This window comes from Gymnoscopelus braueri (genome assembly GCF_963280865.1).
Source record: "Gymnoscopelus braueri genome assembly, chromosome: 8".
In the NCBI taxonomy this organism is placed as follows: domain Eukaryota; kingdom Metazoa; phylum Chordata; class Actinopteri; order Myctophiformes; family Myctophidae; genus Gymnoscopelus; species Gymnoscopelus braueri.
Window position 1 is genome coordinate 32,011,689 of NC_137609.1, and position 144,179 is coordinate 32,155,867.

Here is a 144,179-nt window from a genome sequence, read left to right on the forward strand (position 1 = left end):
AAATATAACCATTTTGCTTCCAAATTAATAAACAATTCAGTCCTTTTGAAGAAGAAAAAATGTGTATGTTATCTGAACAAAGAAACATTTGTTTTTGCCCTTATAGTCCTTTAATACAATTTAAAAAGGTATTTAAGTCTACATGTATCTGTCTTCTTATATTAATTAATTAATTACATATTATTTTGACGTCATCTACCAATCTTGTCCACAAGAACTGGGGACTTGTTAGAGTTAAAACTATGTCTTTTGTCGACAATATTGATATATATGCCCTCATATCCTATTTTAGTGTGCCATCTTGGCATAACTCAAGTTTGCCTACCAATCTTATGATTTTATTAAGTTCGAGGTTGGACAAAACTAATCCTAGTATCAGGTCTCTCCTTTCCTCTAGAGACTGCATGTGTTTTGAGCTGTACAGAGCGCAGGCCCTCCAAGGTCACTGATTATCTCTGGAGGAATACAATAACAGCTCATTGGAGTTAACTTGACCATCTATGACAAAGCAACAACACCTCCATATTTGCTATCTGGTGCCGGCTCCATATGTCTTGGTCAACGCTTTGTGATCTAATGTCCTAATGACCTGTATGTATCTCTGTACATGACCTATATCTCTGTATGACCTGACATCGTCACTAATGTACTCTGTCAGCTGTCACCCTGTCACAGATAAACCTGCCACATGTCCTATGATATCGAAGGGATAACTTGTTTATGAAACCATAAGATGTACACAAGGATACTATAAGATGAACAACAACTTATTATGATGACACCCTGATGCCTGACAGCTCATCAGATATGATCTGACGTCTGAGGGTCTTAACCAATCGTTAGGATCCACCTCATAACTGATGTCCGGACTCCAACTTGTGTATAAATACTATTGCCTGTCTTTGTAATGGCAGAGAGATACTTTTGCTGTACGGTGCCTCGTGGATGGATTCTTTCTCTTAATACAATGTCAACCTTTTAATTTGAGAACCAGCCTGTGTCTGCCTTTGATTTCGTCTCATCCTTTTTACACTGGGTTTTCAGCTGTTTAACTACAAATAGTTATAAATAACATAGAGCAGGATTTACGACCCTTTATAAACTCTATTAATATTTGTACTGTGTTTTATACTGTGTAACTTTTTTAATAAAAAAAAAGTTCCTTTCTCGCTGGGACGTGTGTAGATCTGCTATACATCAGCTATTTTAGCTATAAAAATCTTTAGTTTGATTAACTGTTCCACCCGTGTATGACCCTGACACTTGCGCCAAAATTCAGAATCAGAAATGAACCGAAAATATGTTTATTATAATATTTAGTCAATACCTTTTCTAATAATGTTGTTGCATTCCAAAATATCCTTGTGATACTGTAGGTGAGCCCCTCTATGTAGGACCCTGCACCATTCGTTCTGGAGCGGTACTTCCCAGATTTTTGTTTCAAACTAGAAATAGTATTGTGGCATCACCCCTTCCCCCAGATGAAATAAATACATTAGTAATTTATTATGATACCTACTGTACACCATACACTAGTATTTATATTCATATATTTTCTATTGTATTTTCTTTCTCTTTACCAGGTTCTACAGTGTGTAATTTGGCTGAAGGTAACAAAACTTGTTTTGGAGCGTTGGGAGAGGCTCTGTTAATTCATCTGACCTCTACTAGTAATGCTGACATACATATTGTGTTTAAAAGAGGCAATAATACAATTCTAACAATAAAAGAACTAAACTGCTTTGGGGAATGGGGAAATCAATGTAAATTCTTACCCAATGGAACTTTAAGGCTGGACTCCACAGTGAAGAATGATTCTGGAGATTACCAGTTGGAAACATTTGATTCCTCTGGTAAATCACTGGGGAAATTCTCCATGAAACTACAAATACAAGGTATAGGCTCCAATATGTGTTTATTTGTTTGCTTATTTTTATTTTTTTCTAGACACATTTCTCTCTTAGCAATAATGAAAAATTAAAAAATGGACTGTGCTTTATTTCTAAATGTGAGAATAGCATGCAATGATGTTTGGATTAAAAAAAAAAAAAGATATCAATACAACTTAGTGGACAGAAATTTTTAAATTGTGCGTGTTGTTCGTGCACGCGCGCGCGTGTGTGTGTGTGTGTGTGTGTGTGTGTGTGTGTGTGTGTGTGTGTGTGCGTGCGTGCGTGCGTGTTTGCTTTCCAGCTCCTGTGTCAGTGTCAGATGTATCTCAGGAGTGTGTATCAGCAGAAGAGAAGAAGGTCAGCTGTTCTTCAAAGGGAGATGACCTTGAGTTCATCTGGCAGCTGGACAACCAAGTACTGACCCTGACCACCAGCCAGTCACTGGGCAATGCCACACCTGACCATGCCAAACTGAGCAGCATCAGCTTACATGGTCAATTAGTGGGACCCTTGACTTGTGTAGTTAAGAACAAAGTCAGTGTCAATCAAACAATCATCCAGTTAACAGCCTGTGGAGGTGAGAGAAGGATCATTCTTGACTTTTTGTTTTTGTATGTATTGATCAATAACCATTTTGTGCCCCTCCTAAAATGCACTTACCTTATTTAAAGTTCGGATGAAAACTGGTCAAATAAAAGAAAGAAAGAAAGATAGATAAACAAAATATATATATTGTGTGTACTTCCAGTGGCAGCCATGTTGGCTCTACACTGATGCTCAATGGCTACAAATTACTTAGTAACTACAGTGTGATATCATTAGGAAGTGATTTTCAGAATGTTATGGGGGAAACCAACAGAAAAATGAAGGCTCGCACCAGCTACTATTTGATTATTGTTTTTGTGTTTGAAATATCTTTTGTGTTTTTAATGCCATTTGATGCCTTATTCTAAGTATTGAATTGCCTTTGTGCATGAACTGTGCTATACAAATAAACTATCATGGAGAAGTCTTGAAAACAACCAAAAAATTAATTAATTAAAAAAGGAAAGGAACAAAAGAAAAGCAGAGGTGAGTAGTGGTACTTACTTCTAGTATTACAATCACTGAGGAACTCAATACCATGGCAAAGCAATTTGAAGGACAACTTACAGTACCTATGTGGCCTTTTTTTTTTACAGGTCTATGTTGCATCAGGTAAGTACAGTATTCTATATATTCTTAAACATGACAGTAGTATAACTCTTGTTTATTTCTTTATGCTGCTAAACTTTTTTTTTTCTAGACCCATTCAGTCTCAGGGAACCAATCAGAGCTCAGCTGCAGACCAGCGTACCAAACAAAATGTGGCTCCAGATGACATATACTGTCCGCTACAGCACGGTCAGTCTTTGAACCAATCCATGTTGGCTCTAACCTGAACCTAAAAAGTTCAAGTATTTTCTTTTTTTTTTTACATTTTGTACTAACTAGCAGAATAATTAACTAAATTGAAACAGGAAAATGACCAGTTTGTCCACTTTAATTCTTGTTTGTTTACCAGGCAACACTGATGTCTATGGAGTACTTCACTCTCCTGACAATGAAAATGGTACAGTATATTGTTTAAATATTGTCTAACTTTATTACAATGTTGATTAGTAGAATAATTTTCCAGAATTCTGCATTTTTTAAGGCACATATTGAGGACATTTCCATGGAGTAGAGATCTGTGTGATCTGTTAAGATGGAACAACAATTTAACTCACTAAACGACAAAACTCTGAATGGGAATGTTAATCCACCTACAAAGTTATCAAATTATTAAAGTATTACAAACATTCTGCAAAGCTTACAAAAGCCTTTCAACTTATGTTGAATGTTTTACAGGGAGGTGATGCTGTGTGTATTGTCTGCAGTTTTCCAGAGTAATACAAATCTGCAGTAAATAAAATGCCGGGCTATATATATTATAATGCAATACTTATAATGCATGTTCAATAAGATTGTATCCTGTATTAAATGCATAATGTAACTTTGTTTCCTTAGATATACGTGTACAACCTAGTCTCCCATTGCCAGATGATCTGAGATCCAATACATCTGGGGGGCATCGAAACCCATGAGGTAGTTGCTAGACCAGCGGTGAGAATGGCGGCTAACAAACCTAACCCCCCTGTTTTTGACATATCTATCAAAAGGATAAAACACAAAAAAGGTCAAGAGATTTGAGAGTTTGGTCACATTTATTTTATAGCCAAATCATGGTAATTATTCAACTAACGAACAAACAAACAACTTTATAGAGTACATGACAGTGGAATAAACACTGCAATGCAACACTTGTTTGGTCTAATGTTGTGCATGAATAACTGGGTATTCTGTTAAATGTTTGTTCTGTTAAAAAATACATTATTATTATTTTTACCAATTCTAGTGCTCACATTATTTGCAGACTTATATTTAAATATGTGACAGATGTGCTATATATAATATATTATACTGTAGCACCAAAAGAGGTTCCCCTGTCATAGGAGCCAAACCACATTCAGTGCTATTTAGCAACATTCTGTTTAGTGTGAGAGATTATGTTGATGATAAAAGTGTCTGCTTCTGCAACTTAGTCATACTTCTCTCTTTTTGTCATCAGTTTTTTTTTCTTTTTTTTTTCTACAGAGTGAAACAAACAAGTGGTGTCAAAATATGAAATAGTTTCATAAGCCTGTGCAGTGCAACACTGTGGTTTGCAAAACAGACCATTATGCTATAGACCTTTAGTTTGTATTTATTAGACTGACTAAACAAAACAAACAAAAATATACAGATTCTACAGACAATAACCATCAACACAATGAAACAAGACACTTAGCATTAGAACAGCTTGGTCTAGCCAAAATCTAGCCATTTTCTCTGTCCAAGACCTATAAATAGTCATTCACGCCCATATATCATCCTGTTTGGATTATTGCAATTCCCTATATACAGTACAACATTTGCGGGTACAACAAACTCGGCCTGGGAGAGTTGTTTGTAAATATGCTTCATAAATACATTTGATACATTTGCTGGTACTAAATTAAATGAAAAACAGAAAAAAAGGCAACATGTAAAAGTGAGGTTACTGAAGGCCACGGAAATGGTTCCTAGGCTGGAGCACACAGCCCATCCAGCTAGGGACAGATTTATTCATATGTCCCTAGCTGGCTACCCTACCCTTGGCTAAAAGGGCCCTGGAATTATAGTTGAAAAAAATATATATAGTAAAATTGTAAAGTATCCTACTACACAACCCGGATATGATGAATAATTTGTTTCAATTTAATTATATTGGCCTATTCTTCTCTCAACTGAATAATGTGAATACGCTATGGCGTTTAGATTTTTCTCTTGATGCTGTATTAACAAATAACTTTTACAATGCATAATATACTAGTTTTTCTGTTGTCCTCACAGAACAGTCTTGCTTTTTTTTCTTCATGGATTTTAATAACGAAAATGCATACATGAACATATATTTATACAAATCTGTCAAAAAGATAAAACACAAAAAGCTCGAGAGCCTATGTCTATTGTGGTAACTACCATAATATGATAGTTATTAGTTACCATTATATAATAATAGTAATAAACATTGATACATAATATGATTATGAAAATAAGTACATAATATTAATGGTGATGGTATAAATGCTACTATTGATAGGAAATGTTGTCATAATATAATCAGTTTAAGGTATACCTTTGTTTCTTCTGAAAAATATATGTAAACCAAAATGTTGTTTATTTTTGTTTGTTTGTTTGTTCTCAAATGTAATATTTGAGGCTTTGTTGATATTACATTTTCTTTTGTTTGCTCTTATGTTTTATGCTACTGTGATAATTAGTTTAAATGGTAATAAGGTGGGAAAAATAAGCTTCGGCTTCAGCCCATACCTTTTCGGCCAAAAGTCATCTTGTTGACTTAATTGTAATGTATGTTTAACTGTTATGTAAAATATTGTGACCGAAATAAATAAACTAAACTAAAACTGGTCCTTTGAGTGTAAATATGTATGTAAACTGACTGCCATGTGTTTTGGGGGATAGCAGACAATTTCATCCTTTACATTATGCCAATAAATTATTGGGATTAATTCGTTTTGGTTGGAGTAGTTGTATCTAGTAGTTGTCCTCCCTAAATCTGGCCATGCATGCAGCAACACCCATCCACTCAACTCCCAGCCAAGCAGCAATTATTTCAGCCCAAGCTAAGCAAAAACACTGTCAGATACCTGCACACCCAAAACCGAGCGTATTCAGGCACAGGATGCAGAGTTGCGTGATAGCCCATTGCTATGTGGTAGATCACTATAAGAACAAAACAAATGTATTTTCACAAGTGTGCCACAAGCTTACCGTAAAAAGGGGAGGATTACCAACCTACATGTCTGCAATACTCAGCTAGTTAACCCATAGTAATCCAAGTGGGCCATCGGTCAGCTTTAGCACACAGAAAATGCAACATTAAAACAAACGGTCAAGTTCATAATTATGCATGGGATTTGACTGATGATCGCTCAAACATACTGCAAGATGGAGAGATATACCTGTTCTAGTAGTAACTGACTAAAGCCAAAGATCAAGCGCAATTGGCATACTTAACAGTATTGTTTTAACAACAGTGACATCATGACCAATTGCACACGAATAGGGGGAGGGAATCGACATCACGTGTGTGTTGGAGGTGCAAACAATGGATGCATGGATTTCTGTTTGTGTGCAACATTATATATCTCACAAGCTCAATGCTGATACGTGGGTTGTTTGCACCTAGAAGACATTGGCATACTCAGCCATGCCCCCAAATATGTGTGTCTCAAAGAATACCATGGAGACAGCATCACAGCAGAGACTCTCATGGTGAACAGAATTTACTGCTGCCTTTAAACGGCAGGTGTCAATCAGGCAGGTGTTGTTCACACACAATTGTTGACAATCGTCCCACTAATAGGAGTGAGTGGAGAATATGGGCAGAGGTGACGAGGTGGCGAGGAGAGAGATAGACAATGCTCACCCTGCTACATGAACCTTTAAAGAAGTAACAACAAAAACATGCACTAATTAATGTGTCATGTCAAAATCCTGCAGTATTTTCAGTACAGTAAGTAATTTGTACTAGGTTGCGTTCCTAATCATGCAATTATTAGGCTGAGGGGAAATTGGACCGTCAATCAGATTCAGTGTGCATGCGTGTGTGTGCATGCATGCGTGCGTGCGTGCGTGCGTGTGTGACCATTCTCCTGCAAACACATTGTAGGAGGGCCCGCTCTTTATCCTGCTCCCCACCAAAAGGGCCCCAGTGCAACCACACTGCCTCCACTGTCACTTGCACCCCTGTGTCTGTGACGTGGGTATCTGCAGGATGTAGGAGGAGGTGTTGACCTTAACTGGATGATCAGCTTTTGAGTGGTGTGCTTAGTGCCCAAGTAGCTCAGTCCGTAGACTACTCACAGTTTCGATATAGCTATAATAGCTACAGTATACAAACTATATTTTAGCTGTCCCAATTCATTACATTTAAATTTAAGAAGCATTATTATGCTGAACCAAAACCCCTCTTTTAATCACAAGAAAACATGCATCACTAAATACAATGCATCATGCGTAAAGTGAACACTTCGCTGAGTTGTCTTCACACCAGCTTCCTCAATCTGCCAATATCTTACCACCTCTCTCTCTCTCTCTCTCTCTCTCTCTCTCTCTCTCTCTCTCTCTTCCTCTCTCCTCTCTCTCTCTCTCTCTCTCTCTCAGTCTTTCTTTTTCTCACTCATGCTCTCCCCCATTCTGCAGTAAGTACACTTTAGCTGTGACTACTGTTGAAACAGGCAATGGAACAAGCTGTGGTTTTCATATCACACATAGGATACAAAAATAGCTTGAGGCAAAAGCATTAATAGTTTCTTGGAATGTCCACCGGCAGTCCACCGGCATGCAATGTGTTCATGTTAAATTCAAGTGCGTAGCCTACTGCAGACATGTTTAATAAGAAAAAAAAGGGAAGCAGGCATAACACTGACATTATGGTTCACAAATATAATTGTCTGATTCTCTAGTTAATATTCACATCACCATTAAGATTTCATGGCCTTCAAAAATTGTCCAAAGTTGTAATGTAACGTATATACATGCATCGGTATGGTCCTTTAAGAGGTTTCAATGATTGACTGCACTCAATTTATAAACATTTAGCACCTGTCTTACAATTAAAACACATAGTCAACAACACCAGAAGTGAAGCCGAATGGTCATCATCTACAGTGCACTTTACTCAATACTAGTGGAAACAAGCATCATGTTCTTGTTCTAACCACAAAACAAAGAAGCTGAGAGGATGTAGCACCTCCTGGGTGTGTTAACTAATCAACTTAGTAGTGCAATGATAGAATTGAAATGACGTATAAACCATTGACTGTGCAGGTAAACATGTATTTAACTCACTGCAATTACCCTGCTGTTAATACAAACAGATCTATTCTATTTCCAGTTGTCTTTGCACAGAATATGAATGGTCCAATTTGGATAGTCTCTGAGGAAAGTTAATTCATTAGTGGGATCACGTCGGTGTCACAGTTATCCATCATCATCCATTCATCACATTGTCTGTCTGTCTGTCTGTCTGTCTGTCTGTCTGTCTGTCTGTCTGTCTGTCTGTCTAAGGGTAACCCTAACCCTAACCCTAACCCTTAACCTGAGGCTGCTCAGGAACAATATGTTCCTGCTATATTGTTTAATCAGTCATTGAATATGAGTAGAGACAGGTGAAGACACATTGTGCATTAGCTATGAGCAGAAGACACAGGTTTGTATCACTGATCACCAAAAACACAAACCTCCTTCCTTCTTTACATTTATTTCAGCATTAGTATGCTTTATAATCAGATAGATCAGTGTAGAGCAACAGGAAACCACAGACAGAAAGGGGAGACACTCAGATTTGAACCATCACGCTCACAAGGAGCATATAGTGTGCTCTAACTGGTTAAGCCACCAGACACACCTGACCTGCTCAATGCAGCTACTGATAAATGCTGAAGTTCTATATATAGGCCTACATTGTAGGCTACATATGGGCTGATTGTATTAACTTATTACTGTAGTATTAGATTACAGACTCTTTTTTTGCTCTTGTTTTTCTCTATTTTCTCTTTTTTTCTTTACTATTTATATACCAACGCTGCTACATTGTCTGAAGGAAACCGAAACAAAAGTAAGTTTTACTCTTACAGTATGTACCCATACACAAAATGTAACAATAGAGACCAACCTTGAACCTTGAACCTGCTCTATTCACTTTGTTTAACAGAAGAAATGAACTCCATATACATCATCATCACAGCTCTGGCACTGACAGCAAATACACAAGGTAGGTTTCAATATATCTGCATATTTTCACCATTTTATCAATCTCTTATTGCAAATAGTTCAAGGAAAGATGAATAGCAGTACATGAGAACTGTCTTTAATCATCATTTAATATATGAATGGTTATAATTGTTCCCATTTTTAAAGTGATTATTTTTAAATGATAATTTTTCATCAAATATACAAACTGTACATGAAATAATTCTGAGGGAAGGAGCACTACTGAACCACATTACATGCAGAAAAAATACTATATTTTTACTGTGTTTTATACTGTGTAACTTTAACTTTTAATTAAAAAAAAGTTCCTTTCTCGTTGTGACGCGTGTAGATCTGCTATACATTTCGTATTTCTCCCCCAAAATATGTATATACTTTGATTAAATTCAAATATCGTTAACTCTTTTTAAAATTAAATGGATTAGTTTGATTAACTGTTCCACCCTTAGTCACGAGTGTATGAACCTGACACTTGCGCCAAAATGACTCTGATGATGATTTCCAACAACCAAAGGTGTTACAAAAATTAATAAATAAACCTAATGGAAGTTACACATTATGACTTTAACTTGACAAATTCCAAATTGACTCAAATAGATTGGCACAGTGTCCTTTGTCATAATTACCAACATTTTAAACAATGTTAATACAAATTCATAGCAAATTGACTAGGTAATCTGGGTATTTTAATGTCTTGGAAATAGTAGTGTGGCATCACCTCCTCCCCTGATGAAATAAATACACGACATGATACATCAGTATTGATATTTATTTCTGTTGTATTTTCTTTCTCTTTACCAGGTTCTACAGTGTGTAATTTGGCTGAAGGTAACACAATTTGTTTTGGAGCACTGGGGGAGCCTCTGTTAATTCATCTGACCTCTAATGATGAAAAAGAGACGTTTCAGTTTAAAAGAGACATAAATACAATTCTAACAACAAAAAAACAAAACTGCACTTGGGAATGGGAAAAGCGATGTAAATTATTTCCCAATGGAACTTTAAGGCTGGACTCCTCAATGAAGAAAGATTCTGGAGATTACCAGTTGGAAACATTTGATAAACCATTGGGTACAATACTGCGGAAATTCTCCATGAAACTACAAATACAAGGTAGGCTCCAAAATATATGTGTTTGTTTGCTTTTTTTAATATTTATATGCACATTTCTCTCTTAGCAATAATGAAGAATAAAAAAATGGACTGTTCTGTATCTCTAAATGTGAGAATAGCGTACAATGATATTTTTTTTCGGGGGGTGGGGTTAATAGGCTTGTAATTAGTTTGATTGGACAATTAAAAAAAATATATTTTTTAACAGTTACAATCTGACTGTAATAGAACCGTTTTTGGCTCTACAATTGAACGTTTAATAAGTGAATGTGAGTTACACATCAAATTGTGAGTGCTGTTCGCGCACGTGCACGTGTGTGTGTGTGTGTGTGTGTGTGTGTGTGTGTGTGTGTGTGTGTGTGTGTGTGTGTGTGTGTGTGTGTGTGTGTGTGTGTGTGTGTGTGTGTGTGTGTGTGTGTGTGCGTGCGTGTGTGTGCGTATGTGTGTGTGTGCTTGCTTTCCAGCTCCTGTGTCAGAGTCAGATGTATCTCAGGAGTGTGTGTCACCAGAAGAGAACAAGGTCAGCTGTTCTTCTAAGGGAGATGACCTTGAGTTCATCTGGAAGCTGTACAACCAAGAAATGACCCTGACCACCAGCCAGTCACTGAGCAGTGCCACACCTGACCATGCCAAACTGAGCAGCATCAGCTTACATGGTCAATTAGTGGGACCCTTGACTTGTGTTGTTAAGAACAAAGTCAGTGTCAATCAAACAGTCATCCAGCTAACAGCCTGTGGAGGTGAGAGACTTTTTTTGATGTCAGTATGTATTGATCAATAACCATTTTTTGCCCCTCCTACAATGCACTTATGGTACCTTATTTAAAGTTGGGATGAAAACTGTTCAAATATAACCAATGCACCAATGTTGATGACGGAAAGATAAACAAAATATATTTTGTGTGATTTGTGTTAATGCCATTTGATGCCTTATTCTAAGTACTTTGAATTGTCTTTGTGAATGAACTGTGCTATATAAATAAACTCTCATGGTCTTAACTCTTGTAAAACCAGACTCCTCGTTCAAGTTGGATGGTGTGACTGTGATTATAGCTATTATTGCTGCCACCGCTCTCAACTTCCTTCTGGCTCTGTGTGTTTGCATCTTCATTCTGCGTAAGAGAACCAGCTCCCAGACTGATTGCCTTACTATTAATGCAGGTAAAATTCACAACTACTGAAATTTACTGAGCAAGAAAGCAAACCTCTGCCATGGCCTAAAAATCTCCCCATTTTTCTCATTTGAAAGTTTGGCCTTGTGGTGGCATTATGGAGGAAAGGTCATCATGGGCTTAACAAAATCTATATTCTTCCTCTTGTGGGCATGTATATATGCAGCAAATCTTGTGTCTGTTCTACTAGGGGGTCAAGGCTCTTCAAGAGACACTGTACAGTATGTGTGGAGTTTGCATGTTCTCCCCGTGTCTCCTAGGGTAGGTACCCTCACAAAAACATGCAGTAATCCTGGTCTCTATACTGCCTCCCCCTGGTCAGCCAGGGCGCCTGATGGAGGGGAAAGGAACTGGTCGGAATAACGTGTTCCTTTCACGCGCTACGTCTAACCAGGGAACCTCCCTTCTGTCGGGTGATAAGAAGCGGCTTGCTAGCTCTCATGCATTGAAGGAGGCATGAGCTCGGCTCTAGGCTCTCCCTAGGCTGGCAGAGGAAGTGTAGCACCCAGGATTACAAAAAATGGGTTACAAAATCGTGGGATAAAAATGTATTAAAAAAAAACACTGTATGCTGATTTGAAAATCATAACCACACCATGAATAAAGAATTTAATTATAGCTGCTGCGCATCAGTCGGTCAGGCCAGGCATTTTGAGGAAGCAGAAAAATAAACAAGCAAATGTAAGATGTATAAAGGAATAGTGTGTAGAGTTTTGAAATAACTTCCATTACTCAAGCCAATTATATACCACAGTATGAAACTCCTTTGTCATCAGTTGCTGTAATACATTTTAAATGTAGCTTGTCTTTGCGATCCTAAAACAGGGGTTACCACACCAATTTTTCTAGAAGAAGAAAGTCAAAATCCCCTGATTTATTGCATCTCACAGTTTGCGCATTCTGTCTTTATTCTAGGTAACTCTGAACGTGACAGTGTTATCTATGCAGACGTCACCGTGAATAAGAAAAAACAAAATGCTAGACGTCCACCCCCAACAAATGATCAAGTGGTGTATGGGAACGTTGTGTTTTCCAGTTCCTGACCTGATTGAATGTCCATGGACTGACCATTGATATTTTTCAGTTTTCAGGATTGTTGTCTCCGCCGTCATTAAACAAATTTTTCTTTTCCGATTTTTCATATTCCATCCTGATAGGCTAAAAATGGCTTCCAAAGTTTGCAGGAGTGCTCCGTTTTGAACAAAATGCCTCAAATCATGAACACAGCATGCAATTTCCATGACATTTTGCACATACATTCCCATTAGGCAGAAATGCCACTTCAAATTTTTCAAATCAGCCTCATGGTGGCGCTATAACAGGCTGATTTGTGTATTTACCCGTAACTGCACCGATCTGTTTACAACTTTGTATGTGCACTCCCTAGAGGCCAAGGAAAAACCTTTGCCCTGCATTTTTCACATCTGCCTTTTATAGCGCCACCAGGAGGCTGACTTATGTAAAACACATTTTTGGATATTACTCCTTCAGATTGTATCCAAATTTAACGCAAACCGGTACACATTATCTCTATAGTCAAGTGATCAAGACGGATCCGTCCGATTTTTCACATTCCCTCCTGATTGGCGAATTCAGAACATTGCTGGTCCATACTAACCTACCTGACACTTTTTCTAGTTGAATCATGTGTCCAACGCGCTTTATAACATGCATTACATTGACCCATTCACGCATACACTTGTGAGTCTTCCCATGGTTTCTTCCTCGTTGTTTTCTGTCAAGGGTTTTCTTCTTGGGAGTATTTCTTTGCCCTGATTGAGGGTCTACGCCAGGGGTTTTCAACTGATTGTGAGCCAGGGTCAGGGACCACCATTCTGACTAAGAAGCAACACTGTTGTGTTGGTTGGAGATATGGGTTAAGATTAGGGTTTATCTTGAGTTGCACAGACTCTGTCTATTCTTGGCTATAGTGGTGGACAGGGACAGTTGTGGTCTAAGTTTCAAAAAAATAAAATCTTCACTTGTATTTGTAGTTGTGGACCACATACAATACTAAGCCATTGGGTGCCATTTTGGTTTGGCAGTTTTTGTTTCCATTATTAATCTTGCGATATTGCTTAATTCTTTCAAAATTTCCTTTCCAAAATTTGGATGTTGTAATTTTATTGTTGATTCTCTTAATGTATTGATTTCATACTGCATTCTTTTGTCCTTTTATGAGCAGCACTTTGTAACTTTGTGCGTTTTAAGTAAAGTGTATAATAATAATAATAAATAATCTTCAAATAATAATAATTATTATTATTACATCAATTATTGTTATTAATATTCATGTATTCTTTTTGACTTCATGGCTATGGAATCACCTGATGTTTTTATGTTGACATCTCAAAATTGTGATGTTATTACAATGGGAGGGCATTTTTACACATTGCATTGGGGCAAACATTTGGTTTTATGTTTTGTTTAGAATTAAGGGATGCACTTTGTACGGTCACCATTATATCAATGATAGTTTTGTTCAATTATCAACTAATTTCATGTTGGATTCTGGCTTAACTCAAAATTAAACCTTTCACCTGTCCTGTATGTTCATTATTATTTAGCTTTGCACTAAACCCCAGAGGCTTTCTGAAGTACAGGTCTGTGCAGGAACAACACAGACAACATGGTGGAGAGCACAAATTAGGTTGTTTAGATTCACCACATTATTAATGCTTTAACATTAAAGGCCCAATCTGTAATTTTCTTGCACAAATACATTTTAATTATATTCACATAATTTAAGCATTAGTGTTATAGATGGAATGAAAATTAAACATTTTGTGGCTATCTCAACCAATCGTAATACAAAAATATTGGCCTGTTTTACCAGCATTACTGATGTAAACAGAGCTGGATCTCTGAATTGGCCCCCTGATCCAAAGATCAGGGGGCTCTCTAGACAAATGGGGGGGGGGAGAAAAAATTGCATGGACATTTTAATTACAGCTGCACTCATATATATATATATTTTGTTATAAAAAATAAAGTAGTGAAAGCACATCAATCAGTCAGTCTATCAAATAAATACAAACTAACCAGCATGATGTTTTTTTGCAAACCAGTGTACTGCATAAACTTATGGAAGTTAATAAAACATCAACTGATGCACAAACTTGGACACATCATCATCAGTGTTGTTTCCTCCCTCCTCCAGGCGACCCGACCGAGGCTGATCAGACCCTGGCCTGTGTCCAAGTGGCATGCTACTGGCCCCACTGTCTCTTGGGGGTTAGAGACTTTATTGTCAGTGACAGTGGAGAGAGGCTGGAAATGCAGGGGGAGAGAGAGAGAGTAGGAGAATGACATTCAGCTTATTGGTCCGTCCAGCCCGAGTCGAACCGGGGACTCTCTGATCAGATTGCACCAATATGTGGTATAGTGTTGGTCTGAAACTATTTCATATGTTCATACTGCTTGTTTTTTCCACTCTATGGGAGGAGACTGATGAGAAAAAGATACAAAAGAGAGAAGTATGACTAAGTTACAGAAGCAGTACATTTTGTCGTTAACAAAATAACGTTGAAATTTGTTGTCTAGTAGCATATCTCACGCTAAACAAAAATGGTGCTAAATAGAACGGAAAGTGATTATTTGGATCATAACCATATGGATAGATAGATAGATGTCATTCAACATACAGTATACATGTAATGCATAAATGAACGAAATTTCGTTCCACTGGCAATAATCTAAAAACTACTCCTAGTTAAAAGAATGCTAAAACTACAATACTAAAAACTAAAATACTAAAAGAGACACCACTAATAAAAAAAACAGTCAGTTCATAAGGAGACAGAAATATTGCACACAGGAGTCTTCAGCAGCGTGTAAGGAAGAAGGTTAGGGGATATTGCGTTTGTACTATTTCACTTTTTTAGACGGGTGACGAAGTCCCGTCTCTACAAACAGCTTTGAGGCATTTGGCCTTAGCCCCGCCCCCCTTTAAAACATTTGGGGAGTGCACGCCCACAATTCAACGTCAGAGACAGAGAGACAGAGAGAACCATAGATATTAGGGGTGTAACGATACATTTTAACAACGATTCGATACGTATCACGATACTTGGTTGTCGATACGATACATGAACGATACAAGTTAATTTAGAACGATACGATATGTTTCGATTCAGTGATTTAGTCGATACGATACATGAACGATACAGGACAGGTTAATTTAGAACGATACGATTCGATTCAATGACTTAAAATCGATATAGTAACTATTTATTTATCCAAAAATTCTGTGTGAAAAATAAATACCTGGATACTGGATATAAACCCCTCTTTCTCTTTTTTTCTTCTTAAAAGTACTTAGTTTGATATAATTGATTATTTGCATTGCAGAACGATTCGATACGATTATTTGCATTGCAAAACGATTCGATACGATACAAAGTCAAACGATACGATATTTAGCTGTTTGCATATCGATATAGTAGATCGTTGAAAATTCAAAACGATGCATCGATGCAGTTACTGTATCGTTACGGGCCTAATAGATATATATAAAGGCTAGATGGCTCAAGGGGGCGTCGCAAGTGTAGCTCAACCGCGGCCATCTTGGGACGGTCATTCATAACATTATGTCTATGGGGCATATACTTTGAAATAACCATAGCGTGCTCAATTTTCATCCGATTTTCAAACGGTTTGGTGTGTTGTAAACACCAAAGATGTAGTTATGATACTGCATACTTATAATTATAATCAAGTTTTTTTTTGTAAAATTAAGTATTTAGTATCATAACTACATCTTTGGTGTTTACAACACACCAAACCGTTTGAAAATCGGATGACAATTGAGCACGCTATGGTTATTTCAAAGTATATGCACCATAGACATAATGTTATGAATGACCGTCCCAAGATGGCCGCCATGTGGCAACGTCGTACTCCATTGGCCAGCAGCGCGGGTGAGTCATCTAGCCTTTATATATATCTATGGAGAGAACTGCATTTCAAGGCCAGACCATAGAGGTATAGGGCCAGACACAGGCCGAGGCTGCGCTGGCCTGCGCTGTTGCCCTATCTCTGCAGTCTGCAGCCAGCGAAATTAATACATTTTACATGCACTGCTAGGTTGGATTGGATATGCTACTTGTCTTAGTTGGATTATACCCAAACAAGTGGCTCAATATTAGCCACATATTCTTGCTAGTCAAAACCTCTCCCTCCGCTGTATAGCTCCGACAGCGGAGGGAGAGGTTCCGTAGGGGCTATGTCGTGCGCAGTAAATAGCAGATCTACAAGCTCACAACGCGTCATGAATAGGACACGTTGTGAGCTTGTAGATCTGCTATTTACGGCATGCAACACCAAGTATGTTGTGAAATTTTTACTGCCGAGCCTAAAAAATTCTGGTAAAAAATAAAATTATACAAATGAGACTCCAGACTCAACTCGGACTCGCCCCTCAAAGACTTGAGACTTGACTCGAGCTCAAAGACTCTTGGACAATCTTTATTTTATGTTTAAAAAAAATTTGACAAATAAATGAATGAAATGCCCAAAAAACTTCCACTCCCCTGTCCCCTCCCGCAAAGAAACCTCCGCTACAGTGCGCGCTGCGCGTGCTGGCTCTCAACCGGCTTCAGTCAAGCTGCTTCGTGCTGCTCATTAATGTAACATGGAGAGGCGAGCACAACAGCTGCTATGTGTGTGGCCGCCGCGGCCTTTCATCATAAAGTTTAAATATAAAAACTTTGAAATTAAACAAATATGTTTAGCTCAGAATCAGCTATATAAACTCGGTTATCTTGGCATATGCTTACATTTTTTATAAGATGGTCGGATCATCTGTGACAGCACGTTTAGGAAACATCGGATTTTCATTTTGCGCCCAGCTGGGTGAATATTCAACACTTCACCACGGTAAACGCTACGCTCATGTAATGTTACAGTGGTGGCTTATCCAACGGGCTTGAGGTGCTGTCGTGCTGAAGCACGAAAAACTGCGACATTTTAGAAGCAGGGCTCAGCAGCGCAGCTCCTGTTTAAGTTAATTGCCTTCACTTGCTGTGCTGCTGCGCAACAGGGCAGATCTCCGCCAGGCCAGGTGGCGCTACCCAGGCTAAGGAAATTGATAGGCAGTCTACAGTAGCCAATTAGAATTAAAGCTGCTAAAACTGACTCATACACTAATACAGAACCATATATAGGCTATATATTGTCTCTGACTCTCTGTCGGTTGGGAAAACTGTTCCTTTTATTTTAAAACAATTTCAAATGGTGAAAAAAGCCAGTCTTATATTGATTCTTGTACCACACCTCCTCAAGTCCATCTGTGCTTATTACCAAGATGTTTTACTGTACCAATTCTTAATAGTTAAATATTGCAATAGAATCCCAATCAATTGTAATGTAAACATTACAAATGTAATAACAAATTATAAACAACTTCTTATCAGGTAACAACTACATATACTTGTAACTCATGTCTTGCATTACCAATGCTGGCCAAATCAATCAACTACATGGCAGAAAACACAAGCATCACACATCCCACTACCCACTACATGCCTGACCTCGCAACAAAAAAAAACTCCCACAGACGTACAGGGACTGACCTGCTTCACACTGTCACCCGTCTACACATGACATCTTATGTCATACTTCCTTGTTTTTTTAGAGTAGAGTTCACAAGTCTGATGGCTTGGGGAAAAAAACTCTTGCAGAATCTGGCCTTTCTGCTCCCCATGCTGCGGTACCTTTTTCCAGAGGGCAGCAGGGTGAACAGTCCATGATGTGGATGGGTAGGGTCAGTCAGGATGTTATTGGCCCTAGTCAGACAGCGTTTGTCAGCAATATCCTTAATATTGCTGACAAACGCTGTCTGACTAGGGGAACCTCTTTTGGTGCTACATAGCACCTATCATAGGTTCTATGTAGGACCTTTGACAAATAGTGCTATATAACCATTAGGGGTGCCTAAAGTAAACTGAAGAACCAGTAGAGGAAAAAATATATACATATACAGCAGCTGAACATTTTCTTTGTAGCAGCGGTGCTATTAGCACCTCAACCACCACAAAGAACCTCTGAAGAACCAATATTTTTGTGTGTTAATGAACAGAAAAGTACAAAAACAAGTCAGCGCTGGCCCACAGACTGACCAGCCCACCAGGAATGTTCTTGAACTTTTCGATGACCATTCCACGCCTGATTGAGTGCACGTGTGATTTTGACTGAATGTGAAGTGTGTATTTTATGTTTGCTGTCTATTCCCATTCAAAAGTATTATATTATACATGGTTGTGTTTATGGTTTCCTGTAAAGCAAATAGACAGGCAGTTGTGTGGTTTGTAATGTAGGCCTACTGCATGTGTATGCTGGTTCTGGCTGTGTCACCGGCAGGGGGCGTAGGTGAGTCTCTTTTTTATTTTGTTTTTATTTAAAAAAATAAAACAATAAGTAAGTAATTACATAAGATAAAGTAATTACAGATGATTACATTACATTAGAAGGACAATATCAGTTAGCAAAAGCAGGAATGTGTGTTTTCAGTTAGTCAAAAGGAAAAAAAAAGAATACACAGGACCTTAATGGAACAAACCCTGGGCTTATTTGGGTTATCTTTTTAGCATTCTTTTGTATAAATCTGTGCCCCTGTGCCTATTTTTTTGCAAACTGTTGATAAAGTATTCAATCAATCAATCTAACATGGTTAACATATAGTTTGAAGTTGAACAGGCTTACATTAGGATGGGGCGTGTCTGATCAAATGAATATCATCTAAATATTGAATCAATCAACTTAAAAACTGTCTGGGGTGCACACAAAAGCCTGGGTAGATGTTAAAATGACCCCAAAAGTGTTTTAAAGTGAAATACCCCTTTAAGAGAGTCATCAATGTGGTAGAGATAGCATGCATGCTATCAATATGGTTCCAGTCCTGTGTTTTGAGTTTTGGTAGTGGGGCTGGGGCAGGGCTACCCTTTTGTTTACATTTGGATTACAGAGTATGCCTTTAGGAGTAAAACTAAGACCAAATGAACATCATAATATGGATGACTCTAAGTGTCTTCATATTTAAGGGCTGCACATGTTGCAAACACATTAGAGTGATAATGCTTTGGTTTATCAGCTCTAGCCTTTAGTTTATATCAGAATGGCTGTACAACGTTTATTTAAAATTTGTTTTAACTTCACTTCACTGTTGTGACTTGACAGCTGGCATGTTAGACTTGTATTTCAATACAACCAGCACAATCACAGTTTGAGCAAAACAGGGTTTTAATGGTCTCTGTATCATCCTCTGAGTCCACTAGATGGCGACAGACCATTGGACATAATCAGCAGCATTATGTAGGCTGCAGTTAATTCCAGTGTTAGGCTACCATCTGAGAGTCAATGGTATCAATGTATTCAGGGGTCAGTCCATACACTACAATTAGCATGATGAATAACTTAAAGGAGCATTTCGCCCATTTTCACCCTATCTTCGTATAATTGGCCCTCACTAATGTTCATTATAAGATGATACCCTTTCTGTCTAGAGTTGGTCTGTCGAGGGCTCTGGACAGTTCAGAAACCTGCCTATCAATGACATCAGGTTTGATAATTTCAAACAAGATTGAAGCTTTTTATTTTTATGAATGCGAGAACAATGGCTTCTATTTCAGCATGCTAACTTTGCAGGAAGAGAAAGGCTGTTTCTATTATCTTGGAATCCCCATCTACGATCTACAAAATCTACAGATTAACCAATTATGGATTCTAACTTTTAATTTCAGCTCCAGACCATTATCTAGATCTAGAATGAAGAATCACAACTCTAACAAAAAAAAACTTCATTTGCCACATAGATTAATGGAGTCCATCCCAATGCAACTACCACAGCCATGGCGTGCAAGCAACGCGATGCAACTCTCAACAATGATGTAACTTTGCGCCTCACATAGAGTGGAGGGGGACACTGCAACTTGAGACATCCGATATACTCGAGCATTATCAGGGGAATCCCTTTTCCACACAAAGATTACTGTAGTAGGGAGAGAGGTTGAGGGAGGTTTAGGAGGGCGTACGTAATGACAGACGGGGGTGACCTGCGTATGCGGTTGCATGTAACAACTACTCACTCTCACATCATTAATTATCCTCCTCCCTAAATACTGAAAACCACATCCCGTCACTTCTTTAGCTCCACCCCTGCCTGCATGTCTGCCTCTATCACTCTCTCTGTCAATCTCTCTTCTATACACACAGTCACCTTTCTACCTTGCATTTTACCTCTTGATGTGGTTTATTAGAGAAGACATTAGGTCTGAACTATATTCTACAGGAGTTCACTCATGTCATGAGTCGTTGTGACTATTAGAACTGAATAACATGAAACAAAGCAAACAGTGTCAATGCATTGAATCAGATTATGCCCTTCCGTCACTCTCCCACTCCCTCACAAGCCCTCAGTATCCTTGTGGGTATGAGCAGGCCTGAGTTCTCTCACCTGCAGCCCTGTCATATTACAGTGAAATGACACTTAGGTAATATGGAACAAAACACTTGTTAGGCCCAGCTTTCTTCTGCCTTCTGTTTTTATTGTATTTTATTTCCCTCGTTCTTAAAATGTAAATGTATTTTTTTGTTTTGTTCTTTAATGGGGTGACCGTATAGGAGGAGGCGAGAGGGCTTCCCCCTCTCCGCACAACATGTGGACCGGGGAGTAATTGGGTTACAACGGCAGCCAGTCCGATGCGTTGGCCCACATCAGCAAAATGACTCCATTTATTTTTGGTCTCAATAACCTGCCTGCTGCCTGCCGCCACAGCTGCTGCTTGCATACTCTGTCGAGGCCTTAAGGTTTTATTGTGTAGGTCTGGCAGGCAGCCAGGTGACAGAGTGGAACACTGTAACTATCAGAGCAGAGCCTTTAGCGTGCTAACCCACATTCGGTGGCTAAGAAGCGAAATGGTAATGTTTGGTAAAACGTCTTTGCTACAAGGCGAACAGCACTCAATTTCAGAACACTGTGTACATTTACCCTGTGGTCACAGGAAGCGGTTATCAATTCCAATCCTGGGGATGCAGTCTACGGTCTAATCAGGGACTAATTTAGACCTTGGACACCAGATGAATGCAATCATCTACTGGGTAGAACAAGAAGGCAGCAGTCTGGATCCAGTGGAGAAACACTAGTCTGGGTGGGTCAGTATTTGCAGATGTTTAAATATGACCCAAAAGCCTAGAAAACAGCTATAGAAGTTGTTAATGTGTGATGTCATTGCCTGTGACAGGTGTGCAGATGATGACATACAAAGAATCAATGTAGCATCATAGACTCTATGGTGGCAAACATTCCTTTCACCGTTCTGAATAGCCTATAGGAAGGAAACATGGTAGGGTTCACTAATGCTCCCACAAACTACACTGTCCTTGAGTCTGTGAATGGAACATGACTTTGACACGGTAGCTCTGAATTGTTCGTAACAGCACCTTTTTGTAAATGAAAGAATAATTATCGCAATGATTGTGTGAAATAATGTTGTGTACAAATAATGTACATGATTTGCTCTTGTACATCATTGTAGATAAGAGCTAAACGATTCAAATGAAAATGTAATTAATTTCACTTAATAAACCCGTCATGTATTTTCTCCTATGATTTTATCAAGAACAGAAAGCATAAATTACAAAATGAATGTTCAACAACAACTAGTAAGTAAAATAGCTGTCAGGTGTCTGTTTGTGAAACAATAGAATGTAATGCTTGCACTGGATAACCTTCCTCAGGTCAGGGACAGGGCAAAGCTATAATTTCTCTGTTGTTCTGTTTTTATGGGAAAACTCTCAGCAATCCCTGTCTCCTGATTGGAGGAGGATACATCTTCGGCATCACAGGTCAAGGTTCAGTAACTGGTCAGCAGATGCCTAAGAACCGCAACACACATCTCCATGGCAATAACGGCTGCTTTGCGGGCCAAGGTCATCGTGAGTGGTTTCCTCATGCCGTCCGTCTTCCTTATCAGAAACGTTGCTACTAATCTGCACAGGCTGTCCAACCCCAGCACCACCAGCCCTCCTCCCTTCCTCTCTGCAGACGGTAGTCACGCCGCACTCAGGGTCTGTCTCCTCAGCTGTAAGTGAGATAGAAGGGGTCAAGGTCTGTGGTCATTGTTAAAAATGTGGCCTTGTTCACTCTGAACTGACTGGCTGTGGGCCAGTTGAGTCTTATATCTCTCAGGGTTCTTCAAAACAATGAAGGCTCTTATCTCCCAACAAAGGCTGCCTGATCACTGCAGAGGGCACTATGCCACACCCATCCAGGAAGCACGAAGCGAGGGAAATTCCTAAAAATCACTTGAGATGAAGTGCTTGGGTGAAATCATCTGAGAGATCAAGACATCATTAACTGCAATGAACAAGGCCAACAATGGCCTTGAATGAGAGGAATAAAGGAATCAAAGTTTGACGTGAACGGAAAGGACAACAACTTTTGTTTGACAAACTGGAAAATGACGCTCCCAACTGACATATTGCTTTGACAGAGGAGTGACTTCATTCTCCGTTGTGATGAGCCATGTTTATTTTATTAACCATCTCTGCAAATGGCAGCATCAAAGCCCTCCCCACCTGCTGATGTCATTTCATGGTTGCTAATTTCCCAACTGCCGGCCAGACAGTATAATTCTAGACACGAGTGCAAGTGAATAAAAGGGTCAACTAAGCAACTATTGCAGTGGGAAACAAAAGATCCTGTGTGCAATCTCTGTCCAATAAAGGGACCGCTTTGATGCACAAATAGAACCTGCTGGGCAGTATTGCGTCAGTGGGACATCAGAATAACAAGCCACTGAATGAATTAACATCCAGATTGGTTTCGTGGCACAGAGCAGTGAGCCAATATCTGGCTCAGTGGGCTGACTGGGATGGTAAGTCACACACATAAGTTAAGTTGATGCATGGCCGCGCACGTACACACACACACACACACACACACACACACACACACACACACACACACACACACACACACACACACACACACACACACACACACACACACACACACACACACACACCATCTTAGATTTGCACACGTGCCTTTGCAAACATTCATGCATTTCTTTGCAGCCACTTCTCATGGAACCCATGGAAAAAGCAAACAAGTGCTTGCATTGGCAGGCAAGGAGACAGTCCTTTGGCATCTGCCTCTGAGAGCCACCGTTGTAGGCTGGCAGTGCTGTGTCAGAAAGGACATGACGGAAAGACCACAGTAACCTAACTCCCATTCATTACCTAACCCACAGACAACTGTAGGCATGGTGAGGCATTTGACGTGGATGCCTGTGCCCAAGAAGTGCTTTTCATTGGTAAAACCATAACCTATTTAGACCTGTTACACCTATACGTTGTTATACCTTTCAAGCCGGGAATGCCTAGGTGTCATTTTAGTTGTTGCTCTATACTGTATTGTACCTTTATTAACATAACTTTCTTTTTACATTTAATTTTTTTTGAAGTTTTTCAGAAAACTTAGGTTAGGATTTAGGAGAAAAGGTTATGATTTCGTTATTTTTTAAAATCTAAATCTAAAAGCAGAGCAGATAACGTTAACATCTTATGATCATCCAATGTACAATTCAATACCATACTATAACATTGCACATGTACTGTATGTCAATGCTTCACTCAATAGAGACTGAGGACAATCTCACAGCTTCCGTTGCTAAAACAATTACAGAACCAATCACATTTCTTGAGGGTAGTCCTTAATATTGGGGCGGTGACATGTTTGGCTTCCAAATCAGTAAGCATACAGTAGGTTTGTTTGCGGCCGTTGTTGCCGCTGTTCTAGCAACTACCTTGCATTTAGAAGTCCCAAGATGTATCGGTATGCAGAGATCTCAGATTGTCTTTGCACAATCCTGAGCTAGGGTATATCCACACTTGTAGGAAAGTTAAAGTGCCATCACTGAATGCACATTCACGCACAAACACACAACTAAAATATGTGGCGTGCGCTAAGCAATCGTGGCATCTTCCAATTTGTGGGATTATTCCAAGCTTTTTTTCTGTCCACCAAAGGGGACCTCTAGCTGCTGTCCCAGAGCATATGGTTTTCACTGTGGTGAGTGTTCACCCAGCAATAGCCAAACCAAACCAGTGCAGGGAACTGGTTTTATATTCTCATCTGACCCTCATTTTCTCGTAGCTGCAAGAGGCGCCGCACGGCATGACTTGATGACTGTGGATGAAAGATGTGACGGTACAACATTTACCCACTTATTTTCACTAATGGGTCTAAAGTGAGCGGGTTTAGTGTACTGAGAGTCAGCCCACATTGTATCGGTCTCTTTTCCCTCAATTAGGATGATAGGTTCAATCCATACTACATGGGTTTGGAAGGTTTTAGGGTGACTTTACTGTGAACACATCCATGTATTGTAGCTACCAGGGGTGAAACTCACCAAAATAACAAAAATCTAATGTAGCTTGCATCAACCATGAATACTGGCTATGAAATTTTGATTGTTGCATCCCGTCCCATGTTGTGTGTCACAGTTTTACTTTATTTTCCATGTGTTTCTATTAAAAACACACGCACGCACGCACGCACCCACGCACGCACGCACGCACGCACGCACACACACACACACGCACACACACTACTAAACACAGTTCTGGTTTCAAAGCAAAGCCTTTCATAAACACACCTTATTCCAATGTATTCTAAACCAAAAATAAACATAGAACAAAAAGTTTGGAATGCGTTTGGTACATTATGTCTCTGTTATGCTAACAATGCTTCTGGCAATAACTTTTAGATAATGTGGTAGTCTGTTTATTTCCCTTTTAAATGGTGCCACATTTCTAAGGAACCTAAGAGTCAATAGCAACAGTAGAATAATCTGTCTGTCTCTCAATTTTCATTGCAACTATAGCTTGGCAATATGACTTCAAAATAAATAAATCAAATACATCTCAAAAAGCACTTGCTGGATTGTCATGGTATTTGCTGTACACCTTCATGTCCCCCAGAGGATCAACGATAATGATCTTTGGGATTTTGGTCATCCCATGTCCTTTCTTCTAGCACCACCCACCCGTAGGCCAAAATTTCCACTTGCACACTTCACAGCCTCAGGACTGCCATGAACCTTTCTGAGCACACTTGCTCAGACACTTGGATGAACCCTAACCATATGACCCCATGACGTTGCCTTTATCAGCACCCTAAGGCCAAAATGGCTGCTTTGTACACAAGATATCTCATACTCGAATAGGCAGATTGCAGGATGAACACTGATTTTGGTGACCCCATGGCCTTTCCATTAGTATACTTGTAACTCCCTCCAAGCACAGACAGACACAAGTGGTTTCCTTGCTACTGATTTATTTGAAGGTGACTTCAATCCTCCAAATCCACCGTGAAAACTAAACAATAAACATAAAATACGCATGTTACATTAACATAGAAGACCTCATGCACAGCATGTAAATTAGACATTTACCAGAGTAAAATACGGACAGTAAACAAACAAACAAATACCTCGTTGGCTGCATGCTACACATAAAGGGAGTACTCTTCAGTCTTCAGGTCCTTATGACCCTTCTTATAACTTCAGACAGTAACCTTGGCTTTCTTATAACTTTAAGTTTAGACAGTCTCTTGTGACCAACATGACACGGAGCTTCTGCACCTTCCTGCTTTGCTGCTCGTTGCTTAATGACAAAGTCCTGTGAACCCCATTCACATGAGAGCAGACCAACGAGACACAGAACGTGACTTTGATACTTCAAAATAAAAGCATTACAACAACTTCACAAATAACCATGAAATAATGTACATACATGTGACTTGAATAACTTCTTAATTATGAACTTGGACTTAGACAAATAAAACAAATTATTATATAACTTATAAACGATGACAGCAGTTACACTCCCACCAAATCACACAAACCTTGACGTGGGATTTCTTTTAACTCTTTACCTCAAAATAAACATTTCCTGTTATTAAACATTTACCATGAAATTTCAGGCAAAACATTAAACATCTTCCTCTGCTTCAAGCAGAACAACCTTTTATCCAGGTTTTTCAAGGTACACCTTTTTAGTTGTGGGTTTTCCCCTTTGATCAAATGCGATGTCACTAACCATCAATTTTGGTTTTCTCACCCTATCATCTGACCCTAGATAGCCTTCAGTGATACTGGCCAGCTTTCGCTGGTTGGGTGGTGGCAGATCATCTTCTAGAAGGACATTGTCATTGACCTTCATGTTCCTTCTTTTCTTGCGACACTTTCGTCTTGGTTCCTTGTGGCTGTTGTTTAATACTGCCGGATGCTTCGCGTGTGTTCCTTCTTCATCCAGGAATGGATTCAACTTGCACAGCTTGCTGTCTTTGGTCTTGGTAACTGCTTTCTTGACGTTAGCAAGTTCTGCTTCTTTCCTTTCCTTTAAACTTGCACTTTCATTGGTTCTTTGTTTCACACCTTTATCTTCTTTTATCCTGATTTCTCCCACCTTGCGTTCCCCGCCAGGTATCTTGAGATCTTCTTGGGGCACTGGATCATCTTCTCCAGCTCTATCCTTTACTTGTTTCACTATGATGCGATGGCTGATTCCGATGGCATCGCCGTTGTCTACACAGGGATTTCCATGTCCAACAATACTCCATCCAAGGTCTGTACGCTGCGCATAAGGCTGGTTGTCATGACCAGACACAACTTCCCTTGGAAGTAGGGCTTGTGAGCAGTTGTACCCAATGAGCAGACCTACTTCGCAGTCCTTCAAATGTGGTATCTTATCTTGGAGATGCTCTAGATGGGGCCAAGCTTTTGCAGTTTCACCTGTTGGTATGTGAGTTCTTTTGGCTGGAATAAACCCACGAGTGTAGACTGGTGGTAAGGAGATTCTTTTACTTGAGTAAAAGCCTCTGATTCTTAGATTGCTTACTCTTTGGGAGCTCACTACTGTAGATCTTGCTGTCATAGTAGAGAGCTTGAGCTTGACTTGTTCTTTATCTGCTTCCAACGCTTCTGCTACGTTGTTTAGCACAAAGGTTGTGTCGCTTTGAGAATCCAACAGCGCATATACAAGTATTTCCTTTGCTGGTTGAGTCGTGGACGAAAGCCAGACTGGAATTATTGCTGCTGTTTGTATGTTAGCTTCGTGAAGTATTACTCTGTTTGAAATAACTTCTTGGTACTGTGATGATTGATCATTTTGATTTTCTTGACTTGTGCTTGGCTTAGTTTGTGGTGTGCTTTGGTCATCTTTGGCTCGCTCTTCATGCAAACAAGTAGGATGCTTCCTTTTGCATGTGTCGCAGACACTCCTACTGTTGCAACTTTTTGATTGGTGACCAGACTTGAGACAACCAAAGCATAGTCTTTCAGCTTTAACAAATTTGACTCTGTCTGACACTGCTTTCTCCATGAACTTCCAGCATTTGTGCAACTCATGCCCTGTCTTCTCGCAGAGAATGCATTTTATGACAGTCTTTTCATTGGAGTTTGTGGTCAGTGTCTCTTCATTGGAACTTGTGTTCAGTGACTTTGCTCCAAAACCTTGTTGTCTTTGGGACTTTGGGTTGTCAGCTTCACATTGTTTCAATGACTGCAGTGAAGTAACAGGGTTGCAGGCAATTTTTGCTTCTCTTGTTAGAAACCTGACAAACTGGCTAAAGGAGGGGAATTGGTTACTCTCTTCTTCTGTTTCAATAACCTTTCGATTCCATCTCGACGTGAGCCAATCTGGTAGCTTAGAAAGAATGTTCCTGTTCTCATTACAGTCATTCAAGATCTCCAATGTCTTGATGTGGACCATGGCAGCCTCACAACTGCGAAGAAAATCAGCAAACTCTCTGAGCTCAAAGCTGTCCTTAGACCCCATCTTAGGCCATGCTTGGAGCTTGTCTCTGTATGCCTTTGCAATGGTAAATGGGTTTCCGTATCTCTCCTCCAGAATCTCCCATGCTGCAACATAGGCAGATTCGGTTCCGAGCAGGAAGTAACCATCAAGTGCCTTCTTAGCTTGACCACCTATGTATCTTCGTAGGTAGTAAATCTTCTCTTTCTCTTGTATGTTCTTCTGGTCTATCAGTGTTTCAAAGGACAATTTCCAGTCATTATACTTTAGTGGATCCCCACTGAATATTGGAGGTTCAGGAATTGGGATTCTGTTGGCACTTAGGGCACCTGCCAGCATCTTAACGAGTTCTGCTGTATTGTCATTGGAGGTGGTCACAACTTGTGGTACGGAAGACATATTCTTGGACAAAGGACTTGTAGGAGCAGGTACTTGGTTATCTGCTACAATCTCATGTTCTAGTAGTATGTCTTTCCGTTCTTCTTTGATGCTCCCTTGATCATATACCAGCATTCTCGCTTGTGCTGCATTAAGACTTTTCACTGTCTCCAATTTCTTTATCTTTCTCCGTTTCTCATCAAGAGTCCTTTGTAGAGCTACATGCTCTTCTTCTAATTGAGCTTTCATCTTGGCTTCCTCTTCTTCTCTCTGTATTCTTCGTTTCACCATGTCTGCTTCTTGTTGTAAGCGGTGCTCTAGCTCATTTGTTTCTTGCTGTAAGCGACGCCTTCTGACTGCTGCCTCTTGCTCTAGCTCGTCTGCTTCTTGCTGTAGGCGACGCTTTCTGACTGCTACCTCTTGATCAGCTAACTTCTTCTTAGCTTTTGCCTCAAGGAGTTCTACTTCCAATTGTTCTCTTTCTTGTTCTTCTATCACTTTTAGAACAGCTTGGTTTGCAGCAGTATCAGCGGCAGCGTCTTGTCGTTTTACAGAAGACCTTGAGGAATGCTCTGAGCGGCCTTTCAAGATAGAAGCGAAAGAGCTTGTTTCACAGCTTGTGTTAAAGAGAGAGCCTGCTTCTGGCCATTCTGGCTCCTTTTCTGGAATCTTTCCATCCAGTCGACTTGTAGCTCTGGAGAGGATGAAAGTAGAAATCTCTACACACAGATCTACCTTTTGTCGTATGTCTTGCTCTGGTGTTGAGACTTGGCGTAGGTCATCATAAGCACATGTAACATCTGCAGAAAGCCTCTTAACTTCTCGAATGATATCGTTAATAACTGTATCAGGCAAAGGCCCTGTTAGCGATAATGGCTTCTTAGCAGTTTTAGCCTGCGATCTCCATTTGGCGTAACTGTAGGTGAACCTTTGTTGAAAAACTTTAATTTTGTCTGCTTGCATTTCTTTACCCTTTTCTGTTAGAGTTCTTACTCTTTCACTTCGTCTCGGCTCCTGAGCTTCTTTTTGCGTTTTTTCCTCTTCAGCACCACTCACTTGACCTTCTTCAGGTTGGGTTTGGGAATCCTTACTATCCCTATCACTGTCCCTTACCTGTACTGTAGGCTCACCAGACTGTGACATTTTTAATCACTTCTTAAATTAAACCCACTTTGTAAATACCTTTTTAAATTGTCCAAAAAAGGTCAACAGAAAATATTGACAGTAAATGAATTCTCTAGGTCAACTTTTAGATGAACGTGTACTATGTAAATATCACTTAAATGTAATATGTAAATACTAAAGATTTTAAAAATAAATCCCAAAAGATCTTAAATTCAACCTTTAAATATTACCTTTCAAAACACTCAATTTAAACCACTTCAAAGATGTAGATATCAAACTTAAATATCAATGGCAGTTAGAAAACTTCAATATCAAATGGCAAAATCAAAAAACACTTTTAGCTTGAAAACATCAAAAGAGAAAAAATGAGAAAATGTATTGTCCCCTTTTTAACTTGGCAATATATATCAAAATGAAATCAGAAAATATAGTGTCCTTTTTTAACTTAGCACTTTAACTGTGTCTTGTATAAATGACAAGCTTCAATTAAATTGAATGAGCAGATAAGTCCAAAACTTTTTACCACACACTCCACAGTGTCTTCAAAACCCTCTTCTTAGAGCACTGTTGTTAGTGTCCAGTTCTTTATGGCTTTGTCTTGAAAACGTTGTGATTACCTTTGTATCTTCTGTGTGTGTGTGAGAGGGGCAAGAGAGGGTGGGGGGGGGGGCACTTCGTTTTGGGCTCATCTGTCAGTCCTTGATGACGAAAACTCCGTGCAGCTGCGCTGTCAGTCCTTGATGACAAAAGCTCCACTCAGCTGCGCCTGGTCCTTTGTTCTTAACGACCGTCAATTAACGTTGTCCACTGCGTCGATGAACTAGAGGTTACGAATGTAACCCCGGTTTTAGTAGGTTCGGAGTTTACTACTCACTATGGGATATCAGCGCCCTCAGGCGATGAGACAGAGCAACACACACGCTCCCGGCGCCAATACTGATTGGCTAAGGGTATGTCACGAGTCCGGAAGGACCCGGGAGTATAAAGCTCCCCCGTGACGTAGGCTCTTCCTCTTAACATTCTCCTCTCTGCATGCCAAATGCGCACAGAAAGGGGTGTCTGGTGAGTAGTAAACTCCGAACCTACTAAAACCGGGGTTACATTCGTAACCTCTAGTTTTACCACGGTTCTCCGTTTACTACTCACTATGGGATTCATAAACCCCCCTTGAGGTAATGAGCCACACAACCCTGACAACCCCGCACGCCCCTCAGCCCCAGGTCACGTCCCCCAGGACGTGACCTAAGAACCCCAGGCCATAGGTCCACGACCTCATGACCCCTGGGCGCCCCCCCAGCCCACCGGGCTGGGGTGCGGGATAGATAATAAGAGTAGGCCCTGACAGACTCTAGAGTCTGCCTTATTCTCTAACAGGCAGACACAGTCCGCCTCATAATAATGAGGAGCAGGGCCCTCATTCCCCAAGACACAGCCCTGCTGGTCCCAAGGAAACCTAAAGAGGAAGTTGAAGATAAGGAGAAAGCCCCAAGCCTACTCCCTATCCTCCACTGACCTGGAGGCAGCAGCCACACCCAGGACAGCGTGCGCCACTGATGACGCCGCCACGTCCAGACTGTAAAAGGCCGCAAAAGTCGATGGTGACGACCAATTTGCAGCCGCACAAATCTCCTGGATCGAAGCTCCCTTGTAGAGAGCCCAGGACGTAGCCATGCCTCTAGTAGAGTGGGCCCTCAGACCCCCCGGGACTGGGACACCACTACTCACATAAGCCAGCTTAATGGCATCTCGGATCCATCTAGAAAGCGTCGCTTTGGTGACCGCCTTCCTCTGAACCCCCACGCCAAAAGAGACAAAGAGTTGTGTCGATGAGCGATTGGCCGCCGTCCTCTGGCAATAGAGCTTCAAGGCTCTCACCGGGCAGAGGCAATGTAACCGCCTGTCCTCCGCCGAAGCGAAGGGAGGTGGATGAAAAGCTACCAATTCAACCGGATCCGGGGCCACCACCCCGGTCTTTGTAACGAACGCCAGGTTTGGTTTAAGCAAAACCCTCCTGTCGTTGTTCAGAAAACTCATGCACTCCGGGCTCACCGAGAGCGCATGCAAGTCACTGACCCGTTTAGCCGTAGACAGGGCCACCAAAAGGACCGTTTTGAGACTAATGACCTTCAGATCCATAGACTCAAAAGGCTCGAACGGGTGACGGCACAGTGCATCCAGCACCACCGTCAAATCCCAGACTGGGAACAGTGGCCTGTTGACTGGTCTAGCTCTTCTGGCGCCGTTCATAAACCGGCGCACGAAGTTATGCTGACCCACCGTCTTGCCATCGTCGAAACCTAGGTGGCAAGCCGAAATGGCAGCCAAATACACTTTCACTGTCGAGAAGGATAAACCTTGACTTAGCCTTCCCTGTAGAAAGGTAAGAATGCTGCCCACCGGGGCCTGGACAGCCACCACCACTGGTGACTGCTCCAGACACCAAGATGCGAACATATTCCATCTGACCTCGTAAGCTTCCCTTGTGGACATAGCCCTCGCACCCTGGATGGTAGCCACCACGTCAGGGGGGAGGCCACATGAAGTCAAATTCGCCCTCTCACGGGCCAAACCCATAGGTCTAGGTCCCCTAGGTCCTGAGGGCGTTCCCTCCCTGCCTCACCAGGTCTGCCCTGGGAGGGAGGGCCAGAGGCGCATCGTAAAGGAGCGGAGCTATCTCCGACCTCCACGTGCCCCATGCTGGAGCCACCAGCAACACCGACAACCCCTGGAGCCTGACCCTCTCCAAGGTGGGGAGGATCAACTCCATTGGCGGGAAGGCATAAAGCAGTTCGCTCGGCCAACTGTGTGCCAAGGCGTCCATGCCCATGGAACGGTCCCCCCTCTTCACTGAGAAGAACCGAGAACACTTCGCGTTCTCTTCGGAGGCAAACAAATCGACCTGGGGGCGACCGAATCTGTGCCAGATATCCTTCGCCACTATCGGGTGGAGTGACCATTCCCCGTACCGGAGACCGCCCCTGGACAGCAAGTCCGCTCCGTGGTTCAGGAGGCCCGGTACATGAGACGCCCGTATGGACGCGAGCCGTGACTCGCACCAAAGCGTCATCTCGCGTGCTAGACCATCCAACACCAGGGAGGTCAAGCCTCCCTGCTTGTTGATAAAACACATGGTTGTCGTATTGTCCGTTCTGACCGCGACATGACAACCCAAGATCTGTGCCTCGAAATGTTTCAGAGCGAGGAAAACCGCCAGCAGTTCCAGGTAGTTGATGTGAGCCGACTGCAGTGTCGGATCCCACATTCCCCTGGTCCACCTGCCCTCGTGGACGGCACCCCACCCAGCCAAACTGGCGTCCGTGGTGATGACCTTCCACGAAATCACAGCTCCTATACTGACCCCCTGGGACAGAAAGGCTGCTTGTGACCATGGTCTGAGTGCCTCCACACACCATGGAGACACCATCACAAGCCGACGACCTGAGGTGGGTGGGATCCGAAGGGCCCTCAGCCACCTCTGAGCGGGTCTCATGTAGAGCCTGCCTAAGCGGATTAAGTGAATGGCTGAGGCCATGAGACCTACTGCTTGCATGCATTGTTTGTAAGTAACTTCCCGCCCCGGGCGGAAAGATCTCACACAAGCTAAAACGCTGTCTATCCTCTCCTTGGATAGACGTGCCCTGAGCGTGTTCGAGTCCAGCGAGATCCCCAAGAAGGTGGCCCGCTGGGACGGAACCAAAACGCTCTTCTTGACGTTGATTGTGAAACCCAGTGACGTCAGATGGGAGATGGCCATGGCCGTGTGCCGCGCCACCTCCTCCTCCGAGCCTGCGGCTATCAACCAGTCGTCGATGTAGGTCGACAGACGGATTCCCTGTCTCCGTAGTGGAGCAATGGCCGCGTTGGTACACTTCACAAACACCCGTGGGCTCAACGACATACCAAAAGGGAGAACCATGTACTCGTACACTTCCCCTTCGAAGCCGAAGCGCAGGAACTTCCTGTGCGGGGGGTAAATTGGAATGTGGAAGTAAGCATCTTTCAAATCGATGCTCGTCCACCAGTCGCCCTGACGCACCGTGCGTAATAACTTCACGGTCGTTAGCATTTGAAAATGAAAAACCCGCAGGAACCTGTTGAGTCCCTTCAGATTCAATATGGGTCTTACGCCCCCCCCTTTCTTTTTCACCAGAAAATATTCCGAATAGAACCCCAGACGGTTCTGATCCGGAGATAATTTCTCTATCGCGCCCTTGTCCAGAAGGGAGGCTACTTCCTCTCTCAAGGTCTTGGCCGCTTGGCCCGACGCTCGGGTGTACAATACCTTGTCTGTCATGGGCGGCTTCCTGGCAAACTGCAGTCTGTAACCCTTGCGAACGGTGCGCAGCACCCAAGGGCACGGCTTGCAAAGTTTCCATTGATCCAAGCATTGAGCGAGAGGATTGTCGCTGGATGCTGCCGTCGCTAGTTCCACTGGTCGTGAAACCGTTACCATGGGAACCGGAGACGCTAAAACTCTGTTCAGCGGAGCTACAGCTGTGGAGCTCGCTAGAGACAAAGGAGGTCGCGTCGATCCTGACGTTCTGCGTGTAGAGATCACGTGACCTAGTGCGGAAGTGTTCCGCACTATTCTCACGTTGTCTACAAGGTCCGCCGCCATCTTGTCTAGGGCCCTTGGCCTGACTAAAGGAAGCGACGGAGCCACCTCTACTGAAAGAGGCACTCTGTCGCCCTCCAGAGGTTGGCGTGACTCGGTGCACGGCAGACTGTAAATATTGGGGTGACCCTCGACCCGCGCCGCCATTTTGCAAACCTTCCTTCCCACAGTGGGCCTCTGGCGCCCTCTGCTGGATGGATGGTAGAAATGGAAATTTTTGGCGTGACCCTTGTACATTGGCGTTTGGAATTAGCAATGGGTTTATTACCTTTGTCTTGTTCATAGCATGCACAAAATTCATCCCAGCAGCGCTTGGACAGTCTCCAAAGGGACTGTCCAAGCGCTGTGGGCTTATGGGTGGAGGGCATTGATATGGAGGGGCCCCCCCAAGGGGGGTCCCTCCGCATCGCCGCTCTGAGACGGGTGAAATGATGAGAGGTTTTGTAAATTTCAGAACATTTATTGGAACCACATTTTGCACACAAACACCCTGGCAAACAACATTCTGACAATACAATACGGCAGAGGCCTGGCTCTGTAACATTGTCACTTTTTGTCTTTTGTTTTTCAAGTCCGTCGGGGCCATGAAAAGGCAACGTCTCTTTCCCGAGGTGACCAGGGGGGCTAATCCCCCCCCACTCCGTCCGTGTGGATGTGGGGGGGCAGCCGAACAACCGGTAACACCGGGGGGCAAATGTCAAACATGCTGCCCGCGACCACGTCCTCTCCCGCCGCGTCGTGTGGGTCGGGGGGAAGAAGGAGGGGGGGAACGGGGGTCTTTGCGACGGACGTCGCCGGCTCCCAGCGACATGGGCCCTTCCATTCTGGATGGACGGGCCGAGGAGTTGCGGGAGCTGCCGCTGGCGCTGGGTTGGCGAGATGAGGAGAGTCTCCCCCGTATGGCAGACCTCTCCTGGCGGGGTCTGCCTGGGTGGGGAGGCTTCGGGGCCAAAAGACCCGCCGCTGCCTCTTTCCGGGCCCTCGCCGACTCCGTGGAGTCCTTTAAGTACTTCTCTGCACCGCAGAAGAGATTACTTGCTTTGAGTGGAAGGGCCAGCAGCTTCTTCTTCGCGTCTATTTTCTGCGCGTCTCTTGTGAAGGTGGCGAGGTCGAGCCACCGCACCCTCTCTATGGTCGCGCAGTCGTCCAACACCCGGCCGGTCCAGTTGATGGCGTGCTGGGTGCAGGAAATGGTGAGCTGGTTAAGGCGATGCAGCTCCTTAGCGTCATCGCCCCATTTCGTCTTCAGCTCCGCTAGTCGCACGGCAGAGGAGCCCTGGAGGATGGTAACGGCGTTGAGGGTCTTTGCGACCTGTCCAGCCGCGGCGTAGGTCTTCTTCAACGCCGCGGAGGATTTCCTCATTTCCTCGTTATAAAAGGACGGTGTGGCGCCCCCAAGCACCACCGTACCTGGTTGCATGTCCTCCAGTCCTTCCGCCAACACAGGGTCCATCGGAGGGACTTCGATCAGCCCCAGTTCCCTGGCGGAGATCAGGTCGATGGGGAAAGCTAGCTTTTGTGGGTCTTGGTGATCCCCCCAGGAGCTCACCAAGGCCGTCTGGAACCCCATCGCTTCAGGGAGCTTCTTGGACTCCACCACCCGTGTTGGTGGAGCCTCCAAGCCCTGGAAGCCTGCTGCGAGAGCGGTGGCGTTGCGGCTCTCTACGGGCTGCACCAACCCGCACCTGGCGATAGCCCGTTTGAATACCGCTGTTACTGGTTCGGTGACCTCTTCGACGACCACTTCGACGGTGTCGGGGTTTCCGCCATCCCCCTCGGCGCTCGCCATGGACACCTCCTGGACCTCCTGGTATGACGCGAGGTCCAACTCGTCCTCCAGCTCCTCGAAGGCCAGCTCCTCCTCGCTATCGGCCAACGAGGCAGCCCAGTCGTAGCGTCGGTGGGGGGAGGTGGAGGCGCTGCTGGTTAGCTGCGGCGGCGACATGTGTACAGCGGCAGCGACGGAAGGCGGCGTCTCCGCCGCTGGCCGCTTTACCTTCGGCGTCGGCACCGGTGGGGGTCCCATGAGTGTCTTCTCGGGCGGCACTCCTGGGGTCCCTGTGCTGGTGGTGACGGACGCCATGCCTGGATCGCTCCTGGCCCAGCCGACCAGGGTCTCTACCCTGGCAAGCCGGGCGTCGAGCTGCTGGCTGGTGAAGGACGCGCACGCTGGGCACTCGTCCCTCTCGCCCTGGCGTTCCTTGGCGTCAACGGCATGGGCGACCCCACAGCAGTAAATGCAGACACTGTGGGGGTCGTCTGCGGCGACGAGGAGGTCGCACCTCGGTCGTCCGCAGGTCCTCGGTGGTTCCATCCTGGTCTGGAACACAGCGGCCTAAACTTTGGCTAGTAGCACCTTAGCCTAGCTGCTACTAGTAGCCTAGTCGCTAAATGAATGAAAAACGCTAACCGGCGTTTTCAAATGCCAGACAAAGGAAGAAACTGAGAGGATAGACAAATAAATAATAAAATAAGTTCCGGGAGAGAACTTTTAGCAAGGTTTTCCCGTGGGGAGATACTCCGTATTCCCGCGTTGGGTTAGGTTGAAATTTTCTTGCTTTTTGTGTGTGAATATCTGCGCATTCGCTTGCAGAGTGGAGAAAAGAGAAAGAGCCTACGTCACGGGGGAGCTTTATACTCCCGGGTCCTTCCGGACTCGTGACATACCCTTAGCCAATCAGTATTGGCGCCGGGAGCGTGTGTGTTGCTCTGTCTCATCGCCTGAGGGCGCTGATATCCCATAGTGAGTAGTAAACGGAGAACCGTGGTAAAACAGTGCGAGTTTTCACTGTAACTCCCTCCAAGCACAGACAGACACAAGTGGTTTCCTTGCTACTGATTTATTTGAAGGTGACTTCAATCCTCCAAATCCACCGTGAAAACTAAACAATAAACATAAAATACGCATGTTACATTAACATAGAAGACCTCATGCACAGCATGTAAATTAGACATTTACCAGAGTAAAATACGGACAGTAAACAAACAAACAAATACCTCGTTGGCTGCATGCTACACATAAAGGGAGTACTCTTCAGTCTTCAGGTCCTTATGACCCTTCTTATAACTTCAGACAGTAACCTTGGCTTTCTTATAACTTTAAGTTTAGACAGTCTCTTGTGACCAACATGACACGGAGCTTCTGCACCTTCCTGCTTTGCTGCTCGTTGCTTAATGACAAAGTCCTGTGAACCCCATTCACATGAGAGCAGACCAACGAGACACAGAACGTGACTTTGATACTTCAAAATAAAAGCATTACAACAACTTCACAAATAACCATGAAATAATGTACATACATGTGACTTGAATAACTTCTTAATTATGAACTTGGACTTAGACAAATAAAACAAATTATTATATAACTTATAAACGATGACAGCAGTTACAATACTCCTTCAGTGAATATACAATGCCGCCCTCCCCCTCCCAATTAAATGTTATTTTTATTTCAATTTCTTAGCTTTGTTTTTGGTCTCTAAAAATGTCAGTTGATTCAAACCACTTTGGTCCGGTTTGGTGTAAGGAGCAGCACAGCCTCTAGGAGCTGCTAGTGTTGCTTTTAGACTCGTCTTATTTATATCAGTGCATCTCTAGTAGCCAACAAATAAGTTTCACTTTTTTGCCTGCTCCACCACAGACATACATTTTTATCACTCTACCCACATCAAATGGATGGAATGACTTGATTTTCTTCAGAGTGGATCCTAACTTAAATCAAATAACCCATGCTCTATCTTTCTCTCCCTTTCTCTCTCTCTCTCTCTCCCTCCAGTGACTCCCTGCTGTGAGGTTCTTCTGAGTCAGCACAGCGCCAAGTGGAGGCCTTTAACTTTCAACATGCGCTGCACTCTATAAAAGTACGACAGAAACTCTATCTTAGACTTGTGGTACACCACCAAAGTCATCTTACGTAAGTCACAAGCGCAGTTCAACACTCCGCTATTGGTGCAGTATGAAAAATTGTTTCGAGTTTCGGAACATTCATGCTTGCGTCAAGGAAATTTGCGAGTGTGTGGGTGCCTGTGCGTGTGTGTGCCCGGCCGCGTGCTTGTGTCAGTGCATGTGTGTCCACAGGAGGACTTGGTTGAAGTAGAACATCATCTGGTCTCAGGGCTGAGCAGGATGTAGATTTTTTGCTGATAAGCATGTGGCTGCTGCATAGTCTGTCAGCAACCAGCAAAAGGTATAAGAACAGAGGCATTCAGAGGTAGGATGGGGGTTGATGGAGCACCTGCAGCAACAGGTGGATGGAGGGGGACCTTTCTCATTTGAGCTATCCAACAGAATGTCAAAGACTTTCAACCTAGCATCCTGTGCCTCTGGACAGTTGCTGTCTGCTCCCGGCTTTTTTCCCTTCTTTTTATTTTCTTTTTTAAGGGGGGTGGGGTGGCAAACAGTAATTGTGGGGTGATGATGGCCACAAGGCTGAAACATCTGTACTCTTGTCAGTCCGTCGTAAAGCATTTATAAGTACCATTTAAACAGCCTTTTGCTTCCTTTGTCATCTTTTCGAGTGTGAACCTGCAAACCACAGACAGACACAGACAGACAGACAGACAGACAGATCTTTATTGATCGCGTGGGGGAAATGCAGGCGTCATAGCAGCAGGCATGAAACAGTAGACATGAAACACAGGACAGACACTATACAGGCACTCACGCTGGGCAAGACCTGGGCTGTTGGTTGTCTAGGAAGTGACAACCGGAAACGGTTGAATTTGACGGAAGTACCGCCCAAGGAAATGACGTTGATGCTTTACAAATCTGTTAACATTCTCCGTGAATGAAACGAGTGTTGTGATTGATAAAAAAATATCGTTTCCGGGGGTAACGCGTACGACGGAAATCCTACCCACTCAGGACTTCCTAGACACTCGCTGCTGTAGGTCGTGACCAGGCCAGTCGCGTAACGAGGCAACAGTAGGCCCCGACGCGAGGTGGTCACAGCGGGCCCTCATGAACGTAGCGCGTGCATGTGCGCCCGGAAAATTTTGCGGTTATTAGTGGTTTCTTTTTTCGCGGGTTTGTGACGGATTTCGGGTACATAAACAACGGTTTTGTAACAACTACTTAACAATTACAATGTTAAGGGCCCACCCAGGTTTATTTTTTAATTAAATTCTTTTTTTTTAATATAATATGTATTTTATTTATTTTTTCTGGGTGGGGAGGTGCCCCTAACGTCATGTGCCCCAACGCAACCGCGTTGTCTGCGTGACGGTAGTGACGCCCCTGGACCAGGCTCTTCTTTTCGCAGATGAGTGAGGCTGGGACCGAGGCTAACAGGCACTAGGCTAAGCTAGCAACTATTATACATGAGGTGGACCCGACTCAGTGGTACAGTTGAGTACAGTAGGTGAATATCTGGTGTGCAACCATGCATTACCACTTGAACTCCTACCCTGAGATGACTGTATAACGCCTGCTTCAGTCAAATAGTAACAGTAATTCTTTGCCATTTTTAACCAGCACTGAGTTTATGATGGATGGAGGTTTTTTTTCACACTTGGACCCTTTGAGCCCCTGAAGTGGACTATTTGTGCATAATGTGAACACTCCAAAAATAACTCAGACCCGTCTGAAGTGAACCATACTCAGACCAGCTCGTCAATAATGAACAACAGTATACACCAGTACACCTTTTACAAAGCCTGCATTATGTAGGACAAAAAGAAATAGAAAATACACACAGTAACCATGTCAGACAGTGTCCTTACAGTGATATAGTGTAGCTACTTCAGAGCTAATTAGTCTATTGACTAACATGGCAGCTGCCGTGTTAAGTGGTCAGATAGGTGGGCGCTGCATGCATTTTCAGAGCATGTTTAATTTGAATGATCAATCAATCGGAATTTATCATTATCACAATGAAAACAAAATGTTCAAGGTTTGAAAGAATATATACCATGATTTCTTTTTTATATTAATCTTACCAATATCAATAAAATCTTAGCGATTAGTGGGCCCACTTGCAATATCCTCATATTGGAACCTGTGATTCCCACTGGCTGGGAATCGTTGAGTTGGAGCAGGTTAGTACAAACGTTATTTTTAGTTTGATATGACATCATTGTTGAAATGTACTGTGCAACACAGGGTGCATTGTACAGTACGTTGAAGTTCCCAGTGTGTCCCCATCTCCAAAGAGGCGATGAGCTAATGCTTCCTGGTTGACATGATGTAGCGGCGCGGTTTCATCCAGTCAGCCTGTCGGAAAGCTCGGCGCATCTGTGGATGGCTCAAACATTATGTCATATTAACACAACTGTAATTATGCTTGCCCTGTCATTTACATAGGTTTGGATTACTGTGGACTGAGTGCGTGTGCGTGTGCGTGTGTGTGTGTGTGTGTGTGTGTGTGTGTGTGTGTGTTCGCACGCACCTTTGTGCGTGTTGAGGGGGTTCTTTACCTCTGTCCTTGTGAGGATATAGCCCATAGTTTTCTAGCATCTATTTAAGGGATAGAGCTTAGGCTTACATTTAGCGATAGAATTAGACTTTGGTTAAGGTCAGGGTGTTAAAGTTAAGCGTGATGGTGATGGTGAGGGGACAAAAAGTGGTAAAAGAATTTGCATTTATGTAATTACCGTCCTAAAATGTTCACGGTTTGTCCTCCCAAGTATAGTGATACAAACGTGTGTGTGTGTGTGTGTGTGTGTGTGTGTGTGTGTGTGTGTGTGTGTGTGTGTGTGTGTGTGTGTGTGTGTGTGTGTGTGTGTGTGTGTGTGTGTGTGTGTGTGTGTGTGTGTGTGCGTGTGTGTGTGTGCATACCGTATTCGTGAATGTTTTTTGGTGGTCAGTGTAGGATGGCCTGAAAATGATCTTTTCCTGAACCGTACATATCTTTGGCTTGTGACTCAGACGCTTCTGATCGTTTACCAAAACCAGCCTCAGGAGATTGAAGGAAAAATGCAAGTCACTCCATGTTAAAGTATGCATAACAATAAGTGCAGTTTTAAAAACATAATCTGAGAAACATGAACACAAACATCAAGAGATTTCCTTTTAAGTAAACAGTGTGAAGCCATAACAAAATCTTTGACCCCGGTGAGCATAAAAAGAGACTCAAATATCAAAATATTTACAGTGTGTGTCCTGTTTGTGCAGCATGCAGGGTTTAAACAGCTACATGTGTCACAGGTTGGAGAACAGAACATGCACTATGAAGCAGGCCAGGAGATGACATACAGCAGTGTTTCCCAAACAATGGGTTGGGACCCGTTTTGGGGTCACTAAATCATGTTTATGGGTCGTGAGTAAATATCCCCTTTTTTGTAATAACATTTCAGAAATATAATAAAAGAAAATCCTTAAATTAAAACAAAAGTGAAAAATAGCCGATCTACAAACTTAGAATCTCGTATCGGGCTTATTTCCATTTTGGGTCTCGAGCTGAAAAAGTTTGGAATCCCTGACATACATCACTGATTCTCAAAACTTTTAATTTCAAGGACCCCCAGTTTGATATGCATTAGACCACAGACCCCCATTTGAGACTTTAATCTACACTACAACATAGTCACAATTTTACTCTGAGAGTGTAGAAACGGAACCAAATGGACCTGTACGTGTCTATTCGGTTCCATTTGTATTCTCTTGGCGTTACAGATCTGCAAGTGTCAATTATTTAGCTGTGGACCTGGAACCCCCTGAAGGGCCCTTCAGAGATTCACAGACCCCACGTTGAGAACCAGTGTGAACAGAGCTACATATATAAAAAGAGCAAAAATCCAGGGCATAACATACAGTACTGTATGACATCATCAGCCAGGGGTTACACCATAATCATAAAGCCATTAAAGCCATAAACCATAAGGTTTGCATACCACTGTGTTGAACCAGTGCATACAGTATGTGTTCTGTAGTGTACTGTACTACTGTGAGTCTGCAGTACAGCCTCTTAGTGGTATGCAGTGTTGGGCAACAAGCAGGAACACAACAAGAACATTATTTAGAACAGCGATTCCCAAATAATATAACGTTCATAAAAATTATAATAATACAAAGTCTTGGTATTCTTTCTTTAAAACCTTGAAAAAAGGGTTTTCATTGTGATACATATACTACGTTAGTTCCATTGATCCAAGCCGTAGCACAGTCGAGTGATTGATCATGATATAGTAAACATGCTCTGAAAACGTACGGGTGGGCCGCAAACGCTTTCGAGATTTTCAAGTGGGCCCTGTTCCAGAAAAGGATGGGAACCAGTCGTTTGGCACAAAGCTATAGGTTGTCGTTTCATGTTTGGTGTGGATTCCATCCTATGTTGTGTGAAGCACATGGTGTGGTCAGGGCAGGCTCTGACTGTATGCCTGCAAGTGTTGTTTGGGTGGATCGGTGGTGAGAGAGACTGACCGATTGCTAGAAGATTCTAAAAGCCCTGGGTTGACGGGGACACTTTATAGCAGTGGTTCTCAAACGTTTTCATGTGACCCTCAAATGAATGTGTTTGGCCCCACATCCCCGCAGAAATTATCTTGTGACCCCACTTTGAGAACCACTGGTTTATAGATTGTATTTGACAGATTTTTAGGGTCAAGCATCACATGTGGTCAAGCACCCTGAATTCCGAAGTGGCACTTGCTTGGTTATATGATTAAACACTGGTTAAGGATATGAAGCAAGTGTTTTTTTCCCATGTTTCAAGTCTTTTCGAGGCTCAATCAGTCTCTGTTCTCTGGTGTGAACGACATTATATGGTCAGACTCTATTGGCCATGTAATGTTTGGCAGCCAGCTTCGAGCGGTTACCAAGCACGAGCAGTTAAGCGTAAAACCACCTCCTCCGGGGGGTTTATAGACCAATTCAGCCTCGGGATTCTCGTGTGAAACCATATGGTCAGACTATTTGCCATGAAGTGTTTGGCAACTCAAAGTGGCAATCAATCACAGCAGCGGTCTTTCTTCAGGTTTGGAGTGTGATCGTGTCTTAGGACTGTAGTCTATAGAACCAAACTGTATGGTCATAACCAGCGGCACAAATAACCGCAAGCTGACAGCCTGGATCCACCCACTCCTGTCTCCCATATAGAATAATGACACTGCCTGCTCTGTACTTAAGCTTGATTTCTACTTTGTCCCAAGGCGGTGTCGCACGGCGAAAATAGCCGATCTACCAGCTCACACCAGACAGCGTTGTGTCCGCAAGTCCCACGACGCGGTGTGAGCTTGTAGATCTGCTATTTTTTGGTACGAGACACCATCGTACGACGGACTATAAATTAAACATTGGCCTCTCACTGACCCCCTGGCTCACCCCTCTTGCGATTGTATCTTTACTGTGTGTAATTCATGACATTCTGACTGAGCTGTTTTAGGCAAAGAAAAGGGCCTTTCTCAGGCACCTCTGGAAAGAACAAGCAAGACAAAGGAAGGATGGGGGAAGACAGAGAGGGGAGGCGGGAGGTGGGGGGGGGGGACTACCTCCCATGGCTGACATATTTGGCACATTGGCACTTTTTCTAGAGTCTCTATGGAATCTGTGGAAAAATATGTCATTAGCTGTTGTGAAACAGATACAGGAATGAATAGAAATGAGTGAGATGAAGTAAAGATCCAGGGAGGCCAAGAAAAGAACTGTCAAAGGCCACATTAAGCCGGAGAAAGAAAGGAATGAATATGTGATACAAAGACAACAGAGAAAGAAATAGTTCTGCATGTTCTCTCTGTCTGCACACTCGTGTATGTGAACACGCACACACACGCTCGTGCACGCGCGCGCGCACACACACACACACACACACACACACACACACACACACACACACACACACACACACACACACACACACACACACACACACACACACACACACACACACACACACACACAAACTCACATCAGAGAGAGGACACTCAAGAATGACATGATGAAGAGACGTTACTTTGTTTCCTTGAACATCTGTAGCATTTCTGTTAACAGTAGAACGAGAAACTAAAACCTACCAACAAAGCCAGACAAATTCAAAGATACCCTTGAGTTTGAAGTACACTTTGTGGCTGATTTTCAGTCACAACCTGGCCTAAGTCAAACTAATAGACACTGGTTTTGGTTACTACACAGCTGTTGTGCAGTGATGCACACAGGATAAACCAGTCATCCCCATGCATGAACACTCAGGAGACTCTCACTGAGTGTCATGATAGCATGTTTCATCTGATCTGTTTTGTAACTTCTTATTTCTGTGGTGATGACTATCCTGAAATATACAAAACATTGCATGCAGATGAATTTGTTATCTTTTTGTTCCAGAAATAACTTTCAATGGAAACCCTGCTGCCGTCTGTCCTGAGACCGTTACCGTTACACACTTCAATTCATGATATGTTTCAAAAGCTCTATAGTTTCTCTTCAGGTCACCGAGTTGCTTACTTCCGCAGAGCTCCTCCTGTAATCCTCAACCCAGTTGTAGGCCTGCTCAGGTCTCTTTGTAGTGAGGACTATAGCCTGCTGGCTGCTGCTATAGGGACAGCTGATCTGGGCTTTCCTGTTTCCTGTCTCCATCTCTTTGCCTTGGCCAGTGTCTGGTTTGGCCAGTGTCTCACCCAACCGTGTCTGGATTCTACTCCATAGAGCAATGGTTCTCAAAGTGAGGTCTGCGGACCGCCAGGGTTCCTTGAGGGGGTTCCAGAGAATCTCCAGCTAAATGATTAATAGTTAGTAACCAAATTGACAGAGTGTACAAATGGAAACAAATGGACCTGTGAGTTAATGTTTATTATGCTATGAGTCCTTTATAGCAAAATCCAGAAAAATGTATACTCATGGGCCTTGGTTTACATCTTTGCAGTTCAATTAAGACAATTGTACAGTGTAAAACTAACTCCTCTGTGTCTTGCAGACCACCGTTTCTCAACAACTCTGATCATGGGAATCCTATTCACTGTGCTTTTTTTTAATTCTACCAGACAGGGAATTACATTCACAGGTGTTTCAACCCTAAATTAGTCCTTTATTTGATGACTATAATGAAAAGCAGCAGTAGCCATGGGTTTTTCCCACGACTGAGAACCACAGTGCTAGACAGTAAGGTCCTGGTTAACTGGCCACTGGGTGTTGTAAGCTTGTAGATTGGCTATTTAAGGCACGCAACACAGTCATACGGCAAAGTATAAATCAGGCTTGAGGCTTCATCCAACAGTAATGTCCGTTGCTTTGACAGCTTCGCCACATTGAGGTGAAGAGGTACTTTGCAAGCTGTGCACAGGTAAACAAAGCCAATGGAACAAAGTGTTCCAATTCACTACACACCAACTTAAAGTGACTTAAGACTTGACTTGAGCAATATTTAGCCCATCATAAAAATCTTACCACAGTAAATGGTCCATAAACTGCAAGAAGGAAAACTTCAAGGGAATGAAGTTCTCTCACCTTTGCAGAAACTCACAAGTCATTATGGATGTTTTCCACAGCAGTAAGCAAGAAATCCAATTAAACCCCCTTTCATAATGAGTTATACTGTTCTTATTGAAAGCTGGAGAACTGTTAAGGCCCCTTCAGAAAATATGTTATCAGTGTCTTCTTTAATTGAATCACTTTATAATGCATAAATATGAGTTCACGATCATTTATAGACCCAGTATTTATTTAGCAGTTCCACTCTGTTAAAGAAGAAGAAAACAAAAAATCATTCCCCTAAGCGTTATGTTCCCTAAATTATAAACTGAGGCCATGAGGCCCTTTAGCTAAATTCAGTTTGACTGTTTAATCCTAATATTTATATCAAAAACCAGGTCAGCTGAACAAAGTAAATCTCCTCCAACAAAGGAATCCCCCCCCCCCCCATATTATTATTATTTTTGTAGAATATAATGGATTAAGTTTATATAAATGTTTATCCATTCCATTGCTCTGTCCACATTATTTGATTCAATTTCCTATGGTCAGAGCCAGGTTTTGGTGAGGGCTGACATGACTGTTAAATGTAAGCTATGTGTTTGGTTTGGTTTCTACATACACTTTTATTTTGACGAGAAGGTAAAGATAAAAAATATTGAAGTTTGAATCTTGAATTACTTTCTAATCCTTGCTTTTCCAAAAGTATAAACAAAAAATCTACTTCAGTAAAAGTATATTTAATGATTTTAGTGCTCAAAAAGGTATGCAAAGGAAATATTTGCACATCCACTTCGTTCAGATGCAGGTGCGTTGGACAGTAACAACTGAAGCAATCATGAAAAACGATTCATGAACAAACATCCCGCACACTGCTCTTGCTCAGCAGCATCAGTTTTATTCAAATTGACGTTTCGGTCCCTCTGGACCTTCATCAAGAGTGTAATAGACACTCTCTTCATGAAATACTTTTTTCATGATTGCTTCAGTACTCAAAAAGGTACAAGTACATGTTTAAGTGCCTGTTTAATCTTTTATTATTATTGCTGCTACAGTACAACGTCTGAGGAACCATAACAAAATAGTTGTACTCTTATATGTAACAATAAAGAAACCTTGAACCTTGAACATGAAAAGGCTACTCAATTACACTAATGAGAGTACGTAATTAGTTTCTTTACACCTCTGCCAAACGCCTTGTGCGATTCCTGTGTTTCCAGTGTTTCATTTCCAGGGCAGAGGAATAAAGTCAGCATGCCACAATGAAGGAATGTGAACAATAAAATGCTTAGGTGGATTTTCCCTGGCTGACAGAGCTCAGTATGTGACTTTCACTGCACTGGCGTCTTCTCTTTTACACAACAAAGGGCTTTTTGTTGAACATCTTAGCTGATGTATTTTTAGGATGGGTTGTCACAGCTGAGAACGACGCATTAGCAGTGTCAGCACCATTCTCTAGCCGTTGAACTGCACAGAACCACATTAATTTTCGCCTGGCCAGTATTCATTTCTTGTCTTGGGAGCTGCAGACAGGCTGAGGTCACCCTGTGGGTGTCTCAAGATCAGGGACTGTCTCTCTGTAAATCCTGTTTTAATGAGAATCAAAGCGCAGCTTCATCCCTTGGCTCGGCCAAGCAAAACATTATGAAGCTCAAGTGGCTTCCACTGAGGTACACAAGGGCCTTGCAAACAATCAAATTCACAACCGCTGATCTTAGTGATCTATAATGAACTCTGTCTTGAGGATGACGTAATGTGAAGCAACCACACCATAATGGTATTTCCCGCTAGTCTATAATAATTGTTATAAATATTTACATTACTAAAATCTCTATACATGGTAAATCTATAATCTCTATAGCCTTACTCTCTAAATTTGCCCATTTTCTTTTTTATTTATTTGATTAAGATGAGATTAAAAGAGCTCAAAGCTTGCTATCCGGTATTTTATTTATTTATATGAATCAATATGGCAACACATGCTGTTATTGCATCCTTCCTATCATATAATAATCTTCTAACTTTGCTGTTGTGTAATCTTTTACAAAATCCTTGTCTTATATAATGGTCTCATAATATTAATAACAATATGGCTGCCAAGTGGCTTCACACTTAGAGGACGTTCTATTATTTTGGTATTCAGTTTATAGATGAGCGTTCATAACCCACATATGCAGTAATGCACACATATACAGTAGACATGCACAGACACCAACACACCACCCACACACACACACACACACACACACACACACACACACACACACACACACACACACACACACACACACACACACACACACACACACACACACACACACACACACACACACACACACACACACACACACACACACACACACACACACACACACACACACACACACACACACAGCATACAGTACATTCTTCACAGCCATGCACGTACACTTGCATGCATTAACACAGACCCAAACACATGATGTTGCAAACACTGATCACAGTTATCTAATCAAACTTTATTCATAAAGTACTTATATTTAAAACAACTGAGACTGACCAAAGTGCCGTACAAAATCAAAATCAAAGCATAAGCACATACATGTACACATGTGCACAAAACATATGCACAAAACTGAAATAAAATTAAATGAAAAATGAAAAAAATAAGTAAGGTATCATTTGTACTGTCCTGTGTTGCACAGTACACACAGTGAACGTGGACATCAGACAAAGAGCAGCCATGTTGTTATGACAGAGTCATTAGAGTGGAATTTCGTTGCAAAACTGTCCGTCCTTTTCTCTTAGCTGTTAAGGTCATTATGTTGCCAAAAAGAAAAATATGTATCTGTTGGCCCTGTCATTATTGACCCGACAATTCTGGAACAGAAATGTTGTATTATACCCTGTGAGGCCCTTAGATGAAATATCATTTGGTGAGTCAGTTATGGCCCTTTTATGTTTTTTATGTGGTAAGTTATGTTATATGTTTTCAATTGATGGCTTAACAAGGAACGGCTAGAATGCAGTTTTGGTCTGTGTATGCCGTTTCTTTCCGGCTCGCATCCAACATGACTCCACAAATCACGACTTTTAAACACAACAGGTTGGTACCGTATGGACCCATGAGAGAACAATGCAACCCAGACAGAGAGAGTGAAGGGAAGATGAGAGGATAAAATATAGGAAGAAGACAGAGAGAGGGAGATCAAATAACTCCATTTCATCAAACATCTAAGGGGCAAGGCAATACAATCATGCTGACTACCAATGTGTTTGCTGTGAGTATAAAATTGCTGCAAGTGAGAGTAGGCACAGAAAGACAAAGAACACGAGTGAAAGGGGAGAGACAGGAAAGGGAGAGAGACTGTGATAAAGCGATTTTATCTTATTTGTCACTCAGTCTCACGCATACAACTATGTACAGTGAAATGTTGGTGTGACACGCTCTGTAGACTGTGCTATCAATATATGTGGTGTGGGTGATGGCTGGTTTAAGCAGTCACACCTGGCCTAACTAATTGACTACACATCTGTTGGTCATTGAGCCATTTGATGCACACAGGATAAATAGCCACACACAGTCAGGGAAGAGCTTCTCTCCGGACAGCATGTTACTTCTGTCTTCCCAGTGCCATTTGATTTCTGTCTGTGTGTTTACTCCTATGGGATTATATCTGAGGCATGACAAGCAGTTTCTGTAATCACAGAAAATAAAAGAGATCTTTCGCCCCAAATTCTGCTGTTGTCTGTCCCTTGCTACTGAGCCCTGCCATAATTAACAAACAAGCTATAATAACAGGGTATAGTACAAGTTCAGAAAAAGTAAACAACAAAAAGTAATTAAGTACAAAAGAAAAACCTTGACGGTCCTTGAGCAGCATAGACTATTATGGGAGAATAATAGTATACATGCTGTAGTGTGGTCTGTGTGTGGTCTGTTGTGATTATAGAGTTATTGAAGAGTGTACAGAATGATGTGGGGAATAATTTAGCAACTATTCAGTATCTACATAGTGCAAGGTACCATATGTGCAAAGTGCAAAGTACAGTATGTGCAGGTTTGAACAAAAAAATTAAATGGGGGGAAAAAAGAATAAAAAGCTGTGTGTACTCTCTGTTGTGAGCATGAGAGAGGTGCAGGTGTGACAGACTGAAAGAAGCATGAAATATGAGAATTGACTTTGGGTTTTGAACTTGGATGAGAGCGTCAGATCCCAGCTGACAGTCAGCTGCCATCAGCAGAAAAGACTGCCTGACATCCAGATGAAGTGCCGGAGCAGCATTCCTTCCCCATCAGTCTCATTCATTATGGAGGAGAGTCCAGGATGAGTAGGCCTAGGCCTACATGCCTGCTAACCACACAGTCAATGTTTTCCAGACTGCACGGTGCACACTTTATTTCTTCCCCATCTTGAGGCTTTTGAAGTGGATAATTCTTGAAGTGGAGCAAACTAAACTGCTTTAAAGGAGAATTCCGGACAAATTAAGTGTTATCTTTCATGTCTCGTTACTCACCTAGCGACGTGAAAAGTGGCGTTCTTTTTTTCCATATATTCCCCTGTCGTCATTTTTTAAACCCCCTCCGTTGTCATAATGGGAGCACGTGGGTAAGGGAAATTCGTCTATTATAACCGACGCAAAGTTGTTTTTTTCTCTACTAGTATTCATAGTAGAGTCTCATGATAGTCAAACATGAGAGTAGCTAGCCTGAGAGGCTAGCGCTACTGCCGAACGATTTAACACTGGATGCTTGTTTCTTTCCAGAACCTGGCAACTCGTGTTGCCAGAATCTGGAAACAAGCAACCAGTGTTAAATCGTTCGCCATTGACGGCAGCCTCGCAGATAGTTTCAACGCATGTTTGACTATCATGAGACTCTACTATGAATACTAGTAGAGAAAAAAACAACTTTGCGTCGGTTATAATAGACGAATTTCCTTTACCCACACGCTCCCATTATGACAACGGAGGGGGTTTAAAAAATGACGACAGGGGAATATATGGATAAAAAGAACGCCACTTTTCACGTCGCTAGGTGAGTAACGAGACATGAAAGATAACACTTAATTTGTCCGGAATTCTCCTTTAACCACTTAGGCCCCATATTTTATACTTTCAAAGTATTTTTTTCAAAGATTGTGAAAGTAGCATAGGCTATCTACAAGCTCACATCGACATGTTGCATAGACTGGCCATTTGCTACTTTTGAAAAGAAATACATAGGCCTAAATGAACGAATGAATGAACAAATGAATAAATGAATGAATGAATGAATAAATACATGCTACAATACTGTACAGGCTCAATGGTAGAATCTTATTTCCAGTGCTGTAAAGTAACTAAGTACATTTTCTCAAGTACTATATTTAAGTACCAATTTTCAATCCTTTATTTATAGATTTTGATTATTAAAAAACATACATTAACCACTTCAGCCCTATATACATTTCGGCCATTTAAAAATAGTGTGTCACGATGCGACGCATTGTGAGCTTGTAGATCTGCTATTTTCAAAAGATTTTAATACATTTTGAACTTGTGAAATGGGACATTCTGCACAATGACTTGTGCAGAATAATTACTTTTACGACTGGTACTTTGAGTACATTTTGATACCAATACTTTTGTACTTTTACTCAAGTAAATTTTGATTACCGGACTTTTACTTTTACTGTTACAGAGTATTTCTGCATGCATTGATACTTTTACTTAAGTAAAAAGTTTGAGTGTGGTGTGTGTGTGTGTGTGTGCATGCGCGTACGTGTGTGTGCACGCGCTTGTGTGTGTGTGTGTGTGTGTGTGTGTGTGTGTGTGTGTGTGTTAACCCAGACATCTTTACATCTTTGACAGCTAATAGGCCTACACCAGATGTTGTTGTGGTTGATGAAGAGTCAAGAGAAGTGTCTGTATTAGAGATAGCCTGCACCTTTGACCCTAGCCTAGAGGAAGCCTTTATGACCACGGTCATTAAATACCAACCACTTCTACATACCATCTCAGGCTCTAGGTGCAGACTATTTGTTTTTAAATTTGGCAGCCTAGGATATACCCACAGACTGGTTGTTAGAGGGTTTCAACAACTTGGGATGCCCAAAAAGGAGGCAAAAAGGCTGGCAAAATATTGTGCTGTCTCTGCTGTAATTGGCAGCCGCCACATATGGCGGAGATGCTTTACTTATATTCATAGAGTACGGGAGAGAGAGAAAGAGAGAGAGAGAGAGAGAGAGAGAGAGAGAGAGAGAGAGAGAGAGAGAAAGCAAGAGCTCAATAGTCTATACATTTGTAAACAGACAAAAGTGGAGGATGGAGAAGGGTTAAGGTTCTGCAGTGAGCAATGTTGTCTTAATAATGCTTGGTAGCAGACCTCATCTAGTTGATGCTCTAACTCAAGTCGTACATGCTCATTGTTTCCGCCAGGCCGAAAGGCATGGCGAGAGAGTATGTTTTGCACCCCGTCCGTCCGTCCGTCCGTCCGTCCGTCCGTGAACAGCTTATCTCCGGCACCGTTGGCTTGATCGCAGCCAAACTGCGCACACACACTCCCTGGATGCCAATTCAGAACCTCTGCCCCACATTTTTCACATGGGCCTGTTATAGCGCCACCAGGAGGCCATCTGTTTGAATTTTCATATTCTATTGGCTAAGATTGACATCTAAAGTTTGCAGGAGTGGCCCGTTTTGAACAAAATGCCGCAAATGATGCACACAGCGTCCGATTGCGGTCATTGGCACTACGTTGAGGAACAAATGCCACCCTTTCAACATTGAAAAGGAAGGAAGCAAGCACTCATGAGACGAGTTTTTGAAGTACCAATGTACAGGGTGCACGGTTCAGGCGGACGTTTCGGCCCAGAGGCCTTCTTCAGCGTATAATGCATTATACGCTGAAGAAGGCCTCTGGGCCGAAACGTCCGGTTTGACGCTGCTGCTGGGGAGCTATGACCTAAATAAATAAGAGCTTAAAAGGACTTAAGTGAGTGCTGGTATTCCTTTCTATGAACCCTTTCAACATTGCCCTATTATAGCGACACCAGGAACAAAATTTTGTTTATATTACTACTACAAATGTTGTCCAAACATCACGCAAGTCGGTACACATTATCTCTTTAGTCAAGTCATCAAGACGGATCCGTCCGATCCGTCCGATTTTTCACATTCCAGCCTGATTGGCGAATTCCCAACATTGCTGGCCCACAATAACCTACCTGACCTGCCGGAGACCTGTGCTCTGAGGAGCACTTTTTCGGATTTACACAGTCCCCTTGACCTTTTGGTACCTACCAAAAAGTGACCTTTCAAATGACCAGGTCCACGCCCGGATTTACAGAGGCCTATGTCTAAAAAGTATTTAATGCAAATTCTCTCTGTCACCAGCCTGATCTCCAGAGAATACCGTAACATTGCACGGAACAGTGCACTTCATTCCGTGGATAGTCGCCTCGGAACTCCCAAATTGCGTGCATATGTACGGCGAGTCCCACGGTGGGCGTAACCAGTCGCAACACGGAAAAACCCGGAAGCAGAGCAGTCCGCACAATAAAATTTACGATTCTGTGCCTATCGGTACATAACTCAAACGGCGCTGAGTAGGCACAGGCGAATGTCCCACCGTTCAGGACGGCAACTCGGTCGCCTTAGCTCCCTCGGTGGTCCTTCACGGGGGGACAATTCGCCTGTGACTGCGCGCCTCCGAAATGGTTTTGTCACAAGGCAGCGCCGTACCATATGCACGCAATTCGGGAGTTCCGAGGCGGCTATCCACGGAATGAAGTGCACTCGTTCCGTGCAATGTTACGGTAATCTCTGGAGATCGGGTTGCTGTCACACACACACACACACACACACACACACACACACACACACACACACACACACACACACACACACACACACACACACACACACACACACACACACACACACACACACACACACACACACACACACACACACACACACACACACACTTCCAATAACAGCCACAACACAGCCGACATAGTCTAGATTCACATCAGCCTTCAATTCCAGAGCCACAAACAAGCAGTCACTGAACATGTTTCACTGCCACACCGGGCTAGCCTGGCTCCACCCCCTGAATCCTTTGCCTAGCATTCAGGGTCTGGTGACGCTTTCGAAGGCGGGTGTTTCTCGGTTGAAAATCTGTACGACGAATCGGGATCGGGACAATCCAGTAAGAACCAATCGCGTTGGTTCATAGTGGAGTCCCACTTTGGCCACGCCCCCATCTCAGAACTCCGCTGCATTGAGAGGGCTTTCAGACTGAATAATGGAGTGAAACGAAATGAAAATTCAGGCTGAGTGTCAGGCTAACACCGGGCTCCAACAGAGCTACATCTTGAACCACATCAGCACATGACATGAACAGCATACAACACAAACTGCAGCAGCAGCATCCAACAAAGGAAAAGGAAAAATTAGGTATGTCACAATTATTACATGATCGCCTAATCGCAAGTATTTGAGATAATCGCAATACTTTTTTCAGATAATCGTCATAATCATTTCCATGTTGAAAAATGTTAATATGTTTTCAAACATAAAAAAAAAAATGGAAATAGCAGACTGCTATTTCCACTATTCATGTTTTTTTTTAAGTATAAAGTTATTGAATTATGCAAGTTATTTGTCATATCTGCCCTGTGCACCTTTTGTTTACGAAGCGTAAAAAGCCAGACAATTTTTTATAATTTTTTTTACAAAGTTCAGTGTACGACAGAGCACAACAGATACACATTTAAATCGTTAATCGCAAATATTTGAGCGACAATTAATCGTCAAGTAAAATGTCATAATCGTGACAGTCCTAAAGAGGTTCCTACTTTGAGCCGTCTTCATCAGCCGTCTTCAGGGGAAACCCCGAGAAGGACGAGGTCTTCGGCCGTTCGACCGTGCGGACCAAGTCTTCGGAGGAATCCCCCATGCAGACAAACCCATGGATAGAGAGAGATCTCCAGATCTCGTTCTCTAGGGCGGGGCATCCTCGGATGAGCCTTCCAGCGGCGACTCCCGCCATCTCCATCCTCCATACATCTGGTTAGCTTCACCAGTACTTTATTAGAGGTGGATGGTCTGGGAGGGTGATACACTGTAGGTGAGAACCTCAGTCTTCTGGGCATTGACGATGCAGATGTCATCTGCATCGTCATATGTACAGTATGTGTGTGTGTGTGTGTGTGTGTGTGTGTGTGTGTGTGTGTGTGTGTGTGTGTGTGTGTGTGTGTGTGTGTGTGTGTGTGTGTGTGTGTGTGTGTGTGTGTGTGTGTGTTTATAACAATTTTAAAAAGACTACATCAGGGAGCCATCTAGACCTTCTAGTTGTAGTAGTGAAGCCCAGTTCTTGCTCCCCTCCTCCACTGATGTCTTAATGCATAGTCCAGGCTTATAATGAAGAGGGGGGTGTCCCCCCTGCAACACCTCTGCCAGCCTTGAGTATCTGAAAGAAAGAAAGATTCATTCAAGTAACCGAGAGCCACATATATGTACGGTATACTGTATCATGTCACAACATACAGCCTAGTAAACGTATACTGTATCCTGTCACAACATACAGCCTAGTAAACGTATACTGTATCCTGTCACGACAACATACAGCCTAGTAAACGTATACTGTATCCTGTAACAACATACAGCCTAGTATATGTATACTGTATCCTGTCACAACATACAGCCTAGTATACGTATACTGTCACAACATACACAGCCTAGTATACGTATACTCACTGTATCCTGTCACAACATACAGCCTAGTATACGTATACTGTATCCTGTCACAACATACAGCCTAGTATACATATACTGTATCCTGTCACAACATACAGCCTAGTATACGTATACTGTATCCTGTCACAACATACAGCCTAGTATATGTATAATGTATCCTGTCACAACATACAGCCTAGTATACGCATACTGTATCCTGTCACAACATACACAGCCTAGTATACGTATACTGAATCCTGTCATAACATACACAGCCTATATGTACATGAGCTTGTAGATCGGCCAATATCACAATTATAACTGCTCCTAAACTGTCTTTTTCTGAGGCAGAAAACAAATAATTTTTTTTAACTACAATGAATTATAAACATGAATTATGAATGTCCTTGTTGACAGTCATGCTGTCTTCCTTTTAAATGTCCATGAAATGTCCACAATATCAATTAAATGTCAATTTTTTGTTGCATAAACACACACAAACAACAATAACAATGACTGAACAGACCAACAAAATAAACAGTGACATACCGTGTGCGCCTTCTGCCCAGTTATATTCAGGAGTGTTAGTACTTTTTATCATTTTATATATTTGTTTTCTTCTTGACATAGAGAGAGCTCCTCACAGCTCTGAAACTCTGTTCTGATTACCAGCACCTAAGCTCACACAGGTGAACCCAATGCTGCCATGATTGGTGTCACTGTGATATCTGCTACAGCAGGCCACAATGCAGAGAACAGCAGAAGGCACTATATCACCATACTCCATGCACATACAATACAGTATATTACCCAAAATAAACAATATTCACTTTTCATATTTTCAGAAAAACAATAAAATCAAATACCACAAAATTCAACCACTCTCTGGAACAGCTAAAACTAGAAAAAGTGCTCCTCGGAGCACAGGTCTCCGCCAGGTCAGGTAGGTTATTGTGGGCCAGCAATGTTCAGAATTTGCCAATAAGGATTTGCGGGAAATTTTGATAAAATCTGAAGGCTTAATCTCAAAATATGTATTTTACATAAGTCGGCCTCCTGGTGGCGCAATAAAAGGCTAATGTGAAAAATGCAGGGCAGATGTTTTTCCTTGGCCTCTAGGGAGTATGCGTGCAAAGTTTCACGCAGATCGGTGCAGTTACAGTTAAAAACGCAATTTGGCCTTTTATAGCGCCACCATGAGGCTGATTTGAAAATGTCCAAGTGACATTTCTTCCTCGGCCTAGTGGGAATGTGCATGTGAAATTTCACGGAAATCGCAAGCTGCGTTCATGATTTGAGGCATTTAGTTCAAAATGGACCAATCCTGCAAACCTTGGAAGCCAACCTTAGCCAATCAGGATGGAATATGGAAAATCAGACAGATCCGTGTTGATCACATGACTATAGAGATACTGTGTACGGATTTGCGTGATGTTTGGATAAAATCTGTAGGAGTAATAACAAAAAATAGATTTTGCACAAATCGGCCTCCTGATGGCGCTAAAACAGGGCCTTGTAAAAGATTTGGGGCAGAGGTTCTGAATTGGCATCCAGGGAGTGTGTGTGCACAGTTTCGCAGCGACCGGGCCAACGGTTTCGGAGATTAGCCGCTCGCAGACAGATGGACACACGGACACACGGACACACAGACACACGGACGGACGGACAGGGGGTAAAACAAACTCTCTCGACATGCCTTTCGGCCTGGCGGAGACAACAATGTTTGCGTCTTTCTTACATAATATTTGCCCATTGGCCAATTTAGTATTAAAGTCATTAAATTGTAACTTTATAATGTGCAAAATACCCTGTATACACTTAAAGGGCATAGCAGTGGCGCCCATGTTGTGGTGTCAAACCCATAAGCTTTTTATTTCCGAAATAATTTTTATAAATTATGTTAAGCCTGGTGAATGTGTAAAGTGATTTACTAGGCCCAGTGGTGTAAAAAGTACAAAAATTACTTACTTGATTAAAAGTACTGATACAACAGTTTAGAAATACTCTATTACAAGTACAAGTATGGTATTCAAAGTTTACTTGAGTAAAAGTACAAAAGTATTGGCATCAAAATATACTTAAAGTACCAAAAGTAAAAGTACTCATTATGCACAACGTGTTATGATGTGACGCGTTGTGAGCTTGTAGATCAGCTATTTTCAAATAGCCAAACTATAGGCTATAGGGCCTAGGCTATAGGGCTGAAGTGGTATGTTTTGTAATAATAATCCAAATCTACAAAGTAACTAGTAATTAAAGTTTTCAAATAATTGTAGTGGAGTAGAAGTAAAACATTTGTCTCTGGAATGTAGTGGAGAAGTAAAAGTATTGAATATTAAAATACTCCAGTAAAGTAAAAGCTCCTCAAAATTGTATAGTATTTGAGTACATGTACTTATTACTTTAGTTTACACCACTGACTAGGCCTGCATACTGTAGCCTGTCTTAGCACCACAATCAAAACACGGCTCACATCACACAACACAACAATGCTGCATCCTGACTATAGTTGTTGCTTTACCAAGTAAAATAAAATAAATTAATTAATAATTACACGCAATTCCATCAATTCCTTTAATGCTAAGCAGCTAATTAGCTAAGCTAAGTCACCTGCAGAAACTCACCTCAGTTTGGTCAGATGGAGAAAATACACTTCTGTTTGTGTTTTAGCAGCTTTCACCACTCTGGTAAACACTGACAACTCTACTCAACATTCTTCATCTGGAGTAACGTTATATTATGAGTTGTTTATTTTGATCTTTTACTTCCAAAACATTGCAGAGACTGTGTGTGTGTGTGTGTGTGTGTGTGTGTGTGTGAGGGGAGGGGGGGGGGGACTTAAAAAGCCTGCCCCTCCCTCCCTGCTCCTAGGGAGTGTGGAGCAATAACTAACTACCTTCCAGGGCAGGGTTTCTCAAAGTGGGTGCCCCGTGGCAGACGGTGGCACCCTAGGGTGCCGTGACACAAGTCCAGGGGTGCCACTGCAGGATACTAATATTTGGAATTCATCAATATCACTTCAGTTTAACCACTTAGACCCTCTAGATTTAATTAGTAAAACGGACCTTGCGACACGTTGTGAGCTTGTAGATCGGTTATGTTTGGCTAATATTCCCCCCAGAATAGGGATGTTGGGATTCAAGTGGTTAAACGTCAAGTATAACGTCAATCTGTCCTAACTCCAAAAGGAATTATTCTCTCAAGTTTTCACTGTGACACGCTGTATCTTAGGGGGAAAGATTTACATATTTGCGTAGCGTAATTTGACATAAATGTAAGGTGCTATAAAGTAACAAAAATGTTATTCAGGGGTGCCGTGGATGAAAAGGTTATTTACAGGGATGACCTGAGAGATATATAAAGTGGTTAAAATGATGGTAACGCTATATCAACTATAATTGTCTCCGGCCTGGCGAGAGTATGTTTTGCCCCCTGTCCGTCCGTGTGTCCGTGTGTCAGTGTGTGTGTCATTCTGTCTGTGTACAGCTAATCTCTGGCACCGTTGGCTTGATCGCAGCAAAACTGTGCGCACACACACTCCCTGGATGCCAGAGCAGAACCTCTGCCCCACATTTTTCACATGGGCCTCCGCCTTTCATAGCGCCACCAGGAGGCCGACTTATGTAAAGCTTTTTTTTTTCAATATTAAGCCTTCAGATTTTATGCAAATTTCAGCCATGTAAATCAGCCATCATCCACCCTACAGTAGCCTACATCTACAGTTCCTGAAGTTTTTTGACTAGATTCTACATTGCTTTCGGGCCAAGGTAGGCCTACATAGAATCTGAAAATGTTAGTTTCTTTTACCCACTTTGATGGGTACTGCTGCAATGGACAATATATTCAGGAACATTTAGGTGATCACAGGAGATTAAAGTAAAGTTGGCTGTGTGGCTTTCGCAATATAACGCTGATGCAATAAACTAGAATTGCATTAAACTACTGAAAGGATTTCTTACAAATAAAAATGTGTCCCACTCCCAGTACGAGACTTCTTTGTGTTTACAGATCTGATGAACAATCCACTAGAGTTTAAGTTGGTGATATTATTGACCATAGAGCCAAACAGGCTCTGTTACTGGGCAACATTAAGTGTTTATCTTTAGATTGGAATAAATGTTTATAGTTGATATGACACAAGCTGAACCTCTGGAGCTACAGTACAATAATTCTTTCCATGCAGCTAAGAGGCCCTCTCGATCTTCATCTCTAGTCTTCTCTATTCATTTATTATAATGCAGATCTTCGAGTTGACCTCATGTGCTGTGCACACAGTAAGTAGCCGCCAGGAATTTGTATTACATCAATGTATTAATATTCTCAATCAACCCACTGTTCAGATTGTAAATAAACACCTCAACCTTGATATTCATATGAATAGTTTCAACGTGAATTGGGGAGACTAATCTACTTAATTTAGATTATGTTTCTTAAAGGGATATTTCACCCCCAAAATAACTTTTTTTCCCTATCGATTAGTCACCCCAATGGAGACGTGAATTCATGGATATTTTTTGTTTTGGCACATTCCTAAGCCATTCATTTGATGACCGGCAGTGGTTTCCGGTAGTAGGAGACACAAAGAGTCTCCTTTGTGTCTCCTACCGGAACCGCTGCCTACTGGACCGCTGGTCATCAAATTATTGGTTTAGGAATGCAACAAAAAACTAAAAATATCAAGTCTCCAAGTCTCCATTGGGTGACTAATCGATAGAAAAAAAGTAATGAACTATCCCTTTAATCACTGAAAACCTAATGTTCCCCTATTATGACATGCCCAGAACAGGGACGCTAGGGTTCATGTGGTGAATGACTGAGATGACAAACAGACATTTGGCCATACTGTATGCAGTGTAAGTGCAGTATTGTATGTACTTGCCTACATAGCTTGTCACGCTACTGTTTGCTGACTGACTGGAGACTGGCAGCCTAACTAACACAAATGTCATGCATATGGGAAACATTAAACAAATGCGTGTAAAGTTGATTCCTCAAAGACTTTCAATGAAGTAACTGTTTGCCACTACGTTAACCACATCACTGCTCCATTAACCAGCACTTTGTAGACCTCCCTCTCATCACTCTCTCTCCTTTTCTCACTCTCACTCACTCACTCACTCACTTTCTCTCTCTCTCTCTCTCTCTCTCTCTCTCTCTGACTGGGCTTCTCGCACCCTTGTTCCTCCTTCCACTGGCACTATAATGTGGATGCAGTCACTGTGTGGTTGGTGAATTAGCCATTATTAAAAGCGCAAAGACATTTAATGGGGTATGAGGTGGCCTCTCGCCTTCTGTTCCCGATTACAAGAAAACCCTTGGTTCTGTGCCAAGCTTCACAACTGTATGATACACAGGCATGGCACTCTGTCCTGATGCTAACTGTATGAGTCCAGTGTTACACCAGCGGACTGACCCAGTTCTCAGTAACTCTGTCAGAGGCAAAACAAAAAGGTGATTAACGTCCACGCATTCATGGTGCCGTGAAAAACGATCTCCACAAGGTCTGAGTAGACATTAGTAGCACAGTTGTTTCTTTTTAGCTTATTTTAATGTTTGGGTATTTTTTTTTTTGTGTATTACCTCATACCCTTAAATGTTCACGTATAACAGTTTCAAGGTCACTGCACATCCAAGCACAACATACTTCTTCGTTCTGAGGGCTCATTAAAGCGGTGTTAAGAGAGGCAACAACGCTATATGAAAACAAGTCTGCTTTTGTGACGGGACAACTCTACACTCAGATTTAGGGCCTCTGTGAAGTGGATGTCTATAGAGATTTAAGTTGCCAGAGACGCAACCTTGGGGCAGGTGGGCTGACACCCGCGCCGTGGGAGGGATCTGCCATGTCAAAGCAGGGACAAACGCAGATAAATTGAATCCCCGGCTATTTTCGCAGTCTGTCTGTGGAGACAAATTGCAGCTCTATAATTTTTAAGTAATAGCACAGGAAAGATGCAGGCTCAAGTTTCATCTTAATGCATTTCTCACTTTATTTAAATCTTAAAAAATAGCAATCATGAAGAACCAGAACAAAAAAAACGTGTTGGTAAAATAAAAATAAAAATAAGTTAACCTCAAGGAAGAGGATTCATATGAAAAAATAAAGCACACAGAAATTGCTTAAAGAACACAGGACAGGTGAAGGCATGTGAGTGACATGTTACTGTATGTGTTAAAGCAAACAAAACAAATATGTACAATACTTAAGAGACAAGAAGACCCAATGATATAATCATAAAATCTCACATAATTTACAAAGAGAACTACTGTAGTTGGCATACCAGCAGCTATACATTTGGACCACTGCAGATATCTAATAACAAATGGATATCAAGCACTGCAAAATTCAGTTTGGATTCTTACTTATAATTGAAATTAAAAAAGCAGAAACATAGATTTAAAAGAATGTCTAACATTAGGAATAAGACCACTCTTTCCCTCACCCATGTCACTTACTTCACCATTCACAACAAACCAAGATAGACAGCCCCGCACTTCAGTATGACAATTTTACTTTCTTTACTGCTACATGGACACTGCAACCTTTCTCATTTCTAGACAGGAAGTATACAACCCACACGACCCCCTACTCACACCCAGCCCCAACCATACTTGACACCTCTGCACTGCTCTGTTGTAGGAAATGTTGAATGTGTGATACATCTGGTTGGTGGACTTGGCTGTGACCAGACGTTGTCACTCACAATTAGAAAGGGAATAAAACGAAACACAGTTCCAAAGTCTTTCCTTTCCTCACGGGCAGAACAGTAATAATTATGTCTCTATAATCGTCGAAAAATGCCCTCTAAACAAAATTAATATTATTCCCACATGCTATAGGCCCTTTTCGCGAGCTTTTCTTTTTATGAGTTTCCAACGGTTTTCCATGGCCCTGTCTCACGTCCCAGATCTGCACTGGCCATCTTTAAAAGCTGCCACGGGTGGCGGAGAGCATATTGGTGTCAACCTGGAATGCCTTTTAACAGATTCACTGAACTCTGGCTCGCCTTTCTTTAAACTGGAACTCTCCGCTGTTAGGAGGGGCGGAGGTTTAAATTCCTCTCTCGGTCAGGTGCATGACCCAAGAGGAAGTTTGAAACTGAGAAACTGTCACGCTTCGTCCAACCTTTGAACCCGTAATGTAGTACCTCTCATAAATCGCATCAGAGAATAATACATGTTGCAAATGTCATTATGTCATCTGCATATTTATAAAACCATAGTGGAGACTGGAGACGCTTCGCCTTTAGTGAAAATATGCGGATTGCTCTTTTATGCTGTCTAGTCATTCAAAATTAATTTCCCATGTTTTTTTTGCTGTGGTCCCTTTGAGGAGCAAGCTTACAGGTTATTTTCAAACATGCAGTGATTACACAGTTATTACACAGAGTATTGTGGGTGTCTCAGTGATCTCCAATTTTTCAGGTCTCACAAAGCAAGTCATTCATACTGAATGGGACTGAAGGCATTTGGGATAGAGTCAGTATGAACCTAAAAAATACCACCATTCCAAGCACCCATTCAAATCATACAATGATAGGCCTGTTTGACAATGTTATTGCTTACTTTCTAACTTGAATGAGAAATGATATTGATACATGAGTTATATGGACACAGAACTCTATCCCCGGTTTAGCATTATAAGTCAAACGAAATCCTGTAGTAAAGTGAATAAATGTAAATGAAACCCAAATCCACAAAAAAAAAGTATTACATGTGTGAATGCAACACATTTCACAATCTAACAAAATACACCGTAGCCACCAAATGTCCTTACTGTACAAGAGATATATTTCCATATATCTTATATGATTCTATAAAACAAAAGCTGACTCCACTGCTGCATTAAAACCTGGCCAATATTATCCACATGTAAAGTTAGTCTGGAGGAATTAGAATAGAGGAAGAAAACCTGTCATTTATCACACCAGAACAGCAGGGCAAGTTACCATTCGGTCATACAGTATTCTACTGTACATTTCATCCTCCTGCCCTAAGCAAATGAAGCCATTGCAGAATTCATACTTTTTGCTGCATGCATACAATGCCTTTGCGCCATCCACAATTGGATCTTTCAGGCCACCGATAATTTAAAAAAAAAGATGGTTAACCAGTTGGTTGAGAGAAATGTGTTATCACTTGGTGTTACTATATAATATTCCACAAATATCTGTCAACAGCACTAATGCAGCATATTGTACATGTAAATGCAGGATAAAGGCATGAATGGGGCTCTTTTACAATGGCTGCTACTGTGGCCCTTCAGTAAGCATTATATGGAGTTATATTAAGACATACTGTTCTAGAGTGTTTTGCTTCAGAGCTGGTGGATGTAAATACCATGTATAATGTGTAAAATCATCTTCATATGTAGTCTGCAGATTATTTCAAATCCGAATATAGCTGTGATATGGTGGAAATTTGGCTGCAATGGTAAACCTTATACTGTTTGTTGCAGATACTTGCATGTCCTCTGAAATTCCTGTTGCATACAAACATTCAGAATTTCCACAAAATATTTATGATCAGATGTTATGACCTAATGTACAATAGTCTATGCATGTAAACACATAGAGAGAGAGATGAGGGGATTTGGTAGTTGCTAGTTAAAATGGCGGATGGTCAGAATCTTAAACTGTTATTTCAAAATGTGCTCAATATACCGAAAGCACATTTCAGTATCTGGAGTTAAGTTCAATGGGCTTAATTTATCAAGCGAATATAGGAATGCTGACTCAGGGTTATTCAAAGTCAGCTTAACATGACCATGACATTTAAGCTGGCTGCTACTGTCCAACTGGATTTAGCTGATCTCCAGTCGTCGGCCACTTGACAAATCTGTTGGCCGAGTCACACAGCTACAGCAAAAACAACCACCTTTTGGCCAGTGGTTCATTTCTCAACCTGATTATAATCTGAGAGACAAGTCTAATTCAAGATCACCATTCCTGCTTTTGATAGATGTGGCCTAGTGATGTCATGGCATCCCCCCATATTTGAGCATTTGACCAGCCGGCTCTGTGTCTTATCTCAGACGATCTCCACCTTGGAGTTGGGATAGACGGCAACAATGTCATAGCCCTCGGGCGGTTGGACGCGAGCCTTGGCGTGGGTCTCACAGTACAGGTGCTCCTCGATGAAGAAGTAGCCTTTCTGCTTGAGGTTGATGCCACAGTCGTCACACATGAAGCACTCAGGGTGGTAAAGCTTGTCCCTCGCTTTCACAATGGTGCCCCTGCATGGAGGAACAGAGGTAACGGGGAGAGTCAGCTAAAAGAGGGAGAAATATAGCAGTGCTTTTTCAAAGTGGAGTGCTTGAGGTTGTTTCAGGGGGTCCCCAGCTAAATGAGTTAATAAAAATGGCCGATCTAAAAGTTCACAAGACGTAGCAATGCAATGCGTTGTGAGCTTGTAGATCAGCTAATAAAAACATTGGGATGATCCTCAAACTTTTAACAACACAAAATTTCTCTTATGGGTGTCCCTGGCACAAAATCTTTTCTAATGGGGGTTCGCAGCTAAATACATATACATTTGGGGGCTCTTGACATGAAAATGTCTGAGGATAGACAGAAAAACATGCTCAGTGGTGTCAACTGCGCTACATTTGTTGCAATGGTGTCATTTGAGGCAAAATGCAAATATACACAATGTTGGAACAGCCTGCTCTTGATAGAGCTGCAATTCTTGCTGAGAAGAGACAGCTACTGTATGCATCAATACACCAGGACTGCTTTGGTTAATGTAATGCTTATTCAACACTTGTCATTTATTGAGTCTACCTTTATAGCGGCTGTAACCAAATAACAATTTGAATGATTCCTATCACAGTCTCTTGGTCATAGCTTCATCTAAAGCCAGGTATGCAAAGAAGTCACAGTCTGTAGTCCTTAATTACCCTCAGGAACATTTGGTGTCTGCTGATGGCTAAATTGTGGCACTACTACTGTATACTGTACTGTAAGTATGCTGACATGGAGAAATGCGAACGATGACCATGTGGAACCTAACCTTAACCCAAAACCAAACCCTTACCCTAACCGTAACCCAACACCAAACCCTTACCCTAACCGTAACCCAACACCAAACCCTTACCCTAACCGTAACCCAACACCAAACCCTTACCCTAACTGTAACCCAACACCAAACCCTTAACCTAACATTAAGCTGAGCAGGCTGCCCCCATCTGCTGGTGCATTTGGAGGCCCAGCCTTGGCCAAGGGCATGAGAACAGTAGGGGGTTGAAGGAGGGGTTCCTCATTTACTCAACTTCCTCCAAAATCCAGACGTTCCTTGTTGATCCAGACATTCAGGACCGCTGGTTACAAGCCTACTTCTCCATAAAGTTTTTAAAGATATTCACCCTTCAGCCTCGCTATGTGAGGTATAAAACATAAGACTGGTGCCCTGTACCTGCATGTGTAAACTCCTGTGGAACAGAACAGGCTCATTGTGCCTGGTGAGCTCCCTCCCACAACGCTCTCTTGTTAGTATGTAGCGCTAGCTGCATGCGTGACATCACTGTTTACCTGCAAGTGCTTTTATAGCAGGGGGATTACCAGTACCTGTTTTGTGTGTGTGAGTGCACACGAGTGTTTGTGCATGTGTGTAAATGTAATTGAACAGGAGCACATCTGTGTGTGAACGTCATGTGTGATCGTGTATCCGTGTGCACGTGTCCCCTGTGCATGTGCATGTGTGTGTGTGGGAAAGGGAGTAGCGTAGGGATTCGGTTTAATGATTAAACAATTACGCATGGAGATCGTTTTCCCCCAGTGCTGTTGAAAGAAGACCTGTTAGTGCATGTTTTCCTGTACAACGTACCCCCATTGTTTCTGATCCAGGGAAGTTCCTCACATTACCCCAGGGAGCTTTGATAACATGCTTTATGGCCAGCAATTTGGTCCTAAAATAACAGTTTGGCAATAAAGATAATTTGCCCAACCACCAATATAAATGAAAGGCAATGTTATTTTCAAAACGGTATTACCCTTTCATCTTTTTAGTAGATTGTGGCTTTGTCGAACTCCGCTTGAGGGTGATACTCACTTTGTATCCTTTAGGATTCTGGGTGAATTCTATTTGGACAATAAAAAGGCAGGAACACTAAGCCGGTGTGAGTTTGCGATTCATTACAGCCCTCTACTTTGGGGCATAGAACATCCATGTTGGATTAGGCTCCAACAAACAATAAAACAACAACTGCCTTTAGCCTTGAATGTATTCAAGATTTGAGAAAGAAGAGCAACTTTCAAGCAGTTGCCAAATGCTTAAATTAATTTAACTCTGAGAGTGTAAAATGTAACCAAATGAACCGTTATGGGTCCATTTGGTTGTACACTCTCAAAAGTTGCAAATGGCTAAATTCAAAAATGTACTGTGCGGTTCATTGTTTGCTAAACTGTTCACACATTGTCTAAGTGGCTTCCTTTGGGCGGTTTTTAAATGACAAGAAGCTGTACGACAGAGAAGACAGGAGTCCCCTATACGATGCAGATGTTCTCCCTGAGGTCTTGGCTGGTTCCGCACTTTTAAAGAAACAACTCTTGAGTATACTTACACAATGCCATTGCCACAGCGCGTGCATTGAGGCAGTTTCTGCAGGCCGGACATGGGCGACATGGAGACAGGGATGGGGCTGCCCAGCTTGGGGATTGGGGACCGGATTGGGGACCTCAGGTTTCTCATTCGGTCTGTTGGGGAAACACCTAAAATTGGCAAACAAGCACAGAAGAATAAACATAAGATTAAGAATGGTAAGAAGTTTCACCGTAAAACAACGGTGTCAGTTAAGGCAGTTGGCTGCTGGGTGTTCCTAATCAGGAAGGAACACACTGAATGAGTTATATTCAAGAATGCCAGACCCTGACACCCTGTGACCTCAACACCTCAGTACATATGCAGTAATTCCCGGGAAAAGGTGTGTCTGTTTGGTACGTGTGTGTGTGCGCGGGTGTATGTGTTTATGCAGATGAAGTCTGTGGAATTTCAAGCAGTGGGTATCTGGAAATAGAGTCTGTGTGTGTGTGTGTGTGTGTGTGTGTGTGTGTGTGTGTGTGTGTGTGTGTGTGTGTGCACGCAGCATTCGGGTTTGTGTATGTGTTCATGTGGGGGAGTCTGCATATGTGTGCATGTGTGTGTACAGGAAAGGTCCGCTTAGGTCAACATGGGCATGTGGTAAGCCTTTACGAACTATACTGTTTGTACAAACTTTATATACATACATGTCTGCATTAGTGTGTGTGTGTGTGTGTGTGTGTGTGTGTGTGTGTGTGTGTGTGTGTGTGTGTGTGTGTGTGTGTGTGTGTGTGTGTGTGTGTGTGTGTGTGCACGTGCTTGCATGCATTGTGTATCAGTGAGGGCAGTTGCTGTCACGACTCACGTCTGTTTTATGCTGTGATATGAAGAAGATTATTGATTATTCTCCATGAGAGGAGAATATCAAGGTAGATAGATGAAGATTCATATTCACCTCTCAGGAAGACACCAAGATCAGTTTCGATCGTACGTATCGATCACTGACAGCGTGATCGGACATCGACCCCTTTTAGTATCTTTCTCATTTCCCTTTCACGTTAACCCTCCACACCTTACTCGTATCTATCTATCTATCTATCTATCTATCTATCTATCTATCTATCTATCTATCTATCTATCTAGATACTGAATCTCCTGTTTATTTCCCCTGCCCCTGCTCCATTCACATGTTACCCATTGCGTAGGCCAGCACAGTTCCCAGAGGAGCTCATCAGTTATCCAGGAAGCAGCTGGCAAGGCAAACATTCCACATTAATACAGGCACACAGACCCAGGCCATCCCATAGATATGCTACAATCACACCCTGCCTGTGAACCGCACTGTGACAGAGAAATGGGGTGATTTGAGGGGCAATGGAGTCCGCTTTGTTAGCACAAATTATGAAATGAAATGCAGGTCAGTAACAGTAGCAGATTTTTGGGTAAAACTGTAAAAGGACTATAAAAACTGACCTGCAGACAGCCCCACTGAAAATAAACCATCCACTGACTACAGCTGTCCTATGAGTCTGAATCTAGAGAAACTGGAAAGGGGGTTGAGCTGCAGCACGGAGCTAAATGATTTAATGAGACAGGGTTACTTGTCCAAAAAGCAAATCATCATGGTGGAAAATCCCAAATGAGCAACTCCCAAGAAAAGACTGCAACTTTAACGTTGTTTCAGTGCATACAGCTCTTGAATTAATTAGCATTTGACAAAGATGTCCAATAGAGGATCACTATGCATTAAACAAAAAAACATTGTGTGTGCGTGCGTGTGAGCTAGTGTGTGTGTGTGTGTGTGTGTGTGTGTGTGTGTGTGTGTGTGTGTGTGTGTGTGTGTGTGTGTGTGTATTATTATTATAATTATTTTCTTAATAATTGTGTCTTCACATGAATGTGTTGTGAGAAACTGTGAGCATTTAGCATGACATTATGGCTGTCTGGAATAGCACCAAATGGGCATGTGTAGCCATTCCAAAGGTTACTGTTCACCAGGCAAGATCAGTGGAGCATAATCCTGAATTATATGCCTTCCATTCCATGTGCCAGGAGAGAGCATCAACCCGGTATGCCACCTACTGCTAACCGTTAACCGCACAGCCATTACCTAGCATCTGGCACCTGCCTCAAAGCACTTTCCATCTCTCACCAACACTGCTCTGGAGCTTCGTGGGGAGTTTAAGAGTCAGAGAAATCAACTGGGTGTGTTTGTTTATGGGAATAATTGCTCTGTTACCTAATGACCCGACCTAATGACAAAACTCTTTCATGTGTCAGGCTCTGCATGGTGCCAGTTTAAATAATAAGTCTTACAGAATGTAGTCACGAATATCTTGGAAAAGAAGAATGAAAGTGTTCCTGTTTCATCTTGTAAAATATCAAATCGCCATGCTACAGCACGTTGAGATTGTGTCTCTGGCCAAGCACAATGTAGTTTGGGTGATGATGGCTAATTTAAGCAGTCACACCTGGCCTGATTCAAATTAATCTGAGCTACAGTAGGTGTGACTACACATCTGTTGCGAGTTAATAGATGCACAAAACAGAAATCAGCCATCCCCACACACACACACTGTTTTTTAATACTCCATATTTCTGTGCGGTGAGCGGTGACACCTATTATATGGATACAGTCACTCATACGTGGCTGAAGAGAAGTAGCCAACGCATGCCAAGTTGAACTCGACGCAGCGACACGTGACTTGCGAACACGCCTTAACTGGAAGCTCCACCCCTTCACTCGCATAGAATTGGACGTGTCTGTTTCGGACTCGCATGAGTGACTAAAATGCCTTGATTGTGATTTGCTAAGCTGCAGTCGAAGCACAGATGTGCCTCCATGTATCATTATTACTGCTTTTATAACAAGGTTTAGTCAGGGGATATTAAAAAAATCTTGGAATAAATTCCTTACCAAAAAAAATCTTCACCAATGTGTTTGTAAAGGTGTCTAGTAACACATCTCACAAAGACTGAAATGCAGTTTCCCTAGGGGAATTTGTGACAGCTCCTGAAAGTTGGGGTACCCACCATAACCTTATGCGGGGAAAAAAATCAAATTTTAATTCTGTTTTAAGTAGCATGTGAGGGGTCAAACTAGGGTGTTTTTATGATTCTGAATCATTCATTGTAAGCATTTGTTTTGCACCAAAACCACTCCTTGGGCTAAAAACGGCCATAGCCATCCTTTTCCAGGTATACTTTTTGTGTAAAAAGCCCATTGAGATTGGGCTGTTTTTAGCCCGAGGAGTGGTTTTGGTGCAAAACAAATGCTTGCAATGGATTCAGAATCATAAAAACACCCTAGTTTGACCCCTCACATGCTACTTAAAACAGAATTAAATTTATATTTTTTTCCCCGCATAAGGTTATGGTGGGTACCCCAACTTTCAGGAGCTGTCCCCTAGGGAAACTGCATTTCAGTCTTTGTGAGATGTGTTACTAGACACCTTTACAAACACATTGGTGAAGATTTTTTTTGGTAAGGATTTAAGGATTTAATTTATTCCAACATTGGACATTTTTCTGCTAATATCCCCTGACTAGTTGTAGGAACTCTGCACCATGTTGTACCTAACAATGCCGCTTAACTGTACTAAAAGTGTAAACCACGGCCTCTTGGGGCTTATTACTTTGTTATTCAGGCATGGCAAGCAGCATGTCTGTAAACCGCTGGAAATACAGTAGAACTTCGGTCCAAAATCCCTCTGTCGTCTCTTCACTACTATTGAAACTGTCAAACAAATATAAACATATTCATTTGATGGAAAGGACAAGTATAGGCCACAAAGCTATATACAAGATGTATGACAAATATCTACCAGATAACCAGTTAAACAGTCCCATATATGCCATACCACCAACCAAAAAAAAAAAATCAGCGAAAAAGGTTCCACAGAATTTGGAATCTTGTTCCAAATAACAACTTTGTTCCAAATAACAACTTCGGGTAAAATTACATTCTTTGAAGTTGCTATTTCAAGTTGTTCTTGATTTGTGCATTAGGCCAGGGGTTCCCAAAGTTAGGGTCGCGGGAGACTGACGGTGGGGTCGCGAATTTATTTTGGGTCATAAAAAAAAAAAAAAAAAAAAACATTTTTTCTTTACTTTTGAGTGATTAACGCCACATTTAAAGATGAACACAAGCTGGCCGTGTCCCAAAATGCTCATTAGTTGCGGCTTACCTTTGGATTATGGTGTCTGTTCACATGTCAAAGAGTGCCGGTGGGAACCTTTAACAGCAATTTGTGTTCTTTTATCGTGACAAATGAGTGCCATCCCAACCGGTATTATAGGGATGGTTATTTAAATGTTTTCATATGTCTTGCATGTTGTAAAAAAAATCAGCGAAAAAGGTTCCACAGAATTTGGAATCTTGTTCCAAATAACAACTTTGTTCCAAATAACAACTTCGGGTAAAATTACATTCTTTGAAGTTGCTATTTCAAGTTGTTCTTGATTTGTGCATTAGGCCAGGGGTTCCCAAAGTTAGGGTCGCGGGAGACTGACGGTGGGGTCGCGAATTTATTTTGGGTCATATATTTTTTTTCAATTTTAAATTCAACAGAATGGATGAAATACAATCTAAAAATGATTACAAATAGTACAAGGCAAGGCTCTAACATCAACATGTACTGTATAAATGGACACACTGGCAGCATATTTACATTATGATATGCTATTTGAATGTAATCCTTTTACTCAGAAGACTGTATTGACAGAGGACAATGGCTGGTTCTCTCGCAGGGCTAAAATGGGAGTTTGCAGTCATTTATCACTGTTCTTGCGACAGTTGTTGTGGTGGGATGGTGAGTAAATTGCCCTCAGCTATCGGGAGGTTATTCCTCTAGAGATAAACAACATAAGGCGCAGTCAGTCTGCACAAGCTTTTCCTTTTTTTCCTGTTATTTTTATCCAAACAAACTTCTCATAGGTCAGGACCTCGAGGAGGAATGGAGGGGATTTAAGAGTTCACTGGCATTATGTTTATTTCTTTAACTGACAGAGGAAAAAAACACAGAGTTCCCCCATCATACCATCGTCTCTGTTGAAATTGAAGCCCTGCTCGTAGCTATCAGTCCATCCGTCTGTCCATCCATCTGTCAACCACTTTGGTCCCAAACAACATATCTGAAAAACTATTGGCTGGCTTGCCATGAAATTCGCTGTGCACCTTCACGTTTCCCGGAGGATGACCCCTAGCGATGACCCCTTTTCTCTAGCGCCACCCTTAGGCCAAATCTTCCACTTGCACACAAGATATCTCAAAACCATTTTGCTAAACACATTTATGCTACCTGGAAGAACCCTAACCCTTTGAGAGACTCCATGACCTTTTCTCTAGTGCCACCCTTCACAATGTTTATATTCAAGTTTTCACGTGTAAAAAAAACTAAACTGGGCTGTTACCTGTTAGTACCTCTTTTAATGGCTGTCTTAAAAAAAAAGTCTTAATGTTTAGCCATATAGGCAATATAACTATCCTGAGCTTCCGATCCTCTTTTACGGAACTACCTTGGATGAGGTTGCTTAAAGGCCTCTACCACACCAATACTCAATAGACAGACCCCCCCCCCCTCCCTTACACGACCACCATCAGCAGTGTTATCCAATCACTCAGGGACTGTGGAATCCTGGGTAAACTGACACTCTTGTTTGCTTTGACTTGAAAGCCTGTGAAAGTCAACATGGCCGCCGCAGGAGCTCCCACCTTCAAAGCTATGATAAATCCTAGTCTGACAATGATATGATACACTGTATATGCAACAACAGGATGACTTGAGAAGAACAATGTCTTTGTCTGTTAATTTGACTACTTTAATCAGCACTTTAAACAAAACATTAGGGCTCAGAATGAGAGGCACGCACACGCACACACACACACACACACACACACACACACACACACACACACACACACACACACACACACACACACACACACACACACACACACACAGATTAGAGGACCCCCCAGTCATAATGGCAGGTAGCGTGACTGATGATCTTAGTGTAAACCTCAGGTGAGTCCTTGTTTCATCAGAGGCTCAGCCTGTCACTCAACCTGTCACTCAACTGAAGCTAGCTCTGAAAGCCTACTAACAGCAGACAAACACATTTTCCCATTTTCTTCTAAATCTCTCCACCTCCAATCTCTCCTGGTGTCTCTCTCTCACCCTCGGTCACTGTTTTATTTAAGACTCTGTCATTCTTTTCTTTTTCTTTACTTTTGAGTGATTAACGCCACATTTAAAGATGAACACAAGCTGGCCGTGTCCCAAAATGCTCATTAGTTGCGGCTTACCTTTGGATTATGGTGTCTGTTCACATGTCAAAGAGTGCCGGTGGGAACCTTTAACAGCAATTTGTGTTCTTTTATCGTGACAAATGAGTGCCACCCCAACCGGTATTATAGGGATGGTTATTTAAATGTTTTCATATGTCTTGCATGTTGTACCTTGCCATCCGTCACAGTGGTGCATTATTGTGTAACAAATGGTAATATACGCAAATAATCCAAGCCTAACCTTATAATGTTGTCAAACTGACATTTTAACATCAGTCATTCAAGACAGTTTCGCCATGCATGCATGCTCCTTTCTCACATTCATATAATTTTGTAACACACAAACATAACTCAGAGCTCCCACAGTACATAAACACAGTTCCCTTGTTTACCCAAAGGCACCCACTAGTCCCTCGTATAACCAAACTCCCGTATAACAAATTCCCTGTAACCAAAGGCCCCCTGTATAACCAAATTTCCTTTGTATACGTAACCAATCCTCCCCCCCAGACGCATGTATACTCTGAGTCTTCCTCTACGTGGGACTTTTCAGAGAGATGGGTTTTCAGCAGTGGTGGAAAGTAACATTGAGTACATTTACTCAAGTACTGTACTCAAGTACAATTTTGAGGTACTTTTACTTTACTGGAGTATTTCCAATTTTCAATACTTTTACTTCTACTCCACTACATCTCAGAGACAAATATTGTACTTTTTACTCCACTACAATTATTTGAAAACTTGAGTTACTAAATTTGTAGATAATACATACATTAACCACTTCAGCCCTATTTAAACTTTGGCTATTTGAAAATAGCCGACCTAAAATCTCACAATGCGTTGCGATGCGGCGCATTGCGAGCCTGAAGATCTGCTATTTTCAAAAGATTTTTATACATTTGAAAACTTGAAATGGGACATTCTGCATAGTGAGTACTTTTACTTTTAGTACTTATATTTTGATGGCAATACTTTTGTATTTTTACTCAAGTACATTTTTAATACCTGACTTTTACTTGTAACAGAGTATTTCTACATCTTCCATCACTGGTTTTCAGTTCACAGAAAGATCGAGAGCAGCTCCTCTGTTTTGACTGGAGTAAACAGGAATCCTACGAAGGAGGAGGAGGAGGAGGAGGAGGAGGAGGAGGGGTTCCAGAGGATTAACTCTGCCACTGTCAGCATCACATGATTCCTCCTCAGCAAGTTCACAACCAGAGGAGGAGAGAGAGAGAGAGAGAGAGAGAGAGAGAGAGAGAGAGAGAGAGAGAGAGAGCGATTGCTTCTCGGAATCCTGAGCGGTCGGAAGGCAGACAGGGAAATCATATTTCTCTCTTTATTGTCCTTTGTGAGGTTGTTTTTGCAGTAAATTTCCTTCACAAAACGTCCCTCCCCTCCTACGTCTCTGTGTGAACCACGAAGACACTTCACTCATCCCTCTTCCTGTCTCTCTCTTTCTCTCTTACTCTGTCTCTCTCTTTTTTACTGTCTTACTGTCACTCCTTTCTCACTTACTGTCTTGCTCCCTCCCTCCCTTTCTGTCTTTATTTCTCTTCTCTGTCCTTCTCTACCCTACTTTCTTTCTATAAAAGGTAAACTATGCCAGAGAGACGGAGGATCTTACCGCTGACAGAGACAGGCTGTTGGCCTGTTTGCTGTATAGCTGGGAGAAATTACATGTACTCTGCTATGCATGTGTGTGTGTGTGTGTGTGTGTGTGTGTGTGTGTGTGTGTGTGTGTGTGTGTGTGTGTGTGTGTGTGTGTGTGTGTGTGTGTGTGTGTGTGTGTGTGTGTGTGTGTGTGTGTGTGTGTGTGTGTGTGTGTGTGTGTTTATTTACAGCAGATGTAACATATACATATGCTACAAACAGACGTGATAGCCAGCACAGAAAGGAACACTGAATAGACACACAGGGGCCATCTACATACTTGTGTGTGTGCGTTACAGCTGACTGGAGTTTATTGGTCGCGGTCCGTGGTCATTAATAATTCCGATCCAATTTTCCACCAGGAATAAGCCCTTTTTGCACTTCCATTTGTATGAACTGGAATATATAATCACTTTTTCTCACATGCTTGCTCACATGCATTTGCACATGCGCACGCACGCATGCACGCGCGCGCACACACACACACACACACACACACACACACACACACACACACACACACACACACACACACACACACACACACACACACACACACACACACACACACACACACACACACACACACACACACACACACACACACACACACACACACACACACACACACACACACACACACACACTGTACCCACCTCCATCCTCAGCCTCCAGTATTCCCTGGAGGTATTTGAAGGATCCGGACTGTTTGGGTTCGGTTACGGGTTCTTCATAGTCCTGCAACATCTTTAACACGTCAGACTGCATGTCAAAACCGTTGCCGTTGCCATTGGTATTGCCGTTGCGGGGCACAGGGGAATGCACGGGAGGCTCGGGGCTGAGAGAGATTAGAGAGAACAAGACATTAATGGAATACAAGCTTAGGGAGGCCTGCTAGATGATGGATGACACTATCTTAAGTCTTCAGTCTAGATTCAGGAATGATCAAAGCACTACTTCTCAACTGGTTGGGCACATTGAGTACAATATAGAATGACTAACCCTAAAAATATAGTTGCACGAATAGCGAAAATAGCAGATACAAGCTCACAATGTGTCGAATCGAATCTTTTTTTTTCATTAAAAAATATTTAAAATAAATAACTTATTTTCCCCTTTATTTATGTTCGCCTATAAGGACACGCACTATCGGTGTTGGTCATGCACAATGAAATCCTGTAAATGTGTGAATTTGAGGGTAAAACCTTTTGACATTTTCACACTCTAAACATTACATGATAAACTTTTGGTCTCCTGGACCACTGGTTGAAGATCACTGGGGTAAAGAATGTGTAGTGGTTACGGGGTGTCAAACAATGCGGATTGTCAACAGATACATCAATCATAACTTCAAAAAGGTTTAGAGGAGTCTTAAAACCTTGTCAAACACAAACACAAAACGGATATAAAGATAGTAAATTTGGGGTGATGTGAGCTTGTCTTCTTAGCAGGGTCTGGTCACTGTATTTCTTTTTTAAATATTTTGTTAAACCAGCTGGAGTCCTGATGTGGACTCCCGACTGAGACATGGAATGCAGGGAGTTGCAGTACAGTAGTCTAAACAAAATGAGATTAAAGCATAGAATGACGTTTTGCCAGATTGCTGAAAAGCCAGCAGTAAATGTCTCTCGGCAGAAAAAGGAAGCCTGGACAGTTTTCTTGTTTTTGAATTATGTCAAAACAAAGTGTGCAGTCTCAATACTGAAGCTGTGACAGCGGAGATGCAGAATAGAAGAGGTTTCAGCTGGATTCAATCCTACACCAGCAGGTAGAATGTTTACTCAGGAAGGAGTCCGAATCATCCATCAAAAATATAATGACTCCCTTATTGTAGGTTGCAAGTTACAACTTTTTCCACCCGTACATTTACAGTACCCTCCATCCCTCAGTGTGTTCCCAAATGGAGCAGGATGCATCTGTCATTTACTGTTGACATTCTATCTTCACATTCTTATACATGTGTGTGTTGGCATTGATTGTGAAGTGCAGGTTTGTGACGCAGCCACGGTATCTGACATGGCTCTGTGAAGATCAGCATAGCCACTGATGGATTAGTGGACAGATTCTCTCACACTGGTACGAAACACGTTGTCTCCTGACGGCCCTACAGGTGCCTGAAGTTCTAAACAGTACAATTTACTGAATCCTATAGAACGTGTGTGTGTGTGTGTGTATGTGTGTGTGTGTGTGTGTGTGTGTGTGTGTGTGTGTGTGTGTGTGTGTGTGTGTGTGTGTGTGTGTGTGTGTGTGTGCCCGTGCCCACATGCATGGCAGAGTATTGTAATTGGTCTGCTTATTTGTGTGATTGCTTGCAAGATAACTTGGTAGAAATTATCGATTGTCTGCCCCAAAGAAATGCTTAACTTTTTGGGTTTAAATAATCAAAGGTCAAGGTCATGGGCTGACTTTTAGCTAAGTAACAACAACACGTGGCATTTTTGTCATAACACTTGATGGGAATGATAAGTAGGCTGCCTCGAAGAGACTATTACATTTTATGTGTTAAAGGTCAAAGGTCAAGATCACAATCAGATGTAGAAAAAGACATGCTGGCGTGGGCATGATTTGCACCCCAACGTGAATTTGTTCAAAGTATGCGTACGTGTGCATCTGTGTCTCATCCATATGCATTAGCTCTGTGCACATGTGTCTCATCTCATCCATGTGCATTATATCTGTGCACATGTGTCACTGTCTCAACCATCTGCGTTCTCTCTGTGCGCATGTGTGTGCCATACATTTCAGTGTGTTTCATCACCTGTGTGTGGCGCTCAGATTGAGGCCTCCCATCTTGCTTGGCAGACATCGGTCTCCGTTGTGAGTGTTGTTCTGAGTGTTGTTCTGAGTGTATAGCCCCGCAGGGTTGTTGTACTGCGCATGACCCGTTCCGTTGTTCCCGTAGCCATAGCTGTGGTGGCCGTTGTTGGGTCTGGAGTGGCCGTTGTTCATGATGTGGTTGGGCTGGGGTGACTGAGGCGACAAGGGCGACAAGGGCGACTGAGGTGGCTCGGGGGTGTATGCGGGTTTACGACTGTAGCCGCCATATCCACTTGTAATGGGACGGAAATTCTGTAAAACAAAAAAGGGGGGGGGGGGGGGGGGAAACAAGAGAGAGACGTTTTAGAAGAAGAAAAAAGGGTACAAAAATAAGGAAGAGAGTAATGATATTTACTGGGATCAAAAGATATAAAGAGACAGAGGCACAATGATGCCAAATGTACTTGTCTTTATGTCTCTCTCTGCTACACTTCCCTCCTCCCCCAACACGTAGCACCCAGTTTACACACACATTTGCACCGCAATGGAAATAAGCTCGAGAGTGTTTTATCCTTCTGACAGTTATACACACATATATGTTCATGTATATGCATTTTTGTCAATACAAAAACGCAATCAATCAATCAATCAATCAATCAATCAATCAATCAATCAACTTGTAGATTATAATTGTAATAGTAAAATATGCAGTGGAAAAGAAGGAAAAGGGACAAGAAGAAGAAGAGAGAAGGAGGAAGAACAGAAGGTGACAGTTCTCTCAGTTTCTCCTACCATTACGTTACCTGCATTCACCTGGTAACCTAGGACTAAAAACTGTTCTTGAGAAATGACAGTGAGAATGGGAACGAATCGCATGACAAGGAGAACTCTATGGTATTGTGCTGTGGAGCCATTAAGGGACCTGCCATAAGTGTTTGGTTGCGGAGAGAAGAGGAGACACTGACAGATGGGGGATTAGGAAACAAACCTAATGATGTTCCAACTGCAAAAGCCACAAGTCTTTAGAGGCGACAAAAGAGGTTGTTTCCAAATGAAGCTTTGCAGCCCTGTGGTTTGAGAATACATTTCTCTGCTGATTGTTTTGTACATCTACTGGAAGGTTTATAGTAGTAGCATAGTTGTTCATAGTAGCAGTAAGCAATTCAGCAATATAGTTAAAATACTATGATATGTGTATACTGTATAGGCTACCCTACAAACCGACTTTTTGTCTGTATTTTTAACCACCTAAACGCTATATACTTAGTTGACCGGGGTGCCCCAGGGCTCTATACTAGGTCCGCTAGTATTTCCGTCTATACCAAATTTCGTTGCAGAAAATAACTGATTGACAAGCATCGCTTAAATAAAAATAAAATAAAAGTGGGCTCAAGTGGTTAAGTCACTCCACTCCATGAGCAGAGAAATACAGGACAGATGCACCACCAAAATGTACCGTACATTTCAACCAACAAATACTTTAGACTGGGAGTCTGTTTACAGTCATACAGATAGCGAGGTACCTTTAATGGCCCGGCTTAGAACAAACAGCTCGGTGACACAAATGACCAATTCAGCATTGACCGCCACATGGCGCAGGGCTATCAGCGCGCACTTGACCGATAAGGTTTACTGCCGCCGCTGGCTGGTCTGTCTCTGAACAGCTGAACTACATAGATAAAAGTGCATTGAGAAGTGTGTTGCGATGATGTCACCGCCTCTGATAACGCTTTAGTGCGTTGAGTATCGGTCTGGACTGGTGATAGCCGGTGGTTTAGAATGACGATTGCAGGGCCTGCACATTATCATAGCCCTGCACTGTAAACATTTCAGCTGAACTGAAGTGACTTGTTTACAAGTTGGGCAAGACACTGGGAAGGAATGGAGGCTCATTCCTCGGAGGAGGATTGTTGTTGCTTCAAGCCGCTTGTGTGTGTGTGTGTGTGTGTGTGTGTGTGTGTGTGTGTGTGTGTGTGTGTGTGTGTGTGTGTGTGTGTGTGTGTGTGTGTGTGTGTGTGTGTGTGTGTGTGTGTGTGTGTGTGTGTGTGTGTGTACGTGGGGTTCGTGTGCGCGCCTGTGCATGTGTGTGTTTGGTTTAGTTGAGTTTGAAGTTCCTGGTCCACAGGAGGTAGGAGGTTCAGGGTGTTTACAGACAGGACCCCTGTCCTCCCAACAGATGGAACTGCTGCATGTAATCCTGTCTTCACCCCTTCCCTGGACCACACACACACACACACACACACACACACACTTACACGCGACCACACGCGTGTAAGTGAAAAATACCATTTCTAATAAGCACTTTTCACAACCCGGGCAGACCTCCCCCTGTAATGTACCATCAAGCCCACAGTGTCAACTTGAGAGAAGGGATGTCCAGGCCTTGTCTTTGCCTTGTCTCCTGCAATCAAAAGACAGATGGATTCACAGACATCTGAGACCTTTCTCCTCCTCCACTCCACCAACCGCCTGACAATGAAGATGAATAGATGTGCAAGAACTAAATGCTTTCGTCTTCTAGGCGTTGAGGGTTACGGTTTGGAAAAATAAATCAGCACTTCAAGTCTACTACCGCCCCCAGAGCCAGACTCTGGTTGGGCAATACATCAGACCAAACCCGCTCGCTCCAGTCCAGGATTCCACTACTAGACCAAGACCACGTTGGACCAGATCAGGACCAGCTAGGACCAGACCAGGACCAGATAGGACCTGCTCTGTTTGCCTCCATGTCTGAATGGTCTCCATCTCCATAACAACATCCTGCTTCCAACAGAGGTGATTTATTTGACAATCTGGGCTTTACTTTCAAATAAACAAAACACCTATTAGTCTAATGCTGTATTAACATATGTGGCATTCTCCTGCCTGGGTAAGCCTCAGCTGGCTCTGCAATACAGAGTATACACACACACACACACACACACACACACACACACACACACACACACACACACACACACACACACACGCACGCACGGACGCACACTGTACTTGAGTCACCATTACAACACTTCTCAAGAGAGTGAGATAAATGGAGAGTGAGTCTGATTTCAAGCATCTCTCACCAGCTCTTCTGTTAGGGTGACTCTCTACCAAACAGACTACTTCAGACAACAACAGACTACAACAGACTGGCAAAAGTTGGCATTTAATTCAGCACAAACTGTCGGCCGACGTTAATGAGGACTCCTTTATACAGGCAGTGTTGCCACACTTTGTGAGAGAAATAAGCAACCAGATCTAGGAAAACAAGCCCAAATAAGCAACTCAGGCCACATGAGCACTTTAAAACTATATGCATCGGCTATTTGAAAATAACAGATCTACAAGTTCGTCTATTTTCAAAAACTCTTGCAATAAAATGTGGAATATGTTTTGAAACATTCTAACAGCACAAATGCACAAAACATGTTCATGTTGAACCACTGGTTTAAATAATAATAAAAAAACATTTGGAAACAAGCCTAAATAAGCAACTACACGACCGAACTTGCTTGGTCGTTGATCGACGGTAACATAGAAGTCCCGACTCAACGGCACGGTGTTATCTATAACAGGTTGTCGGCAGGAGACGCTTTCCAACGCCTTCCGCGGCCGAGTCAGGCCGATATCGGTGCAGTGGAGAGTTGGCTTTACACTCTGGGTTTTTCACTTTCAATCTAAATTTGACCTTCATTTTAAAAGCCACAGTTGTGAAGCAATGCTCTGGTGCTGTAGGTCACTGGTTCTCAACGTGGGGTCCGGGGACCCCCAGGTGTCCTTGAGAGAGTTCCAGGCGGTCCAAAGTTAAATGGTTGCTAGTTAGGAAGTACCATATTGTTACTTACGAGCCTGTTACACAGAGAGTGTTAAAATGGAACCAAAAGGAGCCTTACCGATCAGTTTGGTTCCATATGAATGCTCTCTGAGTTAAAGTCACTGAGGATTTTATAGTGTACTCTGCAGATAATCATCAGCAACTGTATCTGCGACAAGCCTTGCTTATTCATGTCTGGGCAGAGAGAAAAGAAGAGCTGTGTATCTGTGTGTGTGTGGTGTGTGTGTGTGTGTGTGTGTGTGTGTGTGTGTGTGTGTGTGTGTGTGTGTGTGTGCGCGTGTGCGTGTGTGTGTTGTAACTCCGCTATTTCCGGCATTTATAACGCAGGCCCCCAGGTGCTTCATTAATATTGCTGTCCTAAAATGTTGATGTCCTCACAAGTATAGTAATACACCGTGGTGGAAAAAGCACTATTTTTTTAAGTAAAATAATCAATACTGCAATGTAGAAATACTCTGTTACAAGTAAAAGTCAGAAATTCAGAATTTACTTGAGTAAAAGTACAAAAGTATTGGTATTATTTTGATACCATTGTACTTAAAGTACCAAAGTAGAAAGTACTCATTATGTAGAATGAGTACACAAGTTTTCATATGTATAAAAATCTTTTGAATCTTTTGTAATAATAATCAAAATCTACAAAGTAACTAGTAACTCAAGTTTTCAAATAAGTGTAGTGGAGTAAAAGTATACTATTTGCCTCTGAGATGTAGCGAGTAAAAGTAAGCAAATTGGAAATACTCCAGTAAAGTCAAAATACCTCAAAATTGTACTTAAGTACAGTACTTGAGTAAATGTTACTTTACACCACTGGTAATACAAACATGTGTGAGGGGATGTGGGTGGGAGTTGCTGGGTGGGGAGCTCTGCAGTGTATTGTATTACAACAGTGTTCCTGCAGTGACATGACAGCAAAGTTCTGACATCTATGACTTCTAATCTGTGTAAAAACACGACCTGTGGACGAAGGCCAGGGCAACTCACACATGCACACACGCACATGCTAACACAGATACGACCACACATGACACGGAGAGAGAGAAGGGCCATGATGGTTTGTTGAAATGTTTTATTGCAGGTGAGACACACAACATTTATTTGGTGTCTCCCTGGTACCCAAACTTACAAAACAACGAATGAATTACTTAAGTCCTATTACAAGAATAGTGGAAATGGCAGAGCTTGTAGAGCTGATATTTTAACATTAAGTTGAATGTTAAACATTTCAGATTTTTTCTTTTCCTCAAAATCTTTAGAAATTATATTTTTGTAATTCCTGGATTTCTTCTGAAAATCTTTTGGAAACGTTTTAAAAGATTTATGGAGAAAACATTTGTAGGAAAGGTTAAAAAAAAACAAGTGTTACTACTCACTGCTGTAAGGTTCTATAGCATCATGGCTCGAATTACCGATCTTCAGTGAGCGTCAGAGTGCAAGTTAGGTAAACATGATGAGCGCCTCCACCAATCCAGGAGTGCCTTTACTCCCAATTACAGTGCCAGCACCAACATGTGGTTTGGTGTGAACGTTTCTGTTTTAACTGACGCACACAATACACACACACACACACACACACACACACACACACACACACACACACACACACACACACACACACACACACACACACACACACACACACCCAACACAACCCTTTTTGGCCCACTTTCCTTACAACATGCTCTTCTCTGGGCTCGCACCGTCTGCTGCAAATAGATATTTGCTGTGAGCGGATGGCAGATTTATATGGCAGCACATCTGGTGCTCAGCTTATAAAAATGCCAGTTTGGTAACATTGAGGGCCCGTAAGTGCTTTCAAGTTGCTCTTAAAAGTATGGTGGCCGCCTATAGTTTCATTAAAGAAATCAGCCGTAAGCCCTCTGTCCCATTAAAGAGATTGATTCTGCCCGTTTCCAGGGCTTGAGAGCGTACAGGTTTTAGTGGAGGCCACACCTTGGTGTGGCGGTCACGTTCAAACGTTCACGAGTCAAACCTTATCACCTTATAAATCACCTATAGTTACCTTATCTTGCTTTCCCCACATTGTCAAAACATTGTAAACTTATTGTGAGTGGGGAGAAGGGTTGAAACAGCTCCAATCTCTCCATAAACAAAAGACTACACGTGGGACTACATATGATCTACGTACAGCCTTATCCTAATCTCTCTTCATCTCTCACATTACATTTTTCACTCTTGAATCTCGGGGGGCCGCTCTGCCTGGCTCTGATGGAGACACACTTGGAGAGGACGAAGGACAGAACACACTGACAGGACAGTGACTTGTTTATGAGAAGCAGCTCTGTCTACTTTTAAATTCAGAGAGCCATCACATTTCACTGACCCGTGTTATGAAAAAAGCATGGCTCACGGTTCTGTGTACAGTGTGCGTGTGTGTCAGTGTGTGTGTGTGTGTGTGTGTGTGTGTGTGTGTGTGTGTGTGTGTGTGTGTGTGTTTTGAGAAAGAAAGACGTAGGAGAAAGAAAACAAGTTTGTGTAGGGGACAAGGTATTGGTTGTGTTTGCCCATCCGAGATATCTTTGGCGCAGACCGTTTCTACAAATCACAACAAGATCTATTGAATGTTCATGTTTTTTTTACTATTACCAAAAAACATTGCATATCAACGTTTCCAGATGCGGGGCATGTCAACTCAATCCTAGATTTACAAGTCAAGTACAAAGTAAAACTTTGAAGTAGATTATAACGGATTGCTATCGTATACCGGAATACAAACCGAACGGCACTGATTCAGCGGCAGCTGGCTTCGCACCGCTCGGCGCAGGCATTCACCCGGCGCAGGCATTCGCTCGGCGCGGGCATTCACTCGGCTCGCGCCCCACTTGGGCACGGCTCACAGGGCTCAAGTCCGCTGCAGATGGCGTGCCTGCCTTGAAACCTCGAGATTCAACAGATCCATGGTTTGATGAAAACGTATAACAGCAATGTTTAAAGGAGAATTCCGGACAAATTAAGTGTTATCTTTGATGTCTCGTTACTCACCTACCGATGTGAAAAGTAGCGTTCTTTTTTTTCATATATTCCCCTGTCGTCATTTTTTAAACCCCCTCCGTTGTCATAATGGGAGCGCGTGGCTAAGGGAAATTCGTCTATTATAACCGACGCAAAGTTGTTTTTTTCACTACTAGTATTCATAGTAGAGTCTCATGATAGTCAAACATGCGTTGAAACTATCTGCGAGGCTGCCGTCAATGGCGAACGATTTAACACTGGTTGCTTGTTTCCAGATTCTGGCAACACGAGTTGCCAGGTTCTGGAAGAAACAAGCAAGCAGTGTTAAATCGTTCGCCATTGACGGCAGCCTCGCAGATAGTTTCAACGCATGTTTGACTATCATGAGACTCTACTATGAATACTAGTAGTGAAAAAAACAACTTTGCGTCGGTTATAATAGACGAATTTCCCTTAGCCACGCGCTCCCATTATGACAACGGAGGGGGTTTAAAAAATGACGACAGGGGAATATATGAAAAAAAAGAACGCTACTTTTCACATCGGTAGGTGAGTAACGAGACATCAAAGATAACACTTAATTTGTCCGGAATTCTCCTTTAACAGCAATGTTTTTTTCCTCTGGCGATTGGGTTGCTTACTTGCTTTGCCTGTGTGTGTATACTGTATCCCGTGTGGGTATGTGAACACTATGCATGTCTCTTTGTTTCTTTAACTGAGGCCCCTTTTAGCCAGGAGTCATGGCCGTCCTCAATTCATCAACCTGTCAAAAAGCTACACTTATTAATAAAGGACTGGGACTGGGACTAGAATTACTGCTAGAACCTCAGCCCGCAACCAAAGAGTCTGGTCAGGGAGTTTGTAGATGACAGGGAAGGGAGTCAACAGGGGACGGGGGTGCAGGGTGGGGGCAGTAGAGGGGAAAGGTGGAGAGAACCTAATTGAAATCATATGCATGTCTTTAGCCGAGGACTTATTAGACCTCAGCATCAATTACGAGTGCACACCCAAATGACCCTCAAACACACACAATACATTTGAGCCCACAGACACACACACGCACAACCGTAGACAGGCGCACGCACACACATGCATGCATGCACACACATGCACACACACACACACATAAACAGAACCCCTGCCTGGCATTTCCACCCCCTGCATGGTAAAAAATCCCCTCCGGACCTGGGAAATTAAGCCTTTAACATGGCGATCTGCACCAGTAACCAAACACAAACCAGTCCCTTTATTGCTCCCTGCAGCCTGGCCCTGGTGCCTCTGTGGGAGGAGGGACAGTCCAGATCACTGGAGAGCACCCAGGAAAACACTACTGTATCTGGGCCGGCTGACTTTAAAGAAGCCCTAGAATAAAGATGCCAAGGATGGGACGGTGATGTCATAAGTAATGTAACGTGTAGTTTCATGTTGATAGATTATTTTAGTCTTTTTGTCGAGTGAAAGGGTCGTGAAATGAAGTGTAAATTGTGCGTTTGAAGGGAAACCGTGAATTTCAAGCACTTTCACTAGACAACACTTAGTTGTGACATCATTGGATTCTTGATTCTAGCCAGGATCTAGCCGACTCTCTGGGAGGTCAGTCAGTGGGCAGGAGCAGGAATGAACCCAGTGGCCAATAGCAGGTAAAGTGAGGGAGAGAGAGAGAGAGAACTGGTTCCGTGAGACTGATCAAGGCTGAGATCAGATGTGCGCTGAGAGTGCTGAATATTAGGACCACATGCCATCACAAAATCAACTGACAAACAGAATCAAGGTGAAAAAGCTCTGATTCCTTAATGAGTTCACCTATCAGCCCATGTATGCTAGATGAAGACATGTAGGTGAAGGAGAGTAAGCCGGTGAAAGTATTTTGTAGCCTTGAGAAAGAGGCTTGATATTTGCGCATAATAATGTAGTTTTTCTTTCTAGACCAGTATCCTGTTGTTCCTGGCTCCTGTAATGATCTCCTATGATTTTATCTACAAAGGGGGCTGAGGTTGCTGTGCTATCTTTTGACAGTTGGCTGTGCATAAGGCTGGGAGACTGTGGGCCCAGTAGAGAATGATCTCAGTGACCCCATCCACTCTCCAACACACTGACAGCCAGCGAGGGCCTCATTAGAGAAAAACCCAAACACAGATTTGGCCACCATTTCTAGGGATTAGTGGCTGATTAGTGAACACAAACAACCAAATAAGTGGGGTCACGAGTTGATAATCTCAGAGTGCCTGCATGTGAATGCAAGTGAAAAACAAAGAAAATTCTTTCTACTGTAGCCTACTTAATAGCGTTGCCTAGGTTCCTGGCTAGAGACAGAGAGGTATTTGACCAACAAAAGATTTTAGCAACCTACAGGGGTAAATAAAGCCGCCTAAAGTCCCCATATTTGTTCAAACGGATGAAACCTTCAGGGTACTTTATGGTGTACATTTAAATCTATTACTGGAACTTTACTGTAGAGAGTTTTAAGGCAACACACACCCTTTTAACATTTAACTAGCCTAAGTGACTATCTACATTTGTCACTCCATCCATTACTTTCTTGACATGTTACTTTGTACCTATGAAACATTGTGTTTATAGCTCTGGGGTCGTACCCTTGATATTATTGTGCTGTATCGTGAACTTGCTGGCCTCTTTTTTTTTTTTTTTTAAAGGCAGATGATTCCCCATGACAGCTATAGGGAAAGTAGAGCCCTTGTTCCATTCATAAAACAGATCCGTATCATGCACACTTTTTCTCAAGTCAAACAAATTCCAAGCACTGAAAGAATTACAGTCTGTAAGTCATGCAAGGACTGGATCTGTCAGCTCCTATTAATGTTAACTCGGAGAATCGGGCCTCTGCTGCCAGTTTCTGGGCTGAGAATCGGCGAGGCTCCGGAATGGAACCCTCGATGACGTGTGTTCCAGATTTCTCAAGCTTCCGCGTTCTGAGGCCTCATTCTTCTCCGCAGGGCCAAAGTGCTTGGCCACAGTAGCCATTACTTTAATAACACAGCAGCACGCTTGAACAGCATTCTGGGGTCATTCGCCAAGGAATAATACTTAACATTAACGTTGACCTGTAGGGGCATCGTCAACTACTCGAAGAACCACAGTGAAGTTTTGAGAAGGAAATTCTAAAGTTTGAAGAAATAACAGTACATGATATTGCTTTAGCGTTTAAAACAATAAAGTGGTCCAAAGAGTAAACATCCCTGGAATGCTGTTTGACAAGTGAGAAAGAGGCTCCTCTATTTCTGTGGCGCTGATTCAGTCCTAGCCACCTCTCACATTTACTGTATTCTTCTAGCATGCTTGTCATTTGTCATGAGTTTTTTTGTTTTTTTTAGATTATGTGAAGATATAAGAAATCAGTTCAAAGAATTTGTGACCAAGCCATTGACCATGTCATCATTGTCTCCATGAGTCATGTGTATTATTCTCATCACGTCCCTGTCCAGCCTTGCCTGGAAAGGAATCTAGTTTGTTGGAAATGCATCATTGCTTCCTTTCAGGTTTTTCCCCAAAATGGAACGAAACAAAGGGACGCTCCAAATAATGTCCCAGAGGTGGTCATATCCAAAAATATAGCCCGTCCTCAAGCTTTTATGAGAAACACCCACGTTCCCTCCGTGAAAGGAAAGACCTCACCGCCTCCACGTGTCACTTCCTGTTCGGTAGCTCATTCCAAGGCGCACCGCTGGAATTTCCACCACGACGCGCTGCTAAAGAATACGTTGTGCAAGGAGGAGGAAGTGTCAAACACAGGAGGAAATATCCCATACAGTACATCATGAACAATGACCTGAAGGAACTGACAGGAGGAAAATCGTTCAGGCTATTTATTCGGCTATGCGTTGTGGTCAGCGGTATTTCTGCAAGGGAAAGCACTTTGCGACACTACCTCTGGATTCTTTGCTGAAATATCCTTCCAAGCAATTATTTGCGTTGGTTCGAATCAGGGAGCCACAGATAAACCCCTGGGGGACCCGGGTCAGTGAAGTATTTATATAGGGTTTAAGTCGTTAAACACTTTCCTGTGATCCCCAAAACTTTCTGATGCACACACGTCATCATTTTTAAAAGATGTAAGTCTTCCGGTTATTGTTGTGTCTGTCAGTTGTGAGCATCTTTTGCATTGCTCCACCACCAGACTGCTCATTTATATCTGTCTGACTGCAGGCCAATGCAGAGTCACACAGTTCAAACTCTGGTTTGATTCAACAGCCTGCAGACCTCCCAAAGCGTGCATTGTCTCTTAGTGTGTCCGGGGAACAATCAGTATTGTTGTGTGCCGGTATTTTCCTGCAAGCATATACCAATACAGTGGGAGAGAGAGAGAGAGAGAGAGAGAGAGAGAGAGAGAGAGAGAGAGAGAGAGAGAGAGAGAGAGAGAGAGAGAGAGAGAGAGAGAGAGAGACAAAAGAGAAGAAAGAACTTTGGTCTTTTATGGGCCCTGGGGGGGCGGATGTTTCCTCCTGTCTCATGTGAAAAGGAATCTACGTGAGCGTGACGATAAAGTGGTCCTGACTCTGCAGTTTCCATCGGTCCAGTTTCACATTACAAAAGGAGACGCCGCAAGGGACTTCTACACTTTAAAAGGGAGACCGAGACCACAAGAGATATTTTAGACCGGACGGAGAGATGACGAAGAGATAAAGAGGAGGGGAGACAGAAGCAGATGGACAGAGAAGCAGAGAGTGGGCAGGGTAGTAGAGAGGGAGCGAGAGAGAGACAGAGACAACAGAGCTGAACAAGATGACAGAGAAAAAAGAGTTGAGGGGAGAGAGAAGCAGATGGATAGAGAGAAGGGGGGGGGGGTAGCAGAGAGAAAGCACACAGGAATAGCATGAGATACAGCAATTTGCCATTCTTACCCACACGCAAAGTGGTCCTATCATGCGTGTCTCTGTTTGTATAAATAGTTGTTCCAACTCACATTGTTTGGTATTTCCTCATGTTAATCAAAGCAAGACCAGAGCCACTGAGACAGTGATACACATACAGGGTCTCCCCGGGACTCTCACGGGACTGAACTAAAACACAGAGAAGACTAAAAACATTGGGACCTTTCACCTCATACATCACTGGATGGATTTACACATTGTATCATAGCCAATGTGTACATGATTATTTCATCACTGAGCAGCAATAAACTACTCCAAGAGGCTTCTCCAACATGGACGAGGATCCAAGCCATAAATTCAAGTTCGCCTGTTTGTCATTTCCACAAGTATTCTGTCCGCACACTACAATGAAATGCTATAACATGCAATGCTAGTGAGTCATATATCACTGCATTATCTGATCATGAGAACTACCAAAGGAATATAGACAGACCATCGCATTGTAAGGGTAGCTCATGAACTGCTCAACTCGTTTTTCTTTTTCTTTTTCCATGCATATGCCCAACTCCATTCAATCTGAGTGGGTACACACATAAAATAAGAGTTCTTAAATGGTTTTAAAAGGTTCTATGGTTCTATGAAGATCCATCTCCTACTAAAGAACCATTTAATTTACTGAATAGTTCTTCACATTCCTCATATGGTTCTAGCTAAACTTTTTGTCAATTTTGTTATGGTTCTTTGAGGCACCTCTACCCACTTAAACCCTAGCATCCAATTTTTTGTGACATTCACCAAAAAGAACAGATCTACCAATGGAACCAAATGGACCCGTGGTCCATGTATTTGTACCACCTACCCATAAGCATTTAGCCAACATGCATATCTGGCTAGAAGTTTAACATATTTCAACTTCGGTGGTTCCACCTGATCCAGCTCTTGATTTTATCTTTGACCACTGACCGTGGCGTTTTTCTCTATCGTGGTAACTGTTGGTATGTTCTGGTTGTCTGTCTGTGAGAATGATTTCCCCGCTCCGAGCGAGCCGCTCTGTAATGTTACATCACAATCTAGTGTGTGTGTGTGTGTGTGTGTGTGTGTGTGTGTGTGTGTGTGTGTGTGGTGGCCGTCATCTTCACGTTGGTTGCGACTACCTCACTTTTTTTTAACCGTTTCTTGATAAAAAAATATTTCTTCTGTTTTTGATCGGCAATGCACGACCCCAACGGCACCTTCCCGCGGCGCGACCCCACTTTAGGTCGCGACCCATAGTTTGAGAACCGCTGGACTAGAGATTGGAGAACCTTTAGAATAACAAAAAATGGTTCTTCTATGGCATTACTCTGAAGAACCAGTTTGGTTCCAGTTGGGAGTTGGCACTATTATTTTTCTGTGGGTAATACAATACTTGACTGTCTGCCTTGTATGGCATCATACAGCCATTGGTGAAATGACAGATAGGGTTCATTTCAGGAATTTGTTTGCCCATTCGTCCCCATGAAAATAAGCCCACAGTGCAGTACACTGAGACATGGAGAGCAGGCCTCGCGCCACAGCTAAAGGGACACAATACATGACAAATGGTTTCTGTCACATGTCTGGGTCACAGTATGCTCATTGTGTGGCTGTTTCAATTACACTTATCCCTCAGATTCTGTGCGCATTTGAGTGCACAGCGGGGTGTTATACGCACACGCACACAGTACACAAACAAAAATGACACACGCACACAAGCGAATGTAAAAAAATCCCACGTGCAAATAAACACACGGCATGTGAATGCACATCGGTTCACGGCATGCACACACACCCACACACACACACACACACACACACACACACACACACACACACACACACACACACACACACACACACACACACACACACACACACACACACACACACACACACACACACACACACACACACACACACACACACACACGCCACCTCTTCCCTGTTTACGGTCCTGTCTGCCAGCACTGGGAAAGTTGGAGGAGATCAAGTGCAAGAGCTCATCTTGCCTTGAATATCCGTTTGGCAGCTTGTACGATTGGAGAACAATCAAGACACTATTTCAAAACCACTACAGCGAACAGTGGGACGCATTATCTCATTCAAAACCATGTGAACGATAGCGGAACCGCAAATTATTTTGCTTGTTGCCATGGATGCTTCTTGTGCGATAAACAGAGGCCGTGGATATCACACCCAGGCTACCACTGAGTCATCTAAGTAGTAGATGCTAGTCTAAAATAAAATCTAGTTGAAGACAACCCAGGAGTTATTTTAGTTTTGTATTTTGCCTTAGTTTCAGTACATCAAACAGTTTGCTGGTATTTCCCTCTACACAAAATGGATTTGAAAATAGCAAGCTCACCCTATATTACACAATAGAATTTCAATTAGTTTATTTATTGTTTGTTTTTGTTTTTATTTCAATTAACTCATTCCCTGCCTAGAACGACTAAAACGACTTCTGTCCTTTAAGCCCCCTCTGCCAAGAACGACTAAAACGACTTTTAATTTTTTCAAAAAAAAAAAAAATCTTTTTTTTTTCTTATTTATTTATTTGTTTTTTAACCCAAAGACCAAGGAGATATGATTTGTTGAAGATCTAGACTCCCATCCACTTCCTTGTTAACTTAAAACTTAAACATTTTGTATCTCAGCTCCTGAGTACTTTTTTTTTTTAATTAAAGATCTCTGGCAGTGGGCAAACGCAAAAAAAAAAAGTTCTGGCAGTGAATGAGTTAACTATAATGATTTTACTCACCTAGTTTTAGTTTTCAGTTGAAGCTGCACAGCTGAGTTACCAGCTATGAATTCCTGCTTAATATGTTATGCAGCAGTGGATCATATTTGAAAGCTGTGAATGCTAGTCTAAATAGTTTGTCTAAAATCCAATGTAAATCATACAAAGGATATATTACACTGCCATTAGTTTCACCCCAACAAATGTCAAATAATCTTTTCTTTGGCCAGTGTGGTAAGTAGCAGGAGTTTATAGTAGAAGCAAAATGCTGGCCTAAATCAAGTCCAGTGCAATAATGCTCTTCGAGTGAAGTATCTTTTTCTTTTGGACAGTGTAGCAGGCAGCAGCAGTAGGTAGTAACAGTCGGAAGTATTAAATGCAAGTCTTAATCGAGTCTTGCATAAATCATGTCTACACCATCATGCAGCAAACCAACTCTTGGATCAATGTACGGCACCCCTGTGTGCTGCATACTTAACACAGGACTGTATTTCCCATAGACATCTATGGACCTTTCAACCATACTTAAGACGTTTAACCAAAACCCAAGCTAAATTTGGGTAAAATTAGAGAATATTTTGGGGGAAGAAAAAAACCTGAGATGGGGCTATCTTTAACCTGAACTGTTATGGTTAACTGGTTGGGTCAAACCAATACAACAAATATTGCTCAGAAGAATCGTGAATGTACAGAGAATGTACAGAGCTTTGCAGTCAGTGTATGTTTCTTTCTGCTGTACTGTATATGAACTTGACGCCGGAGAATAAATAGGATCATTTGGAGTAAACAGGATCACTTGGAGTAAACAGGATCACTTGGAGTAAACAGGATCACTTGGAGTAAACAGTGCTTACCTGAGAGTCTGGCTCCATGTAGGGGCTTGTCTTGCCGTCTTCACTAACTGTTGGCGACCACACTCTCTCACCTGATCCTGACCTGAAAGACAATACAAGAAAACAAAATAAATATCCATGTCATCATACCCAAGGGGCAAGTCTATCTGAACATGATACATCATTGTTTGCAAAAAGCTTTTCTAGAACACATCTAGTGTGTTTGAAACTCTCATTATTGCTGGATCTGTGTTTCAGTAGAAAGTTAAAAATGAAATGCCATTTACTTTAATCTTCTTAATGTGACTTAACCACTTTAACCCTGGTGTCCTTATTTGGGCTTGTCATTAAGTCAAATGTTATTTTTACTTTTTGAAAAAGTTCTACAAGTGCAATCTACAAGCTCACAACGCGCCAGGTTGCGGTGTGGGTTTGTGGAAAGAACCTGTCTTCTGTCCTCCAAAACAAACCTTATTACAGTATATCTCCAGTTTACACATAATATGTGTTGGCAGGCCTTAACATTAGGAGGGGACTAAAGCTGCATTCCAGCTACTAGAATAAAGATAAAGTCATCTCATATTGCTGCCAAATCAACTCACAAACTCCTTGGGAAAGTTTGATAGCACTGAGTCATATCTTTTTTAAGATTACCAGTAATTGGCTCAAGTCTATTTTACTTTTAATAGGAAAACAAAATGTCTGATAGATCCACAGTAATAAAGATGTACTGTACAGTAGTACCTGCCTGGTTATCTTTCTTAGTGGTCTTCTAGTGCATGCATATCAAACAGTGGCGCATGCAATTTATTGCTTCTATTTAAGAAGCAGCTGAATAAAGTGCTTTGGTGGATCTAGGTAATACAATCCTCAGGCTCGTAAAATACTGCAGGTCATTTTTCCTTGAATGCATTACACTGTACGGTGTGATTTACTGTAAGTCTGCTTGGTATGTTGAATCCATTGCGGTCTATCGTGAAGAGAGCATTACTGTTGTCTGAATACTTTGTGGGCATATACGCCATGTGGCTCCGGTCGCCATGGTATTTACCATTAAGTAGTAAAGAATCCAACTATATGAAAAGGATTACGACATGACATCACACCAGACCTACTGAGAGACGAAAGGATGTAGTGAGTGTGTGTGTGTGTGTGTGTGTGCGTGTGCGTGTGCGTGTGCGTGTGCGTGTGCGTGTGCGTGTGCGTGTGCGTGCCTGCCTGCGTGCTCGCGCGTGCGTGCGTGCGTGTGTGCTTGTGTGTGTGTGTGTGTGTGTGTGTGTGTGTGTGTGTGTGTGTGTGCGTGTGTATGCGAGAGTGTTCATGTGTGGTGAGTTTCCCTTCATTCATCTCGCTGTGTTCACCCACTCATTCATTCACACCTCCATCCACTGGGACCTAAAGACCCCTAACGCAAAGGGATGACAACAAAGAGGGCTGTGTTGTGGTGTGTGTGTGTGTGTGTGTGTGTGTGTGTGTGTGTGTGTGTGTGTGCGTGTGCGTGCTCTACTGGTGGAAACTTGACGTCTTTAGAGGTGAGGTCATGGGCCTGCAGCTGGCAGAGCGTTGGTCGCTCTGAGGCAATGTTTCAGATATGAGACATGGAGGTGTTGGTATCAAGGCGCCGAGTGTCTGACGGACGCGCAACTGCCTGGGCGTGGGACGATGCCTTGCTAATGGGATCCCCCCTGCCCAATCCCCCCTCCCCCATTTCTCCAACCCTCGGATGTCCCCGCTGTTGTTGATAGTTTTGTTTCCGATGGTGACCGTGGCACAAGTGCCTCATTGAAGCGAGCGAAAGTTCGGTCCTGAATGGCCAATTTGAAGTGACATTTTGGGGAAAGTGCAGGACAAAGAGCCATGGAATGGACAGTACATCTGTACAGCAATAATGGAGATGAGGACACTGTTTCTCACAGTGGAAACTATGAGAGGCAGAGAGAGAGAGAGTTCAACTTAACCTTGACGTCCCTATTTTAGGAATGTCATTATAAAAATATATATATTTTAAGATATTCATAAAGTATAAAGACTATAGTGGTTAAGTAGTTGTGGGATCGCTAAAGCGATCACACTACTGTTATTGTCAACACCGTTTTTTGGCCCCTAACTAGTCCTTCATACTTTTAGCTACAAACTCCGTTCCAACTCTTCAACGTTCGGCCTACTCAGGACATGTCGGCTACCATTTGAATTTTTGAAATAATTTGTACTTTTAGAGATATTTCACTTTTTACTTCTAAAAAACTCCCATTCATTTCAATGGAGAAATTCATACTTTTAGATAGAAACTCCGTTCCAACTCTATAACGTTCAGCCTACTTAGGACATATTGGCTACCATTAGAATTTTTTGAAATAATTTGTACTTTTAGAGATATTTCACTTTTTAAATAGTAAAAATACTTAAAAGTTGATAAAAAGAGTAAAAATACTTAAAAGTTGTAAAAATTAGTAAAAGCTACTTTAAAGTAAATAAAGTGACTAAAAATACTTTAAAGTAAATACCTTGAGTAAAAATACTTAAGAGTACTTATATTGAGTAAAAATACTTAAAAGTACTCAAAATGAGTAAAAATACTTAAAAGTTGAAAAAAATAGTAAAAATACTTAAAAGTTGATAAAAAGAGTAAAAATACTTAAAAGTTGTAAAAATTAGTAAGAGCTACTTTAAAGTAAATAAAGTGACTAAAAATACTTTAAAGTAAGTACCTTGATTAAAAATACTTAAGAGTACTTATACTGAGTAAAAATACTTAAAAGTACTCAACATGAGTAAAAATACTTAAAAGTTGAAAAAAATAGTAAAAATACTTAAAAGTTGTAAAAATTTGTAAAAAATACTTTAAAGTAAATAAAGTGACTAAAAATAATTTTAAGTAAATACCCTTTAGAACCTTTCAAACCTTTAGAACCTCTTAAACCTTTAGAACCTCTTAAACCTTTCAAACCTTTCAAACCTTTCAAACCTTTCAAACCTTTCAAACCTTTAGAACCTTTCAAACCTTTAGAACCTCTTAAACCTTTCAAACCTTTAGAACCTCTTAAACCTTTCAAACCTTTCAAACCTTTAGAACCATTCAAAGCTTTAGAACCTTTAGAACCTTTCAAACCTTTAGAACCTCTTAAACCTTTCAAACCTTTCAAACCTCTTAAACCTTTCAAACCTTTAGAACCTTTCAAAACTTTAGAACCTTTAAAACCTTTAAAACCTTTAAAACCTTTAAAACCTTTAAACCTTTCAAACCTTTAACTCTACTAACACTATCAATACTCAATACCATCAACATTCTTAGCGATCCCACACTGTTTCTTCAGGAACAGTACCTTCTAGTTATAATTGTTGTAGGATGCCTTGGTTAACAGCAAACTACCTGACATGTATTTGATATGACATATACATTTATTCATATACTATAACATTAGGTTTTGGACCTATCCTGTTGTGCTAATTATGAGGTCCTTTTGTCCATTTACCATATATGTCTGTATATACTACAAATATGCTCACTGTTGCTACTGTAAGACCAATTCACGAACCTTTATTGTGCTTGGCGAACAATGTGGTTCTAATTCTGATGTAAATATGTCATGTTAATGGGCCGGAGCTAAGGACTGTCCAGACTCAGTCTGTTGTGTATCACTACATCACGGACAATGGGTTGTTGTTTTTGCATTAGCCGCTTTAGTGGGTCCTCCAATATTGAGTCAGTGTGTGAGGGATTACTCGCTATGAATATGGTCTGGGAGACATATGAACACTGCTGCTCAGCTCTGACCAACTGCTGCTTCACATTCATCATCCTCTCTCTCTCTCTCTCTCTCTCTCTCTCTCTCTCTCTCTCTATGTGTTCTGAGCCAGAGCTAAAATAAGGAGAAACTTCAGAGGTTTAGTCCAAACTAAAGTACAGCAATGAAGCACACTGATATAAGGCAATCAAGTTATTTTGGCGCGTCTTCATCAGAATTTTTGAGGTTTTAATAAAACAATTTAATTGCTTTATATCCGTGTGCTCCAGTGTTGTAATTTGGACTAAGGGCTGTCCACACCAAGAATAATACTATAACAATAACTATAAATATGTCATTTTGAAAATCATTCTAACTCAAGTGGATGGCTGAGTCCATATCTCAACTATAATGACATCGAAATGAAATCGTTTGGAACATTTTCAGAGCAATCAAAATCCATCCAAATTTACAGGGTGTCACGATCAACTCAGCACTAAAGTTCACGTTCAACATATTTACAGAACATTATCATTATCATCAGATTCATGATTGTGCCGTTCTAAGAGCGCCAGACAGGCCTACATTTCCTTTCTCTGTGGATTGGTTAGAGAGCGTGAAACTTCTCCCTACAAATAAATGTGCATAAGTAGAGAAAGCTCACCACATGACCAAATGTACAAGCAGCCAGTGGAACAGTAAGAAAAGGCTGCATCAGTTTAGAGCCAAAGCACCAAGACAATAACTGCTGTGTCCCTAGAATGAACAGGTATAATAATAGACGGGCATTAGGCACACAGTAAAATAACCAGTGTTATTTAACTCAGAGAGCATGACCTCATTTATTCACTCTTGGGGTAAAATTAACACTGAGGAGTTTACTGTGTGATGTTGAGAAACAAGAGCTGGGAAGTCCATCAACTCAATTTCTTTCCCCAACAGAGAAGCATATTAGCGCAAGACTTTCTAATCTCTCTCCTGTGCCTGTCTGGCTCTATGGCCGTCCGTGCCAACTGCGAATGATAAATCTGAGCACTACGGCATCAGAGGAGTCTGTGAATACCCATGCTTGTCAGGATTATACGCTTTCAAGTTGATGCCTTGTTGACCGAATTGCCGCGATCTATCCTGCCGTGCCGTCCTGGTAACACCAGACGAGATGTTTCATATTAAGAGTATGTCTAGATTGGGGAGCCTTACCTCATCTTTAAAGCCCCCCCCCTCCTCTGTCTGGCTCTAATGCCAAGGAGAAGATAAATAGGCATACAGTAGACTCTGGTTCTGTGTGCATAGGGATTCACACACATGGAGGGCTGAGTTCTCCTAAGATTACTTATGATATTAATAATATCTAGTCCGACTACTGTCCACTGTCTCCCCTGGGGCCCGTAAATATTTACATAACATCACCGTCAATAACGGAGGAGGACGAGAAAAAGCAGGAAAAAAAGCGGAGAAATTAGCACCATTAGTTCATTAAACCCTATATATTTTGGTGTCCCTCAGGGGTCTATAATAAGCCCTTTTCACCAAATTTCCTCGCCGAAAGTAGTAAATCTATATGCTCATAAGCGGCACGTTGTGAGCTTGTAGATCGCCGAATGTTCACCCCAGTATAGAGACACTAGGGTTCGTGTGGTTAAACAAAACCCAAGAAACAAACAGCTGTATCTACTTTGGGTAAATTATAAAGCATTCTTTTTTTCTCATTATTATAAATATAAACAAGGTCGACGTCTTTTTAATTCTGCACCACAATGTTACGTCAGTAGATGGTCACAGTCCGAGAACGAATGTGAGTCACAGTCAGAATGAAAGGGAAAGAGAGAGAGAGAGAGAGAAAGAGAGAGCATGAAAATAATGAAAAGAAAGAAAGTGAAATAGGAACAGTGACTAATGTTACACAGTAGATAAAGTGAAACACACCACTGACAGGAAAGTGCCAGAGGAGAGGCCCAGTCAGTCCCCGGTCATCACTATGATGTTCTTCCTCTTCTTCTTCTTCTTCACCTCCTCCTCCTTCTTCTTCTTCTTCTTTGGTCATATTTTCCCTTGCCTGACCTCTCCCTGCCAGATCCAATTTCCTGATTGGGGAGATTTAGTTTTTGGTGCGGTGGATGAGTTTACTTTGGCTGCACACATTCTCCATGTTTGAGGAGAACACAGAGAGACAGACGGGAGAAAAGACTTGCCCTCAAATTAAGATGTGGCTGGACTTTGTTTTTCTTTCAATGTTACGCCGTGCTGTATATCCATTTGGAGGAAAGAGGGAAACTATTACCTGTTCGTCGTTCAGTAATTATAAAATATGCAGTGTCTCCTTTGTAGATGTGTTATCTTTTTGGCAGATGTAAGTTACTAAGAAGCACTGTCGTTTGCTTGAAATTTGTGCAATCAATCTTCTTTTTTTTAAGAGTAGGTCTCTCATTCTGGAACAAAACTTTCCATCCGTCCTTCAAGGTTCAGCAGCTATCATCAAACCCATCTCAACCAGAGAGAACCGGTTTTCACCGCTATCACAGAAGTTACGCTCATAAATCAAACGCTATCGGGGGTACGGTTACTGTGTTATTTGTAATGAGAGACGGGATCAAAAATGTTTTCCTCCTCTGGGTTCGGGACGGCGGAGTCTCTGCGTTTTTTTAAAGGGCAGTCACCGGGGTCCCGTCGTCGACAGACCTCCGGTGTGTGTGGTGGTGGGGCTGTGATTAGAAGACCCTGTGTCTCGCGATGACAAGATCAGTTAAAAGCGGGAGGGAGGGAAGGCTGTGGTCTCTCCCTATGACTCCCTTGATGTTATACGTTCTTTACGACCACAGAAAGGACTAAGGAGGAACATGGAGATGAAGGGATGAATGGGTGGGGGGTTGGGGATGGGGGGTAGGGTGGAGTTGGGGATCCTTCTCTCAGAGGTTACTTTTTTTTTCTCTCTGCGTCACAGCTGGAGTCTTGTGTTCCTTCGGACCCATGCGGACCACCGTTCATAATTCCTCAGCGGTGAGTCACAGGTCACGGAGTCAAAGCGAGACGGTAGGGGGGGGGCAAAACGCGCCTTGCTGTCTTTTCTCTGCCTGTTGTGTCCGAATCCATTAAGCCTCTCCTCCGGGTGCCGTTGTGTGTGATCTGGACCACGGACTCACACGATGCAAGCACACTCACTCACAGAAGTGAACACACACACACACACACACACACACACACACACACACACACACACACACACACACACACACACACAGTGTCCACGCAGTCAAATCCACAGTGTTAATTTGGACCATTCCGTGTCCATTTGGGTCCACTTTTACACTGTCAGTCTCAAATGAACACTGAGGATTTTACTGTGCAGCCTTCATAACTCAAGTGTGTGTGTGTGTGTGTGTGTGTGTGTGTGTGTGTGTGTGTGCGTGTGCGTGTGCGTGTGCGTGTGCGTGTGCGTGTGTGTGCGCGCGTGTGTGCGTGTGTTTGTGTGCGTATGTGTGCATGTGTGAGGATCTTTCCGAAGGGGCCCGACCATCAGTGGAAAAGCACAACCCAAACCATCATCTGTCCCGGAGGCCTGTTTTCTGACCGCCATGCTTTCTCAAAGAATCACAGGGTAGAAGGAGGGAGGTAGCAGAGAGGATGAGCGGAGGGAGAAGGAAATATTCCAAAGGAAAGGAGAGGGGGAAAAAAAGAGGTGCAGGAGGAGAGGATAAGAGGGGAGGTGAAGACAGAATGAAAATAAGTAGACAGGAGATGTAGAACGATGAGGAGACAAAGCAATAGGAGGCTCAAGAGGAAGGAGTAAAAAAAGGAGAAGCTGAGAGGGTGATGGGAAGCCGAGAAGAAGAACGAGGCAGCGGGGAGAGGAAGAGATGAAGCAGGGAAAAGGGGGAGGAGGGAGGAGGTATCTGGAAGAAAGAGGTGAGGGTCTTCACTGTAGCTGCTTCGTGTCAACGTTGGATGTACAAGACATGACATGCTCCAGTACACTATGTGTCTGTCCAGGTCCCTCTGACGACGCAGCACTTTGATCACACCGCCAGATGCTAACAGGAACTAGCATAGTGGTGGGCCTGCAGCAGCGAGGGGAGTGATAGAAACTATACTCTTTCTTTCTTTCTTACTCCTTTCTTACTTCTTCCCTCTCTTCTTATAGTTCTTTTCCTCTGTCCTGCTACGCCTCTCACTCTTTTCCCTTTCTTCTAAAGCTGCAGTTTGCCCACTCCAAGCCGCTGCGGGACTAACGTATTAATAATACCGGCCTACCGTTTGGTTTGAAGGCTGTGACCATTTCACCCCGAGAACAGATGCTCCGCCGTGCCGAGCCCAATCTGTTATGAGGCTGTTTTTTTTTTATTCCTCTGCCACAAGCTTTCATGAGGTTCGTTGGTCATCTAACCCTAAAGGGCCCAGAACAGAGAGCGGCCTGAAAACTGGGCTATGACACATATTATGAAAAATGGGGGTGTGTGACGGAGGGGGGTGGGTTTGGTTATGAAAGTAATGAATGCTGAGCCATTACCAAGGGAACATTCTTGCGCTACAAGAGGCCTCTGTGGCTCAGCTGCATCCAATGTAATTTTGGTTCACAGCAGACGTGTAGGCTCATATATTTGTCCAACGGCAGCAACACAAAATTACAGGTCTTCGGTTCCTCGCTCTCTCCTGCTCTCTAGTTCTTGTGACTGTTTTGAGTTCTTTATGGCTTAGTCTTTTAATGAGGTCTGAGGCCTGTTGTTCTCTAAAATATTATTTTCTGGTGAGTCAGTGGAGGGTTGTGCAAGTCCCTCCCAAACTCTGTGATGGTGGTTTAACTGCTAAAGCCTCTCGGCTTACCCCCAAGCCCACAACAGTACGGTTCACGTACACCAAACAGCATGACATTTCGTCGCCGCACAGCAGATGACAACTTCACCATACACCGACAGCCTGATCTGCAGATGACACGCAATCGCTGTTCCTCAGTGGCAAAAGAAGTACTCTGATTTTTTACTTAAGTAAAAGAAGCAGTACCACAACATAGAAATAGAAATACTAGTAAAAGTCTGGTATTTGAAAATGTACTTGAGTACAAAAGTATTGGCATCAAAATATACTTACTGTACTCATTATGCAGAATGTCCCACTCTACAAAGGCTCAAAACATTTAGACACAATTAGACACGTTGTGAGCTTAGTTCTGCTCATTTTGAATAGCCTAAGTATAAAGTATGGCTTAATTGGTTAATGTATGTTTTGTAATAATAACCTTTATCTGCAAAGTAACAACAAACTTGTGTTTTCAAATAATCGTAGAGTAAAAAGTACAATATTTGCCTCTGAGATGTAGTGTAGTAGAAGTATAAAGTATCGAAAAATATAAATACTCGTACTTAGTTACTTTCCACCACTGCTCTTCCTTGACAAAGACACGACTCTCTTGTTGTCCAGACTCCAGAGAATGAATAACGGGGTCTTGGGGATGCTGTGTGCTTGGGGAATGTGTGAAAAATAACATTTTCTCCAAAGCGGGATTTGACATGCAGTAAAAAATATGTAGTGAAGATTGCATGGTGGGATGGGGGGTGACTTGTGGTGCCCTATATCCCCTGGCTCAGGGAGAGAAACCCAACGCTAAGCTACGCTGCCTTGCCTGTGTAATTGAGTTTCCAGCCGTACGCACAGCGAAAATCTTGGCCGTAAAATGGCATTCTCTGCACTGAAGGGCCCATGTGGATTTCTCACTTGGTCTCCACGATTCTCTGCCCATTAACTAGGCAGGCCTCTCTCTCTCCTTCTCTCTGTGAGGCTCCCTCTACCCCCCCCCCCCATCACCCACCCACCACCATTCTCTCTCTCATTTTCCCTCTCTCCCTCAATCATTCTCTCTCTCTCTCTCTCTCTCTCTCTCTCTCTCTCATGCTAGCAAGTCATATCAGCTCTGGGTAGTAGAGCAATGGCTACTTGCAGTAGGCCTACATATCTCGACTGGTACGTGTTCCTGACCCTCCCTACCTCCATTCCTCTACCTACCTCTCTTCCTCCTTATTCCTTCCATCCCTCCCTGACCCCCCCCCCCCCCCCTCCATCCAGCAGCAGCGATGGTACAGTTGAGGCTGTGTCATAACTCAAGCGATATACAGGATGAAAAGGTCACATACCAGCAGATAGCAGCTGGCCTCCAGCTCGCTCTGCCTCCGATGCAGAGTCATGTGATCTCGAGCGTCCAAAACGTTATCTTATTAGAGGTCAACGGGGAGCAGAGGAGATGGATGAGCAGAGCGGTGATTTCTAAACGTCGTTTGCCCATGTGGCTTTCAACTCAGCCCCAATAAATCCTAATTAGAAACTTATTGAAAAGCATGCATGTGATCACCAACAGATCATAAAACATTTTTTATTGAGAATTTATCTGGTTACAGTTGGACCCGGGATGTTCCTAGAGACAGACGAAAGCTGTTTTTACAACAGTCATATTGGCGCAGACTGCAGTTCTAAGCAGGGTAGGCTTGGGAGAATCCAGTCAAGGCATAGCGAAAATTAGCCTGTCCTGCCCTGAACTATGTGTCACAACTATGAATCACAAGTCAGCATGTCCGGGGTTTTACCAGAGAAAAAGTCAAGTAAGCCTCTCTGACTGGCTGGGCTGTAACAGAACTCTGTGGATGGTCCATGGTTGGTCTGAGGAGGTCTGTGGGTGGTCAATTCATATGTCAGTCGACAGTCAGTCCTTACTTAAAGGAGTAGTTCACCAAAAAAGTACTTATTTTCGATCAATTACACACCCTATGAAGCCTTGAATTTATAGAGTTTTTCTTAATTTTTTTTGTCGCATTCCTATAAGCCAATAATTTGATGCTCACAATGCATTGCTCTAGATCTGCTATTTAGGCTGAAATGTTGCGATTTTTGCCTATAATGACATGCCCGAAATAGGGCCACCAGGTTGAAAGTGGTTCACCACTTTTCAATAGTTGCGCCCCAGACATTAAATCATCTAATCGTCCCACATGGTGAAATGATCACAGCATCCTCTTGTAACTGGTTCATTTGTGTATTTCTTATGTCGAGTTTGGCAGGTAATCTAAGGACAACCCTCTCCCAGATCTGGATGAAATAGTATTTACATTCCGTTTGTGTTAACTGACTCGTGTTGGTTCCTTTGTATGAGAAATCAAAGTGCACACTATACCAGAAAGTTGAGACAATCGCAAGAAAATAATTCATCTCAATCTGCTTCGCTTTTATGCGACTAAAACATCCTGATGAAGAAACTCTCACCCATCTGGACTTACAGACAGGTTGAATCAAACACTGCTGCTATAATTGCATGTACAAGATGCCCCAGGTCAGCTCTAATAATTGTAAATGTGGGGCGGACCCATCCCCGAGCACGCTGCTGCTGCTGCTACCGCAGCTGTAGAGGAGTCTCCCCAGGTTTGAGGCTTTTCAGGTCCCACTGTGCATTGAGGTGAACTGTACTTTGTGTATCCTAAAATAAATTTACTGTCCCTAAGTGGGTACAGTACTTAACGCTCCAGTCTGATATATGGAGCACTTCTCCGAGGGGGCCAGGCAGTCTTGTTTCGTGGAACAGGAAAAGTCGACATTCCAAAAACAGAAAGAAATGTCTCCTACAATATTTATTGGATGAAGCTTGGGAGTCCTGTGTGTGTGTGTGTGTGTGTGTGTGTGTGTGTGTGTGTGTGTGTGTGTGTGTGTGTGTGTGTGTGTGTGTGTGTGTGTGTGTGTGTGTGTGTGTGTGCTCGTGCGTTGGACTTCTGATACTTATTTCCACTGAATGTGCAGTGCTAGCTCCTAACCACTGCGACAAGTGTGTTATGTCTAATGCCCTGGGAGGACAGAGCTAAAACACTCCAGTTGTCACTTTAGAGCTCAGAAACCCACACTGTGCTCTTCATCTGAGAAGACTATGGGATCCTGACATTGCCAGGTCAGTTCTGCACTTTTCAGCACTCTGGTAACCCAAAGAAAACCGTCTATTAGAAATCTGGGAAGAGACTGACATTTCACTTTCCCCCTGGCATTCCCCAATCTCTGTCTCTTTCACTCGTACTGTTCCTCTCTCAATATCCCTCTGTCTCTATCTTTAACTGTTTAGACCAGTGATTTCCACTTGGAGACGAGCTCTGCTATTTTTGATCAAACCATGTCGCTCATGTCCTGCCTTATACGGTTGTCTCATGCATTCTTGGTGTTGCTAAACTAAAACTGATGCGCCAATGTTGGAAAGAGATGATTTGTCATATCATGAACCCTTAAATAAACGTCTTTCTAAACATTTGGGTCAAAGTGCATCTCAATGTACAGTATGTCCAAGGCTCATTGAGTTTGATGGCATGGGGCAGACAATAGATCACTTTGCCTCACATAAACCAGTCAACTCTAAGTATGACTCAACTGTACCCATATGTGGAACCGACTAACCAGAAATAGAAACAATGTGTATTCCTGGATGGGACACAGTGAATGACCTCAGTTATGAAACTCCTTCGACTCATGTGTCTTAAGGAGCTGTGAGGGTCATTAAGACACAAGGGTCGAAAGCGAGGCCCTTGTTGAGGGTCTAACCTATGGCTGCCGATTACTAAGTGACTCACAGACTTCCCAAAAACCAGGTTATTTTTAGGCTCACGGTTCCTGTAAGCCACTGGATGTGCCGATAACTGAATTGTACAAAGTAGCGCAAGCGCGTGATCTGTTCCAGAAGTGTGAAAGTATACATGGCGTGGTGATATGTGTTTTAATGGTGTGTGTCTGCGCCTGCCATGCGTGGATGCCTGAGTGCTTGTGTTCACACATGACTACTGCATGTGTGTGTGTGTGTGTGTGTGTGTGTGTGTGTGTGTGTGTGTGTGTGTGTGTGTGTGTGTGTGTGTGTGTGTGTGTGTGTGTGTGTGTGTGTGTGTGTGTGTGTGTGTGTGTGTGTGTGTGTGTGTGTGTGTGGTCAGTACCTGTTTATGTGTAGTGTGAGTTGCTGGATGCAGGTTTTGATCCTGTTCTGGGCATCCATGTGTGTCATGGTCTCTGTGCTGTCTCCATTGATAGCCAGGATGGTGTCCCCTGGAATCAGGTCCCCCTGGGCTGCCTTACTGCCTGGCGTTACCTAATGACACCATTTGACAAGCACACACACACACACACACACACACACACACACACACACACACACACACACACACACACACACACACACACACACACACACACACACACACACACACACACACACAGGCACAGGCACAGACACGAGAAAAAGAAAAAGGAGATTTGTCAAGGGTGGTAAAACAATTGCTGTCAAGTGTCTGTAAATAAAGAAAGAAAGAAAGAAAGAAGATAATATTCGTCTGGAAGTGCCAACGCCCAGGCACAATTCAGCAGTACCAGCTGTCCCCTGGTGGGTGTCATGTTGCCTCGGGCAGGGTTCTACGTTTACATTTCTAACTGCCTGCAACAATGACGGAGAGCCATCATTGTTCATGTTGGAGGATCGGAGACTTGAACTCTTTGAAGGATAGAGTAGAGAAAATAATAACGATGTGCAATTTTACGATCCTCTCCAGTAAATGTAAAAACCCAACTCTACGGTCCAACAGGCATCAAACTAAATCTTTAAGGACTGTTTTCTTAATCCCCCAAATCCCACGGCCCTCGCTTTGAAAGAGGATTTTGCGTCACAGCCTGTGGTATAAACTTGAAGGCTGTCTGCAAGTCATCACATCGGTTTCATTTCCCAATGCCTGTTTTGTACCTACGCGTTGCATTGGGGGGAGAGGATTTCGGTGCAATTTTCATCACCTTGAATTTGTTCAACACATGTCTGACTCTGAATGGAACACGCTTTGCACCGCTGCAGTTTTACACATACACACCCTTCATTTTGTTGACGCTAACCAGGTTCTTTTTCTGTGATCCTTCAATTCTGATACACAGGGTTCCTTTGGGCATTTGAACCCAGGAGAGAAAGAGAAAGGTGAGGCAGGGAGATAGAGAGGGAGAGAGAGAGAGTGTGCGTGTGCGTGTATGTGTGCGTGTGTGGGGGGTGGGGGGCTTGGCTAAGAGGAGAGTGGACTCCCTTTTGAAGGCTTCACCTTCACAAACACACTGTGACATATGATAGTAATTTTCCAAAATTACACACACGCACACACACACACACACACACACACACACACACACACACACACACACACACACACACACACACACACACACACACACACACACACACACACACACACACACACACACACACACACACACACACACACACAGGATCCCCCACGCTTCCCTCGCTGGTCATCTGGTTTTAGCCTGCTGGGATGAAACTACCAATCACATTGTCCCTCATCAACTTAGAACGTCTACGAGGAGGCAGCCATTTCAGCCTTGTTCCTCCACCAGTGAAAGTGGAGCAAAATGAGCTTGGATGCAGCTGCTCAAATTTGGCTTAAAATGTGACCAAAACGGATAACAATCCAGCTTTATGTATTTATTTTATGAATAGCGCATTAATCACACTATTACACACAGTATGAATAGTTTCTTTTCCCCTCTATTGTTTCCACATAGCCCTCTGACACACACAGGGGGCCATTTCCACAAAGCGATCAAATTGCAGGAGCAAGCTGGAGCAGGTATGGGGTTTAGTGCCTTTTGTCAAGGACATGCTGACTGGGAGTGAATACTTTTGAAACAGTCAAATCCTTTTAACTCTGAGAAGGTACAAATGTAACCAAATGGACCCATGGGGTCCATTTGGTTACATTTGTATCCTCTCAGAGTTACACATGGATCAATTAACACTGAGAATGTTACTATGTACCTGCAATAAGAAACGACACAAGGTAAGAACACAGAGGATGACCTTACTTCTAACAAGCACCTTGTATGTTAAGTGTTACCTATTCGTCCGTGTCCTGTCATAGAAAGGTCTTTAAGTGTGTACCTCTCACCACCACTCATTAATCTCCATACCAGAGCAATCACAACCTGACAAAACAACATTATTCTGCTGCCTGTTACAATGACTGCTGTCTGGGAGTAACATAATTTAAGATGTATTGTGTTTGGAACCGTGGAGCTGGAATGTAAACCTGGTGTTGAAATATGTCTGTATTTACTGTAAAAAAAAAGATACTAGAGGCCCCATAAAATAACTTCAGAACACATCTTCGACAAACAGCATACATACTAGAACACACATCCAGGCCAAAATCATGATGTATTTGACCTCAAGGGTCGCATGAGAAACTGAAAGAAATGCTGAAATTACAGCAATTTCAAAATTGCGAAAGGCTGCTGCAGCCATGAGGGAAAGTTGTCCAAGACAGTTCCTGTTCATCATTCTTGAGTCTTAATGCTGTTCAAACAAATCGAATTAGGCTAATTACCGGCATGAGCTCTTCATCTGCTCATATAACTATAAGAAAATTAAAACAGAAAAGCTTTGTTCATGTGTAATCGCAATCACTATGACAACTGGGTATTCCCAATATAGATCACATTACTTTATCGGTCAACAGCATTCAGCCCTAATTTGGCCGGCACAGTAAAATCCTCAGTGTTAATGTGACTCTTAAGAGGATAAACACTGACCCAAAATAGTTACATGAACACTGAGGATTTTCCGGTGTAGAGATGATCCAGTCTGGAGTATCTTTTCCACTCTCAAGAGGACAAGGAAAGACTTGGAAAGCAGTACCGTGTTACCAAAGGAGCCGGTTGACTGGAGCTCAGCAGAGCCTTTGAAGTTCACGCTCCATGAAACAGTAATAACTGAGGTTCAGAGGGTCTCCCACCCCCTCCCCACACCCCCCATCCATGACTCTGTTCTGACACAGCAAGAGGTCATAGGCATGTTGGTAATGCCTAATTTATACCCTCTAGTGCTATGGATAGTGCTGCTCGCCAACAAGAACTCATTAAGCTAACAACGTGTCGCAATGCTGGTTGGTACTGTAACTTAATCCGTTCATGTTGGTGAGCAACACTGTCATCCGCTGGCGTATACGTTAAGCTTACACTTCTGTATATATGTATGCTTATGTGTCTGTCTGCGTGTATGTGTAACTGTGTACAAACGTAAAGTAATTTGCAGGTATCAGTGTGAATATGTAAATGTGTACTGGTGAATATTTTTTAGTTTAGAAGTGTGTCTTTGGTATGTTTATGTGAATGTCAATGTACAGAATGTATGTCTGTGTGTGGGCACTGTACTGTAGACCTACTACAGTATGTGCACTTGCGTGTGGGTTTCTCTAACTGAGGAACAGAGGTTTTTGGTTGAGGTCAGGACTATGTGCTGTCTATGTTATGTCATAAGTCAACGGCATGTGTTGCAGCATATAGTGACAAATATCATCTTAAGGCCAAGCCATGAATAGTAATGAACCACACACACACACACACACACACGCACGCACGCACGCACGCACACACACACACACACACACACACAGTGGTATGCTAAGCACCACATTGGCATGGCTGAGGTTGTCAGACAGTGGACGACAAACAGGCCTCACACATGGGCAACATATATAACAAGTATGTTAGGTTACGCGGTTAAGTCCTAATCATCGTGCGCTATATTTACATTGCGGGATGATGTAACCGTTTAGCAGCATGCAGCTTTTGAGCCGGATGTAATTTTGTAATTAAGTTATTCTTTTACAGCCTAGGCAAGCCACTTAGCCACTTAAAATGGAGGTTAATGCTTTTCTTCCCTTTATCTCATTCTACCAGTGTAACGACTCACATTAACCCATTATGTTAGCGATTACGCCTATTAACATGGCTGTGTTCCAGTACCCGGTTGGTTTTACCTAATTACTCCCACTGATTCCAACATGGTTGAAAGGAGCATTTATTGAAGGCCCAATAAAAGTGGTGATGAACAAATGTAAACAAATCACCAAAAATCGAGTAAATACGTGGAGACTTGTTTTGAGGGCAGATTGAATGACAACAGGGGACATAAATAAATAAATAAATAAATAAATACATACATACATACATACATACATACATACATACATACATACATACATACATACATACATACATACATACATACATACATACATACATACATACATACATACATAAATAAATAGATAAATAGATAGATAGATAGATAGATAGATAGATTGGGGCAGTGGTGGCCTAAAGGTTAGAGGAGCGCCCTCGTTGCCGGAAGGTTGCCGGTTCGAATCCCCGGACCGGCAGGAAAAGTCTGGGTGGGGAAGTGAATGTTCACCACTTCCCCAACACCGCTGAAGTGCCCCTGAGCAAGGCACTGAACCCCAACTGCTCCAGTGGAGCTGCTTAGTGGCCAACAGTATAAGACTGTGGTTGTACTAGTCAGCTCCCAGGTTTTAATGTGTCTGTGTGTTTCTATGTGCAGGGCGTTGCTGAAAATGAGCACTTGTGCTCAGCTACTACCCTGGGTTAAAAAAAATTAAAAAAATAATAGATAAATACATAAATATCAGCAGTGATTTTCAAAGTGGGGTCCAGGGACCCCCAGGGATCCTTGAGGAGGTTCCAAGGGGTCCCAGTCAAAAAATGTACTGTGACTATTCAAACAATATATTTCAATATCACCACCACTATGAATTGATTTGTACAACTGTGACAGTCAGACAATTTAATTTCATTTAAAGCGAAACACATTTTCATAGCATCAGTATAATTAATTTAAGGAAAAAAAACATTTCTGTACAAAGAGTACATGGATATGCTCTTCTTGACGGATGGCCCAGCTCTGTGGGATGCCTTGCGGTACAACAAATTCCTACATTTCTAGTGGAGACGATGCAGCGTTAAGCCCTATTTATACTTCCTCATACAGCATAAATTAGGCATCATTGTCAGGCTTTAACCATTGAACTACGCATCAAGATGACAGGGGTGCAGGGCGCTGTAGGCGTTAGCTGAGCGGTAACAGTTTGATTGCACAAAACCCTCCGTGATGAATGTGAAGTGACACTGATTGTACTGAGAGCGACTGCATTGGTTGAGCAATCTAAACAATCCCCGGTGTTTCCATAAGGGGCTCTCTCCATAAACAGTGACATAGTTAATGGCTAACAGATCGAGCGGTTTGAAAAATGACAGCCTAATGTCACAGCCACCATGTGGCACAATGATGCCTTGTGCACTTCCTGTAATGTTTGCAAAAAGTGTGGTTGCATGTGTGTGCACGTGCGTGCATGACTGTGTGTTTGAAAGAGGGACAAAAAAAGAGAGACCAACAAAGATAAGGGGACAGCAACAAAAAGAGATTGAACGAGGCATCACCAAGAAACAGGTGTGCAGTCTGTGTATGAAAGCTTGTGTGTGTGCAGTTGTGATTGCGTTTGCATTAAGGTACTATGTGCGTGGGTTCGTGTGCCGTCTATGAATTGAATACCAAGGCCCTCATTGGAAACAAGACCGCAAGGTCTTTCATGAACGGACCTGTTAGACAAAGTATTTTAAATGTAACTGTGCTGTTTTAAATTGTTTTGCCTAATACAATATTCAATCAATCAATCATATGTGCATTTGGATAGTGCTGGACCACTGCCAAACAGTGGTCAGTGGTGCACAGTAAAGTCATTCAATGCTCATATAACTCTGAGTGTCAAAATTGACACTTGACAATTGGTTCCATTTTCACACTCTCAGGTTTAAATTAACATTGAGGATTAGACTGGCCTTGGGTGGACATTATTCTGTGATTCTGTGATATTCTGTCATCATTGTGTACATTTTATTTTCTTGAATTCCTGTGCATACTGCATATTAACCAAAAAATCCAAAAAAGTTCTATAATTTTTTCAAAATAGCCGATCTATCTAAAGTACAAGCAAGCTTATAGATTTTCTATTTTCGAAACGTTTAGAAAATGTTCAAGGGACGCCATGCACTTTAACCAGGGTTAAAGTGGTTAGCTCAACAGCTCCATGTCCTGTGTTATCTGTTACAAGCTCTACTTCAAGCTAACTCTATGGCTGATAATTACTGACCCCTTCTCTCAGAACTGTCATAAATCAAAGATGCCACTGACTATGGACTGAAGTGAAAGCCTGTATACCCTAAAGTTTAGGGTATACAATTTCCCGCTGCATTGGGAAATGAGGCCCTAAAAGTTTAGGGCCTAAACGTTCCATCAAAGCAATACAGGTGTGCCTTGAGGTTTTGTTTCGTCCTTTGGTGTGCCTTCCTTGTAGCCTGGTTCCATACCATAGACCCCGCCCACTCTCTGAGTGGACTGCCTCTTGGTCTGGAGTTGTAAATGTGAACCTAGGACTTCTCCGGTACAAAATGCGTTGTCCAATGAGAGGCGGAGGTGGGCGTGGGGATCCCTTAGGATTGGTTTAGGGAATTTCTAATCCCCTCCCCCTTGTAATCCCCGACACTGGAGCCAATTTCAGACTGAAGCTCCACGCAGCTTCAATCTGATAATCAGGCTACCTTCCTTGGGCACAAAAAGATTGAAAACCACTGCTCTATAGCACCAGTGACTGTAGTTCTTTGCCTAAGGTTGTTAACAGGTACACAAAGCAGCTACCCTCTGGCCACTAATCCTCAACTGGAGTACACTTTCAGAGCACAAGTTTGAACCAGCAAACTTTGGGTTATAAGTCGGCAGTGAATCTAGGACAACGCCTCGGCCAAACCCCACACCTTCTACACGGAGAGCCGTTTTAAATGGTTTCCCCATCTGGGAATCGTTCTACTCACGACCTAAATGCTGGGTGGAAGCACTCAGTCACACATCTGAGCGATAGGCAGAATAATTCCTGGCAGTGCGACAACCGCTTTTGTTTGCTTGTTGGCTTCAGGACAGAAACCATGGCTGTGACCTTGACGACGGCTAGGAAAATCCTTCCATCGCCAGGGGTTACGAGATTTCGACTGGAGTTTGATTGTCACAATTCTCACAAAGAAGTAGACATCCGCCAAGACTAATAAACAACGGTGCAGCTGTCGATGAAATAAAGTGTGACGCAGGTCTTTAAAAATAATACTAGATAAGAGAGCGACTCGAGCTTTAAGGCAGGCTAACGATGATGCAATGTCCCATGTGTATTTGCTGTAAAGGCCTCGATCATGCCAATGTGACACATCAGCTACTATAGATAGATAGACAGACCTTTATTGATCCCGTGGGGTAAATTCAGTTGTCAATGACAGTACAGCAGTAATGAAACACAGGACTCATGCAGAAAAGGGCCTCCATACATACACACATCTTTGTGTGTGTAGTTTGTCTAGTTCATATGTCCCTTTGTTTATTATGAACACGATATTAATCATCAATGAGTGTGTAACTATGAATCTGATTTGTGCAGCGTGACTATTTGTTGCAGATGGGATAAGCACCCCTTGAATAGGGGCTGTCTGTTTTGTTTACCGCTGGGTACTTAACCGCAAGGTGTGTGATCACAGGAAAATTCACGTTTTATAAGTATGTAATTAGATACTTAGCACTGCAAAAGCATAAAAGCAAGAATAGGTTAGCGTTCTATGAACCCGATATGGCTACAATACAACACGTGACAGCAGGAACTGCAATGATACAGTATACCCTTGATGATGACCTCGAGTTGAAATGTTAGCTGTTATGCTGGCTCAAATAAATGTTTGACAAAGCATCAACCCCTGGTGCAATGTGTACAGTAAGAATATAATTATTAGAGCCCAACCTAATAATTTGTGGATTTGTGGGTCCGAAGCGATCCCAATTTTGCAGAGTCTTAGACCACGATTACCAATGTTAAACTTTCGACCAATATTCTGTAAAAACAAAACAAAAAATCCTATAACAACGCGCCCAAAATAGGGACACCAAGTTGAAAGTGATCGGGACACATCTGCTACATAAAAATAGCAATGTCATCAATGTCAATGTCACCAATGTCAGCAAAAAGTCAGAAAAATGCGTGGCTTTTAGTTTCAAGGATCCGTAACAATAGTGTTTCTGGACTCTGGACTGAAAACCAACAAAAGAGCCCTGATAAACTGTCCTGTGTCCACCTGCCAGGGAATGACCCCATAGTCCCCTGCGTCTTCACATTATGATTAAGAATCACTTCTCCATAGCTTCAGTGACAACAGGGAATTCTTAGAGAGTATCATCTATTATCTTCTTTTTTGTTGTTTCTCAACGTGCTGTGGAGATGCTGACTGCTCCCAGCAGCTATAATTCTGGCTCTGGAGAAAATAGCTGCCACAGAACAATCTGGGCTGACAATTATAACAAGCAGGCTGGGAGAAACAAGCCATGTGGCTATAGATCACATGTCCTCTCTCTGGTATGTGGCCGAGGGACACGCAGACAGACGTCAGGAGCGAACGAGGGACGTTCCGGTTCAGCAGGAGCACGCCCTTTCATAGAGATTTACAATGAATATGCTTTATATGTGCTCTTGTAAAGGCACCTTCAAATCACGTGTCCTTTGTTTGAGGCAATGTGAATGTGAGTAGAGGACGCCTGTAGAGTGGGTAGCATATAGCAGTACTGCTGGCTGTTGGTTTTAATGCCAATTGTTTTCCCATACATAATATAAAAGTTTCCCTTTGCCACACTGCACTTTGGTTTATGGTTAGATACACAGCAAGTCACCTAAAGTTTAGAGACAGTAAGTGAGCAAGACAAGAGTGAAGAGAGTACTCTGATTGTAATTAATTCCAGCAATGAGACATAAGGATAAGGATAACATAGACATACTGCATTAGATCATAGAACAACAAAGGGACTTTGATATCAATTTAGGAGGATGTTGGAGAAATTAAAAGGGGGGGGGGGAGAAAAAGACAGATTATAATTTACATGACATAAAATGACATATGCAGATACTGCTACACATAACTCTATCTATTAACAGTAAGTCTAAGGATTCCTATAATGTACGTATGTCTAAGAAAGAAAGGAGTTTATCTTAAAAGTCTCTCCCTCCCTCTCTGTCTATCTCTTGGCAGTATGCACGACTTTAGGTGTGTTGAGCATACGCAGAGAGAAAAGGACCCCTTTTAATTGATCCCACTCTGATGTACTGTTAGTGGATGTTGCTATGTAAACCTGGTCTATTGATCACACTTTGATGTATACTGTTAGGCCGCTTTTCCATCACAGCTTAAGCACGACACTGTCCAGTACAGTCCAGAACCGCACCGCACCGCTTCAAAATGTCTTGCGTTTCCATTGCACAAAAGTCCCCACTCGCAAAATCCTCACCCTCCCCTCCCCTCCCGAAGGAAATCAACGCCCCTTTCTTTAACACACCAACTTAGCCTCAGGCTACAGGGTTAGCCTAAATGCTAGCGTGCTTCCTCAGAGCTAGTTTGGCTCTTAAGTTATTATTTGGCCATGTTCACCCTGACTTTAATCTTCGCTATTGTTGGGAAGACCTGTGTGGTGTCTAAACACGTTGCCATCACTTATATAAAAAACATTATTAGCGTGTATCGTCGCACATTCATTGTTGCCAGGTTTAGCAGAAAAAAATAAGCAATCAGGTCTATGAAAACAATCCCAAAAGAAGCGACTATCTACGGCTATTTTAAAATAGCAGATCTACAAACTCACAACGCGTAGCGATGCGACGCATTGTGAGTGTGTGCATCTGCTATTTAAAATATATATATACATATATAATGTTGACAAATACATATTAATTTGGGGGTCCTTGACATGAAAATGTTTAAGAACCACTGGTTTCAACAACATATGGAAACAAGCCCCAAATAATCAACTACATTTTAGAAACAAGCAGTGGTGGAAAAAGTACTCAAATGTTTTACTTAAGTAAAAGTATCAATACTGCAATGTAGAAGCACTCTACAAGTGAAAGTCTGGAATTACTTGAGTAAAAGTACAAAAACTATTGGTATCAAAATGTACTTAAGGTACCAAAAGTAGTACTAAAATGTTTGAAAATAGCAGATCTACAATGATGCGATGCGTTGTGAGCTTGTAGATCGGCTATTTTCAAATAGCCTAGGTATAAAATAGGGCTTAAGTGGTTAATGTATGTTTTATAATGTAATCATTTATATCTGAAAATTAACTAGTAACTAGTAACTAATACGTTTTCAGATAATTGTAGTGGAGTAAAAGTACTACCAATATTTACAAGCAACTTTACAGAAAAATAAGCCCAATGTCGCTTATAATAAGTGGACATGGCAACACTGCTACCGTAGTGTTTACATTTTACAGAGACCTGAGTGGAGTTGGTGAGCCGACCAATCAGTAGCAGCAGCATTATACGTCACAGCTTTAGCCCTGCTTAGCCCAGCTCAGACCTACCCAAGACTGGGTACTTTTTAGGCACCAGTTTAGTACCACTTACACACCACTCTACCCACTTCATTGTAGTGGAAACCGTCGCTGTGGTGGGCGGTGTGGGGTGGGCCTAGGTAAGTCCATGTATATGGAAAGCCGCCTTTAGTGTATGTTTGCTATGTAAACGTGGACTTGGTTTTAATACAAACACAACCAAAAGGTCACACATTGAGCACAGTGCAGGCCTCTAGGGTGATGACCGGTACGTATACAATACAGCCTTCATACTGTACAGTACGTCAGTCTCAAGGGACAGTGACCGCAATAATATGGGCAAACAGTTACTTTGTTGCGGAGACATCTGTAGCATCTGTTGTTGTTCTCAAATGGGACTTATTGTAGGCAATGTGTCCTATTTGAAATAGCCCTTTTCAAGAGCTTCATGGTCAAAAACAACAACAACAAAGAATGAAACAGTATATTAAGGTTAAAAACAAACACCACTAATTAAGTTATACTTCAATATTCTAAAATTAAACAGGGAAGATGACGTCCAACCAGTCAACTCGACTAGAAAAATAATTTGTACTATTTCTAGAAAAACAGAAAAGGTTTCCAAAAAGTTTGGTTCCAAAAAACGCTCCCGTCTTACTTCAACTAGACCTTGAAACAGGGTCCCCCTGATACATCTATGACCTGAAGGTGTCAAAAGGGAAGTTGTACACACCCAGTTGAGTATTTACACAGCACCTACTGTAGTTGTGAATTCCTGCCAAGGAGAAGTCTCATTTACCAGTTGACAGGCCTGACCTCAGCACCCTGCAGTACTGCATGGAGGCTCTGTTGGTGGACTCAGCACCCTGTGTCACTGCCTGCAGCAATTCTAAAACCTTTTCATTATACCAAGACCCCCAGTTTGATATGCATTATTAGCCCACAGACCCCCATTTGATACAATTCTTATCTCTTCGAGCCCAATCTACACTGTTAGTGTACGAACAGTTCTCGACACTCTCAGAGTTACAGACCCATAAGGGCCCATTTGGTTCCTAATTATCCATCATTTACCTGGGGACCCCCTGGAACAGCCAAAAGGACCCCTGGGTGTCCCCGGAGCCCACATTGAGAACAACAGACCTACTGCTTAGAGGCTGAATTAGCTGACCCAGTGTCCTGCGTCACCTAAAGCATGGAGGCTGTGTTGACTGACCTCAGCGCCCTGCGTCACCTACATGAATAGAGGTTGTGTTGGCATTCATTTAACAAGAGTTTAACCTACAGCTGACAGTTTCAGCGCATCCTCTCTAAATGCTTTGGCAATTACATCAGTGACCTTATCGTTCCCTCTCGCTCGCTCTCTCTGCCTCTATCATATGCAAACACAGTCACACAAGCATGTGCATGCAACATACATATAGACGTATGCTCGCTTACACACACACACACACACACACACACACACACACACACACACACACACACACACACACACACACACACACACACACACACACACACACACACACATTTAACAACATTCTGGGGACACCACACCACATTAATCAACTCAAGTCCTTGGGCACTAATGGGCTAATCCTTGGTAAATTAGCACCTTTAGCAAAGAACCAGCTGCTGCTATCGGGGCTTCTTGTCTTCTGAGATTCACAACTTTCACTGGCTCCAACTGCAGGTGTTCCATATCATTAACAAACCACAGATGAAGTGGGAGGGGAGCAGGGAGTGGGGGAGTGGGAGACAGAAGAGTGGGGGAGGGAAACCTGTTGATCATGCTTTACGCTCCGCTAGCGACTACTTTAGCCGTCTTTCAGGTTTTTTAATTTAATCGTCTATTCTGTTCTGTTCTCTGTTCTCTCCTTTCTCCTCTCATCTCATGTCCCCTCCTCCCATCTCCTCCCATCTCTTCTCTCCTCTTTAGGCTAAATCTGTCCATCCATCCACAAGTTGAACTGCCTAACTGTAACAGAATCAGCAAACACTGTGAGCACTCCTGCCCTATTATGGGCTGTTCTGGCTTGCACGAGGCTTACATGATATTTGCTCACTCTCCCCGCGTTGAGCCGAGGAGATAAAGCACTATGGGGAGTTCACTCCCGTCCAAAGAGACATTTTGGATATTGTAACACATAAAATATCTGGCTCTCTCTGAAACACACACACGTGCAGATTCACACACACACACACACACACACACACACACACACACACACACACACACACACACACACACACACACACACACACACGCACACGCACACACACGCACACACACGCACGCACACACGCACACACACACGCACACACGCACACACACACACGCACACAGAGATCTCTCTCGCCCTCTCCCCATTCAACATAGTGTATTTGTTGCTGTCTTGAGAGCATGTACAGCAAGAATGCAGTGAGAATGTGATGAATGGAGAAGACAGGGGATACTATATCAACAGCAGTGAATAACACCATGCCTCATCTGTAGAATGTAACCAGCCCCATGGGAGACAGAAACCTATAGGTGGGATTCCATTCCCACTCTCTTTCTCTCTCTGGGTGTCTGAGAATCAACTCTCCTTTAGCAGGTTCTAACTTCAGTTCATTCTATTGTTTCTGCCAGTTTCTGCCTTCTTATATTGTGCATAATGTTCTACCTGGATAATTCACTCACATCATGTCTTTGTGTTTGTCAGTCCATTAGGGGGAAGTCAAAAACACCCTGGTTTCGTTGTGACATGCAGGCCATCCATGTGAACCTCGGTTTATGTAAGCTCCATTGAAATGTGACTGGCTTCGCTGCATAACCTGTAATTAATTTCCCTGTTGTGTGTGTCAGTGCCATCATCATCAAAGGGTAACACAATGTTCACTATTCGAAGAATCTCTTCCCATAATAACTCATCTTTTAATAGTGCCAATCACGCAAGTATGCACTGATCAAACCTCCAGGGTGAGGAGGACGTGCTGAGATCAAGGCAATTTGAGTTCAATGCAAAAGGACACTTCAGCAGTGGTTGAAGGTGGAGACCTAAGATCGTTTAAAAGAAGTTTAAAAAGAATATTTATATAAATAAAAATAGACTCCACGGCTGTCTGTGGCAGGCAGGCTGTGGCAGAAACAAATGTGTCCTTGCAGACACACTGTGACACACACACTAATCCCACTTTCCAAGCTATTTTCAGTGGGCTCTTACTGGCAAGTCTGGGCAGGTGACCTTTTGGCTCAGTTGGTTCAGTTTAGTTCACCCACAATCGTCACCCTCACGCCATTAAACAATAAACTGCACCTTTTGGTTGCTGCTGCTTGTACAGGGAGGCTGTGGTGGTTAAAGGGCCGGTGTGGGGCCCGGGGCCCCGGCACTATAACTACAGCTGAGAGAAGAACAACACCTGGAAGCCCTCAGCAGCACCAGCGTAGTGCTGATGAAAAACAAATGTCAACGGCACCCTCCCCTCTCCTCTCCTCTCCTCTCCCACAGTCACTATACTGCCGCGGGACCCGGCGATGTTTACCCTGGCAGAGATTAACTATTGGCTACTGCCATTATATTCACTGCTGGACCTTGGCCCTCTCGGGAAACCCGCTAAAACTGACTCTTTGACCCACATTCTGAAGCGAAGCGAAGCCGAGGCAGGTTTTTTTTAGAGTTCGTGGATTAACGCGCCTGTTTACATTTCGGCAAGATGCGCATGACATCAGTTTTAACTTGGGATACAAACATCAAAACAGTTTCAGTTACTCCGTCAGCATGGTTTGTATAAAACAAAACATTCAATCAATTAAAAATTAAAACTAATATAGCGGTGGGTATGTTAAAGTTCGCTTGGGTTCGTTTCAGTTGGACTTGATATTGAGATAGATATATTGACTGTTTCTGGCATCGATAGATAATGTGACTTTCTGCTGACTAGACGGCACCATCTGGCAGCAAATAGTGACGCACAATCCAATTCATTCACCCGTTATAAAATGTGCTGATGTGTAAGAGAACAGGCATCATCCCTTGTTTCCTACTGACTGCTATGGTGTACACATTTATTTAATTGTTGTGAAACTGGTCCCAGTTAGGAAAGAGTTGAGTCAATAGCAATTATCAACTGTTAATCATCATCATGAGCGCACAGGTCGGTGCGCTCTCCTCCTCCATGAATATTTAACAGTGGTGTGGATGTAAGATGTAATTCAATTAATTAAAAAGTAGGCTACAATATTTGCCTCTGAGATGTAGTGGAGTAGAAGTAAAAGTAGGCCTATACTGACAATTAGAAATACTCCAGTAAAGTAAAAGTACCTCAAAATTGTACTTAAGTACAGTAGGCTACATGAGTAAATGTACTTAGTTACTTTACACCACTGATATTAAATAATGGTTGGTAGCAAGACAATGATAAAGTGCGATGACTATTCATCATTAGCTTCATATGCATGCATTAAATAGCCTACTGACTGAGCTGAGGTGATGAAGACTGACCAGTCAGTATCGGTGCGTCTACCTTCACGATCCAATGAATGGACCAGATCCACCACAACCACAAGCAACACAAAGCATACAAATGAATAAAAGCTTATTTTAAAAAAGTATTATTATTATTATTTTGTACCTACCCTTGAGATGGTTAACGGTGTGCTAAAATCACGCCCCCCCACCAGACGAAAGCCCCAAGGTGAGGGTCCCTTAAGTGTCACTGTCTGGGGCATGGTGGCTGGTCGAGATCAGACAGATCAGACAGAGGTAAAAGATTAAAAAAATAAAAATAGAATATGATCCTTGCTTCTTGGACAAGTTGATGTGTGGAATCTAGACGCACAGACAGTGAAATCCCAGGTCCTCCTGCCTACAGCTGCTAGGCAACACTCTCCCAGTCAGGAAAACTTTCTTTCCTCCACACTTGATTCAAGTTTAAATAATGAAGCCGCCCCTGACGTGGTGGGATGAGGGCTGTATGTGTGTGTGTCAGCGTTGCCAGGTTTTGTGAGAGAAACAAGCAAACAGGTCTATGAAAAACAAGCCCAAAAGAAGCGAGCCCGCCCGGCCTTCACCCTTTAAACATAATTACTTGGCTATTTGAAAATAGCCGATCAAAAAGCTCACAAAGCGTCGCGATGCGACGCGTTGTGAGCTTGTAGATCTGCTTTTTTTGAAAAAAAAAAAACATTGGAAGAAAATTTGAAAGAAAATATGAATATTTTTTAAAACATTTTAACAACACAAATCTTGTATATGGGGTCCCTGGCATAATATATTTTCAGATGTGGGGGTCCGCTGACAAATACATATTAATGTGGGGGTCCTTGACCTGAAAATGTTTGAGAAACACTGGTTTAAACAACATTAGGAAACAAACCCCAAATAAGCAACTACACTTTAGAAACAAGCCCTAAAAATCGAACCTCGCAACTAAACCAATATTTACAAGCAACTTTTCAGAAAAAGAAGCCCAAAGTCGCTTATAATACGCAGACATGGCAACACTGGTGGGTGTCTGTGAAAGGCCGGCCCGCCTTGCAATGGGAGGGACCTGGGACTCAACCAGACGGTGTGAGTTGCTATGGAGACGGTGGAGGCTTTTTTCCCCTTTCCTTTTCCCCCTGAATTGACAATGACAGAAACTCACTTGTAGCCGGGCTTGTTACGCGTGAATGACAGTAAACGTTTTCTCCTTCCAGGGAATCGTTACTAAACTGTTCCCACAAACCAGCCTGTGATCCTGCATGGTAACCTGATGTCTGTGTGACAGTCTGTCACTTTGGAACAACCTTATCTAGACTTTCTCTGTAGGCCTAATAGTAGGATATTGCGACATATTTAGCCCACAAAACAAACACATTCAGTAAAATCCTGTTTTAATCCTAGGATTGACACAGCTGTGTTAATCCTGTATTAATCCTGCATTTGACATAATTTTTAAAAGCTCTGTGGATTATTCTCTTTGTTTTCGTAAAATGGACTTGTTTTCTAAACAAATGGACCTGCAAGGGTCCATTTGGTTGGTAACAGGATAGGTGGGCACTAGGGACATCTGGGCACCTCGATGTAAAATTGGCTATTTTGTCCAACATGTAAAAAATATATATATTTGAAAAATGGTCTTTAAGTAATATAAAGTATACATGATTAAACATGCTTGAATATTCGACAATTAAGGTCTAATATTTCTACAATTGCTACAAAACCTGTATATCCAGTCATTTTGGGGCATAAACAAGAAGTTGAAGGATAACATTAAGTCTGATAATGATGTACTGTACATGTTCACATCATTTATACTTTACATGACTTAATACCGGTTTTTTTATTTTACATTTTGGACAAAATAGCCAATTTTACATAGAGGTGCCCAGATGTCCCTAGTACCCACCTATCCTGTATCCATTTGGTTACATTTGTACCCTCTCAGAATTACAAATGGATACATTTATTTTATCCTTATTTTGTATTATGTAACCTGCTCTGTGACAGCATGTCAATTTAAAAACAACCTTATCTTGTTTTTTCCTTGTATGTTATGACATATTTAGCCCACGAAACAACCAAGTTCAGCTAATCGCTGTGTAGCCTAGTCCTTGAAAATAAGCCTCTCAACTTCTCAAACAATAGAAAGTGTTGTAATGTGGACTCCAGCTGACAAAAGCGGACCTCTCCCATTTGTCAGCAGATATTGTAGTATCCTGCTTGCCCCACTTCTTGCTGCTTCTCATTTCCAGAGCCAATTTATATAGTGAATGAGTCACCGAACAAGAGAATGATTTTTCTTCTCCGGAGGGGATGAGCTCATAGGCATTCCTGACTCTCCCATGTTTCAGACAACTGCAGGCATGTGGGGCAGGCTCCGTCAGATGTGACTCAAAAAGAGGAATACATCAGGGCTGTCAAATCAAAGGCCTCCGAACATCAGTAGGCATAATCCAGACTGAGCACATCATCCATGATAATATTTTTGTGGTCTTGTCAAAACTTTTACTAATGAGCTACATTATGGCAACAGATCTGGTTGCGAAATGAATTGAGGCATACTGTCTTGATGACGCAAGGAGTATAAGTATAGGCTAATGTGATTGTGATTGCTTCAACAAGCGGGGAAAATAACCTAGCTGCAGGTCCTCAATGTGGTGTTTTGTACATATTGTCCAAAGAAAACCCTCAAATTAATTAATACTGAAAGCTGCTATCCAGTCAGAAGTGTGGCTTGAAGCAGATACATATTTATTGACAGTTAAGTTCTCTGGCCTGCACACAGTTTATAGGAGGGGAGACCTTTGTTAATCCCGGAGGGGAAATTCAGTTTTAGCTTCACCCAGCTGATTGCTGCACTTGGGTTAAGCTGTTAGGGGTTAAAAGTGCCTTGCTCAGGAACACTTCGACACTTTGGCGGGCTGGGAGATGAAAACAGAGAAACTTTAGGTGTACATTATGCACTTAAAGGCAAAATCTGGAATTTCATTCACTGTCAACATTTTGGGCATACATACAGTCTTAAATTAGCTGTCATTTATTGTGAGTTTTTTCCCCCTGTCTATTCTCCATAAAGAAAACTTCAATAGGGGTGCTTGGTGATGCAACCAATTTGTACAATAATGATCCTGAGTGAGTCATGAGGACCCGAGTTTGAATCCGATGCCTTGCATGTCTGCTCTCTCTGCACATGGTACTGTCTCTCCGCACTCTCCAATCAAAATTCTAATATAAAAATGATAAAATAATCTTTAAAAAAATCCCTTCCTCAATCAGTAAATGACCATTTAAACTATCTGCTGTGGGGTGATTGCTTTTCAAGCAGTGGCACCTTATTGCAGTTCCAGTATGAAAGAACATCTTGCCTGGTATTCTTCAAAGAATGCCCATCAACTGAACAAAACAAAAAACTTGAAAACTCTCCAGACTGCATCAGAGATTTATAGGGTACACACAAAACAGCCTGACATTTCGGATACGCATCTTCCTCAGAGCCTGTCCCCAGTAAATCTCAGATGCAGACTGCAGAGCGCCTCTCTGTTCTTTTCCCTTGGATGGTCATACTTTGAAATGGCCTTGTCACTAAGAACCCCCCCTTTAAGTCCACACAAGGTTTGAACGACTTTCAACCTGGTGTCCATATTTTGCTCATGTCATTATATTGTCATACCAACTCAGTGGCCTTGTGGTTAGAGTGTCCGCACTGAGAATGGGAGGTCAGGGGTTCAAGCCCTGGCCAAGTCATACCAAAGACTATAAAATTGGTACACAATGCCTCCCTGCTTGGCACTCAGCATCATGGGTTGGATTGGGGGTAAGTCCCTGTGACATACTAGCGTCATGTGCAGAGGGTTGTGCTTGTACATCAAGCTGCCTCACGCCAAGGGAACAGGAGATAGGCTCCGCTATTGCCGTACGACCAGGTAAGTAGGACTTAAGTGGTTAAATGTGCTCAGGTTTTATCCGGGCGGGGGCCGGCAGGAAGCCTACGGAGCCAGGTGAGACAAGCAATGTTGTAATCCTGAGCTGTCTGTCTGGAATATCTCCTACTGTCTGTCGGGACGATGATGTCACTTGTTCTGAGCCAAGATGTTGCAAAACTGTGAGTACTCAGCTCACATTCTTAATCAACAACACACCAAAATCGTTAGTGTTAGTTTAACTCTCCAATTGAAAAAAATAATCCTCTGAGTTAAATTAATACTGAAGATTCTCCTGTGTAGCATAATACTTTATTAGTCCTCCAAGGGGGGATGATTAATGAATTAATAATAATATTTAGGGTGTGGTGATTGATTACCCAGCATAAGATCAAATAAGATAAACCTTTTATCCTCATGGGGAAGTATAGGTGTCATAGCAGGAACAGCGCTGAAAGTGAAACACAGGAGAGGTACAGGTAAGAGTAAAACCAAGAACCACACCAAGATAAGAATAAAGATAAAATAAAATAACGTATTAGACTTGGTCACTAGATATCTGCACCATAGGTCTGAATGAGTCATGCACATTCTGCCATCAACATAGTCATACAGTATAGTACAGTATAAATGTACAGTCTATCGCCAGTGAATGCATGAATATAGATCTATCGCCATGAATATAATATACAGACTATCAATAGTGAATATGGATTAATCTAAAAAAAAGACAAGAAAAGGTAGACCTTTAACCCAGCTGATGGCTGCTCAGATGGTCATGATGAGCACTTGGGTGGTAGCTGTTAAGGGTTAAAGGGATATTTCACTTTCAATTTTTTTTGTCATTTTATCATCTACTCAGGCCTTTGTGAACCCCCCAGACAGTTTTTAAGTTGCTTGATTAATTATTTAGATATTTGATATTCATTTTATCAGACACGCCCCCTTCCTATACAAACCCATTGTAACTTCAAACTCCATTTTAACCATGTTAGATTCATCAAAAACACCCGTCCTTGGTTCTGGTGACTCACCCTGCCCTCCTAATGCGCGAGGGGGCCGTGTTTTTTCAATTACTTTTTTCATTTATTTTTAATATATTTTTTGGAAAATGAAAAAAATAAAATACAATAAAAAAATTTAATAAAATAATTGAAAAAAGTAATCGGAAAAACACGGCCCCCTCACGCATTAGGAGGGCAGGGTGAGTCACCAGAACCAGTGTTTTGGATGAATCTAACATGGTTAAAATGGAGTTTGAAGTTACAATGGGTTTGTATAGGAAGGGGGTGTGTCTGATAAAATGAATATCAAATATCTAAATAATTAATCAAGCAACTTAAAAACTGTCTGGGGGGTTCACAAAGGCCTGAGTAGATGATAAAACTACCAAAAGTTTTTTTGAAAGTGAAATATCCCTTTAAGTGTCTTGCTCAATAGGACACTTTGACACTTTGACAACCAGATGGCCCCTCTACCCACTAAGCTAATGCTGCCATCTTTTCTATGTACAGTCAATAGGCCTTCATCAGTGACGATCTAGAATACATTATACAGTATCAACAATACATGTATGAGTGAAAACAAGTATCACAACAGTTATTCTTAACAGGCATCTGTCACGGTTCTGAAGTGTACATAGTCCATGTGCAAGTGTGTGCCAGTTAAACAGGATAACCTTTAAGGATCATGAAACTAAATGAACAGATAAATTGCATGCATTTTCAATTTAAATCAGATGAACACCAAAAGTGTAAGTACAAGCTTTTACCAGATAGCAATGCACCACTCCTTTTGACAAAAAAAATCCACACATTTTCTCTTTTACTTTCCAAATGCCATCTGTAGGTCACAAACATGCCCTTGGTTAAGATTGGAATCACTGCTGCTAATCCAAGTGAAGCTTGGTGGTACACCGAAGGCCAGCGTATTGACTACAGATGTAGCTCCCAATTGGTAACATTTTTTGTTGCATAAAAAGATTACACTGTTTGTTGGCTCGGTTTTGTACTGTAGCTCACATACTATTGAGTAAATTTATGTCCCTCTGTGTGTTGAAAATGGTTAGTTGTTCAGAATGACACACATTGGAAACAATGGTGCCACTAACAGTCCCATTTTGCCTGGAGCGCCCCATGGGGAAGCCAATACTTTTATGGAAATCATGCCGCTTAATTCATGTGGCTGAAATATTGCTGAGCAGAAAATGAAAAACAGATGAACACATAAGAGTAAGATAACCACAGGCCCAAAGGCATCTCCTAAGAATGTTACAGTATAATATGCTCATCAGCTGAAAGGACAGAGTGAAACACCAACCTGACCTGGTGAATGTCAATTATTGATACATAATGTAACAGGACATGTTTTCGTTAGATAATCTGTATATAACAGCGGTTGTCCTGAGCAGTTCCAGTCTGTGTGTGTGTGTGTGTGTGTGTGTGTGTGTGTGTGTGTGTGTGTGTGTGTGTGTGTGTGTGTGTGTGTGTGTGTGTGTGTGTGTGTGTGTGTGTGTGTGTGTGTGTGTGTGTGTGTGTGTGTGTGTGTGTGTGTGTGTGTGTGTGTGTGTGAGTGAAGCGCTGTGTAACAGTATGAATGTAGAGTAGCTTGCTACTGAAAAATATGCAGGTTCTGCAAACCTTTCCTGGATAAATAAAGGTTTATAAAAAAGAGAGAATGTCATTCATTTAAAAAAAAACTCAGCAAATATCTAATGCTGATCAAAGGTTAAAATTAGAGGTCAGGCCTTATTAAACATGGGTTTTGTTTTTATCAGCCTACTGTTTGTGCTTCTAGTAGATATATTTTACAGCATGTTATGTATATTTCATGCAGCGTCTTCACCTTCTTTGCTAGGGTTTACTCACTAACATCCCCTTGCATGTTGCCAAGCAGCTTTGTGTTCACACACACGCACACGCACGCACACGCACACGCACACGCACACGCACACGCACACGCACACGCACACATAGACCAGGTGTCTGTTCTGAATATTTATAACACTGTGTTTTAATTAATGCCTGAATAATAAACAGGCTCAGCACAGTCCATGAATATTACATACAGTCAGACAATAGTAAGGATGTACAAAAGGCCAGCAATACACAAAAGAAGTGTAGCTTTTAGTGCATTAAACAAGCAAGTGACTTAGAACACTTATGTCTGTTTACTGTACAGCACAAGCCTTGGAGCTCACAAGCATTCAATTACATACGCTACCCACACACATGCAGCACGCACACACAGGCGTGTGTGTGTGCATGCAGGTACACGTACGCGCAGACACACACACACACACACACACACACACACACACACACACACACACACACACACACACACACACACACACACACACACACACACACACACACACACACACACACACACACACACACACAGTCTTGTACTGCTGGTCACTTACGGCTAAATTTATACGTCTCCTGGCTCTTTTCAACAATTGCCACTTGTCAAGTACTTTATTTTCTGAACGTGGTTCGACCTGAGTTGAACAACACTTTCTTCAGTTGAAAGAAGCCTCCCTCCTGGAGCAGTTGGAGCTACAACACTTCAGCAGTAGTTGTTGAGTGGAGAGATTTGCAGACTCATTTCTTCCGCCTTGATTTTACTGCTCCCCCCTTGCAATAATGGTTTGGATTTCATTTAATTTGTATGGAGGGCCTCAAAAAAGGCAGTATGTTATTAGTAAAGAGTTCTTATAATTCTTCCATCTGTGTTGCTCATTGTCAGATCCTGTCAAGGGGCCCAGCATTCTTGGCAGCTCCTGTGGTTGTAGCTGTAGAAGGTCTTGTTCTACTGACCAGCTCAATAGTGCTTCTGAAGACATGCTTCAGCATGTCACCTCATCATGTGCACAGATGCTCTGTGTTAGCATACTGGCCAGCCAGTGACCATTTGTTACAGCCATAGATTGCCAAGATTCCATCGCTAGGGCTGTAGCACACAGATTAATCATACTTGAGTTTCTACTCTACGTTAGGGCTAAGATGCAACCCCATGACCGTGCTCTCAGCTACTTTCACTGCACGATGTACAATATAAGAAATAGTAACGAAAACGAAAACATCAGAAAGTAGTGAGAAGCCAATCCATGTCCCTTATTCTGCTCACAACCCTCATCCTGATTGGCCAAAGAGCAGCCTTTTATTGTGTGATTGGTCACCTCAAACAGCTGTGCACCAGAAAAGACCAGAGTGGACAATATTGCATTTCTTCCACTGTGACCACCTGTACTGATGCGCATTGAGCACCAGACTGTTCTTGTCTGAATAATGTGTGTGTGCGCATGTGCGCATGTGTGTGTGTGTGTGTGTGTGTGTGTGTGTGTGTGTGTGTGTGTGTGTGTGTGTGTGTGTGTGTGTGTGTGTGTGTGCGTGTGTGTGTGTGTGTGTGTGTGTGTGTGTGTGTGTGTGTGTGTGTGTGTGTGTGTGTGTGTGTGTGTGTGTGTGTGTGTGTGTGTGTAAAAGTACAGTGCGCTCATATTAGTCACATAGCCAATAGCGGTGGCTCTCAGACTCAAAGTAACTGTTAGTCACCTGGAGCAGACATCACATGTCCATGGGGTGATTATTAACGCCTGTTAGGAAACCTTTTCATCAACATACCTGTGATGGAAACAAAAAGCAAAGGCAAAGGCTTTGAAGAGTAATACATTTTGAACATATTAAACACATGTATAATTACACAAAAATGGGATGGAAAATACTATGGAAAGTTGGAAAGTTTAGTTTTAACAGGGGAAAAAAGTATTTTATGAGCTGTGTTTGATCCACATTGAACTCAGACTTGAGGGCAATTTTCTTGTCAGAGGCAAGAACAGTGTTGTGGCTCATGCAATGTCCCATGTTCTCTTGCTCTCTCTCCGCCTTGCCGATGGATTCTGGCATACTGAACACTAGACAACAAGCTAATGCAAGAAAATTCAATAAGGAGAGATCAACTTGATGAAAAGAATAACCGTTTATTATGATACACATTTACTGTACATACAGTACAGATATATACTGTATTTTTGGTGATTAGATTCCATTAACGCGTGTCATCTTCACAGGATGGTAGCCAGGGGCTATGATAATGGGGGTGATAAGCGTCTAGACGCTAGTGGTGGGGAGACACTGTGCAGGTGGATGATGGATCCTCCTTCTAGCTGAGCTCCTAGGAAAATATAGACCTTTAACATGGTGGAGGTGGATTTTGTGTGAAGGACACCATCACAGGTTCAGACGCAATGATATTAGATAAATGTAAAGTGAGAGGAGTCGAGTCTGATTGTTTTGGATAACTATTGCTATTTGCTATTCATATATTCATTGTTGATAGACTGTACACTATGTCACGGCCCGCTCCTCTGCCATTGGACGTACGGCTGTTTGGACAAAACCCTTGATTTGATCTGTTCAGCCTCAGTCTTCTGAAATTGGTTTGTTTTTACTTTTACTCTTTACTTGTACCCTTCCTGTGTTTTAAACGTGTTTCTATTGCTGCAGTGACACCTGAATTTCCTCTGGCGATCAGTAAACTCTTCTCTTCTCTTATGATGATCTATAGAACCTGAATAAGAGGCTTTCTTTGGCAATATGGCAAAGTGGTAACAGAAATTACCGGTAACAGAATGAAAGAGGGAAAACGTGAGGGTACAGATTTTCCTTATTAAAGCTTCATCACATGGATGGATGGGATTCTCTTTGCCATGTTCTCATAGTTTATTTGTCTCTGCCTCACTCACTGCCTGACAGCCGACAACCAGTGTCTCCTTTCATCTTGTCTCTTGATCTTTCTCCTTCTCACGATTTGTCTCTTGTTTCACTCCCTATCTCTCGGCTTCACTTTGTTTCTGTTTCTCCCACATGTTCTCTTTGCCCATCTCACCCCAGCTTTCACTCACTTTCTCTCTCGCGCGCACACACACACACACACACATGCGTACACACACACTGTCCAGTTTAGCTGCCCACTCAGTCATCCAAGGCAAAAGTACCAAACTAAACGGTCCATTAGACCCAAAGAGAGCTGTTGATAACCTCTCCCCTTGGTCACACACATAAACACTTAAAGACACCAGGCCCCTATCATTAACTCCCACAGTGAGTGGAAACACTGAAGGATAGGCCAAACTAAATGAGAGCTTAAAAAAACCCACAGTTGGCACAAGAGAGATGGCGTGGAAGGAATGGAACAAGAGCACGAATATAGGGGAGTGCATACTTTATATTTCAGTCATTAACTTGATTAGAACTCATTCGTTTTTATTTTCACTTTTTATTCATATTTTTATTCATGGAGATAGAAAGCAGACTGGTTGGATAGGGGAGGCACAGGAGAAAGGCTGTGGTGGGATTTGAGCCAACTCCAAGCAGGGGTACATTTACATTATGTTAAGACCCTGACATGCCAAGCCCCTTTGCAAGAACTATTGGCAATTGATCAGATCGCTTTTTCATCTTCGGTAGCTGTTGCTCTGGAAAACACGGCATAGACTACAGCTGAACAACAAGAAAATCAGAAGATCGAGCATCGGGAAGACAACTATGAAAACAAAAAGCCACAAACTCAGTATTTTTTCGTTTTCTGTAATATGAGCTGGCCTCTCCTGAGCTCAGCTGATCAGTTGGTGTTCAGTTCCTTCATTCCAGGTAGGGACTTCATTGATGTCAATATTGCGTCTGAGTGCCCTGTCGATGGCCATTACTCTTCTCATGCTCTGATTTGCAAGAACACAGAAAGCTCTCCCTCACCGATGACCTCTGTTGCTGATTCAACATGCTCAGTCAGGTGTACAGCCACCACTAATGGCAGACTAGCGTCAATACACAGCCTTGCAAAAACTACTTGCAATTTCAAGGTCAAATAAATGTTACAAAGCCATTATATCATTCGATAGGGATGAGGATCAGTGGAGGAGTATTCAGTAAGCATTTTTATTCAAGTTGGCCTTTATGTAGATATGTACTTGTAAGCAGTGCCTGGGTGTATGTGCAGCATGAACGTTGTTTGGTCTAAAACCAAGAAAGACTTCCAAACACAAAACAAGCAGGGGGAGAGAGGAGAGAGCCCAGAACGTTGAATCCTGGAACACACACTGAGCCCAGGTGTGTCCCATTTTCACCAAAGATCATCCTCAGCTTCACCCTGCCAGTCATTCCCAGTTCCAACCTGCCAATCCTGAAACACACTCACAAGCAAAGCAAGCAGTGTAGGGTAGGGTTGTCACAGGTCCCCCTGCAAAGTGGGGGTCTGAGAAGGTGAAAGTAGGGCACTTATAGCCTAGTAAACCATCCTAGTCGTGTGAGTCGCATGTATCGCATGAGTCGCATGTGTCGTGAGTCGCATGGGTCACGTGAGTCGCACGGATGAGTCTCTTGTGTCTTCTGCAGAATGTGAATTCACGGGACCGGGATGGTTCACCAGGCTAGGGCACTTATCTGACCTTGGAAACAGATAAACGATATCTGCTGCTAAATGAGTTGTCTCTACTTGCACAAGAAACTGTGAAATTTTAGACAATGCATCTTATGCATTTGACTTGTTATCTGACTTATTTGTTTCTTTCTCTATTCTCTATTCTTATGACTATCTTTGAAACTGCAAAGCATTGGGAGCTTGAACAAAAAAAGTATTCCCCCACTCTTTTACACCGGCAAACTTGTGATGTGACAATAAACTTGAAGTTGAGTCGAAGCTGGAGTTGTGGCATATCTATACTTTTATGTATATTGCTGCATCAATGGAACAGATGTACCAGGCTGTGAATATGGATGCATCTGTTTATCTCGAAAGCACAACTTAGAGGTTACATCATCACCATTGTGACAATCTGTTCACAGGACTGTGCTGGGAGGTTTCCTGTTGGCAAACACATAGTCAGCACATTCACTACTTGGTCCGATTTGCAAAACCGCAGGGGTGAATGGCATTGCCACTGATGCCAGCGTACATGCAAGCATATCTCTCTGTCTCCACATCTGGCCTGTTTCCTAAGGTTGAGGGAGACAGCATGTAATTATGACCCATTTGTTGAGCAATATCCTGTATAGATGTTGCACAGGAAGCTTTAATGACTGTAATCAAAACGTTTATTCAATTATTCGACAACAGCAATTATTGAACTGCTTGTTTGACAATGTGCCATCTTTAACCAATTTGCCATATGCTTAGTGGCATGTTCATAAATGATGACAGTGCGTGCGTGCGTGCGTGCGTGCGTGCGTGCGTGCGTGCGTGCGTGCGTGCGTGCGTGCGTGCGTGCGTGCGTGCGTGCGTGCGTGCGTGCGTTCGTTCGTGCGTGTACATGTGTGCATGCGTGTATGTGAAATATGTCTGTAATTTGACTTAAAGCCACATTTCAGCCAAAATTTTAACTTGCGTCATTATCTACTCACCCTCATGCCAGTTGCAATCAGGGCCGGATTAGCACTATGTGGTGCCCCAGGGCGACCTCAAGTTGAGGTGCCCCCCGCGCGCCCCGAGCGCCGAAATCGTGCACTCGTGAAAAATTGGAGGATTTTGTTAAGTTTCTTTTCGGTTTTTGGTTACTTTATTTCGGTTTTAGGGTTAGGGTTATGTTAAGGTTATGTTATTTAATTCTTATTAAAAAAAAAAAAAAAACATTGGGTGCCCCCATTGGCTGGTGCCCCAGGGCACTCGCCCCCAACGGCCTATGGGTAATCCGGCCCTGGTTGCAATGTGTGCATGTCTTTCGCGTGTATGCCTTTTCTTTGCGGGCACTCACTCGCTCAGCGGCTCGCTTGGGCGTGCCTCATGAGCCTCAAGGCCTCGCTGTGTGCACCTGCCTTGTTGTCACGTGATGTAAAAATCCCACCAATTGGGGCGTGATTTGTGAAATTTGCTTGTGCGAAAAACATACAGTACACACAAATGGAACACAGGGGAAATTTCTTTGCCCACATTCTTTACAATGTCCTAGCAGATAGCTCCACAACAACTTAAATCAAAAGTGATCAGTTCCAAAAATTACTACTAATTATTAATATATTAAATGCATGTTCCGCTCAAAAACTCGAAATTTCCCTGACTTCAGAATACTTACTTCCATACTGCAACGAGCTGTACAGTATGAAATTTATTTTCCATAATCCAACATATCTTTAATGTTTGAAATTCTTAAAACTTAAAACTGTGTCACCACCGCTGACGCCTAACATACAAGCAATGCAAAGAGCAACATTTGTCACTGTTACACAAGTGATAGCATAAATCATGGACTGTTTCTCACATCAGTGTCATTCGTTGTATAATGTTTTCTGCATAATCATGTGCATTGTGTGTGCTGTGAAATGGCATAGTATCGTTCAAATTATGTATATTTAATCAAATGAGTCAAAGTAAACACTTTATATATTCACTTTAATACATTTCGTGGGCCAATCCCTCTTCAGTTTTTAGTTAAGATAAAATGCCTGCTTTGCATTCTTCAGCCAGCCGTAAGCCAAATATGCATCCCCCCACCAGCTAGGCTGAACATTTTTGACACACATGCTGCAATAAAGGAACAGGTGTCACGAAGCAGTGCCAATAGATTACACACATCGTAAACCAAAGGGGGAAGTCCCTGATAAGCGTGTGAATGCATCAGATTATCCAGGTCATTTGTTCTTTTGTAGGACAACAGGGAAAACTGCTGCAGTTTTACTCAGATAAGGATAAACAGTTGAGACATTTTCTGTCAATCTTTTATTGGTCAAAGCTTTTATTGAACCAGGCAGTCTCGCTAACATTAAAGTCAGCCCTGCTAATGAGAGCGGTATCCTAGCATACTATCGATGTACATAAAGATTGCAGATGACAGATGTACAGTTAACAGATATCTCATAACAGCTACTGCAGTATTTATTCTATGTTTGGAATTAGGCGTGGGTTGGACTTGACAAACCAAATCAAAATTAGGCTAAGGAACTGTATACAGTATGATAAAATAACATGATATGACATCAATATGCAATATGCAGATGCAACACAATAAAATCCTCAGTGTTAAATGGAACCAATTGGTTTCATTTAAGCAAGTGGTGTAGGCCCGAACGGTTGGCGTAACCGCCTGGGCTAGTAATTCCGACGACCTTTGCTGCGTGTCACCCCCCCCCCATTTCTCTCCCCATTTCCTGCCAGCCAACTGTCCTGTCAAATAAAGGCATAAAAGCAGTGGCGTAACGGAGGGGTAGCAAGTGATGAGGTGCGGGGGGCCACAAGCAGGGGGGGCCCCACCTGCGCTGATACAAATATTTTTACAGCAAAAAAAAAAGAAAAAAAGTTGATTTATATTGGTCAAATAGAACCGAATTAGACCCGAAAATTAAGCGCGCGCGCGTGCATGTACGTGAAACTCCCGCGGGGAGGCCCCGCGATTCTGCGTTACGCCACTGCATAAAAGCCCCCCAAAAAAAAAATCTTTAAACCAGTGGTGTAAAGTAACTATGTATATTTACTCAAGTACTGTACTTATATACAATTTAGTTAAAATAAGTTAAAATAATTAAATAATGGTTAATGATCAATAATTATAGTCCAATAACTAATTATATTAGTCTAAAATGTGCATTCTTCACAATGAGTACTTTTACTTTTAGTACTTTAAGTTTATTTAGATGATAATACTTTTAACTTAAGTAAGATTTTGAATGCAGGGCTGACTTGTAACAAAGTATCTTTACACTGCGGTATTGTTACGTTTACTCAAGTCCAAAATCTGCGTACTTCTTCCACCACTGCCTTCAACACTGAGGATTGTTCTGTGTATATAGCATGTAGATACGACAGAAGGTAAGTACCCCTTAAAACAAAACATCAGAAGGCACAAGTTAAGGTGTGTAGGTGTAATAAGAACCCTAACCCTCTGAGCTGTCAACCCAGCCATCCTTCTCCACACCCTGTTGAACCACTCCAGCCATTTAACCACCGTCAGCTGACGGGAAGGCCTTTAACAGTGGCCACACAGTCAGCACAACTCATGCTACAACTCAACTAGCAGGAAGACACATGACCACCCACCGACCAAGACACACACACCCCCCCCCCACGCACACACACACACACACACACACACACACACACACACACACACACACACACACACACACACACACACACACACACACACACACACACACACACACACACACACACACACACACACACACACACACACACACACACACACACACACACACACTACACAGCAGAGAGCTTCAGCATCAACAAGTCTGGTCCTGAATTTGAGACCAGCCATTACATGGTAGACTTAACAGGAAGACCATGGGACTTCCAAAGACTTTCACAGACGCGGCCCTTTTACTGCTGTGGCGGCGTCCTTGTGTGTGTGTGTGTGTGTGTGTGTGTGTGTGTGTGTGTGTGTGTGTGTGTGTGTGTGTGTGTGTGTGTGTGTGTGTGTGCGCGCACACACACACACACACGCAGTGGGATTGTGTTACTTACCCCCTCGGGGCACAGTCAACACAGAGATGGCCAGCTAGCTAAAACCATTTCCCACACCCCTGGAGAACAAAAGTGCTGCATGCAACTTTTTTTGTCCTCGTAGACTAGAGGGACCTCCTTGGAATTGACAGCACAGCTTGCGACAATCTGTCTACATCAAGGAACACTCACTCAAGTTCCCTTTCAGTCGCTTGATGCCCACGCCCCCCCCCAACCCCCCTGTGTGTGTAACAAAAAGAAAAAAGAAACGAAAAACTGTTCTCACTTTCTTCTGATTTTGTTTCTGTTTTGGGTCATTGAGCAAGACATTTATCCACTCTCCAATTGATTTACTGAGTTTTCGGTACGAGACATTCCACTATGAGTTTTTGGATGTTTAAAGGTCGTAAAAGTTTTACTGTTGTTGGCATGAGATTTGCATACATAAATGAATATATTAATATAACAACAGGCCTGTACGGTGAGTTATGCCGAAGTTTATTTTCTATATGTACATGAATCAAAAAGCCTTCAAGAATCTATATGAATGTAGCTAAATTTTATATCATCAAATACATTATGGACAGAGGCTTTAAAGCTGCAATCTGGAACTTATTTTTAACGAATACAATGTTATTTTAACCATTCTGTATGGTAGAGTGTATAACAATATCACTAGCACATCTGCAGTGGTTGGTCCCTCTACAGTTCCATTGAGACATTTAGACCCTGCAGTCGGGCTCATAAGTGAAATATCTCCCCTGGCCCAACAGGAGATTCCCTTTTGTCTGAGCGGTAGATGTTTGGCTTCCCACGTGAGAGACCCGGGTTCGAAATCCCGGGTGTTACGGATGCGAGAGTACATAAAACGTATGGATTGTACTGTAGCTTTAACGAGTGTCTCATTCTTGTGCAGCTCATGTACTGAAACCATATTTTGACTTTTAGCTTAGGGGATTAGATGTTTAGTTTGGTTCCCTGTGGGGACCCAGGTGTACCGCTTGGGGGCTTTTGGCAGGGTAGGGACTAAAACAGCGTGTTTATGACAATATTAAAAACATGCTTTTGTTTTCATTTTTGATGCCAACACAATGAAATATAATAAGTAGTCCCGACTCAGTCTTGTTTGGCAGAGCAGTCAAAACTAATGTTACTAATAGCTGTGTTATTATTCCAAGCGCAGTTCGTTCCCAAATGAGTCCTAAATAGCACTGGTGTTAACACATACACACGCACGCGCGCACACACACACGCACGCGCACACACACACACACACACACACACACACACACACACACACACACACACACACACACACACACACACACACACACACACACACACACACACACACACACACACACACACACACACACACACACACGGTAGTACAGTAAAATCCTTGGTGGTTAGGGTGTACAAATAGAACACTCATGGAATTAAATGAACAATGAGCATTTTACTGTGTCCTTGTGTATTGAAACCAGTGGTGTTGGATGCAGTCTGAACGGTACACTGATACTTCCAGCAGGATAGGCCTGTGTGTTTCAATCGCCATGTGTGTACAAACGCACAGATCAGTGGTTCTCTATTGTTTTCATGTCAAGGACCCCCAAATAAACATGTTTTTGGCCGCAGACCCCTATCACAAAATATTTGGTGTCAGGGACCCCCACATAAAATCTTTCAAAATATATTCCAGACTCTTTCAAACATTTTCCAGATGTTTTGAAAATAGCAGATCTATAAGCTCTCCTTATAGTATAGTTTGTATAGTTTTAAAGTGGTTAAACTGGTTTTGATGCTATATTAACTCATTTTGCTGGGGACCCCCTGGACCCCTCAAGTACCCGTGGGAGTCCCTGGACCCCACTTTGAGACTAGTATAGATATATGCAAGGATATCGACGTTGTACTGACATCCATTGCATTGACTTAATTCATTTAATTCCATATCTCCTCAGCCCAACCCAGACCCTAAACGTATTAAACTAAAATCTAAATGGGGACACAAATTTTGTCCCCATTTTCACCCCAATCAGCTGGTTACATATTCAATATTTGCCCCCAATTGTGGCCTATGACAGGAACACACACACACACACACACACACACACACACACACACACACACACACACACACACACACACACACACACACACACACACACACACACACACACACACACACACACACACACACACACACACACACACACACACACACACACACACACACAGGCAATTAACTCGGAGAAAGTCCATGTTGAGCTTAATGTCAGTCGAGCATGGTTAACAGGGCCAGGCTTTTGGCTTATAATGTTATTATTACTGAAACCCATCTGTGAAATCACTAGCAAAATAGCAAAGCATTTGGAAGGGTTTGGGAAAAAATGCTTTGGAAAAAGATCCCTCTTTCTGTGTATAAAGCTAAAGGGCAGAAGAAGGTATTCGTTTTCATTGTTGATCCATCTCTCTCTAGTGACCGAAGGCAAAAATCAGTGGTGAAAGAAATAATCAGAGAAGTACTTTTTTTTAAATAAGAAGTAACAATTCCACAATATAAAAATACTCTATAATAATAATACTAATAAAGTAAAAGCCCTGTATTAAAAATTGTAAAACATATCGGCCACAAAACGTACTTCAGTAAAAGTAAATAGCAGATTTATAAGCTCACAATTTGTTGCGATGCGATACGTTCTGAGCTTGTAGACCAGTTATTTTCGATAAGCCGAAGTATAAAATAGGGCGCTTAACTGTATGTTTTGTAATAATAATCTAAATCTGCAAAGTAGCTAAAGCATTCAATAATAATAAGTAGTGGAGTAAAAAGTACAATATTTGCCTCTGAGCTGTAGAGGTGTAAAAGTATAATTATATATATTAAATACTCAAGTAAAGTAAAAGTACTTTAGTAAATGTACTACAGTAGTTACTTTCCACCACTGGCACAACCAACCATGGTCAACATAACCTTGTGGACGGGCACCCCCCAACATCCCCCCAATCCTCTCTAAATACCCAATGTCCTTTGGTCTAGCCCTCTTCAGGAATGTCAAATAGTATTTGTGGGGAAAAATACACACAAGGCTCTGCCAAAAGGTATATACACACATGCACGAGCATACACGCAGACACAGACACACACACACACACACACACACGCACACGCACACGCACACGCACACGCACACGCACACGCACACGCACACGCACACGCACACGCACACGCACACGCACGCGCACACGCACACGCACACGCACACGCACACGCACACGCACACACACAGGAAATGGCCTGGTGTCTGGTTTTTGTTTCTCTTTGTTGCAGGCCTGTTTACCTGACTTCGTCAGCTTGCTCCAGAGAAGTCATTCTACTAAACCTCAGCTACGATGGTGCTGCTCGTTACATGTTCTGTTCAGATATACAGGTCCCGAAATGTGTCAACAACATGTCCGTTACAAAGGGGTCCAGAAAAAGTCAACTTTGAATGGGGAAACAAACGAAGCAATCAATTAAGACAAGATGTCCTTGGATTTAATGGGAAAGCTATCACAGCAAGAGAGCGATTCTCAACCCAAAATGTTTTCCCCGAAAGATTACCAGATGTCCTGGTTTGACCGGGATTATCCTGGTTTCAAGCTGGGTGTCCCGACTGAATCCCGACAAATATCTCTAAAACACTCGAATGTGCCTGTTTTCACAACCAAATTGTCCAAATCAAAATGAGACATTGCGACGCGTTGTGAGCTTCTGCTGTTTTTGCCTAATTTTAGCCCCAGAGTAGGGTTCAAGTGGTACCATTCATGGAGTTGAAAGGTGCAGTCACTAGGTGTGCTAAGCACGAAAATAATTGTCCCCCAACCTAATGAAAACATCTATGATGCGTGTACGTGGAATGTGTGTGTAAACGAACATACGGTTAATTTCACCACTTAAACCCATACTTCATCGACCGGAGGCCCCCAAGGGATATATAAAGGCTCCTTCTTTTTTCTCTCTATACCAAATCTCGTCGTGCCACACTGTGAACTTGTAGATCAGCATTTTCACTGAATGTTCGCACCCAGAATAGGGACGCTAAGGTTCATGTAAGGTTCCCGGTTGGGGATGTTGAAAATATGGTCACCCTGTAAGATGGAAGAGAGAGAGAGAGAAAGAATGGGATTACACATATTGTTATTGTAGTTTGTGTTTTGTAGGTTATATGGTAATATATTCTCTTCATATATATTCTGTTATGTTCTCCTCATTCTCTCATCATTTCAATATGATGTCTGTTACCAGCTGTGCGCTGACATGTTCAATTACAGATGGACTCATGGAAGCTTTGGAAAAGAATAGTGTATGCGTGTGAGTGTATATCTGATGCTTAAGCGAGTTTGGGTTTTTCTTTCTTTTTTTAAGAGAGAAAGAAAATATATTCGTGGGAGAGTGTGTGAGTGTGTCCATTTGATGTTTGCGTTAGTGTGCCTGCCTGTGCCCATGTGTATTCTATTGTTTCTGTTCTCTTCATTCGTGTTTGGACAAAGGTAGTTGAACCCTTACCGAGGCATCCTTGTCGAGTGCAGGAATGCGTCCAGGACCTCTGTTTACAGCCTTCCGGGAACAGAGGGACTTTAGTGGCTTTAGGGAGACTTAGAGGAGAGAGAATGCTTTACCTTCTTTGCATAATGACTTCCAGACCGGTGCCGTTCCTGCCCTGTTAACCACTTAAGCCCTATATATCTTATCATACGGCAAAATGGTTGGCTATTTTCAAAACTTTTCCAAATTTGGGCATTTTATGAAATTCTTGTTATTGTTTTAGCCTATAATGACATGACCAAAATAGGGACAACAGGTTGAAAGTGAATAACCAGCCCTTATACCAGCCAGATGCAGAGATAGACTGATAGATATACACTGGGCTGGGGTCCCTCACTGCAGAAAATGCTACTGCTACTGAACTTCATTCATACATACAGTACGTACTTATATCTGTGCACATAATTTGTGACACGTTCTATATAAACACGGCTGAACATGCAGCACCTTCTGGGTTTGGAGTTTTAATGAGTCATCAATGAATCAATGATGACAAGGAAGATGGAACCACACTTCTTTCACTTCCAACTATGTAAAACAAAATAAAGTCAGGAAGATTATACAAGGGCCCTGAGGTGACCTCAAAAGCTGGTTCCGGGATTGTTTTCTTTAAGTAAATATTAGTGGCCAGTGTAATGTTGTCATGGGTCTTGACCTGAACTCCCAGCTGCTCTTTAATCAAATCCGATGAGAGCATTGACAGGAAAAGATGCATGTAATGTAATGTGTTGGTGTGCCGTATTACGCCTTTGTACTTGAGTTCCTACTGTGTACAAGGGGTGAGTTGAGTTGGGAGCTCATTTCATGACAGGACTCACAACAGGTTTTCCTGGGTATCAGTAGAGACAATATCTCAGATTTGCCTTGAGTCAAGTTAAGGCAAGTCAAATTTTAACTATAAAGGACTTGTCTTGTAAGCAAACAGGTTTGTCACAAACCGTTCTATGAAGCTATTGTACACGATGGATAACGTTGCTGTCTGGCAGGAACCTCATATTTCTATATTATATTTGTATATTTATAAATTCATGCCCTACTTTACTTTGTCATACAAGAGTGTCGCACAAAAGTAGTGGAACTAACATATCTACAAGCTCACAACGCATTGCGATGCGACGTGTTGTGAGCTTGTAGAGCCTATAGAGCATCGCAGTTCCCGCCCACTTCCTGGTTTTTCCTGGTGCCGGACGGAAAAACTCAATGCATTTTTCCCATTGACATTTCCAAAAATATTTATATCTATTAATTTAAGCCTCGAATCAAGCCATCATGACATGACATGAATCATGACCATAAAACGTTTTTTTCTGTGATTTTTTTTTATTATATATTTAATTATATGATATACTATATTTAATAAATACCCTTTGTTTTGCCGTTTTCACCAAAAAAAATCACAGAATCAAACGTTTTATGGTCATGATTCATGTCATGTCATGATGGCTTGATTCGAGGCTTAAATTAATAGATATAAATATTTTTGGAAATGTCAATGGGAAAAATGCATTGAGTTTTTCCGTCCGGCACCAGGAAAAACCAGGAAGTGGGCGTGAACTGCGATGCTCTATATGTCCAAAAGTAACAGTTTTGGACATAGGAGGTTTCCACCCAACAGCAACGATAAGTGGCTGCTGTGGCTCAGGAGGTAGAGTGGCTGTTTGTATCTTTAAAAAAATATATATATAATTATATAAATATATATATATTTTTTAACCTATACTGCCATAGGGAAAATAGGGATGCCAGGGTTAAAGTGGTTACAAAATAAAGTATTTGAACATTTGGTCACTGTGGGCCCATTACACCAGCCAGCTAACCCTGTTAGTGAGCTGTAACACATGGCTCACTACATGAATGTGAAATTGAATCACTGCTCCCTCCCTATACCTTGGAAAGGAAATTCAATTACAGGAACTCAAATGTTCGACATTACTTTGCAGTTGCAGTTCTCAGCTACTGCTTTTGTCACTGTGGGCAGGTCGGTGTGTTCTAGAGAAAAATAACGTCAATCGTTGTCAAACGATTACATTCAGACGATTAAATTCATCTATCTATCCATCCATCCATCCATCCATCAGTTTGTCTGTCTGTGTGCTCTCTCAGGGAGTTGCATGGCCTCACTTCCTTAATCAGGCAGTGTTTTTGAGATGCATGGTTTCGTTGATGTCGAGCGGTCAAATAGGATTTAGTGTGAGACACTGGAAGAAGACCTGCGGCTCTGCTTCTCCTCTCCGAGCTCCTCTTTGAAGAGTTGCCATCGTCTGAGGCTCTATGATTGTTTGACCACATGTCTAAAGCAGCGTGTTATTCTATTACTCACAGCGCTTACTGGTCAACCACCCCTTTCCAAACAAGAACAGAGGACCCCTCAGTGAAATTGTCAGAGTTAATTTAACTCGGTGTTACAGTAATTTAAAGCCGACACATAACAATCCATTTGGGTCCATTAAATTAAATTGGACAATCATGGACCTGCCCCAAAAAGATTTTTTGTGGGGCTTTGGTGTGGGCTTGTATGTACGTATGTTCATTTGTGCATAGAGAAATCCTGAGTGTTCATTTTAACTGTGAAACAAAACAAAAAGGGGCCACTATTTGACGTCAGAAGGTTTCTGTCAGAGTTAAATTAATACTCAGGAGTTTGTAGCTCACCATTTCCTTGATTAGAAACCAGTCGACTCATGTTGCTCTGAGTAAACTGCCAAGCCCCCTGGGCAATATGATGTAATGAACCATGGGTTCAATAAAGAATGACAACTGCTAATGATAGGAACACTCCTTCATTTGTGGCTATCAAGCACACAAAGTACCAAACCAATGCAAAACAGTCACAGCGGGGGCGGTGATGCTCCCTGCAACTACGCCTACGTCATGGTTTCTCCCCCAATATACACACATGAAATACATTATTAAATGAACATAAATCATTTAATCATTGCCTGCGGCAAATAATATCACAATAAGAAATGCAAACACGCCCCGAGGCATGCTGGGGAGTCTCTCCTCAGCCTCCTAACCACTCGGGACACTACATGTAAACAGGACTCTGACATGGAATATAAGCACTTAATATATAGTTGTCCATGTCTGTCAGTCTGTCTTTCTCATTCACATCTTTTTGTTGCTGTGGGAACTGCTATAGGACTCCCAGGTGGGAGCTGGGGAGGTGGTTTCCAGGCCCCATATGGTATGGTCTTTCTGGACCCAAATAGGAGGCCTCTTGAGATGGAAGCTCCCGCATCATGTTTTTTAATATCATGTTCTTGTTGTAAGATGCCTCCATGTAAGACTACTCCTCTCTTGATTACGCTATAAAGCACCTCGGGGACAGTATTTATGAGTCTAAAGGTGTGTTTACTGAACTGAGCACTCCGAGACAGGAGGGATGAGAAAATCCACCTTTGAAGAACATTCATTTATATTATTTCACCTTTATTAGTCTCGACGGCATCACAGATTTCCTGCAGGATTTGGGAGCCGATGTGGGAGTTGTTGCATATTTGCAAATGTCATCAATGTCACAGCGATGACAAATGTGAATTCTGCTAGGGTGCATTATTTCCCTCTCTGAAAACAGGCCTACGTGCTTTGGTGTAGCGTGTGAGGGTAGGGTCTCTCTACTTTACAACCCTCGGAGAATTGCTTTACGATAACACACCCCAGAGGACAACCCCGGGTATGACCCGACCGTCTGCCTCGTGAGTGCAGTCCCTCACGTCCTTCACCACTGTATTTCACAACTGCGATAAGTAGCGACCTGTTTAGTGCATCTGTTTCTCTCAACTGCCTCCTCTTACAGCAAGAAAGGCCTGT

The 144,179-nt window shown here is 42.4% G+C and overlaps 3 protein-coding genes and 1 long non-coding RNA gene across 5 annotated transcripts in view; 3 read left to right on the top strand and 1 right to left on the bottom strand.

Annotated features, from left to right (window-relative positions):
* The window catches only part of LOC308089666, a 9,485-nt gene extending 7,610 nt beyond the window's left edge, over positions 1-1,875 (top strand). Inside the window, exon 3 of the long non-coding RNA XR_013933530.1 lies at positions 1,584-1,875. This is a non-coding gene — a long non-coding RNA (uncharacterized lncRNA). The remainder of the gene's footprint in view (positions 1-1,583) is intronic.
* Positions 1-4,200, top strand: part of LOC308089660 (uncharacterized protein) — a 19,349-nt gene extending 15,149 nt beyond the window's left edge. The window contains exons 3-6 of the mRNA XM_080434519.1: positions 3,074-3,089; positions 3,178-3,275; positions 3,436-3,483; positions 3,921-4,200. Coding sequence (XP_080290645.1) covers positions 3,074-3,089; positions 3,178-3,275; positions 3,436-3,483; positions 3,921-3,997 — 239 coding nt within the window. The 3' untranslated portion in view covers positions 3,998-4,200. The remainder of the gene's footprint in view (positions 1-3,073; positions 3,090-3,177; positions 3,276-3,435; positions 3,484-3,920) is intronic.
* A 4,826-nt stretch (positions 4,201-9,026) lies between these two features.
* LOC308091027 (uncharacterized protein) lies at positions 9,027-13,931 on the top strand. Of its 2 annotated transcripts, none has more exons than XM_080436325.1 (6): positions 9,027-9,117; positions 9,214-9,273; positions 10,074-10,385; positions 10,850-11,125; positions 11,400-11,546; positions 12,473-13,931. In XM_080436325.1, the coding sequence occupies exons 2-6, from the start codon at positions 9,219-9,221 to the stop codon at positions 12,598-12,600; spliced, it is 918 nt and encodes a 305-aa protein (XP_080292451.1). In that variant the 5' UTR covers positions 9,027-9,117; positions 9,214-9,218; the 3' UTR covers positions 12,601-13,931. The 2 variants fall into 2 exon arrangements, with proteins under 2 accessions (XP_080292451.1, XP_080292452.1); XM_080436326.1 differs by having other exon boundaries at positions 11,400-11,501.
* Positions 13,932-61,497: 47,566 nt separating this feature from the next.
* On the bottom strand, positions 61,498-120,839 carry pdlim4 (PDZ and LIM domain 4). The gene is made up of 7 exons (XM_080435450.1): positions 120,557-120,839; positions 105,617-105,768; positions 92,977-93,058; positions 77,747-78,057; positions 75,645-75,826; positions 67,093-67,240; positions 61,498-64,767 (listed from the first exon to the last, which is right to left on the bottom strand). Exons 1-7 carry the CDS (start codon positions 120,647-120,649, stop codon positions 64,563-64,565), a joined length of 1,173 nt encoding a protein of 390 aa, XP_080291576.1. The 5' UTR covers positions 120,650-120,839; the 3' UTR covers positions 61,498-64,562.
* Between the last annotated feature and the right edge of the window lie 23,340 nt (positions 120,840-144,179).

Excerpts from the sequence above, each read along its gene's own strand:
- LOC308091027 (XM_080436325.1), top strand. The coding sequence starts at position 9,219 with ATGAACTCCATATACATCATCATCACAGCTCTGGCACTGACAGCAAAT. Across the intron at positions 10,386-10,849 it reads CATGAAACTACAAATACAAG|CTCCTGTGTCAGAGTCAGAT; the intron begins GTAGGCTCCAAA and ends CTTGCTTTCCAG. Across the intron at positions 11,547-12,472 it reads TTGCCTTACTATTAATGCAG|GTAACTCTGAACGTGACAGT; the intron begins GTAAAATTCACA and ends TCTTTATTCTAG.
- pdlim4 (XM_080435450.1), bottom strand. The coding sequence starts at position 120,649 with ATGCCCCAGACAGTGACACTTAAGGGACCCTCACCTTGGGGCTTTCGT. Across the intron at positions 105,769-120,556 it reads CACCGTTAACCATCTCAAGG|GTAACGCCAGGCAGTAAGGC; the intron begins GTAGGTACAAAA and ends TGGTGTCATTAG. Across the intron at positions 78,058-92,976 it reads ACATGGAGCCAGACTCTCAG|AATTTCCGTCCCATTACAAG; the intron begins GTAAGCACTGTT and ends TTTGTTTTACAG.